At 41.3% G+C, this 112,557-nt stretch overlaps 6 protein-coding genes and 1 long non-coding RNA gene across 17 annotated transcripts; 6 read left to right on the top strand and 1 right to left on the bottom strand.

Moving 5' to 3' along the window:
• Positions 1 to 761: 761 nt before the first annotated feature.
• Positions 762 to 30,153, bottom strand: LOC124067535 (dehydrogenase/reductase SDR family member on chromosome X-like). The gene is made up of 7 exons (XM_046404969.1): positions 29,478 to 30,153; positions 28,600 to 28,707; positions 20,249 to 20,317; positions 10,772 to 10,873; positions 10,327 to 10,534; positions 8,922 to 9,129; positions 762 to 3,941 (listed from the first exon to the last, which is right to left on the bottom strand). Exons 1-7 carry the CDS (start codon positions 29,581 to 29,583, stop codon positions 3,762 to 3,764), a joined length of 981 nt encoding a protein of 326 aa, XP_046260925.1. The 5' UTR covers positions 29,584 to 30,153; the 3' UTR covers positions 762 to 3,761.
• Positions 24,304 to 37,023, top strand: LOC124067536. Of its 3 annotated transcripts, XR_006844763.1 has the most exons (5): positions 24,304 to 24,469; positions 24,637 to 24,754; positions 33,197 to 33,255; positions 33,353 to 33,538; positions 36,460 to 37,023. It is a non-coding gene; the product is annotated as an uncharacterized LOC124067536 (long non-coding RNA). The 3 variants fall into 3 exon arrangements; XR_006844765.1 differs by lacking the exon at positions 33,197 to 33,255; XR_006844764.1 differs by lacking the exons at positions 33,197 to 33,255; positions 33,353 to 33,538; positions 36,460 to 37,023 and adding an exon at positions 27,761 to 28,674.
• A 6,699-nt stretch (positions 37,024 to 43,722) lies between these two features.
• On the top strand, positions 43,723 to 53,015 carry znf148 (zinc finger protein 148). 4 transcript variants are annotated; one of them, XM_046404963.1, is made up of 7 exons: positions 43,723 to 43,872; positions 45,608 to 45,916; positions 46,911 to 47,036; positions 47,171 to 47,294; positions 47,409 to 47,492; positions 47,594 to 47,712; positions 48,159 to 53,015. In XM_046404963.1, the coding sequence occupies exons 2-7, from the start codon at positions 45,623 to 45,625 to the stop codon at positions 49,794 to 49,796; spliced, it is 2,385 nt and encodes a 794-aa protein (XP_046260919.1). In that variant the 5' UTR covers positions 43,723 to 43,872; positions 45,608 to 45,622; the 3' UTR covers positions 49,797 to 53,015. The 4 variants fall into 4 exon arrangements, with proteins under 4 accessions (XP_046260919.1, XP_046260916.1, XP_046260917.1 ...); XM_046404960.1 differs by having other exon boundaries at positions 45,608 to 45,976; XM_046404961.1 differs by lacking the exon at positions 43,723 to 43,872 and adding an exon at positions 43,879 to 44,640 and having other exon boundaries at positions 45,608 to 45,976.
• A 537-nt stretch (positions 53,016 to 53,552) lies between these two features.
• Positions 53,553 to 70,935, top strand: slc12a8 (solute carrier family 12 member 8). Of its 4 annotated transcripts, none has more exons than XM_046404967.1 (14): positions 53,553 to 53,576; positions 54,710 to 54,838; positions 55,251 to 55,397; positions 56,656 to 56,847; positions 56,928 to 57,159; positions 63,574 to 63,687; positions 63,887 to 63,974; positions 64,566 to 64,653; positions 65,773 to 65,919; positions 68,261 to 68,921; positions 69,026 to 69,123; positions 69,203 to 69,320; positions 70,113 to 70,173; positions 70,359 to 70,935. In XM_046404967.1, exons 2-14 carry the CDS (start codon positions 54,716 to 54,718, stop codon positions 70,525 to 70,527), a joined length of 2,238 nt encoding a protein of 745 aa, XP_046260923.1. In that variant the 5' UTR covers positions 53,553 to 53,576; positions 54,710 to 54,715; the 3' UTR covers positions 70,528 to 70,935. The 4 variants fall into 4 exon arrangements, with proteins under 4 accessions (XP_046260923.1, XP_046260924.1, XP_046260920.1 ...); XM_046404968.1 differs by lacking the exon at positions 53,553 to 53,576 and adding an exon at positions 53,583 to 53,773 and having other exon boundaries at positions 68,264 to 68,921; XM_046404964.1 differs by lacking the exon at positions 53,553 to 53,576 and adding an exon at positions 53,583 to 53,773.
• Positions 70,936 to 71,894: 959 nt separating this feature from the next.
• heg1 (heart development protein with EGF-like domains 1) lies at positions 71,895 to 85,199 on the top strand. The gene is made up of 14 exons (XM_046404959.1): positions 71,895 to 72,497; positions 77,451 to 78,510; positions 79,835 to 80,322; positions 80,638 to 80,751; positions 80,863 to 80,985; positions 81,102 to 81,205; positions 81,311 to 81,366; positions 81,549 to 81,709; positions 82,217 to 82,351; positions 83,124 to 83,166; positions 83,263 to 83,300; positions 83,404 to 83,491; positions 83,647 to 83,824; positions 83,950 to 85,199. The coding sequence occupies exons 1-14, from the start codon at positions 72,224 to 72,226 to the stop codon at positions 84,091 to 84,093; spliced, it is 3,006 nt and encodes a 1,001-aa protein (XP_046260915.1). The 5' UTR covers positions 71,895 to 72,223; the 3' UTR covers positions 84,094 to 85,199.
• Positions 85,200 to 88,512: 3,313 nt separating this feature from the next.
• LOC124066778 (taste receptor type 2 member 1-like) lies at positions 88,513 to 89,469 on the top strand. Its single transcript, XM_046403540.1, has one exon. It carries the CDS (start codon positions 88,513 to 88,515, stop codon positions 89,467 to 89,469), a length of 957 nt encoding a protein of 318 aa, XP_046259496.1.
• A 1,404-nt stretch (positions 89,470 to 90,873) lies between these two features.
• kansl1l (KAT8 regulatory NSL complex subunit 1-like) lies at positions 90,874 to 108,264 on the top strand. 3 transcript variants are annotated; one of them, XM_046404957.1, is made up of 16 exons: positions 90,875 to 91,110; positions 91,969 to 93,109; positions 96,882 to 97,020; positions 97,775 to 97,927; positions 98,839 to 98,942; positions 99,511 to 99,685; positions 100,635 to 100,809; positions 101,512 to 101,643; positions 103,751 to 103,912; positions 104,145 to 104,245; positions 104,750 to 104,862; positions 105,186 to 105,240; positions 105,332 to 105,444; positions 105,738 to 105,858; positions 107,032 to 107,289; positions 107,515 to 108,264. In XM_046404957.1, the coding sequence occupies exons 2-15, from the start codon at positions 92,016 to 92,018 to the stop codon at positions 107,257 to 107,259; spliced, it is 2,865 nt and encodes a 954-aa protein (XP_046260913.1). In that variant the 5' UTR covers positions 90,875 to 91,110; positions 91,969 to 92,015; the 3' UTR covers positions 107,260 to 107,289; positions 107,515 to 108,264. The 3 variants fall into 3 exon arrangements, with proteins under 3 accessions (XP_046260914.1, XP_046260913.1, XP_046260911.1); XM_046404955.1 differs by having other exon boundaries at positions 107,008 to 107,289; XM_046404958.1 differs by lacking the exon at positions 101,512 to 101,643 and having other exon boundaries at positions 90,874 to 91,110; positions 107,008 to 107,289.
• The last annotated feature ends 4,293 nt before the right edge of the window (positions 108,265 to 112,557 follow it).

Genomic DNA, 112,557 nt, shown 5'->3' with positions numbered 1-112,557 from the left:
TAAATATATAACAAGGTAATTCATTGATAATTTAGCAGTCCTCCTCTGCACACTGACGCAACACGAACAGACCCTCAACACTCCCGCTCGCCTCATCTTTGGAAAGCCTTGTGCTCAGAGATGGAAAGACGGTCCCTCGCTCGGGTTCTACTGCGTCTGCTGCAGCAGCCGGACTGTGAAGAACACAACAGCTCTCTGGCAGGGTGTAGCCCACGCCGTAGCCTCGTGCCTCTCTAAATGAGCGCTGCTGAGAAGTAAGCTGGTGTTTTCATTTGTGTGAAGGGAAGCGAGAGCAGTTGTTCAGATGGGACTGGGTTGGTTTGTTTGTTACTCTGTTGTTATTTAGTCAGTACCTTTAGAGTAGCGTCGGGGGAATCACACGGTCAAACAGGGAAGCACTGAGGCAATAAACAGTTTGTTTCCAAGCAGTTCCACAACACGGAGTAGAAGAAAAGATCTCAAAAAACAGGAATATTGCTGGCATTTAGAGTCAATACCCATCCAACCGCTACACCAGAAAAAAAAATCAGACCTCTTAAGGTGTAGAATTTTAAACATGAATTTAACTTCCTATACACACACTAAGGTTCTGGATTTTGATGTTTTGCAAAAAATGGTAAGTTAAAAGCTGAAATGATTTGGTACTGCTGAACTGGAAGTTCTCCACACACCAAACCCTGATTGGCTTATTCGAAACAGTTACTCTCACTCAAATGAGGCAGCAGGTGGAGGTTTTTTTTTGTTTGTTTGGTTTTTTTTTTCAGTTCAAATGCTGAAACAGGTTTACATAATTCTACAGACAATCAGGGTAAGCTGCAATGTGTGCCCTGTTCATGTCATATCAGAGTTACTCTAACTGTCAGGCTCCAGCTGGTAAATGTTGTTCACATCAGCTTCGAAGTAATCCAGTAATTATGAATCGGAAAGTGAGATTTTTCTCTGTGCTCTCTTTATGTCCAGCAATTCCTCAAAATAAAACCAAACTGTGTCATGCAAGGTTATTATGCCTCCCATATGACATGAAAAAAAGAATTTGTCTAAAGATGGATCCGCCACAGTTTGCATTTCCAGCACATTCACATCCACAAAAGGTAAAGAAACGTCACCTTTTTTTTATTACTAACTAAAATTTGGAGGGCCCATCTGCTCATCCTCAAGATTCAACAATGGAGCGTTCAGGGAATCTCTGTCGACTCATAAATGATCTTTACCAGGTACTTGAGTTAAGGTGATCATATCACATGGACTAAACGGACATTAGGTCATAAATAATGGAAGCCAGGCACAAACTCCACTGTTTGCAGCATGGACATGTTAATCACAGGGCATTACAAATCAATGGAAGTAATATGGATGTTATCTACCATCAACCTGGTCCACTTTTTACCTGGTGTTCGGTCTGTGTTAAACGACACAGCTCACGCTGCAAACATCGTCAGCTGATGGAAACTAGTAAACGTAGACTTGACGAGTTGACAAGGAGCACCAGAACACAACAATAATTTTTATCTCTGCGGGTGTAAAATGATGTTCCATTTAGGATACAGGAGCAGGTTCAGCTGGACACTTTGTGGACCGCATCCTTCAGAGGATCCAGCCCCTGATTTGGGACGCATCTTCAAACGGCTTTAAAAACAGATTTTTTAATCTTTTTTTTTTTTTTTTTTTTTACATAAAACTGAAAAACTGAACCATTCAAAACAATGCAGACTGACAATGAATTCCTGATACATGGGTAACTTGAAGCTGGTATACTTTTATCTATACACTCTCTTCCCCTATTCTGAATGTCCGGCTCTGTGCTATTGGCTCTATTCACTACCACAGTGATACTATTGCTTCACATACGGCAGAAATAACGGACGCTGGATGCTGAGTGGCAGTTTTCAAAGCAACAATACGCACATACAGCGTCGGGATGGCATGTGGGGAAGGGCTTTTAGCCAAATCTTTTTTAATGTAAGATAAAACTTTTCATCTTCACAGCTAAAATGGTTTATCACAGTGGAGATGGCATTATGGCACAGTGTGTGTGCAGGTGTGTGCATGTGTGACTATTTTCCTGCATGAGTAGCAGACGTGTTTGTTTGCTGTGTGCTTGTTCAGATAAGCCTGTGCCTGGATGTACTGCTTCCACTGTTTCTGAGTGTGTGTGTGTGTGTGTGTCAGTTCAGCAGATGGAGTTTGATTCTCACCGCTGGGAAATCACAATCCCACAATGCACTGGGAGCTGCGCCAAGTGAGGAAGCAGTGGCGGCAGCGGCAGCAGCAGCAGCAGCAGCAATCACGGCTTAAATACTGGAGAAAAAAAAAGTGCATTCGCTCTCTGTCTTCTTTCTCTTGTTGTTCCTCCGGGACTGTGCGCCGTTGTGCTATCCATCAACATGAATTGGGCCTATAGCATGAGTTAATTCTTAATTCATAAAACACACACACACACACACACATGTATCACAGACACGGCAAAACCGATTAACACAGATCACAAAGGAAAACGGGGACCGAGTAAAGTGACGGTTGGTTCTCCGTCCCTTCCCTTTTTGTTTCTGAGCAGACAAAAGCAAACAGAAATGTCTTAAAATCCAGGCTTCAGAAAATGACAACAACAAGAAGCTACCGCAGAACAATTCAGAGTGCCTCGTCACTCTCTCGTCTATACGGGGAATTATTCCAGATTTAGGCCAACCTTTACACGGGATCTCTTCCCTTCCTCTGTTCCTTCCCGAATCCCCCGATTAGCCCAAAGGAACATCTTTTGCTGGACCGCTGAGCAGGAAAGAGGAGAATGTTTTCCCAGCATGTTCATGAGGAAAGCTGGAAAAACACGGTTTATCATACACCTACCAGCAGCTAACATGAGGATTTGGTAGTGACTGGCAAAAACATAAGAACCAAAACAAACAAAAAAAAAAGCAGCTCCCAGTCAAATCACATGGATGACTAAGCGATCTGGGAAATCATTGTGATATGTCACGTTCCCATCCCTTGCCACAGCACGGCAGGTTCAGGTCAGAAAAATCAGATCGCTGTCACGGTGCATGAATGTTTGTGTGTTAGTGTGTGTGTGTATGCATGCTAAGGCTTGACCGACATGTGATTTTGAAACCAGTTAACTATGCCGCAATTTAGCTTTTGAATTGAATTACTTCTGTGTGCAAAATAAATAAATAAAAAAGACATTTTCAATGTTCGCCGAATTTTTCATCTTTAGGAAGGAAAAAATTCTGCAACAGCAGTTAGTTCACTAAAGGAACGTCTCCACCCAAAGCCAGACTAATGACATTAAGGCAAAGTGAGTCGAGTGTCATTGCAGGGTTTTTTTTTTTAACATAATGCTGTGGTACGACATCTGAAGTTAGCTACGATCAGGGACCAAACGTCATCGTGTCAGAGGCGGATGTCAATATCTGTTTATAGCCAAAGTGGATGTCAGCGACTGGCCAGAATCTATGACAGCAAACTCATTTAATGATACAACCCTAAAGTGTGTTTGTATGTGTGTGTATATGTTTGCTTGCTCATAATGAAAAGCAAAAAAAAACTTCCATTCCCTGTAGCCCTTCTTTGGTGGATCTGGAACAAAAAAAAAGGGGTCTTCGCTCTTCAAATAACCAATCACAGTCCAGCAATGGATTGTGAGACTGTCAAAATAAATCGCTACAACACCTCGATGTGAGGTATAATACTGAAAAAAAGGGAGAAGGAAAAGGTGGCTGATGGGCCTCGACGTCTAGTCCAGTAAGCCGTCCTTTAGTCACATGCTACTGCAGGCCCAGCAAGTGGAGGCTGGTTTCCCAAAGGCTCAGCTGCAGCAGGGGGTCAAAGGTCGGTGGTGTTGTCATCTCCCTGCGCCCATTGGCCCAATAGCCTCCTCCACTCTCTACCTCCAGGGCTGGTGACAGGGCGGTGTACAGCACAGTGGCAGCACCCTCTTCAGGAGTCTGATAAATACACACACACACATAAATAAATGACAGTGCCTATTTGCAACCGGGTGAGAACAGTCGGGTAGCTATTTGGCTATTTACAATTTACACAGGGTTCCCTTACCCTGCGTCCTCAGCTCCACAAGCTCCTCAGCTCTTAAGGGTCCCACTTAGTCCTGCCCTACTGTGCTGTGAGTGTAGATATTGGCAGTTTGGAAAGTTTTATGAGTGAAGTTGAAGTGGAGTGGGTCAGACACTCAGGACCTTCACATAAGAGGTCCTGAGTCTTTTTTTTTTTTTTCATTTTTGACTGCAACTGCAGTTGCAGTTTGGAAAGTTTAGGCACCAAAATACTAAGTTAGGTGTTCACCTGGATGTAAATAGCCACATTGGCTACTTCACCCCATGTGCAAATATTATCTGCCCAAAACATATATATACATATATATACATCTAAATAAAAAATAAGTCAATAAATAAAACCTGCATGCCAAAGATAAAGTGATCGGAATGACTGCAGGATGACAAGTTCAACAACAAGTTATCACTGCAAAAAACAAATAACGTGTCTTAGTATGTGTGTGCGTGAATGCCAGAGGAGGGTTGGTGTCACTGTCTGTTAGCATCAGAGAAAAGATGTGCGTGTGTGTGTGTGTGTCTGCATGCATGTGTGTGTTAGTGTTGATGCATATAACAATGATCTCAGCGTCAGCTGTGAGACCAGGAGCAGGTTTCAGAGCGAAGAGGGGAGCGCATCCTGCAAGCATCAACAGTACGCTTGTATACTTAGTGTGTGAACCTGTGTGTGTGTGTGTGGGTGTCGGAGATCTCCACAACATTTCCGAACATGAATTATAATTGTTCCTCTGAAAGAAATGTTATTGTTGAAGATGCAGGAGAAGACAACTTCTGCTGCTGTACGGGGCTCCACAGTGCAACCTTTTGGGTGCATGTGTGACCAAGAGAACCTGCGAGGGACGGCAACTCTAAAACATAGTTCTCTTCATTCTGATTTTACCTACTGATTATTTTTTCACCAAGAAAAATTCTACCCAGACCCAACATCATCAGCGAGCTTTCACCCTGTCTGCTAGCAAAGTTTGTGTATCGCATCTACACTTCTGTCTACACTCAGCGTGCTCCCTCTTTCTCATCCACATGAGCGCAGCGTTTGTCCCCTCCCCCTTCCCCCAGGAGGGCAGCACGTTTAAAAATGAATGAATTTATACTCTGCCAAACCTCCATATTTTAGAGCAAGCTCCAGTTGCCAGACCTATTTTATAATACACCGGCAGTAACAGCAGTTACTTTATAAATTCTCTTGAGGGATGAAGAAAAATATTTATCTGCACCTTTATGCCTTGAGGAAGAGCAGCAAGTTTTGAAGTCAATTTGACATAGTGGGCAGATGGTGTAAGTGCCTGTTGTGTTTGCACACACACCCAGAAAGACATTGTGACAGAAGCAGTAGTAAAATGTTTCTGATCATTTCACCATCAGAATGTGGTCTGCCAGTGACTGAAAAACCTAGAAAGCTCAAAGATAATCGTGCTGAGAGTCCTGAAAAAATTAGTGTCCATGTACACAAATCCTATAGATTATATTTCAGGACTATTTTATAAACTGTTGTGATACCACACTGGGTGTCCACATTTACTTTCCCTTTTTCTTGTCCAGTTGCATTATTATTTCTGACGTGTTCTGTATTGTTGAAGAAAGAATGTTGCAACAAAATCTGCCTTTTAACACAATTTAAAAAGCAAAGCTCCCGTTTATAGTTTAGGGTGTGTGATGTTGCAACACTTCACAAACCCACTGTAAAAGCCTGCATCACAGAAATGAAAGCAAAGATGAGTGGGTCAAGGATTTTCTGTCCCAGATAAAGGAGCTTCAAGAAGTTCCCAAGTATCTAGTTTTCAAAAAAAAAAAAAGTTAGATCTTACAGATTAAAAAGGAACATATACAATCCAAATTTGGGGCAAACAGTTTTGTTTTGTTTTGTTGTTTTTTGTCCAAGTGTAGTGGAGAGATTGTCTTGGTGGTAACTTTAATCTGGTGAACTGATCTCATTCTTGACCTTACTGCATTGTGAGTCCATGGCACACGATTTTGCTGTTGCAAAAACCAGTCAAACACCATCTGCAGATTAAGTCTTTTAAACGAAGCTCTAGAGAGCATGTAGTGTTGTGTTTTGTTTTTGTTTTGTTTCTCATACCATCCTGCCACTGATTCATCTCACACATGTTCACTTGTAACTTCCTTCTGTCATCTTCTGGTCAGATCAGCTGTTCAAATCTATCCTATAGCACAACGGCACACCTACACTGTTCGCCAGTCATCTTGCTGCTGTCTTTTTAAATTAGATTCTCTCTTTACCTTCAGTACATTGGTGCTGTTGTTATGCCAGCCCCTCCACTTCCCCGTCACTGCTAAGTCTTTGCAGATTCACTGGCTGCCTAATTGCTAGTGACACGAGAAGACTTGTTCATATAACGTCAAGAGTGGCATCAATTCAGCATCCGGCGATATGGCAATAACCCCATGTAAAAAAAAAAAAAAAAAAAAAAAAAACAGAAAAGAAACAGGAGGCTGAAAATATCACATACATTTCCCTTTACTCCCTCTCGTCGTGTGACACAGCTAAACAACTTCATCGACGTCTTTTTTATTCGTCTTCAGGAACAGAACTGCGGTCTCACAGACTCGTGCACAGGTCATCCCTGAATAGATTATTTAATCAGTGGTATGCACAGCTGTGTACAGCTTGTGTACTCCTTGTTTTGGGAAATGAAACTGAGGTCCTCAATACTTGATGTACAAGCTACCCCGTGTACTAAATGATGAGCTGGCCGTTGTGTGTGAGCCTGCCGATGATTTGTTCTGATGTAAAGGGTAATACTCTTCACTCTCTGACCTTTTGTGAGGGCACTATCCTGGAGGACTGGGCTGGTGGTGTCTCCACCTTAACACACGTTGCTGCACCAGCCTCCTTCCATGACTGTCTATCTGTTCTGTGTATGTCTCAATTATTGTGTTTGTCTTTAATAACAAAGACAAAGAAAAACAAAAAGAAACAAAAAAAAAACAAGCCGCTCATTTCAGCTGACCGGTTGCTCTGTTGGATCTAACTTTACTGCTTTGTTTGCCAAGAGTACTGCACTTAATTTACAACATTCACTAATTAAACGGTTGGTCTGAACGAATTTTTAACAGCATCCCATTTCTGAGTGTTGTGCATTACTTTTACCCCTGTCTGAACCATCTGTTCAGATAAAAAAATGCTGCATGTGAACATCCAAATAAAATTTCATTACCCAAAACCACACATTGACTCATCTAAAATTACTTACTTATTTAACTTGTTTTGGGTTTTTTTTTACTTTTTTCAACTTTTTAATCTTATATTTCTTTTTCTCTAATCCTTATTTTTCATTCTAGGCTTTTAGAGGAACACATCACTTAGTCTTTCACTTCATTAATTACAAGAGACAAATAAAGCTTTTGAATCCTTGAATTCATTTTGATTGGTCAAAATGAATTTGTTAGTGTTGGTGTTAGTGTATTAGGGAGCAACTGAAGGCATCCTGACTGGAAACATCACAAAGTGCCACAGCCCAAGAGCAGGAAGGCCCTGAAGCATGTGATTAAAACTGGTGCCCATCTACCGAGCATCTGTGATAACAGTGAGGTGCAGTGACTGTGCTGAGTCCAAAGGATACTAATAGACAACACACCCACCCCAGCCACAGTCTGTTCACTCTGCTGTCGTCTGGCAAAAGATACAGAAGTATTCGTCACCGTTTTTGTTTTTTGTGTGTGTGTAAAATAAGAAGGAATCAACATTTGTCCATCTTTGGTTTTATACGGATCATACTCATAATCTCCTTTGGTTGGGGAGTAACTTAATGAGTTATTGTCAACTCAAGCAACGCTATCTTTACTTCTCCTCTGCTCTGTTCTATATATTCGCAATTCCCTAAATATCCCTAAATTCCAAATGGCTTATTTATTGAGACACGTCTTTACCGACTACTTGTACAGTACGGTAAATATGTGTAACATCAACTAGACAGTGAATGGCATGAAATACAGAGAGAGAATGAAGTGATTGCAGGAAGCAGAAACCTGTAATTTCAAAATAAAGGAATTAATGTATATTTCGCATTATTTTTGATATTTTTGGCCCAGCACCCTGCCAGAACTGTATGGTTATTAGGGAAACACTGGTTTCTAGTCAGAGATTTTAGTTCATGATTGTTTATTTCTTATCTATAACAATCCCTGTTATGGCTTGAGATAAGAAGGTAATGTAACAAGCAAGAACCACAGTTTGTGTGTTTGTGATTACATGCATGAGTTTGTGTGATTAATGTGTTTGCGTATGTGGGGCAGAACCATCCCAAAGGTCATGCTCGGAGGCAAATGCCTGTGACAATTGCAGTTTTGGGCTCAAACATGCACACACGTCTCCTTCCATTAAATCCCTAGGACATTAACAGCAGCCTGCAGCCAGTGCTTTAAGCTATGCAGAAAATTTTTTTAAATGTAACACTCAGTGAACAGCCTGCCTTGATTTTTAGCAGCAGTGCCATTTTCATTGATGTGGATAGACTGTGTCTGTGCCCGCATGAGTGTCTGTGTTCCATCTTGTATAATAAAATCCTGAACACTGTGCACTCATGTTTGGTGTTTCAGGTCACTGTGACTCCCTTGAAGAAAATATAAAAGTGTGCGCAGCAGGTCTTGTCCAGGAGTGCAGACCACATAAACTTCAAAGTTACTGATTTTTTGAAAATGTCAAACACCTGATATGACCCAAGTTAATGGGAAAAAGACACTTCTAATTATCATTTACTAATTAAATTATACAAATAAATTGCAATGATGAAAAACGGCCAAATTAAAGCTTTCTATGATATGTGCTTTCCCGAATGAAACAACTCAAACCTGCCCACTGTGGGAATGACGCAGATAAAAATCAGGACAGCGTTTTACCCTGAAAAGCAGACGAGCGACGAAGCTCTGTGCCAACCACAGGGGCATCCAAAGGTGGCGATAGAGAGCTGTGTCCACCATCCCGGGATCCACAGCACATGAACTCACTGGGGAACCCCCTCGCTGCAACTCCTGGTGGAGGTGGGAACTAAATAACAGCTGGGCCAGCTTGCTGTGACAATAAGCAGCATGGGCTGAATAACATTGGCTGAAGAGAGAGAGAGAGAAAGCAACAGAGTCAGACTGAAGAAAACAGGAAATGTGTCTCACAGCTGTTTTTCTCACTGTTGTTCAGTTGTTTCCAATCAACTCTTTGACTCAATAGGTGACATATTTCCATGTAAGAAGAATTTGTCCAGCTGAACAAGGACAAGTCTTCTTACAGTGGAAACTTAACAAGACTTCTCTAAATTCTTTGCCATAATTGGCACATTTGGCATTCAAGGACACAGTGTCATTGATGTGAGGCATCCGAAACCAAGCTCAGACCACATCATTCCACTGCAGAGATGCAGTGCCACAAATTCACAAAGATCTGCAGCTCAGGAATCTCAGCCATCAATCTGCAATAAATCTAACAGTACAAGAAGTGCAGATGCACACATGCAATTTATTTTCATTTTAATACCTGATCACATCTATCCTTTGTATTAAGGCTGGCGGGCTGAAGTAATGTGACGATACAATGAAGACATTCAGGCTGCTAATGCTTCTGGACAGCAGGGCTGCTCGCTGGAATGAGACTGAGTCAACTTGAGGCAACAGTGGCCCAGCTAATGCCAGCAGAAAATCAGACACTTGTGTTGGTGATGCCAGCCCAGAGGAAGAGCAGGCAAGTGTGACAAGTTGGGGCTTGAATGTTGGAAAAAAAAAAGAAAAAACACAGTAAAGGATAACTCCTGCTTAATTTAACTAGCGAATTATTTATGTAGTTTTGTCCATTGGGGCTTGTTTGCATCCTGTCTGGTCATCTGACTCATATCACCAACCTCTCATCAAATAAGACAGCAGAGCACCTTCTCCCACAGGCTGATACAGCTCCGCTGTCGAAGGGACAGATACAGGAAATCTTTCCTGCCACATGCCATCACATTGTACAATAACAGCTAAACTCTGGTCATAACATACAGTCACTACGCACTTTATATGTTTTACTCACTCAGTTCATTACACCTTACAGTCTACTGGCACCATACATTCTACCTCTACTTTATTTTGCACTACATTACACTGTTTATCGTTGTATATATACTTTTTTATATTGCCTTGTATATATATTTTATATTGCCACTTTTTATTTTGCTATTTTTAACATTTTGTTTAGCTTGTTGTGTGTATCTATCTATCTATCTATCTAATTTGTTGGGCACATTATTTTTTTTTGTGAATGATCATGTGAGCCTACCAACTATTAAGGTCACAGAGTCTGATTTCGCCGATGCGGTGCGCAGAGGAGGAGACGGTGACCACACGGGAGAAGGAACCACATTTCCCAGAATCCTTTAGTGTGTTCAGGAGAAGCCAGGTCAACAGGAAGTGTCCTAGGTAATTCACGCCAAAGTGCTGCTCAAATCCGTCTTCAGTACGTCCCTCTGGAACCAGCATGACACCCGCTTGACAGACAGGCATTCAAAGCACACAAAAATACATTTCAGTGTTTGAAGTTTCAATGTCCAGTATCATAGATATCTCTAATGTTTTTCAGTGAGCTGGGTTGTAATGCTTTAAATCCAGTCAGGTGACAGAATCTAAATTACACTGCTGTGAAGAGTTTCTTGCTGCATGTAAGATGAACTACTCTACAGCTTACAGCCCACACATGGCGTGAGCCTGACGTCTCCATCACTCACCATTATTGACCAGGATGTGCAGCGGCAGGTCTCGCTCTTTGAAGCTCTGGACAAATTGACGGACAGACTGCAAAGAGGCTAGGTCCAGTTTCTTGAACTCCACTGGAACGGAAACACACACACACGCACACACATCAGAGCCATTGTAAATGGATTATTTCTGCAAGCAGTAAGACATCAAAGAGTGTATTAATCATCTCTTACAGCAGGCTCTGTGGGTTCTTAAACTACAGTACTGGCAACGTTAAGCTTCTGTTGCTTCAACACATTATATCAAACCTAATTCTTCTTCCTGGGCACCATCAAAGATTAACACAGCGTTATATCAGGTCTAATGTATCATGAGACACAGGTAGGAAAGTGATGCCCAGGAGCTTGTATCATCAGAGCGTGAAAGTGACTCTTTGTGCTTAAGTGTAAATGTGTGTATGCTGAGAAATCCCTTAGAGGATGGCAAACATTTTATCTAAAAAGCTTGACAGACAAATACTTCTTGTGAGTTACGGTTTTCCTACCACAGCACCACGTTTGTGTGCGTTTATTAAAGTATCTGTGTGTCGAGACAACTGCGGAACTCATTGATAAGGACAATAAAAACACCTGACAAGACGTCACAGCTCAAGAGTGATTTGGAAAAGTTTTTAGAGAACCTCTTGAGTGAGAGCTTGCTTAGTCTCTTGGCAGTATGAGGTTCAATTCTGGTGTGAGAGGCAGGTGAAAATCTAGCCTGCAAAGGCTAGGACATTTAAATTTGGGTAGATTCTTTGTGAGGTGGTTTGTGGCCAGCGCTGATGCTTTGTGCTTGAACTTTATGTTTAGCCCTTCCCTGTCTTCTTTCTGTCTGCTCCTTTATTTACTGCAATAAATAAAAGTAAATGTTCATCTCATATTTCCCAACAGGCTCTCCATCAGTGGAATGACCTTCCCAATCCGCAGGACTGCCATTTCCAATCTTTAATAGTAGATTGAAATCTTGCCTCTTCAAGAGATGATTTAAACTGTACCTCCACCCAATATCCTCCTCTGCATGCACGTTGGAGGCTTTTCACTTCCAAAATGTTTTGTTTGTTGCTTTTGTTTTAATTTATATCACATTTTAAGACCATACAGTTCTGGTTTACAACTGCAAAACAACAATTCATTGCAATTTCTCATAAAAAACATGGATAAGAAATGCAGTGCAACAAAACACAAATTTCATCAAAATAAAATGCTTTCACTGAATTTTGTTCCCTTATACCATATTTCATTTTGTTTGTTTCCAACTGCAACACGATGAGGTGTTTCCTTATGCCTGCAGGAGAAACAATAGCGTTATAATAAAGAGCAGTGGCATTTTTTATCTCTCTTACACACTCCGGACAAGCAGGTGACAGGAGTAATATTCTATATCACAGTATCAGAGAGAGCAGCGAGTCGGGGATCAACAGTGGACATGTAGACATGGAGAATAAAAATGAGAAACTGGGAGGTCATCCGTACTGACAAGTATGCCTCGAGCTGATTCATTCACTTGTCTGCTTTTTAATACTTTCATGTCAAGGTTTCCCATACATTCATTTACTTGTGCCAGCCTGCCACAATGTCAACAGTGCTTGACACTTATTAATTCTCAATTCTTGGAGCCAAAATGCGAGACAGTATGCTGACAAAAACAGTCAACAGATGGATAGCAAACTGGGGGTAACTACCCTCAAATATGTAAATCTTTGGTGAGGCTGGTGAATGACTTTGTCGGTATTTGATAAATACTTTTTGCATTACCAGCTGCTGCCAAAATACTAAAACGTAAGCACGTTGCCATCACACACAAAGAAGACAAAAATCAAGAAAATAACCCCAGCAAGTCTGTCGAGGGTCAAACATTATAAACAGAGATGGGAAGAGGACTGAGAGAGGAGCAGGCGGAAGGCGAGCTGATGGAGTTGATAGAGTGGGGAAAAAAAACCGCTGTGGCAGATGAGAGTGCAGCTGTCCCTGATGAAGATCTGATAGTAGCCTTATCTCCAAGCCATGCCACTCACCTCCTCCTGAGTGTGTGTGCTTGCAGAGGAGTGTGGGGGAGGGGGGCAGAGAAGAAAAGAAAGACAAAAGCAGAGAAAGACTATTTGTGCATTTGAATGACTGTAAGTGAAAGTATATTGCAGTGTGCATTTGGTTTGTATATATACCAGCAGGCGTATTTGAAAAGAGAGAACAGGTATGAGTGTGTGCATGTGTATGCGTTCCTGCCTCCTTCCAGCCTGTCAGTCCTCTCCTGTCCTCTTGAGCTGGCTCTCCTGGGGCCAAGTCCTTTCAGATAGCCCAGTCATATCAAGAAAGTCCACCAGGAGTGAAATGCCATCGATCGGGCATGGTCCGGCTGCTGCCAGCCCTCAATTATGACCTCAGGATCTTCTATAAAGCTCGGCTTCCTCGACTCAACAGCCAAACACACACCCACTGTGTCTTTGTTACAGATGAATTATTTGAAACTCACGACAGCAGCTGCCTTTGGAGACAACCACATGCTGTTTAAGACCCACTGGATCCATTCATTCAGTCCCATTTTCTAACTTACTGTAATTATTGGAGCTGCACGTTAACTTAAATTAAACTGTGAACCGCAAATCAACTTTGAGTTCATGTAATAGCAAAGTGGGTTTGACTCTTTTGTTTGAAATGTTACAGTGATTTAATTTTTTTGTTTTATTAGCCGGTGGAGAGCAGAAAGCCAGGTCAACAGTCATAACAACCAATTTTACTGCTCTTCATATTATGGGTATTCATTTTGTGCAAATAATTAGCATTTTATGTCCATATTTTCAGAGCCTGCAAAATTTAACTGTCTCAGCTGCCATTTTAATTCAATTTGGTATTCCAAGGTTTGTAATTAACATAATGCAAGATTAAAAATTGTCAGTTTTTAATTACAAATTGCCACATTCCAGTATTTAAAATGATGGTAAACTCAGCAATTAATCCATGTTGCACAATGCAGCATTTGCACAAAACTCAAACTGCTCATGTTCATTGCACTACGGTCATTTTGCACTACCCTGTCAGCCATTTTGCACTACTGTTTATACTGTTTACACTGGTGTTTATATCATCTACTGTTTTCACTTATATTACACTGTTTTTATACTATATAGCATTGTTTATATTTATATTTATTTTGTTAAGAAACTGGGCTGATACTGGGACCGGGGAAACTAATTTCGTTCCACTCATGTTTTACGTGTGTGAAATGACAATAAAGCTCCTTGAATCCTTGAATCCTTGAATCCTTGAATCCTTGAATGTTCAGTTTAATAACATGGCACAATTGTCAAACAATGTGCATCGAGATGGTCACTGGTTACAAGTTTGCTTAAAAGTTAGAGAAGTGAGCTTGGGACCAGTTCCGCTCCTTGGACCAGCAGGATAAGCCTGGGGGACCCTCCCTCATTACCTCCACTGAGCAAGACCCTTAACCCCAAACGCTCCAGTGAAGCTGCTCAGTGACCAGCAGATTATCCCATGGTTGTACCGAGAAGCTTTCAGGTGTAAATGGGTGTGACCTTGTGAATGTGAATGTGTCGTTTTCCTGCTCAGCAATCAGTGACAAAAGTAACAAAATACATCACATCCCACTTCCAGTCTCGTTCAGTGACTCAGTGTGTTCGTTAATGATACCATTATAGACGGACACGCCGACATGTCAGAGTAGGAAAATCGCTGGTGTACAAAAAGGCACAGGTGAAAGGTGAGGGTGCCGTTTGTTATTGTTTCCTCACTTTTCTGTTGCACACAAAAACAACGGGTATTTGCCACAGTGTACTTTTTTGTATTACTTCCAAGCAAAGACACTTGAATGCACTGTCACATTTAGGCTTGTGAAGTCTTGACGAGGTCGAATAGTCAAAGGATGGTTTCATGCAAGAGTAGCGATTTCTAAATGTGCTTCAGAGCTTGTAAACTGTCACCTCCTTCACATTCCCGCTGCTGCAAAACAGCTCTGTCTTCACATCCCAACCAGGTGCTCCATCTGGATGGAAAATTAGGCCTGTGTTATTGTGTCTGCAATTTTGAACGCTAAATGTGTTTAGAAATGGTTCCTGCCACATCAGTGCACAATCAGAGCCACAGTAGTACCACAAGAGCCGCTACAAAAAATAGAGGAATTTCTGATGGAACAAGCTTTTAACTCTTTATACTGGGCTTCTTGGGTTTGTTCAGATTTTAAATGAATGTATCCTGCTAACCAAAGAAGACAGACAAGAGGAAGGAGTAAAAACGACATAACAAGCAACACAAATGAAGGGTTTATTTGCTAAAACAGATTTCTTTTTCATTTTTTTAAGTGCATCCAGGGATTATAAAACAAACTGATTTGTTTTATATACCTAATTTTTCTTTTATTTCAGAAAAAAAAGTTTTTCTTTTCTGTTTGTTTTTTGAACCTGATTTATTTTTTTTTAGGCTGGAAAATGCAATGCTAAGTCACAAAGCAGTTTTCCAAGTTGAATCTATCTGATCCAAATAGTGCAACAGTTCAGACAGTGAGCGCTCTGTGGAGTTTTTCACACCCAGGCTTCAGTATTCAACAGTACATGTCCGTGAAAATCTCACATTTACATATTCTGCTGCACTGCTGCACTTTCAACACAAGCTGCCAGGATTAGCCTCACAAATATGAGCGCGGTCTACATCCGGAACAGCAGTTAATTAATATGTAATTTGGCTGAAGCCCATGCTTCATACTCATAACACTAAGTACAAGAGTTCATTTTCTGGCCTTCACCTTCTTCTGCTCCATTGTGTGTTTCTTTGCAAAAATGAATAACTTTTAAAAAAGCAATACCATAATACATGACGAGGGAGGACGGCCTGCTTCTCTTAGCGCAAATCCCCTCTTTGCACCTGGCTTTAACATGCATCTTGTGTCCTGATTGTGCCTACAGTAGATATGATTAAGCTGGATTACACCTAAATCTGATATTAAAATGCATCGCTGGTAAACACATCAAATTTCTCTTCTGCTTGCCAAAAGGCCAGAGATCTTGCATTACTCACATGCTTTAAAACTGGCATTAAGGACCCTGATTTTTGGGAAATGCTTTACTGTTCTGTTCATTTCTGCTCTAAATACAATGCAGTAAAAAATGATTGTTAGGTCACAAATTGGCATGAGCCTACTCTCTCCACAGCACTGTCTGTGAAACAGTTTCGATGAATGGACTGTCCCCTCTGAAACCACCGCTTATCAGCTGACATGAAACAAATACAGACAGCTCCACGTTGAGCTGACTGAAAAACAACACAGTGATACCCAAGAATGTTAGGTCTGGGCATTTTGCCAGTGTTAGCACCTCCACAGATACTTTTATGCACTTGCTGTGCCCTAATCCATTCCAGCTTGTAGTGTCAAAGGGATGATGCTCTCTGAAGCAGAGGCTGAGTCAGACTTTCTAGGCGTACGCCATTTTGACAAACGGGGACACAAAAAGTCCTTCATACCGTCTTAATATCTGTCATTTTCATTTTAATTTTCTTCAGTGATATATAGCCTATTTAAAGGAATCTAGTTCTCAAAAACATTGCGAACATGATAACAACTAACACACAATTTTTTTTCTGTAGCAATGGATAGCACTAAAACCACGGCCATGGTGCATAAAAGGGCCAATATTATTGATGCAATTTTACAGAATCAGACAATTAAAGGTGTGTGTGTGTGTGTGTGTGTGTGTGTGTGTGTGTGAGTGCGTCTCACTCCATGACCACCAGTTTGCAGCTCTTCAACGTGTTGTCATCAACCAGATTGCGAGACATATTGTGAACGGCATCAATGCATTTGCGCCAATGCTTTTTTTAATAGATTTAACGATGTCGATATGCAGGCGGTCTACATGTGTTGCACGTCCATTGCTTATCGCAGGCTAATTCTACATCCTCTTCATTGTTGTGATCTCAAAGTGACTTTTAAATCTAAATCTATCTGTATCAAAAGGTTGTCTTACAGACACAAATAAACACAAACTTGTCTTGTACACAACCACACACACAGAGTGACTGGTTCAATTACTTCTATGACTGAACTGAATTTAAAAAAAAAAAAGTGACCAAAATTCGTTAGGTAAACTAGCAGCCATTCTGCAGGGAGGGAGCAGGTGGGTTACCTAACCAGAAACATTTTATGTGTAGTAAGCAGACAGACAGACAGACAGACAGACACACACACACACACACACACACACAGGCTCTCTTGCTTCACACCGTTAATCTAGGACTATGGTTTGAGGCACAAAGTGTTACTTTCAAGTGCACCGTGACTAAAGTTAGTGGATAGGCAGCACTGCCTGTGGCAAAAATACAGAAACGCCCTCTATCTGCATGTATGTGTGTGTGTGTGTAATTTAAAGTAAAATGCTTTAAGTCTCATTGACAAAAGCCCACTTCCCGTCTCAAGTCATTAGCATATTTCCACAGGAGGGTTTCTAGGGACAGCACCTTTGTAACACCAGGCAATATACTGCACCATGACACCAAATTGGACCAAACACACACATGCATGTGCCCAGAATTGTACAACAAGACAGAAATACTCAAACCCCAACAAACATAAATAAGACCCAGTTAACAGGATTATGAGACCCAGTATGACTTTTCCGTTTTACAAAATATATTATCTAACGTTCTCTAGAAATAATATTTTCTCATTGGTGACACTTTGAAATCCCCTAAAGGACGTCTCCAGCTGTCCACAGATCCCCACTTTGAGAAGCGCCTCTGCAGCCCACCTGTGTATTATGAGCTGTCTTCCCTTTTCTCACAACAGACAAATGTGCAAACGCTAGGAAGGATGCCAAAGGACATTTGGAGAGAGATGTTTAAAGCTCCTGCCTCACATACTAATGAGAATCCATTACCGTCTCATTTAACCACACATCAACACGTGCACACAAACACACACACATCGACACATTCTCATTCAGTGCACAAGCATCTGGCTACAGACAACCCCCTTGTCTCCTATGCCTCGGTGCCTGCCAATTACAAAAGAAGTAATCAATTCCACCACGGCCCCGTCCAGGGAAATCGACTTCAATGACACCAGCTACATGGCCGCTGTCTCTGTACCTGACAGCCACTTACACACAAGCAGGGACCCAGCCAGCCGGCTCTCTGCTGCTCTCCACGGCAAGGCCAAGTGAGATGAAACCACAGCTTGCTTCCCAGCGGGCAGCGGTACATTCAGCATCATACATAACCTGTAGCCGGCTCCGCCAGTGACACTTTATTACGCATTAACCCGTACAATTACAGCAGCCTCACCTCAAAATGTGCTATTTAGCCATCTAAATTGTTTTGGCTAGAGCAGTTTATCTTTCCAGAAATCACGACCTGCTCACTCAAGCCCATCCACAGACCTTGTTGTGAGCAGTTTCCCGTAGGAACTCTGTTCTTTCTCCTGAACTACACTATATCATTGCGTAGAAGGAAAACTGCATCGGCTCGTGGACGAGAAGCTCGTTCTCGTGACAGAGCATGATGTAAAGATTAATGGTTTCATAAGCTGTAACATTAGCCAGCTTAATTAACTAGCCTCTCATCCATAAATAGATGTACACCTCCTACTGAACGGTGACAGGAAAGGACAACAGTTCGTATGTGAAACTGTTCACAGCTATCTTGAGTTAATGAATCTTTCTTAACCTTCCCTTAACCTTCCTAATGTGCACGTGGTTCTTTTTCTGCAAGCCGCAAACAGAAAAATTGGGATACTTGGACAGAACTGAAATTAAGATTAGCTTCACTGAGACCTCATGGAAATAAGGGCAATGTTTTAAACTGTCTCTGCTTGTCTGTTAAATATCTTTCAACTTTAAAAACAGATTTCAACGTTACACCATCTGTTTTGATAGTCTGGTCATTTGCCATTGCCAAAATGTACCCATGACCGTGGCTTTCCAGAACGCCTGCCGTAAGTGTAAGTGTGTAGGAGCTTGCCAATGATACTCATAATGTTAAAATACCTAAACGCTAGCTAGTTTTCATACAGTTGTTCTAGAATAATGGATCCTACAAACTGCTCAATGCTGTACAGGGATGTATAGCTTGAACTGCTAATGGCAGGTAACTATGAGGACTGGTTCAAATACAAGTTGTTTCGTGCTCTCAAGTGTTCATACACATACATACAATGCAGCAGGCAACCCCTAAAGTTGTAGCTCTGTGCGTTGTGTGCATGCATGTGAGTGTGTTGCTCCGAGCATGTCATTTACATACTCACATAAAGTTGAGTGGTGATGTAGCCACCACACTACACACGCAAGAAAGTTTATGATTTCTTTTCATACACTTTGTTTCCTGAGTAAAGAGCAGCTTTTCCTGCTGTCTCTTGTTTCAGCATAGTTCACAATATTGAAATACAATATTGTTTTAGTACAGCTGAAGATAACAAAACTCTGTGTCTCTGTGTCCATATCTCGGTAGCTTAGTGGGTGGCAGCAGACTAAAATACCAGGTCCCATTCACAATGAATAGTGTCAAACTGTTGTCCCAGTTGTGGAGTCCATAAACGTGAATGGTCCTGTTGTGGAACAACTTGGAGGCTTGTGGTTTGGACACTGTCTGACCACAGATGTGTACTCTTGTAAAAAAGGGGAAAAATGTGTAGTTATAGTATTCTGCGGCATCATTTTATTTCTGTACATAAAAAGTTGAGATTTGCCTTTAAAATCAGAATCACTCCTGAATTTCTGAACATCCTCTGAGGTAAACAGCTGCTGATGAGCCCTGCAAGGTGGTAAAGATTGTAAAGATTCAAGGCCCTTCAGTACAGACAGAATAACTTATGAGTCTATGGTGAAATTTATGGTGCTGTGAAGGTCAGCCGAATCAATTTCTCAACATGGGAGTTACAGAAAACACTGTAAGCTTTAGTCAGTGGAGTAATAAATCTCTTCTTTGCTATCTCCTCTCATCTCCATCACCTCCTCTGCACCTCCATTTTACCTGCACTTCATCTTTCTATTTCCCTCTTTTATTGTGCTATATTAAATACATAATTGTATATACCATATTAATTTCCTGCGGGATAAATAAAGTTCTTATCTTATCTTATATTTATTTGTGTTATCTGTTATGTTCTCCTCCACCCCCTACCGTGCCTTTCTCTCCCCTCTCATCTCTCACGAATCGCTTGACTTACTTTCCTTCGTCTTCGTCGCCTAGCTTCTTCCCTTGTATCCTCCTCTTCCTCACTGTGCATCAACAATACGCCTGACATTGTAAAGCCAGCATGGAAGCTCTGTGTGAGTCTGTATGAGGGCATACCGGCAAGAGTTCAATTATGTGTGTGTGCCGAGAAAAGATTGTAAAAACAAGCCTGAGGGACACAATGCTGCAGTTCTACCCTTTATGTTCAAACACTGGCATACGTGTCTGTGTGTGTGTGTGTGTGTGTGTGTGTGTGTGTGTACTTCTTCTCAGACATGTTAGCAGTGTTACCTTTGGCCTCTGTGTTCTCTTCACAGATCCTTCTGATGGCTGCCTGACCCTCCTGCTCATCCCTTCCACCTGAACGAGGAGACACACACACACACACACACACAAAGATAAATACAACACAATAAAATAACACGGATTCTTCTTTTTTTCCCCTTCTAGTCTTTCATTTCGTGAAAATGCATTTTCAAGAGTGGTTCTTCAAATGAAAAGAGTGCTTGATAAAACCATTTAGCCCTTGAGGAAGAGCTGCAACCCTGGTTTCAAAGACTGCATCGAACTTTAAAAAATGCAATTCATTATGTCATCAGATATGCAGAAGATATAAAATAAAAAGCAAGTTTGATGGCCAATTAACTATGATTCCAGGAATATGTACAAGAAATAGAAAACCTCTAGACTACATCAAATAACAAGTGAAGAATCTCCACTCTATTAGTAAAATAATATAAAGTGCACTAACTTTACAGAGGGTGTACTGTACTAATAAAATCATGACAACACCTAATGCATGTCTATGTTCAGAAATTAACAGGCATATTGAATAATGGGTCACTGCTGCAGAAACAACAAATCTGTGCATTGCTTTAACATTTCTTACAGCACATTAGACTTTTTATTATGCTATCAAAAAGCTTTATTTGGTTCAGGTGAGGGCTGGCACACGGGTAGAAAGTGCAGTATCTGCAGTATCAGGGAAAGAGTGGACAGCAATATACAGGCAAGCAGAAAAGAGTACTAATCAGCTACGCTCCATGCAAAGTCATTAACACTTAATTTCATTCCGTGTTAAATGTATTTTTAAAAACAATTTTACTTAATCTACGACCTACCATGTGCCCATTTCAAATCATCGGTATATGAATAAAAGAAACATAACCATGAATTAGCTGTCTTTATTTTATTTTTCAAGTGCATGTAGCTCCAGTCTGCCACACACCTCTCAAAGCGTGCGTGGACCATCCGACCAAGAAGAAATCATCTCAGAGTCAAAGCCGCTAAAACAACAGAAGACATTAAGAGACTCTACAGCATCTCATCAACATCAAATCAATGCCATTATATTATGTTATCTAACAAAAGCAATCTTTTCAAATGATAAAAAAAAGAGTGAAATGAGTCAAAATGTGGTTTCAACATCAGCCTCCTGTGTGTGTACGCTGTGCAGGCATATTGGTCAGGCTAGGCTAGTAATGATCATCTTTAATCATGTCTAAACATTTCCAGTTTACGAGGTGCAGCTGAATGCACCATGAAGCCCGTTAGTGACACTAAAGCTTTGCCTTCGGATAGCCTTGTGCGATTTACTTGCCAAACGGGAAGTCTACCCACATTTGGCACATGGTGGGTGTTAATTTCAGAGCCTGTGCAAGATTCCTTCACGAGGTCCACTTCCTCTAGGACTCTAGGACTCCAGGACAGACTTTCTGTTAAGAGAGGATGCCTGCATACAAATGAACCCTGTTGCTATGAAAGAAAATATTTAGACACAGAAGGTGAAAATATGAAAGACAAATGGAGGAGAAAGAGAGCTAATTAACTAACCCTCAATATCAGAAGCACCATTCAGAGGGCACAGACATACACGCACACAAATCAGCTCGGACAATTAGTCGATTAAGTGATTTGTCAATCGATAAAATGTTGATTGACAAAACATTAAAACATTAGCGGCTCCCATTTCTCCAATACACTAATTTGCTGCCTGCTGACATAGCCTACATACACACTCACTCTCTTTCTCTCTCTGCACGCACACACACACACTCACACCCACACATACACAAACACAAACAGACACACTAATCTTGGATTATCACGCAGGCCTTTTTTCAAGGGCACAGCATCATTTACCCTGATGCACTGCGGTTCAGGCTGGGCGGAAGGATGCAGTTTTCCTGGCTGACGTGTCACGGGGGTCACACAAACACACACAAACAAGACAAGCACACTGTGATCTCACACAAGCAAATAGCTGCTCTTCAACAGTCCTCTCTCTGCTTATAGACCAACAGTGTTACTGATTTAAAATATGCCCCAAGGTTTTAATTTGCCCACTAAATATTTTGGGCTTGTGTGTGTGTGTGTGTGTGTGTGGAGGGGGGGGGTTAAATATGTAACTTAATTAATTCACAAAAATAATCTTGCTGCAGCTTAACAAATGGATAAACTGAGCATGACGCCCAAGTAGTAAGTTCAGTATTATTATGGCTGCGTGTTGGGAGTTAAAACTTAATACAGATCTTCTTAATACAGATTGTCTAATTTATTTAACCTCCAAACCTGCTCTTACAGGTTACATTTTGGAGCTATTTCTTGGCTAACACCTTACCAGCATCTCTGGTCTTAGCCTGGGGTTGCCAGACACGGCCAGTGAGCACAGCTTTTGTATGAAACAACAGACAAACAACTCCAGCATGCAAGTCTCACCACTAAAAATGTTAAAGCTATAGGGGTTTGATGTTTTCCCTTGCTTCCAGTCTTGACTCCTTCTCTATTTTCAGACATGATGCCGGCATTACTGTTCTCATCTCACTTTTGTAACGGAAACAAATGAACATGTTTTTCCTTAATTTACTTAAATGCAATATATGGACTTGAAAGAAATACAAATTGGAAATTGAATTCAAGTATTTCAATTTTAAAAGCAGATCCTGTGGCATTTTGAAACACTGTTTTATCATTATTTAGATTATTTAGAGTAATGTAAAATAGAATTTTGTAAACATTGTAATACAAAGTGTTGGGGCTAGTGGAGGCTGTCAGCTATGATATATATGGTCCCCATCTGATCTGATACAGATGGTGATGATGATGATGGAAATCAAAGATTATGGGTCAAAAGTAGCAAAACATGAAGAAGAGCCAAAAACCTGACATAACAATAATTTGGCTTCAGCTGACTTCAGCTTGTGTCATTTCAATCAGATCAGTTTGGGAACAGGATTTTAAAACACTGTGGTGTACTGCATGTTTGCTACTTTTGTACAGTTTGAATTTAATTTCTTCTTTCTCTTGGTGGGACCTGCTGGTGTTCCTTTGTACAACAACTGATATATATCCATTTTATTCACATGAATGCATTCTTGTATTCAGCACAACCACCTCTGTCCTATTTTTATTTAATTCTCACTTGAAATATATTTTTGCAGCTGCAAAGGCTACATTTTCCAACACAAATTATTCTATATAAGTATGATTTTAAAAAGACTCCAAAAAGTATCATTTTGAAACATACTCGAAAACACTTCAAACATATTTGTACGCTGGTTATTATCCAACTATTTGACAGTGCAGCGGCTTAAATCATAAGCTCTTCTCACACAAGTGCTACGCCACCACTCCACCTGAAATATGCATCCACTCCACTAGCAGAGAGGCATCCACTTTTCCATAAATATTCTCTGCTCACGAATCATCTCAACAGGTCGAGATATTTGAAATAGAAACACACTCAGAGTCCTTTGGGATCAGCTTCAATACACATGGGATTGTCCAGGACTACAACAGACACTTAACCAAGTTCTTCATGTATTGACTTTGTGTGTTTTATAATGCGTAGGGTTCAAGTCTCATTTATCTTCTGCTCAAACCGTCTCCAAGGATACGCTGACATTGACTTTGCAGCATACACACTGAATGAATAAAGCAGACTTTTCTTCAAAGTTCTGAAGCTCGTGAACTGAATGGAAAATGCAATCTTACCATGGAAACCAAGCGCATGCGAACATATTGCTGTTTTTTTTTTTTGCTTTTTTTTTCTATCCTGCAGTGGAAGAAGGCTTTTATGAGATCAAAAAAGCCCCCAAAAATCAACTATTTTCACAGCATATGACCAGTTTTCCAGAGTCCCTGTCGGTATTCATTATAGTCGCCTTAAATGATCAAAACAGTGTCATGGTTTGGAGTTTCCATTTAGTTTCTTTCCTGTTTTATTATGTAGTTTCTATTGTTGTGTCTAGTTTTCCATTTCCTGTCTTATTTTGATATTTTGTCTTTGATATTGGTTCTTTGTCCTTCTTGATTATTTGCTCCTCCCTTATTTAGTTTCACCTGTGTCTCGTTACCTCCCTGCGTGTACCTGTGCTCTCCTTGTGTGTGTTGTCAGTTTATCTGTGGTCCCTGTATATTTTGACTTATTCTTTGTTTGGACTTTTTTTTCATCTGGACTTCCAGCTGCTTTTAGTTCCTCCTGTTGCCCTGCCCTCCTCAGTTCATTTTTGAGTAAGTTAAATTTCCTTTGTTTATCTTGATCCTCACGTCAGTGTCTGTTTCTGTTGAAGTCTGAAGGAGTTAATGGGCTGAATCCTTCTTTACACGTATAGAAATCTACGGCACATGATGTGATTCAGATTCATTTTTTAATTCTTAAATTTATGACCATTGTGCAGTGGCGTGTGAGCTTTCATTACACACCATGAGATCGGTTTCTTCAGAGAAAATCATATTCTTCAAAGACGTGTGAATAATTTGCAAAAAGGAAGAAGCTTTACTCTACAATCACACTCGGTAAGTTGAGTTTTCTACTTATTTAACCTCGAATGAGGAACTCCCCACTTCATGTCTCTGTTGCAGTTGACACTGAAGTTGCACTGAAGGTACTACATGAATTTGATTAATATTAATCTGTTGTTTACTCTTCTTCTGTGCTGTCTTTGGCTTCAGGGAAAAAAATAGAAGACGAGCACTGGTAAAAGCCATTATTTCATGCCAAAACCGTAACCATAATAATGGAAAATATAACATTTGCTTGACCAATTAGGAGATGCAATTATCCCAAATACAGATCATGATGCTTCACCTGGGCATCTTAACCTACATTCTCAATTTGCTGTGACCTCAATTTGCAAGAGACATGTACAATTAAAAACTATTAAAGTTAATTTGCATTTGCAGTCCCTGGGCAGGAAGTACAACCTCTCTGCATTTAGCTAATACAATTTAAGTAAGTATTTATTCAGAATGTAAAATCCCTCTTACGAGTCAAGTCTGTGGTTCATTCTGACACCACTCGGTTGAGTTGAGGCCTAACTAAGTAACTGTAGGTTACAAATGGGAAATAAAGAATAGAACTTGATCCTGTTAATATAATGGGAGCAGCAGAAATGACATCAAGCCCCACAGGAGGGTACATCTGATGAGATGCTAATGGCAGTTAGCACAGCTGCCAGATGTGGTGTGTTGCTGGGAGAAATCTTAGATGAAACGGAAAATGCACTTCCTCAAAACATAAATCCCCAGCCACTCCAGACTAAAGAACAAAGCATCGCAATACAAACGATTAAACGGGATGGTGTCTTACCACTCCTGTGTCTCTTCTACAGAGAAAACTACTGATGTAAATGATCAGGGTATAAACAGCTTCAGATACTGCTGGGCACATTATAATTAGGCCTGTCGCAGTTCAACAGAGTAGCTGTTATGTTGTTTTACCAAGCTTTGTCTGATTTGTCTCCCTACTTTCTGTACTAATATTTTCATAGTTACATTTATACAAAATGACATACTTAAAATTACTACTGCAGTCATATTTTTTAAATATATATAAATGTGTTTCATGTGAAAGAATCTCACCCTTCTTGCCTTGGGCCTTGTGTCTATTTATCTTTCTTTTTTTTTTCTTCAGGCAGGGGAGGGCTGGGTTTAAATGGTTGCACAGTAAGAGAAAAAAAAACTCTGAATGTGGGTTTTGACTGATCGGGTAGGTAGCTAATTTAGTGCTACCTTAATAGAGTGCTGGCTACCCTGCTAACAACAAGCTAACTACATGTAGGCAAGCAGTCACCTGCCAATCTCCAACAAACAGGCTTTTCCTTCTCTGTTAAGATCTCTGGCCTAATTCCATCTGAAAATCAAATGATTTTGACAAGTCCAAACAATAAGGTTTTCTGAATCAGTGTGCTAAAATTAACCTCTTTCATTACAAAAGCAAAAAGCCATGCCTCCAGGTCAGGTTGCACTTTATGTGCTTGGAAAACATTTATCAGGACCTCCTCATGTCTGTGAGTGTCCTTGCGAATGACACTCTTCTGTTGTCATGCAAGCACCCCCTTAAATATAAGACCATTTTGGTTTCTTTGCTTCAGGAAGTAAAACAGCTGTACACACGTGGCATATGTCCACAAACAACTGACACATAATCCAGCTATGGACAAGTCTGCTGCTTACCCTGCCGTCTGTGTTGTCCTGGTCACTTTGGCAGTTAAAACTGGGATTACACTTCTGCTAAAATAAACACAAATGTCTCTACACACCACAGAGCTTTCCAAGAAATTAATACTTTTCTTGGCTCAATGGCAACATCACCAAGTGTAGGGAAAATTACACAGACGACAACAAATGAGTTATTCTGAGAGGAAAAACATGTTCCTTGGTCAAAGTGGTCTGTTTACGGGATCATTCAGGAAGAGTGAGTGACAGATGTAGCACATCACCTTGGTTAACTATGTACTAAATGGCACTTCAAGAAAGGAAGAAAGACAGATATGTATATGATATTAAGAACAATGGCAGTTTATTCAGCTGAATACTTATGTACACTTATATACATACTTGAGGGGATTCAACTTTTGATATTTTTTGGTAGCAGCTTTAAATTCAGGACTAATCATATCATTATCATTATGTTAGTTTAACCATCTACAGAGATCCTTTGAAGGAGTCACTGATGTCCTCAGTAATTTATCTGAATTTGAAATAAATACTTTGCACATTTTACAAGTTTCACGCATATCATAAAAAAAATAGCATAAAGCATTTTAGCCATTTCCTTTATAAGATTTTATTGTATTACATTCATCTTCAAACCGTAAATATTATTAAATCACTAATGGAACAATACCAGACCTTGTTTTATGCAAAACAGCTTCTCATAATCAGACATTTGCATATAACACTGGGCTCGATAACAGCCTTTTAATCCCAGCAGAGCTCAAAAAGTCTTCACAGCATCTCACAGTGGAGCATCACACATACAGTATTTTCTAATGGTGAAAGCAAACTGTTTTGATGTTACTCCAAACCTTAAGACGGATCAACAGGGTGTCAGACATCCGTCTCATACAAAGTAAGGATCTCTGACAGCCACGGGCTTATAAGTAGGCACACACAGAGGATGCCTTTCATGTGACTGGCACTGCAGAGCCCTGGTTTTGTTCACTGTTCTACACACAAAAGAAGCACAATTAGTATCTCACGTGGATCACGGAGCCCCCTGTATTCAGCTATACCGAATGAGGTGCTCTGTGTTTTCCCACTTATTCTTTTAGGAATCTACACATACAGGTGTTTGGCGGTTTTGTTTTGTTTTTTACTGTAATTGCCCAGAGTCCAAATATCCAGAGATATCCACCTCACTTCTTTAAAGGCGCAGAAGAATGGAAAAACCTCCACGGTGAGGTTACTTTGATAAGTAATTCATAGAGTTGTAATAATGTTAACTGATTTGTCACTCAACAAGAAAATAAATCCCTTTAGTGATTCTCTTACATTACCTGTTACATTTCCTTTATGCAGGCTGACAAGTCTCTTCAGTTCTCTCTGTATTACAGCTGCACAACCGGGCAAAACTAATCTCAACCTGTTAAGCAGTGATTGAGGCATTCCCACCATCATCTGTGATGAGACAAGGCTCAGTTCTGCTATCAGTTTCACATCTGCACCAAGCGTTTGGACAGATTGCTTTGTCATGTTTGCTGCTGGGTACAGGTGATTATGACTGGCAACAAGCACATCAGGACCCAATGGGCCCTGACCCACTGAGACGGTTTGGGCCAAATTAGGGCCTTTTTTGTAAATTTACAGTCGGCTCAGGTTGGATTCAGGCGCATATACATATGCTGTTACATTGAATATATTCCAAAGATTATACTCACGCAGGTATTGCAGGCATTTTTGTTATTCATGTGCAATACACATGACTGTTGACCATGTGTCAGGAAAAAGTCACACTGCAGGGAGTTACTTTTTTCTTCCCAACACTTTTGAGTTTCTCTCAAGTGAATATTAGCTAGTTGGTGAAGAGTATTTTGGGACTTCAGTTCAAATTCACAGAATTGTATGGTGGTCATATCATCTTCTAAGGTTATTCTAAAATTATCCTTGAAACTGTTCTCAAAAATATATTCGCTTTTAACTAAAAGGTTTCATCCATTTCTCTTTAATTTTCTTTTATCTTTGTGTGTTCTTTTACAGATCTATTTTTGTAACTGTAAATGACTTCGTAATTACAAACTTAAATCATTATGATTACAATTATCATTGTTGAGCCTAAACTAATGGAAGTCAGTCTCTCTGTATCCTACACGTGTGTTCGTGCTGTTTGCACATCAGTGATGTGGTGCTTGATACCGTACCTATGATAACATGCACACCCAGTCTGGCCATGTGGCGGACTACCTCATAACCGATTCCCCTGGCTCCTCCTGTCACTATGGCAACCTTGCCATCTTGTCTGGGCATCACTGGCAGAGACAGAAGAGGACACAAAGATATCAGGTAGACTGTCATCTGATAAGGGAAGCTGCTTCAAGATGGGCCACTCTTTCAAGATATGACAAGTAGTTAGACTTGTAGATGGTCTGTAAAACTCAAAAGACTTTCTTAAATTCCTGTGGTACTGTATTACAAATTTCCTTTCTAATCTTAAAAAGTACTGTAACTTAGTGTTTCTGAATTGTTTTCATACAGTGCTTTGTAATGCATTACAGGAATGATTCCCCTTAAGTGTCTTGAGCGATTTAGATAAGTGTTGTGCTGATAGTAGGCTGTACTGTCAATGCAGCGTCTTGGCTGACGACCTGTTGCCGAGATACGTTCTGTTCACCACACCAGACCAAATTGTGTTACAAAAATGGAAATTTAAACCCGCATCGTTTGACTATACATGTAGACGTTATGAGGAACATACACTTGAGAAGAAGAGGAACCATAAAGCTTTTCTGTTGAATTCGGCAATCACATTAAAGGCGACAACACTCTATTTCACCGAGGTTACAGTTAAGTTAATATAGCTAACGTTAACATGCATTAGCTAGCATTAGATTAGATTCCGTATCACGGTGACAGGTCACAGCGAAATGGAAACTGCTTCTAGCTAATTGCACTAGTAAAAGGTGTAAGTTATATGTTTTTCGTGTAACTACAGCCACTACAATGAACCGCGAACCGTTCGAGGCTCACGAGAAAATAACGTTCTCCCGTTACGGAATGTGACATTAAAGGTTTAACTGACCTGGCAACCTGAAAGGTTTGCTGACCAGCTGAACCAACAGCACCTTCAATCCAAGCAGGTAAAGCTTGATAACTGGTAGAAGACAAGCCCGAATAGCAGTGAGCATTTCTGCCTGGTCCTGTTACGGAGTGATCGGTGCAGAGGAGGAGCAGCTATCGGAACTGAAAGTTCAGGTTCATCTGTGGGACACGTTCCAATATGAACTCGTCAATCCTCGCTTCTTTCCTTGCCGTACCTTTCATTAAATATTTTCTCCAGAAAGACAGTGGGGAAGGAGAAGGTCATTTAGAAAACCCATTCAACCTGAAGCCTATTTTCAAATGGGCTATTCTTGAGATTGCCCACTTGACTAATTGCTCTGACAGCTCACTGTCAAGTTGACCTTGACAAAAAGCGGATCTCATGCAGCTATCGACCACTTAACAGTTGAGGTGGGATGAGTATATGATGGAGGGCACTCGTCGCTGCTGCTTGGCTGCTTGATGTGCCGTATGAGCCCTCTCTGTAGATTCAACATATTGCTCCCCTCAGCTCACTGACTATCTTATTAACTGCTCCATAATAAGTCACACACGCCAGAAGCAACAGAGGCATGGCACACCAGTCTGATCCATAATTTCCCAGGATTTATAGGCTTTAAGAACATGTTTCTCAGACGGTGCAGCTCTGCAGCTGCCCTTTGGCTGACTGCTGGATGTTAGGTTTTCTTCCCCTGGGATCACTTGAGTCCATAGCACCAGTCTACTCGTATTACAGGCTACCCAGGCCGCTGTGATAATTAGTTAAATAGGACCTCAGCTGTGGAAATCGTGATTTCTTGATACCATACCTGAGCGCTGATTTCAAGGATTTAATCAGCACACGCACAAAAAAGGGGGGAAAAGTGGTATTTCCAATAAGATCTGCTACATGATAAATGAAATTATGATGCAGCCTGACTCAAGTTTGCTGTACAAGATTTTATGATTCAAAAACAAATAAGTATATCTATATGTATGTTTATTCTAATATGCTATTTTCGATTTGCTTTAAATGAAAATATGTACTTATGCCCATCAGAAAGGTGTTGATTGAGCATCAAATTAACATAGTAATGTGGTACCATAAGTAATCAAATTAATTTTTAACAATTTGGTGATTTTAGGTTTACCCCTTTTCTGCAGCCTGAGTTTTGTCACTTCCACCTCAGCCTCAGTGCATGAGTTGAACCAGTTTTCCAAGATGCTGAAAGATTTGCCAAACATGGCTATTATCTGTGCATAAACGGAAATTTTTAATTACACGAGCGGCAATATCAAATACAACGAGCAGCCAAGCAAAGCCAGTGACTTCAATGATGAGAGCATTGTTGTATATTGGATAGCGAAGATGTGAAGATGCTGAAGGAGATCTCCGCTGACACCGTCTTGCTTTGCTTAGCATCAAATTAAGCACGTGCATTTGAGAGGATCCCAGCCAATATGGATCACTCTGCCAAATCATCTCCAACCCTCTTCTTATATAGGTTGGTTGTTTTTATGGACAATCGATAAAACATCTGTCAATCATCAAAGGACCTCAATTCTATGTTGCAACAGAAAGAAGGGGAGAAAAGACCCTCTTCCTATATTGCATATACCTTTGAACCTAAGACCCCTCTCTAAACATGAACTTGGGACAAATCTACTGAGGTGCCCCAGGAAAACATTAACCCTACTGAACTGCAGACACTACAGCATCCTTCCACATATGTGCTTATTGGTTGAGTTTTTAATGAAATTCATTGACCCGCCCCACCTGTTAATGAACATACCCTTCATCTTGTCTCCGTTTAGATTGCCATGCGTGAGTAGCTTCACATTCTGTGAGGTGCCATTCAGTTTGCATTGACCGCATGTTATTGAACAGATAAGAACTCTGATACAGACTCTACTCCGTGTACAATATCAGCACATTTTACACACAAGTACAGTTTTGAGTAATATTAGAGAAAAGTACTAGAAAATCTAAAAAATATATATATATATATCGTGTAACAGATCTTTTTCTTTTCTAGCCTATTAATGATCTAACAACACTTAAACAATATTTAATAGTTATTTAAACAATATTTATTGTGTGACAATATGCTGGGAACCACTGGACAAAATACCAAGCTGTGTTGAAAATTGGCTCTTTTTAATAGAGATCTATTTTTTAATCTGCTATAAATGCACAATGATACACCATAATGTGATGTACAATAATTAGGGTCACAGAGGTCATTTTCCTGCAGAATGAGTACATTTTCACTTATGATGATCTAAGTGCATTTTGCGGATAAAACTATTGTATTTTCACTCATTTAGGATTCCGAATATGGGATTTTGCTCGTAATGCAGTAATATTATCAGTAGTATTATCATAAAGTACTGGGATCTAACTGCTGTAAAGTGTAGTATTTTCCCTTTTCAACTAAAATAAGAAGGTGCATTTAAGTGGATCTGGAGTCATGTTGGCTGCACAGATGAGTAAAGAGGACCACTTACATAATATTTTCTGAAAATCATTTGATTGACAGGTGACTGGCACATGCCACAGGACTGAATGCTTGGCCCAGAAGAAAGAGATAAAATCAGAACAAGATCATTATCTTCACCGAATAACATTTTAAGCCAAATTTAGGAGCTATGTTCTGCAACACAAATCTGAACAGACGGCCGACTGCTGTGATGGATTGTGTTTGGCTAGCAGGGCAGAGCCAGCTGAAGTATCACTGGCACTCAAAGTAGGCCAACCATTCTCCAAGTCCTTCATTTCATCTAAATTACAATCATCTGTGTTAAAGACAGGTCTGGGCCATTCACAGTCACTTCCTTTTTTCCCCTCTTTGGCAGGGAAATCATTAGCATTAGTTTGTGTCTTGCTCGCTATCCAATAGTTAAAGTCAGACCACAACAGCAGCGCTGACAAGAAGTTGGCCCCGGTTATTAAAGTCTACTTTGAAGGCGGTTAAAAGAGCAGCAACATACAAAGAGACTGTCATCACCGCTGCTCTGACGGAGGCTGAGTGGTGGAGGCTGCGTGCGTATTTAAATGTGGACGTGTTGCAGTTAATGTGAGCTGAGAGCATGTGTGCGTTTCTGCGTGCACGTGTGAGTGTTTGTTCTGCCGCAGCCTGAGAGGTTGGGGGTCAGCGAGGCAAACCGGCCTGCTATTGTTTAAAGGAAATCGCATCTCACGCATGACTGCGGGATGATTATTTGGGATGATGGGACATCAGGGAGACAGTTCTTTATGCACATAAATACACAGACGTCCACACAAAATGAAGACGTATGCACACACACGCTCACACACGCTCACACACACACTCACGATATGCTGGGAGCAGGACATGACAGTAGGGTGTGTGATGTAAATAACATGTGAACAGCATCAAAATAGCTCCAAACAACAGTCACCTAGTCTTCTATGACAACCACTGGCTGGCTGCAAAGCCCAACTTGTCTTATTTTATAAATCCAGGCTGACAATGGCTCTACAGGACCTGTGTGTGTGTGTGTGTGTGCGCGCGTGCCGTGTGTGCTGCAAGTTCCAATGTAGTATTTATTCACATAGATTTATTCCTGGTGAGAAGAGAAGGTAGATGATAATGGATATTCTTAGCAGAAAATAGCACTAACAGTTTTTAAATAGGACGCGTGTGACAAGCTGTTCCTTAACACCTTACCCCATGTTTGTTTTCGTTACTGATGCAGTGCCACCCAGGGGAGATGGCAGGTGAAGTGTCATATTGTGAAGAAAGGGGATTTTCCAGGTGTGTCATGAGCAATTTGGGCTCCAAAGTGCGACGGCTTGTGTGACTTGATGTTGTCTTTTTCTCTCAGTTTGAGCTGCCTCTTTCTCTTCCACAGAAGCCATCTCCATCTGAGAGGCACATGATCAAGGATGGACTCAAAGCTTAGAGACTCAGCCACGGCTGCGGGCTACCCGATGTCCAGCCTCTAATGAGACAGCACATGTGCATGTATATGCAGGAAAAGACGAAGCCATGGGGAATGCCTTGTTTTGCAACGTGACAAACAAAGAAAGTATTTCTGGTATGTGTAAATAGCAGATGTCTGTCTTTGTAAGGGAGGTGAATACATGTTCAAAGACAGGATTTCAAACAGGCTCTACATATCACTGTCGATGCACAGTATGTGTCATGTGTGGTCATGTCGTTGGAGGAATGGGAGGGAATCAGTGACACCAATCGGTCACAATTGGTAGCGGCACGGTGGTGCAGTGGTTAGCACTGTCGCCTCATAGTAAGAGGGTTCTAGGTTCGAATCCCGGTCTGGGCCCTTCTATGTGGAGTTTGCATGTTCTCCCTGTGCCTGCGTGGGTTTTCTCTGGGCTTCCTCCCACCATACCAAAAACATGCACATTAGTTAGTTACATTAGTTATTAGTTAATTGGCTACTCTACATTAATTGGCTAATCACATTGGTATTGTGAGAGTGTGTGATTGTTTGTCTTTGTGTGTTGGCCCTGCGATTGACTGGCTACCCCGCCTCTTGCCCGTAGTCAGCTGGGATAGGTTGCAGCTAGTGTGATCCCGATGGATAAGTGGTATAGGAAATGGATGGATGGTGGAGTGCTAAATTAACAGTTTCAGGTCCTGAGTCCATGAGAAAAGCACAGTTTTTTTACATGCTGATTTGTGTACAGATTAAACAATAGAGGTAAGGTAAGTTAAGGGACTCTTTTCATGTAAGACATTTTTGATTTGTCAAAGCAGTAAGTGGAAGGATGGCTGCATTCCACATTCCACTTGATTTACTAAGTCACTTAACTGGATGGAGTTAGGGTTAGGGTTAGGGTTAGCTTGACCCCCCCCCCCCCGCCCTTGGTTATTGGTGTTAGTTACACCAAAATGTAGTATAATTTAGAGGTGCTGGTCAGCTGATTTTTTTCTTTTTATTTTTGAGTAAAGCCTTCCACTTTATTTTAAAGGTCTGTGACACATACAATGTCCCAAAGGGTTTTATCAGCCCACACCAGTGTAGTAGATTGCAAGTAAGAGGAAAAAATTACAAGAAACCCTCAGGAGAGGCAGTTCGGAAAGAGACCCCCTCCCTCCACAGATGGCCAGATGTGCACTACGAGCTGTGGGTGGGAAAACGCAGCGGACTGCACTGTACGTGGACAGATTGGATAATTGTTGTGTCGCCTCAGCTGCAGCCGCCACAGGCTTTCCGTGGGGAGAGAAGCCAAAGGCCAGCTTGTAAACATGAAAGTGAAACCTGAGATTTTTGAATGTGTTTGTGGTGCGCGACTGCACTCACACATATAACAACATCCTGGATTCAAATCCAGACTGACGATGTTGCCCCTCTTTTCAACTTGCAGGCATTCATGACAAAAAGAGTCACAAATGCCCCAAGAGTGATAAATTAGACTTTCACTTTAGGGATTGGGTTAAAGTAACTCAGAAAGTATGTTCTTCATGTAATAAGTGGAAATAGATTTGCATGTGTTAAACATGCTTTTAAAAAAAAAATCCAGTCAGAGTCCAGTCTTTTATTTAATATGAAGATACTGTGAGTTTCACACAGCTTTACACACCTCATCAATATTAACTTCCTTCCACAAAACCACTTGAACACACAATTCCTCGAACCGTAACTGGTCTTTAATTTCAATTTTCGGGCTAGAAATCCTTACAGCAGCTCTGGCAATGTCAAATATCTCCGAAACCTGAATTGCAATTGAGGTAAGGATTAGACCGCACAGCTGCAGAATCGCGCTTCATTTCTATGCGTATAGCACCCAGTTTGAAAGCAGAACAAAGGCAATGTGTCGAAGAAATTGGCAATGGATAGTCCCAGCAAACAACCAAAAACCTCCAGCAAAACATGAGCTTGTGGTCTGGAGTAGGTTGCACAAATGGACATTCCTGTGTGAGAGAGTCTGTGCTTGTCGATGTAGAATCATTCTTGTGCAGAAATTGTCAGCATTATGCATGCAAATTGGGTGTGCTATTAATTGATTAGTTTGTTGAGACAAAAAATCTGTGTGTGTGTGTGCGGGTTTATGTTCATCAAATACAGTTTCTCCTTGCTGTCCTCAGGGGAGTCGATGCTTTTCTGCCTTTCCATTAGTAGATGTAGAATGAGGAGCAGTGGGAGAGATATTTGCCTGCACCAATTAAGTCTGTCATTAGCTCTGTGCAACACAATCAGACACACACGACATACACACACAGTATTTAGCACATTTAATTTAACAGTCTGTGAGTCAATGTTGGTGTGTGCCTCACTTTCTGTCTGAAACCTGTTGTCACTGGACTGTGAGGAGACTCTTGCTGTCTCACTTCCTGCCTCGCTCTGCCTGTCTCTCTTTCTTTCTCTCACTACAGGACTGTGTGCACTCACAGAGACTCAAAGGTGGTGTGTGTGTGTGTGTGTGTGTGTGTGTGTGTTTGCTTCGTTGGCTTCAAGCATATCACCCACTCCTCCGTTTAACCTGACAACAGGGATGCCTCAGCTCAGTCATGCAGTCGCACAGACACACTTGCACATTTTGTTTTGGCCATGTGTGGTTGTGTAAAAGAAAATTAAATTTGATACCACCCATCTGAACTGGACGCAATGCCGTCTTTGATTATTTGTGGTACGACAGTGAGATCATTGCTGCATTTAATCTACTAATATTACCTCCTCATCCACCACACACATTAGATGATGACTGGAACAGTGTGTGAGTTACTGGGTGTTAGAAAAAAAATTACTTTTGGCTAATTTTAGATATTTGAATGTGACCATTTTCAAACTAAATTATTTAAACAATTCTGTAATGTTTCGACACAAATTTCGTTCTTGTGAGGACGCAAAATCCTCTGAACCAGCATTAAAATCACCAAGGGACAATAAAGGTCTGTTCGTGCTCAGATTAAGGGTGGTGGGGAGGGCATATTTGCATGAAAGTTGATTAAAATGTCTCATTATAATTAATACAGGTTGATGTTTTCCCACAGGAAACCTGTGCAGATGATGAATATATAATCAAACGCCCTGCATCACATCTGTTCTATGAGAAGTGGCTGATACACCTCTGAAGACAACAGCAAGCCGTGCTGTGTCGCTCTGGATTCAGGTCCTGGTTTGCTCATGTTTACCAGTATTGATTAAACTGTCCACCTGGCCAGGAGGGGGCGGCGGATGTGAGTCATGTCTAACATGGTGTTTCCCTCCCGGTCTGCGCTGAAATGCTAATAATGTACGCTGTTTGGAGAGTCCATTACGCTGACACTATCACATCTTTGTCCGTCGGGGAGGGACACATACACACCGGGGAACTAAGACTTAGAAAAAGAAAAAGGAAGGAAAAGTGCGAGGGACAGAGAGGCACGCACAGTCTGCAAAAAGCGTGTGTGTGTGTTTGTGTTGAAGCTCGGACACATCAGACACGTGTCACCTCAGCTCCAGCGCCGTCAAGCTAAACTGACATAAACAGCCCCAGGCGGCCCTATCAGAGATGGACTTTACATAACGGCTGAGTCACTCACAATCTATTTTTATGGCTTTGAGGTGTGTGTGTGAGTGCTTCTATCTCTCTGAGAGCCAATCTGAGTTTTAGACCTTCAGAATGAGGACATATTTGTGACGTCAGGTCATCCTGTCCAGGCTTCGCTGCTTTCTGGCTCCGCTGGAGGGCCCTGACTTGTTTTTGAGGTTAAGGTTAGTATAAGAGTGAAGATAAGGGAGGCTGCACTTCAAATATATTTTTTTTTTTTGTGGGGGGGGGAGGGGGTATTTATTTATTAATTTTTTCTGCCTTCGTGAGAGTGCAGCGAGAGCTGATAGGAAAGAAGCAGTGAGAGAAAAAGGGGGATGAGGTGCTACATGTGGTACTGATGGCAGCGAGTAAGTGAAACACAACAAGTGCACCTTTCAGAAAGAGGAAAAACTGGGTGCTACTTAGTGGAGTCCAGGGATTTTTGAGGTTGATACGAACATCAGTATTTTAGAGTTTACGAAACTGATCACGATATGTTGCTGTTTTTCTGCATGAATGCAAACACTTTGGATTTTCGTCCCATAAATATAGCTGTTAAGGAATTGTGCTCTAGATACATAGTGAAAAGAACAGTTGAAAATAATAAACTTGTCGGTGCTCTCTTGTGGACAAACTATGTAATAATAACACTTTTTCTAAACAATTCTGAAATCAACCCATCATCATTTGGACTCCAGTGAACAGCACTAAGGAGTGAATACTTCAACCAAGGCTGGATAGAAATTTGTTAATGATAGAAAATGTGTCCATTTAGTCCACGTGAAGTTTAAAATCCTGAAAAAATTGCATTGTTGATAAAATCTTAATAAAATCCCAGGAATTGGATCTGTTACAAATTCAGTTAAAATCAATTAGTTGGATTTTTTGCATTTTATATCCAATCTGGCAAACCCCGCCATTTTTAATAAACTGTCAACTTCACTTTGCATGGTATTAAAAGAAGTTTTAAACATCTTAATTCAGAAGTCACTTTCCAGATTTTGAAAGTGAAGAGCTGACATTCAGAAGTTAAACCAAACATACTGTTTTAACCTGTCAGGTACTTTAGAGTGGAAGTGAACCACTAAAAACAGTAAATTAACCCTAGAAGAGCAACATTTTTACAGGACATCAAACACGCTATGTGGACAAAAGTATTTGGACACTAAACCGTCACACTAACAGAGACTTTGATACACAGACAGTTTTGCAGCTATCACAGCTTCCACTCTTCTGGGAAGCCTTTCCACAAGATTTTCAAGTGTTTCTGTGGGAATTTTTTGCCCATTCATGCAGCAGAGAATTTGTGAGGTCAGACACTGATGTTGGACCAAAAGGCCTGACTCACAATTTCCATTCCAGTTCATCCCAAAGGTGTTTGATGGGGGGGTTGGCTTCAGGACTTTGTGTGGGCCAGTGAAGTTCTTCCACATCAAACTCATCCAACCATGTCTTTATGGAGCTTTGCTTTGTGCACTGGGGCACAGTCATGCTGTAACAGAAAAGGGCCTTCCCCAAACTGTTACCACAAAGTTAGAAGCATAGCATTGTCCAAAATGTCTTGGTATGCTGAAGCATTAAGATTTCCCTTCACTGGAAGTCAGGGGCCGAGGCCAACCCCTGATAAACAGCCCCGTACTACACCTGAATTCAATAGTAAAAAGTGTATCATACATAAGATAATCTTTTCTCATTCTTGAAATTTTTAAGGCTCAAACACAATAAATAACCATTAGGCTACCATCGTGAATAATGTAAAATATGAGATCAGTGTGAAAGGCAGGTTATCCTCAAGGGCACGCACTGGAAGTCCAGTGAGTATTTCAGTCTTGTTTAACTCTCATTTTACACTATTTGAATAGCTGTAATATGTTGCGTATGCCGTGGAGATAATTGTTTGGCTCAGCAATCCATATAAGTAAGATTATTCTGTAGTCGACCCTGACCTCTGACCTCCAAGCTAGAAAAGAGCTTACATACATCCAGAGAGTGTGCTGTTAAACGGTGTTAATCAGTAGAAGCCATTCGACATGCTGCTCCTCTTAGTTTATGATGTGTTATTATCTTTATTATTTTGTATGTAAAACACATAAGGAGAAGACATTTCTCATTAGGCGTGTAGAGGATCTTTTAATCAATTTAAGCATCACTAGCTGTTTGTTTGTTCTTGTTATGCAATGATGAAGATCTACAACATGTGCAGCCAAGTTAATCAATATGCTGAATAGTATGTGCAGCTGTTCAAAACTTGAAGGACAAATATTGACAGTGGAAATGTATAAAAGCGTGAATTATACACAGTGAATGCCAAACAGCAGCTTTATTAAATGTGCTTCTTCTGCCATCAGTTGCTGATGCAGCTGCTGCTCTGTGACTTCAGACGGCGCATCTCAAACAGATAACGCCGACTTTTACAATCACGCCTCTGATTGTTTCTTTCTTCATAAAGGCACTATTGTATAGGACTGCAGAACTTATCAGCATGCGGGTCAAGCATCTCTTTCCATGATAAGTTATGTGAGTTAATGGCAAAACACACACACGCACTCACACTCACACACACTTTGTCATAAGCAGTTTATGAAGGTTCTTAGGCCAGAATAGGTTAACAAATCCCCTCTCCACCGCCTCAAGCATCAATAATTTACTTTTATTCCTGAATACTTCATGACTTCAATCTCAAATTGGATCTATCAAGCTGTATTAACATTCAAGCATTCTGTAAGAAGTCCCTCCGTTAGTGCATATTCAACGGGCGAATTTCACACATGAGTTAAAATGAGAAAGTTAACAAATGGAAACAGAAGAAATACATAAAAAAAAAAATTAAGATAAAAGTCATTGTATGTCATTTTTAAACAGTCCTGTAATGTGTGTAAGATCAGAATTGTTCTCAAATTGACTTTTTAGGTCACAAACACACTTCAAAAACCACCACTCCACAGTTTAACAAAGGAAAACATTTTCAATAAACTTAAGTGATTTCAGATATGCTCATGTATGCATGAACACACACACACACACACACACACACACACACACACACACACACACACACACACACAGATACACCTGTCCTCCATGCTGAGTCCCGCTGAGCCTTCTCTGCTCCACTTTATTTTTTTTTTTCATCTGTCATTCTGGAGCATGTCAGTGTTTAACCCCCCCTCCCACGTGACCAGGCACTCTCTCTCTCACACACACACACACACACACACACACACACACGCACACACATACATACACACTGCCGTTCTTCTCTAACAAACTGCCCAAACATACATAGTCACTCAAACACAAGTTACTCCCCCTATTTATCCCTTACACACACACACACACACACACATTTAACACACAGACAATCCAGGGCAACTGTTTAAACAGAAAAACTGTTATCATATACCTTTTTTTAATTCTCTCTCTTTTTATTAGTGTCATTTACCATCTATATGTGTGTGTGTGTCTGTGTGTGTGTGTGTGTGTGTGTGCGTGTGTGTGTCATCCCACCACACTCTTTCACTCTTTCCTTTCCTCTGCAGGGGAGTACACACAACAGTTTTGGAGGCTACGGGTTTCTTCCTCATGGCTACATCCGATATTTAGGCAGCTTATGGATTTTTAAATAGTGAGGAGCCCATAGCTCAAAATAAGATGGTTTAAAATTTTTAAGCTTAAACTTGCATTTTACGTGTGAGTTGGGGGTGATGCTTGGCTGTTTAAATCCCCAGGGGTGTTTATCGGGGGGTGAGATAGTGAATTGGTGCTCCATAAAAACGCAGCTTAACTACAGCATTCAGTCAGTGATTATCGTTTAGCAATCACCAGTTTTAATATTTTATAAGGAACTGAGTCATGCTTTTCCCCTGCGAAAAGGCCATCCTTGAGATGTGACATTGAGATGTGTAACATAAATTTATATCACAGAGACTGATAGGAACCTAAAAAAGATTTCTAGAGAAGAGATTTCTAAACTCTTTTCTGCAAATAAAGACAAACTGGGTTTCGGTTTGCATTGGCCCAACTACATTCCTGCTTAAATGTCCTAAAACCTCTTAAAAAGCAACATGTCCTTGGCGTGTCCTTCACATCATTCACTTTAAAACGAGCACAATTTGTTAATTTTCCATTGGTTTGCAGATGCTGCAGATGAAAACTAAATGCTCTGGACTCCGATTAAAAATGGCAACCATACCTCACATGTTTAATGGCTTTATGGGCCATGTGACAGCATGTAGAGATTGGGGGCCAACGTGCTCGCAATATTGATAAGTCTTTCATTAAGCGTGGCTAATAGATGCTGCGTTGCTCTGTGTGTGTGTGTGTGTGTGTGTGTGTGTGTGTGTGTGTGTAAGTAAGTAATTATAGGAGCATCTTCCTAAACTAAGATTGGACATAGCATGTTGAACAAGCTCACTGATGTCAAGGGAAATATAAATGCGCTATGCGTAAAAGCATTAGCGGGGCATTCACGATAAGGAGTCCAAAAACATGGCACAAGGCAGATTAGGAATAAGACGCACAGGAGCCAATACAGATAATCCTGTTATCTTGTAAGATGCAAAATGCCAATGTGGAAGCATCCTCTGAGACCAAGATGAACTGAATATGAACTAATGCTGCAGATTTACGGAGGAGGGAAGGTGGCGGTGGTGGTGGTGGTGGTGGTGGTGCTGCGGGGGGGCGCAAACAATACTGGCAATCTAATGTAAACACTGTTGTTCTTGACCTTAAGGGACAGCCACGCCGTTTACCGCAATGTCACCGGCGCTCTTCATACTCCGTAGAGCCCACACATGCGCCCGCACAGTTTTCCTTTTGACACCAGTTCGACATCCTCCTGATGACATTGTATCACCTTTGAGAATTCACTGACAGTAACAACACTCGCTCTGCAACACATAAGCGCAGCACTTGATAGATGGTCGCTGTCAACTTGGACGAATTTGGGGATCTTGTAATTTAGGTTTTGGGACACCGGGTGCCGGTGGAGACGCACTTCGGCCATCACCTTCCAACCTGAGCGCATTTAACATTACGCACGACGGGAATACATGCGTGCACAACATAAACACACACGCAGAGGGGGGACACACACGCTCTCTCTCTCTCTCACCCTCTCTCATTCTCTCTCTCTCTCTCACACACACACACAGAGACACACACACACAGAGATAACCTAGAAACACGCACACACAACAAGAAAGACTAGACAAAAGGAAACACAGCAGACTTACGGGATGACCCTGGGCTCTGCGGGCTCCTCTGTGCACCCCATTCTGAAATCCCCGTTATTCCCCGCTTTAACGGAATCCTCAAATGCCGTGATCGCAGTCCACGTCTCGGCAAATGTACCAAAGGATCACATAGAGGATGAGGAGTATGGCGAAGATGAAGAGCGCTACGAGGATGGCCTTGGTCACCGGAGAGATGAGCGACTGCATGTCAGGAGCAGAGCCGGGCAGAGCGGCGTGGAGCTCCGCGTCCGTCCGTCCTCAGTCTGCTGTCTCTCTCGCTCTCCACCTCTCCTCTTCGCCGCTCCGGTAGCAACTGTTGAGGACGGAGCCCGGGGCTTTGTCGTGCGCGGACACACACATTAAGAGCCTGACGCGCATGCACACGCACTCCGCGACGCCAATTTATACCGGCGATCCGGGCGCGCAACGCGTGGGGGGCTTCCCTTGCTAGAAGCGGCGCATGAGTGGGCTGTCTGTCCCCAGATTCACTCTCTCTCTGTCTGTCTGTCTGTCGCACATCAGAACAGACAGAGACAAGAGAGACAGGAGTGATCACAGCCGCAGTTCGTTCAAAGAAGATTGCAGTGTAAAGACATAGATGGTATTCAGCAGGTGGAGGTTTGGGTTCAATCCAAAAGAGACGTTTCTAGACGCAGAAGTCCTAAGTTGCGCACAGAGCTGCTGCACTTGTGGGCAAACAGGTTGATTAGTATTCCTCACAGCGGAGTGTGTGTGCGTGTGTGTGTGTGTGTGTGTGTGTGTGTGTGTGTAATGGCTCGGCATGACAGGCTATCATCTTATCACGACCCTCAGCATCCCTTTTGTGACAAATCTGTAAAGTCGAAGGATTAATAGATAAATACAGATGGTTATTGCATTAAACCCAGCTCCACACGACCCGCCCTTTATTGCTGTTTTGTTCATCTTATAAAAGCTACTTATACTGTTGCCGAATACTAACTAATCCCTTTAAAAAGGAAATGCGGTCCAAAGACGTCGTGGAAACATGCTGTCAAGTCATAGATGCAGGAGATAAAAACAATATTATAAGCTAACTATGACAGGGTCATTGATGAAAAGAGGGATTTACGTACGTTTTCTCGCAAACATATAAACCAAACGCACAAGGGCACTTCTGTATTTGACATTATCACCCACTAAATTCAGAAAATTAGCCCTGGCAAGAAAATATCCTACTACTTTATCCAGATGTACAAACATCACATCAAACGTTAAGACATGACAGCATGGAAACACATTTTTAAGTAGCCTCTATAGGGTCGTGTTTAATTTCTGCATGGACTATATCAGATGACCACAAATCTCATTTAGCCACTATGCTGACTATGTCCGTGCGAGTGACTAATTAAAAAAAAGACCAAAAAACGCCAGAAATGCCAGATGATAATAATTAAGACATTCTAATAATTAAAGATAATTTGTATAGAAGTAGGTCGCCAAACTGAAACACGGGGGAGCAGCCACAGCAGCGATCAGGAGCGCACGGCTCACTAACCAATGGTGTCCACTAGATGGCGACAAATAAAGATTTTCATGCCTTCACGAAATGTGATGGTGTATTTGATTATTCCGCACACCATCATTACACGTCTTGCATAACAATCATGACAGCTATACGGGTTTAAGACGCGTAGCAGGTAAGAATAAACTATGCATCTTAAAGTTACTATGCCACTGTTGTGCTAATCACACGTATGTTATTAGTTGTCTTAGTAGCGAGCTAGCTAGTTAGCAGGCAATAATATTGTGGCCTATATTGCAAAGTGACTGAGGAAGCTTGAGGCGCTAGCGCCAAAGCGAAGTAGCCCTACTAACAAGTTTGGTGAAATGTGCAAACGAAAGTAACGTTGGTGTTTTGTCACGTCTGTGTTGTTTGATGCGAGCTAGAAATTATTGTTGAATTATGCTACTGCTTTTGGGAAGACGCGTCTAATGTAGTAAGGATGCGTTGACAGCAAAATATTACAGCAACACAGACAGAACAATGTTTGCAGCGATTTGCTAACAGTTAGCTAACTAGCTTCAAACAGGCCGTAAAGGTTTGCCGAATTGTCAAGGAAGTGCAGATAAAGTTAAACTTCCGGTCGCAGCCTTCAGATTAAAGTATTTAGCGAGGCACTTATAATAATGTAAGGGTAGTCTTAAATCAGTTATAACGACATATCGAATTGACTCGACAGAGGTTGTGAGAGAGCATTATGTATCTGTATTGGTTTTAAGCTTAGTTGGAAAGTTTATTCTGTTTGTTCTAAGCAGTGTAATGTTGAAGTGATGAACGAGCTTTAATTTTGAAGGCATATCCGCCTCTTGTCCTCCGTTTCTTCAGCCGGTGTAAATGCGATGTGACAGGCGCGACTGGCTAGCTGGCTAGCGAGAGACATAACCCACTTAACCTAAGTGACACAGTGAGTGTGTTTACATATGGGACTTAGTGGTTGTTGGTGTGTTTTGTGACAACTACTTACTTACCCGTTTCACTACTCTCGGGTCAGTATATATTAGCTAGGTACAGTGTCAAACCTGTTAATCAAACGGCCCACAAGTGCTACGTTAGCTAGTGTTACCGTTTTAAGATCAAGTGATCGCTCGTTAACTATTTAGTTCTGGTTGAAATGTGACGGCATGTTAAGTACAACAACAGCAGTGTGCTGTTGCAGTAAAAACATAAAGCTGGTTTTCTAGCTACTCGCCCAATTCTGGGTATGTCCTGTTGTGAACGTAGACTGATATTTAGCCGTCTTTGAGAGAAATATATTTAAATAAAATACTCTGCCTGGCTTATGAGTCAAGTAACGTTGCATTAGTTAGAAAATGACTTCAAACATTTTACGGCTCGTAAAATCGGCGTATTATTTCAATAAACCCTTGACTTTCTGAGTTGTTTCACAATACTTGCTGTCAGTTTACACCGTATAGAAAGTAACATTTTGTAAGATAAGATCACAGAAGCAACAGCTGACCCAGTTACAAGTGTTGACACTGTGCTTTGGGCAACACTGTAGCTGTTGAAATGAGTGGGATCATAATTTTTTTGGCAAGGTAAAAAGTCATATTCTAAGACAGTACTAAAACACGTCATGTGCAACCAGTGAATTGGCAAGTAAAACTCATGCTAACTGTGGGATGTGTAAGCTTACTATCCTTGTTATATATTAATCATTTGGACTCCAGAATCTTTGCTATTTTCACATAAAGATTTACAATGGAAATATTTTGGGCATTTGTTGTCCCTTGATGTTTTTGGTTGTGGTGTGTGATTTCACATGTGCCTTCATATCATGTCAAATGAACTAAAACACCTATGCATGTTTGACATTTAGCTTTACAACATCCTCCGGTCATCTCTCTGTTTCTTTCTTTCTTTTTTTACAGACTACTCTATGTAAGATGAACACTGAGGACAAGCTGGAGGGTATGCTGCTGAAGTGCAGCAGTGGAGGAATAGATGGAGGGGGGAGAGTTGGGCTCGTTGGTGGAGGAGGACTGGTGGTGATGACTCTGGGGGAACGATCACTTGCAAACCACCCTCTGTTGGCCGAGGATGACGACAATGAAGACGAAGATGAGGACTTGACTGGCAGCTCGCTGGTTACACATGACCTGGTTCCTCCGGAGCAGCTGATGATGCAGGAGGAGATAACAAAGAACGGTGAAGGAGGAGAAGAGGAGGGAGGAGGCGAGGTGGGAGTGCATTTCCCCCTAAAACTCACCAATAAGTTGCCCTACTTGCTTCATATGCCAGTGAGTTCATGCTGGTTAAGAAGTAGTTGATGTATTGATGAGTTTATTTCTGTGGATACTGTACATGTGGTTTCCACAACATCATAGTGAGTTTCCTTTCAAATCTTCCCATGCAAGGTTTGTCAGATGACATCAGTTCTTTCAGTATTGAAAATTCACTGAGGTATTGGCACATATATAAAAAACACCCTTGGCCCACTTAGCTGCTGTTGACACTAATGAACTGGTTTAGTGCCGGTTTGTAAAGTAGTGTCAAAGACTTTTTAAGTAATAGTGATTACATTTTGTTAGATAGCAGTCTGAAATAGTATTCTGTATTTAACATTTTAATTATGTATGATAAATATAAATGTACAAAGCCTGTCAACGCACAGAACATCATGGAAAATAACATTCTTCAATGTTAAGGATGATTTATTGTAATGAGGGATCACCTTATTCACTGTTGTGTTTCATGTTGCACCCAGAGTCTGATGTCTTTTCACTGACAAAGGCCGAAAAAAGCGTGCAAGTTTCAGCCAGTGTTTATTTTCTGTAAGAAAAAAAATTGCAATCAATAAGTCACTTGCTTAAATCTTGGAATGTGGCAGCATCATTTAAAATAAGTCAGATGGCAGATGTGCAGATGCTCCCAGAGCAGCTGCAAGATGTGATTTCTCAGCATGTCCTAGGCATTCTATGACTTGAGGTTTCTCTCGGGTCTATTTTGCATCCAGCAGAGCTCCTCCGCAGAGGATGCTTGAACCACATCAATTGACTTCTTAAAATGTGGAGGAGCAGCTGCTCCGCGGTGAGGTCCTCTCACACATGTGGAGCACTTGCCCTGTTGCACCTGTCTGACCTGGTTTAGCTGCTGGATGGGTGGATGGGCATTAAAGAAGGTCATATGCTGTGTGTTAAATGTCTTGCCCTATCTATGGTTCTACTTTTACAGCTGGGCATCAAGCAGGAACTGAAGCTGTCAGAGCCACCGCTCCAGATAAAGAAGGACAAAAAAGGAGTGAAAGACCTGATGATGTGTCCCAAGAAGAAAAAAAGGAAGCAGCGTTCGCCAGCAAAGGTGCAAGTCAATTTTGTCTCAGAAATCACAAATTTTAAATGTCCTAACTTGCATATGTGTGAGAATTTTCGCAGTAGCAGCTGTGAGAGTGAAACAAACATTACTGTATGTTTTTCTTTGTTTTTCTGTTGCAGATTCTCAGCATCAATGAGGATGGATCACTAGGTATACAAAACCCCAAGTGTCACATCTGTGTTCATTGTAACGCTGCATTCAGAACCAACTACCATCTACAGAGGCATGTCTTCATTCACACTGGTATGAATTACTGAATTACATTTCTCCATTTCTCAGAAATTGGAAATAAAAGTTGACAGTGGATGATGGTTGTTATTTGTGATATACACTGAGGTTTATATGCATTATTCCAAGGTGAGAAGCCATTTCAGTGCAGCCAGTGTGATATGCGCTTCATTCAGAAATATCTTCTCCAGAGACATGAGAAAATCCACACTGGTGAGTGAAGAACGAAGTCGGTCAGCTTACACTGAGATTTTAGTTGTTTAAGTCTCAAATGATTCATCTTTGTCTTTTTCCTTTTTTCCTCTTTTGTTCAGGTGAAAAACCTTTTCGTTGTGATGAGTGTGGGATGAGGTTCATTCAGAAGTACCACATGGAGAGACACAAGAGGACTCACAGTGGAGAGAAGCCCTACCAGTGTGACTACTGTCACCAGGTAAGCCCTGTTTTTGTTTCCTTTTGTATCTGGAAGTAGTAAAACTAACACAATGAATATAATGGAAACATAGGTATTTGAAACAGCATAAAATCTGAAGTGGTGCTCATATTATTAGTTTTTACTTGGGCTGAAATGCAGGATGTAGAGTGAATTGTGACAAATGGTAACCATAACCCAGTAATTAAGTGAGTAGGAAAGAAAAATAAAGATACAGTAATGAAATAAAACTGATGTCACTCATGTCAAGGTTGCTGTAGAACAAGAATAAGAACTAGCAAAATTAGCAAGTCGAGTTTTAGCAGAGAGGCCACTGAAAATATTGAGTACCACTATGAGCACCACTGAAAGTGTTAAATTGAATTTTCTGTATTGTCTTACCAATGGTTTATCACTACTGTTTTACTTGTACAATAGAGTAAACATATGTCATCCTCTATCCACAGTACTTCTCCAGAACAGACCGAGTTTTAAAGCACAGGCGAATGTGTCATGAGAACAGAGAGAGAAAGACCAACAAGGCAGCTGGTAAAGTTGGGCCTTTGCATGAAGGAGATTCTTTAGGCCTCCCCTTTCTTGCCAAAGAGAGTTCATTGCCCAAGAAAAAGCGCCAGAAGTGCGCAGACAAGAGTTCAGGTGCTTCCACTGCTGCCCAGACAGATAGCAACGTTGTCACTGTTGTAGAAACGGTGGACAAGGAGGAGCAGAGGCGGAGTAAAATTGAAGGTCTACCTCTCTATGCTGTGCCCTCCAAAGTCAAACATGAGTATGTGATTGCAGACTATTCTGTGGAACTCACTGAAGAAACAACTAGTCAAAACCAGGAGGGAGATGTGTCAACAGAAGACACTACTTCTCCCAAACTAGTTCTGAAGAAAATCCCCAAGAGGAGTCTTAAACAGTCCAGTGAACAAACTCCTCCCTGCTTGTCCACGTTGTCTTCCTTTGAAGAAAATACGAAGGTCACGCAGTACACCTTCGAAATCGTGGACAAGCAAGGCCTGTTGGATGTAGAAAGCAACACCGAACTCGAGTCAGTTGAAACTCTTCAAGGAGGACCAGCGAAGCCAGCAACCAGCAGCACAAACTACGATGACGCCATGCAGTTTCTTAAGAAGAAACGTTATCTTCAGGCTGCAGTGGCCAACAGCAGTCGGGATTATAGCCTGAACACGAGCAGCATTTCTTCTCAGCCGCCTGTTACACAAACTGTTGTGTCAACTGTCATCGACGAGACTGTCCCTGCCACCATTCTGGAGCCTCAGCCCATCAACGCGGATATTAAAGCAACACATGACAAGAACGTATTGCCAGATGAGGTTCTTCAGACGCTGTTGGACCATTACTCCAACAAAGCCAATGGGCAGTCAGATATTTCCTTCAGTGTGGCCGACACAGAGGTGACATCAAGCATTTCCATTAACTCCTCTGATGTTTCAGAGAGCAGCCCCGTGGAGAGCCTTGGAGCTTCTAGTGTCCAGGCTCAGCCAGCTACTGAGAAGGTCAGCCTTTTGCAAGAGTACTCCAAGTTTCTCCAGCAAGCATTGGAGAGGACCAGCCAGAACGACAGCTACCTGACCAGCCAGAGCCTCAGCTTGGTCTCTGAAAACCCCACCTTAGCTGGACAACCTTTGTTCTCCACTGAGAAACAGTTTCCTTCCCCCAGCAGGTTCAAATCAGGGATGAGTTCTCCACTAAGGTCCACTTTAGAGAAACCTCACTTTGGATTACTGGTCGGGGACTCCCAGCACTCATTTTCATTTTCAGGTGATGAGACCACCCCTCCCTCCGAAGTGTCCCCAGCGGAGGAAGACTTTCTGGAGCAGGTCTCGCCCTCCAAAAAGACAGACTCTTCACAAGGCATACTGCAGACTTTTCAAATTAGCTCCTTTGACCAGAACTTCAAATCTCATTTCCAGGCGTCAAGATCTGGATCCTCCTCACAATTTACTGTTGCCAATGGACAATTAAGTCTTCGAGGACACAGCACAGATTTCTCAGAATTCCCTTTAGTCAGAGTCACTGAGACAAGGTCTCAACTGAACTCCTCTCCTGATGTTTCATCCAGTGAAACTTTTGGCTGAAGGGAGAGGTGTATGTGTGCGTGGAGGGATGCATTTCTGTTTATAATTTCAGCAGCACTTTATCTCATGTGTCCTGTTTTGCCAAAACAAGTCCCATTGCAACTTTTTAAAAGCATTTTGTTCTAAAACAAGTTAATGGTTTTTTGTTTTTTTTTGTTGTTGTTGTTAAGCGCAACCTCATAGATTTAAAATACTGAAAATTGATAAATCATAATTAGCATTACCCCTTTAAAAAATGGATTGTAATTGTGTTTGGGTATATTTCTTGCTCCAGAATGTACACTAAAAGATTAAGTGACCAAAGTGTAATACAAGGGAGCGAGTAGAGGTCGTAGAGTTTACCTTCATTGTTTTGTCAATCAGTTTGCCTTGCACAAAAAAATGGTCAAGTAACACTTGCTGCTTTATGCAACATTTCCACTTATTGAAATATGGGCCCCTAGTTATGTATGCCATTTTGCTCTTACTGCATCTACCTCCCTTTTATTCCAGCTGTATATCTCCTGTTATATTGTCTACTGAAATGACACCATGATTAGATCATAACTGATGCTTCGCTTTACATTGAAGTGACTTTACTGTCAATTGAAATGAGTGTTTTCACATCTTATGCGTTATGAATGCCACAGTAAAGATTAAACTGATTGTATTTTTCAGATATGGAATCTTAATTTATTTTCCATTGAGAGATTAGGCCTAATTTTGTTGGCATGATGGCCAAAAGGAAGAAATTATAGTTCTCATTCATCATTTGTTTAACATTGTGTGGGTTAATGCAATCCCTTTGAATTTCTTGAAACTGATTCTTTTACAAATGTGACTCTAGTGCAGGATAGGCTGTGTAATAAAAAGGCTGGGATGTATTAGATGTAAAAAGTTGTAAAAGTTCCTCACAACCCCCAAAAAGATTTGGGTATCAAATAGCTGCACACATGTAATGGTTGCAGGATAATTCTTAATTTCCTTCAGAAGTATAGATGAATTGTAGTGAATTTACTTAAAAAGATTGTGCTTAATCCTTTGCACAATTTGCACACTTTTCACTACAGGGAATGTAGTATTGCTTTCACAGTGGAGTTGAGATGAGATTTCTGGGACTGACTTGTCAGCGGAAACCCTTGTGTTGGATGTGTGTAATTAGATGTTTTTTTTTCTTTCGTCACTTAAAACGTAGCTCTTGTAGATGCCGTTTTATACTACTTTGATTGTTCTTCTTGAAAAATGCACAGTTTCTGGGGCAAAATAAAGGGACTAGACCCCCTCGAATTGAGTGAAAGTCAAAGTTTTATTAAGGATTAGATTATGAGAGACAGTACATGAGGAAATGAGGTCCTTAGGTTTCCAGTTTTATTAGTTTTGCAGCCACGTCTTTTTTTTTTTATATATATGCATATATATATATATAAATATTCCAAGCTTTCCTTTACTCATTCCTGTTTGAGTGTTTGTTTCTTCCTACGCAGTGCTCTAAGGCTACTCATTCCACTTGCACAATAACAACAAACACATAAGCTATCAAACTATTCTGTCTGTAATACTTTGAGATCTGGGAGCTTTATTTAATTTTGCCCATCATATTTTGTATTTTTGCAAGAAATATAACAGAGGTTAATTTTCAAACTATTACCTGTGGTTCGAAGGAAATGGCATTTTAATTGAGTTTCAGTTTGTGTATATGAGTACAGAATTATGTTTCAGATATCTGTAGTTTTGATAATTACCACCTATTTGCTCAGAATTCAGTTGTAAGCCACATCTGTTCAGGCCTTGTTGAAGAAAATATGATTGAGTGAAGTCCTTTCTGTACTTCATCACACTGTTGATTGTTTTCCATGTGTACATGTATGTGTGATGTCTGATGTGCTACTGTGTAAAATATGTTTTTATATGCACCATCGAATTGGGTTTGAAAACTGATGTTAAGCTCCCTCTTGTTACAATTTTACTGACAATCAGGGATGGACGGCAAGTACGTTAATCACCAACCATGCTCTTTTTACTCATTGATCATTCCCACTAGAATTTATAGAAAATATTCTGCTGTAAATACATTGTATATTTTTATGTTCCGAGAAGTACTGTTAGATCTTTGTGTCAATAGAGTGACGAATCTTGTGCAAGAGACACTTCTTGTCAGCGGAAGGCACGTTAATTAGTTCTCCGGCATTTATTACAATCAACAATGAATCTGTTTCACTTGCTGACGAGATGTGGCTTTCTGAGATTTGTGTATATACATCTCACCCCAGAGGAAAAGTGAAACTTTTATTGATGATTGGTTAAAGTGATTTTTTTTTTTTTCAATGCAGTTGATTGATTTACTGTATACAGCTGTACCGGTGGTAATGAAAAGCCCAGCCCCAGAAAATGTTCACTTGATTTTAAAGTAATACTTCACCATTTTTTTTTTGTTTTGTTTTGTTTTGATGTTTTTTTTGTTGTTTTTTTGTATCGAATACGTAACCTCAGCAGCTCTGGCTGTCAGTGTCATGTCAGTTAAAGTAGGGTTTTTGATGGAGTATAACTCAAACACATACGTTTTGTGGTTGAAATATTCCACTAGCGACCCACTTCACAGTAAGCAGTTATTGAAAGCACAGTGCAGATGAGTTAATTCTGCTTCAGTGTATTGTATCTCATGAATAATATCAGCCGCATTATATATTTTCTTTCCTTTTAATTAACTATTGTCAGTAACCTGGCCATAAGTGTCCTTGTATAAGCTAGAGAAAAAAAAAATATTTGTTTTGTGTAAAAAGATCCGAATTATGAACTTTTTGATAAAAACTATTTTTGAAACATGTCATTTATGGCACTGATATGTACAGTATATCATATGCAGTTAATATTGCTACCCTCATTTATCTCTGTACAAGTCGTTTGTGTCAAGATCTTTGAAATGCAGACGGGAATCTCCTCGAGTCTGAGCTTCTGACTTTTCTTACGTTTTAAAGAACTTGACGAGGAAGCCCCGCTGCTTCACTGTATGGTTTGATCTCAAGTTAGACAGTAAGGTTTATTTGCATGGTCTCTAACTTGTTGGGTCGAGTGAACTTGTTTTATGAATAATGTGCAGCTTTAATTGTAGCTGAGTAATTTCGGTCAAGTAACCCATATGATTAGATTTTTTGCAATATGTTATGATTTGTAAACAATCTGATTAAACTGTTGTTTTGATTGTTGTGTGTCATGTCCTTATAAATAAAATAATTCACAGTATTTGATCTTTTTATTTTCATTCATTGATTTTAGCCTACAAATATTTACAAATATCCTCAAACTGAAAAAAGATCAATCACAGTTTGCCAGAGAACAATTTGAAATCTTTAAATGTGATGTTTTTTCCAACCAACAACCAAAACCCAAAGATATTAAAGCAGCAAATCCTCACACAGTAGGAGAAGGTGAAGTCAAGGGGAACCATTTGCTGGTTTGCTGTAAATTTCTTCAGTTTGCTGCCTGTTGACCCATTATTCCTGTCGTTTTCTCTTCATTCTGATGTGATGAATCCACAAATCTCTGTCTGTGTGACCATGGGTAAATATGACTGTAGACTGGCTGAATCAGTCAGAAATGTGGGCCTGCAAAACAACCATGTGGCTCAAAAACAAAATCTCCCTGACACGCTACAAGGGAAGAATTCCGCAAATAAAAGAGATAAGGATATTCAGAGGTACGTGCTTTTCTCAGCTTTAATCATTAGTCAACCTTGCCTACTGCAGCAGGGCTTGCCAAAACTAACACAGAATCCTTGTGCAAATCAACAACACGCCCTGGAAGGTAACCAGCGACAACACATCTATTTAAAGTTACCTGCCGGCTGTTTAATGTTTCCATAAAACACCTTGTTAACAACAGGAGGAGCTGGGAGTCCTGACTGGAAGAATCACTGAGGCACAATGGAAAAACGCCTTTGAAATGTTGATAGCTGGTTATTCCTCTCTTTCACAGTGGAATGTTATGGGACTCTGTGAAAGGTAAGTTTAGCTAGGCTAACTGTTCAGGAGTTTAGCTTCATGAGTGGATATAACGCCACGTCAGATATAAGTCAAATTTAAAATCATATGCAAGTATTTGCCTTGTAAAATTTGAATAAATAACTTTAGTGAATGCTAGCGTTTTCGCACCAATAAGCACTTGCTGTGAAAAAGGTTTTAAAATTAACGTGACACCGTTTGTTTGTCTGCTGCCACAAACTGTACTTTATTGGCAAATCAGTTTCGAAAAATGAAATTATTTCTATTCCACCGTATTTAATGAAATTGCCGTTTTGGTTAATGCCTAATTTAAGAGTGAATACGAGTGATGCAGTGAAGTTTACCGAATCTTATGTTACCTTTCCATTAGGAAACATTAAATTGTCAAGTTTGTGAATTAGGCTTGGTTTGGATGGTATCATCGAGGTTTGGCAGTGAGCAGTTAACGCTACTCTTGCAACACATATAAACGATAGCCTTAATACTAATTTAAGTTTCAAGCAAGTTTAAAAAAAAAAAAGATTTTCTTTAAAGCACCGTGTCGAAACGTGTAATTTACAGCTAAGTTTAGTTAAAACTGTTGTAAAAATCTGTTGACGTCTGTGTTCGAATAACGCCTCGTATTATACCACTGCAAACTAGGCCTGTCCAAAGTGATATTGTTGGAGTTGTTTGTTAGTAACTTGCCAGCCTGGCTCTTGAGTCGTTATCAGCTGCAGTGCCAGGAGCACACCCTGCTGTATCCGGGTGCACTGCTGCTGCACCTGTTGTTTAACCCGGACAGTCGGTTTAGTTTAGACAAACTCAGCTAACTCCTTCAGCAGAGCAAACTAATGTGCTCACCAAGTGATGAATTGAAACACCAAGCTGTATTATTTTCATGTTGATGTTTATAAATGGGGCCATCAGCACAAACCCAGCTGTTTACACCTGTAGGTTGCAATGGAAACCCTGCCTGTAGGTTGGACTGTGCACACCTGTGACCAGGAGGGAGACGGTGCGGGACTGTTGAAGGGCGCCGACACAAACACACATGTCCACGACTTGTTTCATGAAGATGCGCAGGTGGGCTGTTTGCTCTGAAATCCTCCTCCTTTATCCGCTATCCACTAACATCCACTCATATGTTTCTTGTTGGGTTTGAAGCTCTTCACCCCTCGTCTTTGTTCGGTCACAGGGGTTTGGTTTACCTTCCTGTAGGGATTAATGTGTCTAATAATGTTTCATCAAGGTTTTTCAGTCCTTCCATCATCTGACGTTGTCCATTAGAAGTTTTAAAGGTAATCAAAGCAGACAAACAATCTTCTCTAAGACCTGGAATCACCACAAATTGCACTGCAGAGGCCGTGATTTTGTTTTTGTGCTGTTATGAGTTTACAGGAACTTTCCTGATGTCTAAAAAAATGAATACAGTAATGACTTCTGACATCTTTAAACCAGCCAGTATTTTTATTAACTGTTGTGTGTCTTCGATCAGGGCTTCCAGCAGTCCAGCCAGCCGTGGTGGAGGATCAAATTGTTTGTGTGGGAGCCAGTACTCTTCGGTACCTGGGATGGAGTTTTCACCACGTGCATGATCAACATCTTCGGTGTGGTGCTGTTCCTACGCACTGGCTACCTGGTGGTTAGTACTCATACACTGTGTTGCTCTCGCTACCTCATTTTCCCTTTCTCTTTTAAATATAATCCTTGTAAACATCAGGCAACTGATGTAATAAGCAGTTGCCTGATATTTATGTATTCTGGCAATTTGCACAACCCTATCCAGGCAGAGAAACTGTATTCTTAATTTGTCTTCTATTAAGAGAGAAAATTTGCAAAATTGAGTTGTTGAAGTGACAAAATAACAAACCTAAAAGATTTTACTGTCTGAACCATAATCCATAAATTCTTCAGGATGAGGTAGTCACCCTAACTAAATGCTACGTGCTTAAGACAACACTGGAACTGCATTCTTATACTGTGGAACAGTCAGGAATAATGTCTGTTGTGTTTAGGCAGTGTCTGCCATATAATGAGCAGTGCCAAATATTCAGACAGATGTAGAAAAACCTACATTGTCTATGATGAGTTGAAGTGATGTGGACCATTTGCAGTCTGGTTCTTTCTACATGGTTGATTATAGGACTGGGCCAATGGATGAAGCACAAGAGACCTTCATCTTATGTTTATTTTCACTTCTACAACGACATAGTATGGAGGCTGGTAATGACTGTGTACCTCTGTCCAGCTCTGTTGAAGCTTTTGATTTTTATTTTCAGCTGCAACCATCATTAGGTTTGTGTCATCCTGTCAGTTGATCGCAAACACTTTGATGTACATGTGCAGAAAACACAGCTACAAAGAGCCTGTGATCTTAATTGCTACATCCATTTGGGTTTAACTTGAGAGCTAAAGCATAGTTTGAAGAGGAAACCCCGTCTTCCACGTGGCAGAGTGAGAGGCTTTCTTATTGCTTATTGTGCAAAAGTAATGAGTGTAAATTGTCCCTGGCTTAATAGGCTTGAATTTACTATATGTAGATCATTGCAAATGGTAGAGAAAGCAGAAACGTGTTTTGAGTGACAATTTTCTCCCCGTTTTCTTGTTTTAAACGCATGTAAAGTAAAATAAAAGGTTGGTTAATTCTTTAAGATATGATTTACAGTATTAATGTTGATACTGAGACAAAGAAAAAGAAAAAAGTGTGCAGACATGTAAAGAGACATGATGTATGATGTATAAAGTGTGCAGTGAATTGTCTATAAAGCACTGAGCACATACGGTACGGTATCGTCAAGAACGTCCAGTGTGCGTCACTATAAAGCTAAATGTCATGTTGTATGTTGCAGATGTTGGACGTGCATTGGAGACTCAGTATTTTGTCTTATTTTGTCCCCCAGGGGAACACAGGTGTGCTGCTCGGGATGCTGCTTGTCTCCTTGGTCGTGCTGGTTGCTTTAGTGACGGTGATGTCGGGGATTGGTGTGTGTGAGCACTGTGGTGTTGGGAGTGGAGGAGTCTACTCTATGATCTCCACCGTCCTGGGTGGAAGGTTGGGGGGCACCGTGGGCCTCCTTTATGTGTTTGGACAGGTGAGTAACAAATCTGCACTTTAACTCGGATTTGAGTGATTGTTTTTAATATTTATGATTTTCTGTTTTCTGCCTTGCAGTGCGTAGCTGGAGCCATGTACATCACAGGTTTCTCTGAGTCGGTGGCGGAGGTGCTGGGCCTACAGGGCCAGTGGGTGGTGCGTGGCATGTCGGCGGTGGTGCTGCTGGCGCTGCTCGGAATCAATCTGGCGGGGGTCAAGTGGATCGTCCGACTCCAGCTGCTGCTGCTGGCTGTGCTGGCTGTCTCCACACTCGACTTTGTCATTGGCACCTTCACACACCTCGACCCAGGTAGGGCTGGGAGTCATGAACATCGAGATGGAATCAGTAATGATGTTTTGTGTCTTCTAATACTCCAGAATTATATTTATGCCAAATCCTCTGAAGGAGCATTTAGTCGGATTAAAATTATTTCAACATTTAGTAAACAAGTGAACTTGCTTCAGGCATTAACTGAAGGAGAATCCAAACCATTAAGAATACCCTGAAAATAAAAATTAAAAAATCGCAACACTTACTGTATCAAAGGAAAGGAAGCAAAACACAGTTAATGGTGTTTACAGCATATGTGTGTGTGAGTGTGACTGACAGCTGCAGGTCAGCAACAGGTGTTGGTAGAGCTGGTATTTCAGTTTGTCAGTTCTGACTGGCTGTTAGTTGTGACAGTTACCGTCATCCTACCGTGGCATGGTCAGCATCGAGAAGGTAGAGAGATGGCATGTTGTTCTTGGAACAGATGAAAAAATGTCCAAAATATGAATAGACCTTTGTCACAACAGCCGTTTTTGTCTTGCTGAATACAGATTAATAAGTTAACCGTTGGAATGCAGGCCTCATTAATGTTATTAGTTCCTACTGTGCCTTTCCTGCTGTGACAAACCGAAATCTATGCTGAAGAAGAGGGAAATGAACTTGTTATTTAGGGAAGAATATAGACACAGGAGTGCTTTGACGCTAGCAAGGTTATCAGCGTTCAGTTTAGCAAATTTTATTCAGAAAGTAAAATGAGATGTAGTGGAGTAGAAGTATAAAATAGCAGAAAATGGAAATGATTAAGTATAGCACTCGTACTTAGTTACTGTTCATTCACTCACTGTTTAGTCTACTTTTTGACTTGATAATTATTATTTTTTTAGTTGTTATTACTCCAAACATCAGTTATTGATCTTCTTCTTTACTAATAAATAATAGACGATCGATCTTTAATCCATAGTACAAATAAGAATATCGTGCTCCTGAGTTTTTAGCTAATGCAGAAAAAACCGTCTCATCTGTTCTGTGAGCATCAGCTCTGGCAGTTTGGACAAACTGAAAGTCTGTTAACTCAAGGTCATGTTGAAGTTAATAATTTCTTAAAATTCACTGATTGTTTTCTTTATTTCAGCAGTGTCGTCGGGAGTTCAGTAAAAATCTATTTGTGTGTGTGTGTGCGTGTGTGTGAGAGAGAGAGAATATAAGGAACTGAAATGTTGACTTGAATGTTGAATGCCCATTCAGGCCAGTAGGTGGAGCTGTCGTATCACTTATTATTGTCAGTATTATTCTTACAGATCACTTCTTCATGGGATTGTTGTCCGTGTAACAACCTTTCTGCTGACACATATCTTACGATTTTTATCACGTCTGTTTTTCCACTGAGAACTTTCTTTGTCCTCAGCTTGTGGTTGGTTTTGTTAGGAACTTCTGTAAAGTGCTGTTTTCCTTCTCATCTGGCTGAGAGTGGCAGCTTGTTTATTGTGAAGATTTTTTCTCTTTCTTTTTTTTTCTTTTGTGGTGAGGAAATGTTGCCTTTTTTGAGTAGATTGTATTCTTTTGCTGCCCTTCAGGAAGTCCTTCCCCACATTTCCTGTTCTCACTTATTATCAACGTCCTGTCCAGTGGGAAGAGAACAGTGTTCCAGAAATCAAAGCCATTCTTTATGTGAACAGGACTTTGAAGGTACAAATAGTCACTAATACCTCACATAAAAATAGTTATGATAATAGAAAAAAACGTTTAACAGCATATCAAAAGCCTATCCTGCGTTCTTTTTCCCAGCAAATTACAAAGCACTTACTGTACCTGTCCAGCCATGACCAGTTTGTGCAAGATTAAGCTTTACTACCCATACGCCTGTGTAAAAATATGTATAAAAATTATCCACCCACCCCTCCCAACCTACAACCTTCTTCATATTGCAGTAGGCCAGAAGAAACTTGAGATAACTATAACCATGATGGTTACCCCAGGTTTTTCAAATTAAGAGCTGCTGTGTGTGTTGTGGTGACCTCATGGTTGGCACAGGACCAGCAAGTCCACTAGCTGGTTGAAACAGCCCACATTAGCGTGTGCTCACTGAATGCCGAGGCACATCCTGAAGGAAAAAGAGCCACTGCCAAAATCATGTGGTCACAGTTTGATAACACGTCCCCTATGCCCACTTGGCAAAACCATCACTGTGGTAGGTTTCAGACTATGGTACATCACTGCCATACCTATATGTATGTATGTATGTATGTATGTATGTATGTATGTATGTATGTATGGTATGGCTTGTCTGCTGCTCAATCATGACTCTGGCTCCAAATGATGTCACCAGTGCAAGACGGCAACGCTTGTATCCGGGATGTTTTGGCTTCACTTTTGTACAGTGGAAGGAAGTGGAGATGCATTGTCCCTCTTTAAATATGTTAATGGTTGAAACATTTAACATAGCTCAGAATAGCACTTTATAATCCCCAGTGGGAGGCCAAATCATCTCCCAATTGTTATCTTTGAGTTTAGAAACCGATTCAGTTTGGTCAGCAACACTGCCAGGGTATCATCTCTGCAGGCAAACAACTCAAAACAAAATCTTCTGAGTGTGGTGCACAGATCAAATACAATCTGACATTCTTTACCCACTTCCAGTCCATTCAGCTGGAGCCTATTCCCCACACGACAGGAAGCAGTAATGTGCTCTATGGATCTGGGGTTTAGGGTGTTAACCAGACTCACCCACATTTTTGGAAAATGACAAAGGGAGAAAGCCGGAACTGAGATCTGAGGCCTGCTGCTGCTCCAGAGACCGCTACATCATCTCTCCCAGTGATCCGCAATATAATATATAGTTCTCAGTCATCCCATTGGGGACGTGCCCCACCTCTGTAACATCACAGCCTGCCCTGTTCTCCATGCACAGCAGTTTATACCGGTTAATGTGGGAGGGTAAGAGGTCGGTCAGATGGAGGGAAAGGCATCAGATGTTCATGTAATCTGACTACACATTCCAGTCTGTGTCAAAGGAATGCTGAGCCCCTCTGCCTATACACCTGCTCCTCAGACAATATACAAACTAATATATTAATATTTTCAATACAGCTTTTAATCTTTCTACCAAACATCACCGTACAATTGATAACCCCCAACTAGTCATGTGATGTACAAAATAAAGAAGAAGAAACTACTAGCTGCAGAAAAAAAGAATGCTCTTTGACTAAATAGATTTATGATAGCTGTTTTTTTCTTCCAATGTTTACAACATTGATACCATTGATACCGCTCAGCAATGCTTTGAGCTACATGCAACATCAATATGCTAACATGCTCTCAGTGAGAACATGCTCATGAACATCATAGTTCAGCATCTTAGTATACTTAGATCTGAGGCTGATGAAGATGATGAAGTTTTGACTTGAATATGATGCTATATGAAAGGGAGATTTAGCAATTAAGCTCAAGGGATCACCAAAAATTATTATTTATTATTATTTATCCTGGGGCGTGTTATCAAGTCAATAAATGTGAAGATTTTTCACAAAAAGAAATCCCCTGGATTCATCCTCTGGGGAACATGAATGTCTGCAGCAGTATTTTATAGTGGGCCAAAGGGGTGAACCAAATGCCATCCTTTTAGCCATGTTGCTAGCACAGCTAAAACCCAATACTAAGCCTATATCAAGGCTGGATTACCAATCAATCAAAGCAGGCAAGTGTCAGTTGGGTTCCAGAACTCTAGTGACCCCAAAGCCCAAAGCTGAGGTGTTGTTTGAGAGAGTAAAAAAGCTCTGCTACAAGTACAAGCCTTGCATTCAAAATTTTATGCAAGTAGAAGTACAGAAGTAATAGCATCAAAAAATACTAAAAGTACAAAAAGTGTGCTTTGCCAAAACCTCCCAGTCAGATTAACGTGACCATGCCTTAAATAGGAGCATAGTATGAGGAAGGTGAGCATGTACCATAAAATGAGAAACCTTCACAAAAGTTATGTCTGTCTCAAAAGTCTTTTTTAGCCTTTTGTTTTTGTGTATTTTTAATCCACAGCTCTTGAGATCAAATGCTCTGACAGTGTATCTAATTTGTGTTTAGATAAGATAATATAACATGAGATAAGATAGGCCTTTAATAGTCCTGCACTGGGGAAAGTCACCTTGTTCCTGCAGCACAAGGATAGCAAAAATGAAGGTGCGGGTAGGTCGAATAAAAAAGACATATAAAGTAAAAAAAAAATAAGAGAATATTTGACCCACTCAAATGAATAGAGTCAGGCCTATTTGGATATTGGCGTATGATGTTGTAATATGGGTGGGGAGCCCATGGTGCAGACATGGACACTCACTGCCCTGGATTTGTTAGATTCTGATTGTTTTGACAGAGGGCGGTCTCATCGGGTCACAGAGTGAGCAAGAGTTTGGGCTCCTAGTCCCATGTCAGTTTTCACTGCCTCTTTAAATTCATATCCTGGACAACATGTGCACTTCAAATAACTGGTATATCCAGCCCTCGTGGTTTTGAATTGTGTCTAAAACAAAAGCAAAAAAAATGAGCGTTCTCACTCTCTGTCTCCGTCTCTTGCTCGCTCTCATTCTTTCTCTCAAACTTGGAAGCTGCTGAGCTTCTGAAAAGGGTGGTGACTTCCTTTTGGATAAACATGTCATTAATCTGAGAGAACACATTCTTTCCCATCGCAAGATAACCAAGGGGGAAATGTCCGGTGTTGTAACATAGGCGGGCCCTTCAGATTGTGTAGTTTTAAATGGCCCCCACCAATGGAGACCATTCTCCCCTTCCTGCATATTCAACAAGTAGACTTAAACAGAACTGACCTGTCGTGACATTAGACTGCCTATTGTTATTGTTGTGCCTCGCTGCCTATTTTTGTCATTCACTTTGATCAAAAAAGACATGTAACAGCCTCTAATTCCAGATATGAGATCCCAGTTCAGTTGGTGCTGTAATATTTGAGTAACAATTTTTGCAGGGAACATTAGTATGCATTCCTCAAGTTTCTTCTAGTTTTTGTATTGCGGGCAAAAGATTAAGTTGGAAGAATATAAAAATTTAAGAATACTGCATGGTCCACTAGCATCTGACTTGTATCAATTATTTAAATTTTGTAAAAAAAAAAAAAAAAAAAAAGTAAAAAACCTTTAACTATAACTGATGTAGTGTGAAGGATGTTTCAAACACCTGGTGTCTGCATCTGTGGTTCTTTCCAAGGAAAATTCCCCGCTGCAGACATTTCCAGTTAGACTCAGCTTCTCCAGGAGCTGCATTACAAAAACTGACCAATAATCATCTAGGGCCAAAGATGGTCACTGTATACTAACAAAACAAGTAGACAAAAACACCACAGTAATGATCCCTTTACGCCGTGGAGTTAAAACTTAAAGTAGCTGCAGGCAGCAGTACAGCAAGCAGCTTGGAGTTTGGCACTCATTAGGGAAATGTTGAGTTCTTTTAATCAGAATTGATATAAATCTAAATCTAAAGCTATCACATCACAAGACTGGACCCATGTGCAGTTTGGTGCAGTTTTATTTGAAGAAAAGTTGTAATCTAGTCAGTGTAATCTTTTTTTGGATTACTTGAAAATTACATTGATTACTGATGTTGAAAATATTGCACCTTTGCACCACCTATTGCTGAAACAATGGATGCATCACTGTAACATCATAATGTCCTGTTGGATTGTCCGTCTGTACGCCTGGACGCGATATCTCAGGAAAACCTTGACAGAATTTCTTCTTCTTCTGGCAGAAATTTTCACATAAACTTGAGGATGAACTGGTAAGAATTTGGTGTGCGAGGGTCACTGTGACTTCACAAAACACAATTTCAGCCATAACTGAAAAATTTACATGCTAGTTAAGCCAGATTTCACACAAGTGATGAAGTGAGGATGCTTTTATTGATAAAAGTTCAAAGGTCAGCTTTGGTCAGACTCTGAATTGGTGACACTAATCTTGGCTGTCTGCCTTGAAACTGATTGTTCAGTTCTTCTGTGCTGTCAGGTTGAAGACGTGTGTTAAGCATCTACGTTTTAGAATTCGTGGCGTCTTTGCATCGACCTCCATATGCGAAGTGTTGTTGTCCATCACAGGCTCATGGATTCTGATCATACTGAGCTCTGCTGTTGTTGTTGCACCGTGTGACAAAGCTCTCCGCCCGTTCGTTGTGTGCATTCATACAACCGCAAGGCGTAGTTTTAGTTTCAAATGTTATCTTGGCTGATGATAGTTCCTCTTTTTTTTCTTATTCTGATTATATAATGTCAGTTATATGTAATCAGTTACTATCCAACCCTTGTATTTGTTATTTACAAAAATGTGATGCATAACACAGTATTTTATAAGAACTGTCTTCAGTCAGGCAGGTTGATACTGCTGATACATCTCACTGTTTCCTCAGTGAAGAAATGCTGGTCTACAGATCAGAGCTGATGTGTGTTGTTGTCTCCTGTTTCAGGCCATGGCTTTATTGGTTATTCAGCCAGGCTGCTCAGCAGTAACTCAATGCCAGATTACAGCCCAGGAGAAAATTTCTTCACAGTCTTTGGCGTCTTCTTCCCTGCTGCCACAGGTGAGATGGCCCCCATCATCTTGTTTTCATCTAATGCTAACTGCCATCTAAGGTTAACTAGCAACATTTCAGCTCTTGTTTCATTTCGTGTAGCTACATATGCAGTGTAAAAATACATTTTGTGTCACACAGTCCCTGTTGTGTACATTTTTGTGGTTTGTATCTGTGTGTGCGTGTGTTTGTGTGTGTTTGTGTGCAGGGGTTATGGCAGGCTTCAACATGAGCTCAGACCTTCAGCGGCCTGAACACAACATCCCTGTGGGAACGCTGGCAGCTGTCTTTACCTCGTATGACGACATCTCAACACACACACACGCACACACACACATCAATATCGTAGAAAGAGGAAACACCGCAAGGAGACAGAACACAATCAAATTCACAAAACAACAATGACAGTAAAAGTGCACAGACCTTCAGTCAAAGTAAATATACAGTAAGAAAGAAAGACAACATAAGTGGGCCTGCTGTGGAATCATACTGAGCCACAGTGAAGCTTAAAGTGGCCCGCTTGCAAAATGTCGAGCTGTAGTATCAACATGTCAGAAAATAAAAATTGTCTTCCAATTTTTTTTATAAACTACTTAACTACACATGATACTACAAGGATATTTTTCAAATATAACACTCTGAAGTGACTCTCTTGTGATTCAACCAAAAGGGTTCTTTCCAAATGTGTTGATTTTACTTTCGTGGTGCTCTCAAATTACTTTGCGGGATCTCTTCCAAAGGGCAACCTTTTTCACCGTGGCAAACCCAGATTCCCAGTGTAGCCCAGTCTGAAAGTGGAGCTATCATGACACAGTTCTCCTCTTAGTAATGAGAAAGGATCTGCTGCTAGTAAGTCTGTGTGATGGTGTCCTGTCGGTGACCCGCAGGTGGTTCCTGTATCTGGTCTTTGTCTTCCTCCTGGGGGCCATCTGCACCAGAGAGGCTCTGCGCTATGACTTCTTGATAGCAGAAAAGGTAAACTCCTCTAGCTCTCTCTGTTTACATCTTACCCTGGATAAAGAGGTCCACACAACATAAGCGGTGATGTGAGGGGATTCCCCTTGATGGCTCACATTGTTGATGTGGTGTGGTTAGTTCTTGTTCTGACTGTGTGTATGTTCTCAGATTTGACTTCATACACGTGGAAATGGCGGTCATATACGGCCTCAGGTGTATGAAGGAAACTTTGCCTCTCCCAGTACCCACACATATGCTCTGAAGCACTTTTGTGCACTTTCACGCACCACCAGTTAGTAAACAGATGTGTGGAAAACACCAACACACAGTCCACTAAAACATTTCCCAGTACAGCTTTAGGTCTCTGCCATGTTGTGTCTCTGCCATGTACACTAAACCTGCTTCTTATTCTGTTACTCATCTCAGCTCCTGAATATGCTTCAGTTGTCTGGCCTCAGTTAATCATTTCATTTTAACAAACAAATCTTATTCGGTTTGAATATACCTTCAGTGTTGTAACATCTAATACAGGAATCAAAGTATAGTGAAGACAGAATTAGAATATGAATTGGAATGTGTGAGTAAGTTTAACTTTACATTACTTTGGGTGGTCTGTTGAGCGTTTGACTGTTACACAGATTGTGCTGCAACAGTCTCACACACTCTGTTTATTATATCTGTTGAACGGAGCGTTGACATTTGAACTCTCAAATTCTCTGCCATGCTGAGACTCCATAAGGGCAGCCGATGCACATTTAATAACACACAGACTATAAGTAGAAAAGTGGAAGTGCATGATTGTGCTGTGATCAGTGAGACGTCTAATGCAGCCGAGATCCCTGGCATTTGTCAGTTTGTGTACGTTCATCTGTACGGACCAGTTGTTGTTGTGCACTAGTGTGTAAAATCAGTGTATTGTTAATGTGAAACCACAATAACTGTAAAATTAATGCTAATTAACTAGATTTCACTTTAAACAACCACTGACTCAGATTACTTGACTTCTCCATTGGTGGTTGTTCTCATTGTTTTCATAAAGGGCTGTCTGCAGCGGAATTGAACTGGGTGTAGATGTTGTGAGCTCTCGGCCCCACCCCATCCTCTTCCACCCTCTGTTTGTTTTCCTTCTTCCTCCAGGTCTCCTTGGTGGGTTTCCTCTTTCTGCTGGGCCTCTACATCTCCTCCCTGGCTTCCTGCATGGGCGGCCTGTATGGAGCACCCAGGATCCTCCAGTGCATCGCCCAAGAGAGGGTCATCCCTGCTCTGGCCTTCCTGGGAAGAGGGGTGGGTGGATGGAGGGACTTAAAATATTAGCTGGCGTCACCATGATGTAAATGCATTTAATGAGGGTGTTAGTTTGTGCACTGTTGAGTTCACTTGCTTGCAGAATGGGTATTTGAAGCAGCACTGTATTATGACTATTTACAATGTTATTATAGAACCTACTTAAGCCACCATTTTATTTGGACTTTTTACTACCTTAGTGACAAATGGTTTCTTGCTACCAGACTCATAAATGCCCTTTACATGTCTGTACATTAATTTAGCCGGGCTTAGTTCAATTTATAAAAATCTGTGGGTAGAGACAAGATTATACCAACCTCTCATGCTTCCGCTGATGGTGTGAAACTATAGCGGGTGCATCGGAAGCTCTTTAAAAAGCTAGCTAAGAGTGTACTTTGAGCTAAAATTGAAATTTGTGTATTTATAAAGTTGTAAATGTCACTTGTAACGTTTGAACAGATTTCTTTCGCACATTTCCTGTTTGAACAGGAAACAGTGCAAACAGGTGTGCAGCATGGTTTACTATTATTACTAAGCTGGACTTCTCAGGCAGTGCTTCCCTCAGCATGCATACACAGACAACCTGCCTCCTTCTGGGCTGTCCGCTTAAACCTAAACATACAAATTTGAGTGGCAGAGCTGGTTGTGGTTTAGAAGTTCAGCTCAGGGCAAGAAGGCTGTTCACCGTGGTGTACAAGCCATCGGGGAAATGTAGTTTTCCATATAATGAAACTGTGGATTTTGTCCTTCTGTTAACTTTAAGACATACACATCAGTAAACTGTCGGAAGATTAATTTCTGTGCTTTTAAAATTAGCTACTCACTTATATAACATAAATGTCCATCATCTGAGCTCAATCACTATAACCACATCATTGAGTATAACTTCACCCTGGACTCATACATTTAAAGGACATCCATGAATTTATTTATTTACAGTGAAAAACAAATTGCCCAATAACTAGACTATATCTTAAAATTGCATAACCACTGAACTCTTAGATAAATCATGTTATGAGTCACTGAAAAGTTTGTAATAGTAACGTTGTCCCTGATTACTTGAGATTGTCGCTTTGTAACCTAATGAGCGTGTGCAGCCTGGATGTAAAGAGGGGGTTGGGGGTGTGGTGAGTGAACTTAAGAGGAAACTGTGACACAAATGCCTAACTATAGACTGCAGGCTCCACTTCATAGAAGTGACTGGCCTGACAGTATTACAGCAATGAATTACGACTCACTGCTGCTAGACACACACACACGCAGTCACGTTGACGCCCTGACCCTATCCACCTCCACTTTTCCTCAGTCTTGCCTGGATGGCAACAGTGTCTGACCTCTCTCAGCAGGCTGGAATGAAGACCTAGACATCTTGGCCCAAATCAAAGCTTCAGAACAAACGCAGGAAGGGGGCGATGGGCAGGGCCCTGCACCCAGTGCTGTGTGCTCTGGAGGCCTGCCAGGCACTCAGCAATGCTCCTTAAACTGTGTGATAGGACGGAGGAAGTGAAAGCAAGCCAGCTAACAAATCACATGTTAAAACAATTTATCCATTTTGAGAGGGGGTTTATTGTTGGGACACTGGTTTTGTCCTCTTGGTACAGATGGTGTTTCATGGAGTTCTAGATTACCAGATTCAGTTCATTTGATTATTTGTCGCCTTTCAGAATCACTTAAAGTTAAACCTTACTTAAGTGAATTTACCCTTGACGCCGAAGTAGAAAATAGTGTCAGTTCTAAAAGGGGGGACTTAGTTTCTCATGCATTTTTTCAATGACTGATTTAGGCTGCTGACCAAAGACACTTCAGATGAAGTCATGGGAAGATTTTATGAAATGGTTTATTTAGCAGTATTGTGGTGGGGGAAAAAATTAGTTTTGTATGCACATATGAGTAATCATTCCGTTGCTACTTTTGTGGCAAAATACCTCTAGATGGAGATAACTTTCAGCTTATTAGCCGACTAGTCCCAGTGATGTGTGAAAATAATGTTCCCAGTTTTTCTTAAAGACATGAAACTTGGTAAACTTGTACAGTTTGGAGCCCTGAACTGTTTAAAAAATGGACCAATCACAATAATGTCTTGGGGGGGGGGCGCGATGGTCATTTTACTTTCAGCCATGAACGAATTATGTATTTTGCTAAAGTGAAAGTTTCCTCCTTTGTAAATGGTTATAAAAATACCATATACCACATCATGAACTGTTCTGTTAGTGAATTCAGCAACCCATCAAGGGACTCACAATACTTGATTTTAATTGAAAAATTCAAAATTTTGGTGAACTGTGGACTTCATGTGCAGTAGTCACTTTCAGTACTGTGACACTCTCTTCTTCTCTAACAGAAGGGCCCAAACAGGACTCCAGTGGCAGCTATCTGTCTGACCAGCCTGCTGACCATGGCCTTCATTTTCATCGGTCAGGTCAACGTGCTGGCCCCCATCGTCAGCATCAACTTCATGCTCACCTACAGCTTCATCGACTACTCCTACTTTAGTGTGGCCATGACCTTCCAGCTGCAGACTAAGGAGAAGAGGGACCTCCTCATCCCTGCCAAAACAAACCAATGCAGATCAACCAGGCAGAGCTATGGGCCTCTGATCGAGGCCACTGTCCAGGACTATGGGACTGGAGGTGAGAGTTTGCATGTTAAAGGCACTCTGTTGGAGTTTGCCAAGGACATGAATCAGATCTTTCCCCTCACTTCAAATGCTGATGCTGGGGCCCAGAAGACTTCCTCTGTGCAAGAGCTGAGCGGTAGATGCAAGGGCAGAAAGGCTAATGTTACAACTAAGCAGAAGCTGATGGACACCTTTGGCTTGGACCTCAACAGCAATGTGTTCTCAGAAGAGAAAGGAGAGGAGATGAGTTCGTCTCCACAACAAGATGAGGTGCAGTGTGCAGTTGGGGAACCCAGGGCTGCAGAAGAACCGCAAATCAAATGCCGTTTAAAAATACACCACACTGAGCAGGATTCGTCAGCTGAACCTCTCAGTCCCAGCACAGGTGATCATCAGCTTTAATTATCAAACACCAGACTTATTTGACAAGACTTGACTGGACCTGTTTTTTTTAGTAAACTGAAACTTTTTTTTTTTAAAATCTTTCAGGTTCTGGAAGTAAAGCAGAGCACCAGAGCTTTGAAATCAAACCCATTCACAATTCATTTTATGCAAAGTTCTGCAACCACTGGGTTGCACTTCTCGGGGTAATTTAAGTTATTTAATTTATTTATGTAGTGTTCTTCCATTGTGCATAATGTCAAAATATCATTTGTTTTCTTTCAGGCATTGAGCTCCATATTGATTATGTTTGTTATCCAGTGGGTTTATGCCTTAGCAAACATAGTCGTTGCTATGCTGCTCTTCCTCTACATTGGGAAAACAAGTCCTGGACTGCCTTCAGGTGATTTCATCACTTCATTTCTTGTTTAGAAGCGCTTTCCACTTGTGCTGGTACAAGTGTTCTGAAAGATTTCAATCTTCTGAACAAACGGGAGAAATTCTAGTCCAATATAATCTGTGTTTAAAAACAAAGCAATTTTTTTTTACTTGCAGTACTTAGTGTTAATTCCTCCTAAACAAGAATTTCCCTCCAGGGATTAATAAAGGAATTCTGATAAACAGTCAGAATTCCTTACTGTACATTAGTCATAAGCTAGTGAGTAACTGCAGGCACGTGTGTCGCCTCTCGCCGAACTCGCATGTACCACCTGTACCTGTGCAGCATTTTCTAGCATAATGTTGAACAAAAGACTTCACTTAAATGCTATTAGATTTGGTCGTTGCTGGGAGTTTCACTTGTGGTCATTTTGCCAGACGTGCTGGCAGCTGTTGAGGCTTAGGATTTCTAGAATAGCTGAATGGGACACCCGACATCTGTGTGTTATACTCACCATATTACAGAGCGCCTTGGCTGTATGACTCACAACATTGCTGAGCACAAGCTCAGCAAGTGTTACACACTTGTCCCGCAGGTGGTCAGTGCACCACTGTGCGTTTCAAACCACTCTGCTTTGGGACCTCTTGTGCATTAACTTCAAATACTGACAGAATAAAAATAGTCTTTATAGTAAATTTTTACTTATTATAATAATATAAAAATAATATAATAATATAAATTTTTTTTTACTTATCATACTTGTTTTCTGTGGCTAATACTGAAATTAAAACGTTAAGATTTTTGTTTTATTTGCAGGTATTGCGGCTCAATTCAGCTTCTTCACGTGGCTCAAATCAGCACTGAATAGCGTTTGCAGGTATTGCTTCTTGCTGTTATGGTACAAATTGATCAGTCGGGAATCGGTTTTCTGAGAGGGTGACGCGTAAATAAAAGGTTTAATTGTCATCCTTCAAAAACATTTCTTATTAAATTATCTGTCTGGCATAGACTGAGAGTAAAGTACTGGCAATTGTTCATACGTGCCACCTGACTGCCTTTCAGGAGGAAAGGGTCACCTCGGGATGAGATCATAGTGACGCCTTCTCTGTCCGCCGTCGGGCTCAAAACCAAGCAGCTGACAGAAGAAAATTCTGACTTTGCCTCTCGTCACCGCCACCACCAATCCTCATTCATCAGGGCCGACACGATGGTGCAACCATCACTCCCCTGACTGACTTGAACACTGCCCATCACATGTCATAGCTGTCACCCTGAAATCACATTTTCTGCCTCAAACCGTGCCTCATGTTGACCCATGGGCCACATTCTGCACACATATTGTATTTAACACAGTCGATAAGTAGCTCAGATCACTTCCCTGTGTTGTTTGGAGGGAATCTGAGTTTCTGCTAGAGCTGGACTTTTTTCTTCCATAAAAGTAAACTATAAGGAAAATACTTGATTTTTATTACTTTAACCTTGAGACTTTCCACTGTTAAAAGTTTTTGTTGTCTGATTAGCCTACTGCTGGGTCACTCCTGTGAAGTCCAGCTGCTGTGATGCTCATGTGGCTTAAATATCCCGTGTACATGTGACAAAAAAGGTTTAATTAAAATATATTAGTACACTTTTGCATCTATACAGTTCATTGTTCCCATTGTTTGCTTTTTAATTGAGGATAAACGTCAGATCAGCTAACAGCTCTCAGTTATACACAGAGCAGGGAATAAGATGCGATTTGAAGACAGTATTCCATTTGTTTTAAAACCGAACATCACGGTTTGTATTGCAAAAGGTCATGTTATCTGGGTGAATTGAGTGTATCCTCCCTGATTGAGCAGCTCAGCAACGATGCTGTGAAAACCACTTCCTCTCAGCATTTTGCTGTCAGACTTGTTACAGGAAGATGATAAGCTGTAAACTGGAACCTTTCCTCATCAGCTGGGCTCGAGATGGAGTAATAAATAAATTGCCTCGGTGTCAGATGGGTGTCTGTTGATGAGCTGTGAATCCATAAAATGATAGAATAGAATAGAATTTATTTTGTTGATTATGTATTAGCAGTTTCGCTTTGCCAGTTCTTGAGGTGTCTCCATTACATTTGCCTATAATGACCTGTATTCTAAGCTGTATTAGTTTTATAGAATAAATGGAGTCCTTTTTATCACAAATTAAACCAATGCAGTTATAGATGGTGCAAATGAGTCATTTCTGTGAAAGGCTCGCATTTCACAGAAATGACTCGGCGCTCCAAAATTATGGCTTTAAAAATGAGTTAATTGGATTTCATTAATAGAACTTCTTAATGAAAAGTGAGTCATTGCCATTATTAAGGCACTCCACAGTAAGTCAGAGGTGACTTCACACACACGATATTTGGTGATTGTTTTGGCGTTTTTTTTTGTTTTTTGTTTTTTTTTCTTTTTATGGCACTCATGAGTTTCCATTTTATCCAGACCAGAGGAGTTAGCAGCTGTTTTGTTTGATTTGTCTCATAACTTTGTCTGTCTGTCACGGCTGAAGCGGGAACATCTCCTTTTTTCTTTTTTAATTAAGTTTATTTTATTTTTTTTAAACTGCAGGACTTCCGACAACACCTGAAGGCAGCAAAGGCAGCCACTGGGTTGAATAACAGGACTGAGTGAACCCCCGTTTTCGTGTGTGTGTGTGTGTGTGTCTCGGTGGAGGAGGAGGAGGAGCCCGGGCTTCTCCGCTGTGATAACAGGCTGCTGCCTCGACTGTGTTATCTTCCGTTCCCCGCCGTCCGCTCAGCGGAGCTGCTCCGGACCTGCATCAGGATTTGTTCAATTCTTATGAAACTTCACTAATAGCTGAAGCGCTCCTCCCATGGTGTCCCCGGGAGACTCCTCGGCCTCTATTCGACTTCACGGAAACTATCGGCGACCTTTTGGGGGGTCTTGAAAATCATGGAAACGTGGTTTTTGAATCACGTCCTCGGTTTGTCTCTGTCGGTGCTCCTGCTGGGTCTGCCGGGACCCCTCGGGGCTGGGACCCCCAGTAACAACAGCACGGATTCGGTAACGGCGGGATTGTATTATTCGGCCGCCACGGATGAACTCAACGACATGGAAAACAATGCAACTTCAACTTCACACTCCAGCGAGAGTTCATCACCATCACAGAGGAACATCCTGCTCACACACACTGCTGAAGCGCACACCGCTGCTGCTGGAAACTTCGGTAAGACCAGTGTCACCGAGGCCTGTAATGACAAGTGTAAACCAAATGTATACAAAATGTTAGTTAAATTTGCCTCCATTATCCCAGAATGTCATTTCCAGCCCATTTGTACTGTATCCTATAGCTTGGGGAAACAGTATAAACCCAATATTTTGTGTGGGATAAAAATCTGAATTAGGCTATAATAAGGTACAGTGTCATAAAACAAGTGCACAGCTCTTTTAGTTTAATGTGCTTCAATACAAGCCTGTAACTAAAAATTATTCTCTTTATTATTATTTTCTCAATTGATGGATAGCTTGCTCTTTAATTTTTCCGAAATAGTTAACCCAACATATTAAAACTTCTTTAATTATTCAACCAGCAGTTCAAAATCCTAGCAGAAGTACTCAGTTTAGTGTCCTAGAAGACTGAGAAAACCAGAAAATACTTTTGACATGCTGGAACCAGTATGTTTGGTCCTTTTTCCTTCGAATTTAACAGAAAATCGATTAATTATTTCAATTCTACTTTAGTTTAAAAACTGTTTAAAGCTCATGCTGTGAGATCACATCTGCGGCTGTGATACAGAGAAGATTTTAGAATAGATATTATCCCACCACTTCGTTCTCACAGACCTTCACGGTGTGTTAAATTTGTTTCACCGGTTTGCCTAGTCAGACCCATTAACTTATTTTTGATGCAATCACTTAACACTCCAGTTCATGTATCACTCCTGTCCCATCCTATCTGTTAGAAATTATGCTGGGGTGTTGCCACAAAAACTCTCGACATTTGTTCCCCGGCTCATAGAAGTGTCGATAAGGTATACTGATCCCTGTATCCACTGGTCAAAGCCAGCAGTGTTAGTTGCAGCATCTTGTGACACGTAGGACGGTAGAGTTCAGAATAATAATCCATGGATGAGCTCCATCTTTATTATAGGAAAAAAAAGCACCATTGTAATAAATATGTACCAATCATCAATAAGAACATGCACACGAAGAGATGCAGCCATTTTGGAAAGGGATTGTGATGCTTTGAGTTGCACCTACCTACAGCCTTGCACCCAAGGTTGCTGGAAACTGCAACCACGTGCAGCTTTTCACTTTTTACCGCAGCTTTAAAATGGAAGTGCAGGCCACAGGAAGAAAATCTTTGTCATTTGAGGTAGAAGCCAGTCATAACTACACTGCTGTGACACTTCAAAGCCATCAAATAGAGAGCTGTAGGCGAATCAAGGGCTTCAACTGATAAATTTATCCTTTTCGGAGAACCAACAGGGGCGTATTTCATAATTTTAACCCTGAAAGAGAAAGTTTTGGTACAGCGGTGCTGTGCTGGAAGTAAAATGGTTCTGAACTTAAACTCCAGGCGGAGGGAAGAAAGAGAGATTCAAGTTCTGAGGACACAAATGAAGGATTTTCAGAAAGTTCTGTCTGAATATCAGCATGTATAATGCAGTAGATGCTGATAAAATGTCTGATAATGGCTGAACTGAGAGAATGTAGTTCTCTCAGTTCAGCCTTTGTAACAGTTTTGTTGCCTGCTTGTAATATATGACCTTAAACATCCTGTGGTCTTGAAAAATCTACAATAAAACTACTTAACATCAGTGAATGGAAACTTTTAGATAAACATGAAATTCTGCACTACATACTACTCTCTTACTGGTGCTATATTTTTTAATGAATTTTAGTGATATTATAGACTGTTAGACATGTCCACAAAACTCAGCTGTTGTACTGAGATCCTGACTTCACTTCACCGAATTCTGAAGATGTTTTTTTTGTTTTGTTTTTGTCTGGTGAATTTTGTGCATTGTTTCGGTCATGCTTTACTGACTGAGACCGCTGCCCAGTGCAATTCCGTCGAAATGACGTGAGGACCAAATGCTTTGCTCAGAGGCAGAGAGTATGATAAATGTGGAAGCGATTCACCTTCTTCACACTGATTTCACCAAGATTCACCTTTTCTGTCCTATTCCAGGTTCCAGGTTTGAGGTTTTACCTCAAACACAACTCAACATTTAGTCACCGAGTAACTTTCATGTCAACAAATGACCTATTCTGTGTAGACAAAAGAATTGGGCCACCTGACCATTACACCAACAAGGACTTAAATGACATCTCAGTCTAAACACACAGACAGCTTTGCAGCTATAACAGCCTGGCATAGCAGTACAAATACATACACAATATCATCAGAAACGTGATAGTGTTATGCCAATTGCGAAAGCTTCTAGCCGCTGCATCTGTGCGTGCCGCCATAGTAAGTAGTAAGTAAGGGGCTGAGCCCAACACCTGAAAAACAGCCCCATAAAGAAGTGCGTCTGGATACTTTTGTCTGTCAAGCATTACATCCACAACCCTGCTACATCATACCGTCGTGCATGCGTATTTATATGCTAAGCGTATTGCACTTGCCTAAGTTAATAAGCGGGTCACTGAGTTTCTAAAGTATAGCAGATGTGAGGAGATGACACTGGGAACCGTGTTAACAGTTGAGAGATAAACAGCAGAGAATTTGGGAGTGTTCACTGCTTGCTGCCAACACCACGTTCCAGTCTGAGCTCTGTTGCCCGGACTGCATCCAGAGAGAGAGAGAATGAAATAATGAGGGAGACACATGCAGAGGAAGTGAGAGACAGAAAAATAGAGTCGAGTGGCCCAGTTCTCCTCACAGACTCCCAGTGGACGAGCTGTTCTGCAGTTGAACTCTCCCCTCCATTGGTTTTGGATGGTGGCTGCTGGTGGTGTGCTGGATGTCAGGTTGCTGTCCAGCACTGATGCTCACTCATCCTCAGTGGGCTTGTGTTGTTCCAGTCCTGTGCTTCTGGAGACTGGCTAGAAAACAGGCTGTCAGACAGCATCAGTCATCAGCATTAGATAGACTGAGAAAAAAAAACAAAACAAAACAAAAAAATGTAAGGTCAGAGAAAGACCACACAGAGACTCGGTGTCCACCTGATCTTAGTATGTTTCTCTCACATGCACTTTTTAACACTTCTATTCAGCACCTTGAATGCTCACTATGTCATTTAAAGGTTTCCATCTGCAGTATTTTGATGTAAACAATCAATCATGCGATTATGTGTAATGTGTAAAAGGGTATGTGATGAAGTGATCCCATAAGAGAATTATCACGCAGCAACTTTAAAACCACCTGCTTGATATTTTGTAGGTTCCCCCCTTGAGCTGCCAAAACAGCTTTGACCTGTCAGGGGACACAGGACCTCTCGGGGTGTTTTGTGGCCACCAGCATCAGAATATTGGATCCTCTGGGTGCTGTGCATTGAGGGTGGGGCTTCCATTTGAGCTGGAGGGTGGATTCGGCTTATTCCAGTGCAACCCGCAGATTCTCGATCCGGTTGGGATCTGAGGAGTTTGAGGCGGTTGCAGGCAGAACCAATGCCAATGGGGTTGGGTGGTGTGTGTCAGAGAACATCTACATGATTGCCAGAGCCCAAGGTCTGCCTACAGAACGTTGTATTGTTAGCAGATAATTAATGTTATTCACTTCACCTGTCAGTGGTTTTAATGTTGTGGCTGTTCCATGTGGATCCAGTTTCATTGCTCTCATGGGGTTCTTGCAGAAAAACTCTGTTAAGGCTACTATACACTACCTGCCCAGCGTCAAATGGCAGCGAGACAAAGTTAGCGGTCAGCTAATGAATATAACAGAGCATGGGGATAAAGAGAGAACAAGTATTGGGCTTAAATTAGTCTGGCGGCCTGAAACGTGACTTCAAATGAATGCTAATATTACCTCTTGTCTGCTGGTTGTGTAAAAAGTTTGCCATATCAACTTAAACTATGAGAATATGTCAAAGTCTTCAACTTTCTTCACTGCCAAGCAGCCAAAAAAGTAAGAGTACACAGCTGATATAAGAAATGTTCAGCTCATATTGTCTGTAGGTTGATTTCTGTGTATAATTTTTGTTCATCTCTACTATCAAATGTCAAAGGAAAACTGATTTTAAAAAAAAGGTCTTTATTCTGCAACTACATTCTTATACAACACTGTCTGGGTGTGAAGGAAGGAAGGAAGTGGCTGATTCCCAACAGAGACAGTCACCGCCATATTTAGGACCTCATGCCTTTTGTTAGAATAGACGAGCCCGACTGCCAATTGTTCTCCACCCAAAATCATTGCCTCGGCAGCAAGCAACAATACTTCTGACAGCATCTTCTTCCCCTTCTGCAGACGTGCACAGGCCAGACGCAGCCAGGTTAGCGCCCTCTGGTGGCCACAGCTGGAAGTGAGCTACAATATGTACAGTTTGTAATTTAAATCAAGCTGATGAAGCCAGGTTTAAGTAACACTGGGTTGGATGTCCTGTGTTGCCATCCTGTGGACTCTTTTGTGACAGTTGATCACCACAACACTCCCCGATTTGAGTATACAGCTACTTAGAAAACATAATGAATAACAGCTCTCTAAAAGGCACAGGTAATAATGATAATTTGAGCATTTCACTACAAGTTAAAGGAATTTATACCTTAGGACGAAGGAGAGTTATTTTCTAATTTCCTGAATGTGAATTGATCAACTTACTGCGGAGGGCTGAAACTTTCTGAGATCCTCATTTTTAATTAGGGTGTTGATTTTTTTTTTTCCAATTACTGGTTTATTTTTTGGTTTATTATTTATCACAAGTTCCTGTAGTTCCCATGTATTCAACAAACTGGAAAAAACCCCTCCAGCCTCAGTTACAAAAACCCAGCAGATTAACATCTTTATTGACATCATTAATTTTGAGTCACCGTTAGCAAGAATGAATAGTGCTGAAACGTTTCTAACCTGGCTGTTCATGTTAATTAAAGATGCTAGAATTGCCATAGTGTACCACTAACTTCCCACTAACTTTAATACTCTAAAATAAAATTAAAGATTCCTCATAAGTGTCTTGTCTGAAGTGAGTAATCAGAAAAATTTTAAAATTTTAAAAATTATTTTTTTCTTTTTCCACAGACACTGAGCAGACACAAACCTCCACAGAAACAAGCAGCAGGTTATTAGATGCCATAGGTCTGTCTACTGAGCTACTCACCTCCACCCTTGTTGGATCCACTACTGAGGCCAGCAGCAGCAGCAGCAGCAGCAGCAGCAGCAGCAGCAGCAGCAGCAGCAGGGACTGGGAGGACCTTGTTAACACAGACCAGGCATCAAACTCCTCTCTTGCTGTATCCTGGGAGCCTAGTTCCTCGATGATGACAGAGGAGGCCAGACATCCTCCGGAGAGCCCAGACACCACCCTCCGACAACGAGATGCTTCACCCTTGATGTCCCACACAGCCGTCCACACTGATGGCGCCTACACTTCCACCACCATCAGCCGAGCTGGGGAGAGGACCCTGCTGTCTGTCACCTCTTATTCCAGCAACAGCACCTCCTTTGCTTTTACAGAGGACTTCAACTCACATCAGCCCCCATCTAGCTGGGGGACTTCTGCCAGAGCTACAGAGACTGAGGAGTACACCCACAGTGCCCCATCCACCAGCACTGACAGCGGGGACACGACAGACCAGCACATGACCCACTCCTTTAAGGGGATGTTCTCGGAGACCGGGAGACCAGAAGCGTCCAGAGGAACCCAGAGTTTAAATGGACAACCTAATGCCACCCAACATCAGCATGCCTCAACGTCAGAGGAGACCTCTGACTCGACACCACCTCTCAGAGTGACAGAGCTCAGTACCGACCAATCTGAAGTGTCCGTTTCCTCCACACCTCCCGTCACCTCACTTGCAGAAGGTTCTGCAAACGTTTCAGAGACAGAACAAGGATCAGGTTCTTTTGTTGGAACCTCCACTCAGTCCTCCACTGAAGACCACAGCTCCAGCATTCAGGACCAGGAGGCCACTGAGGGGCTTCCGTTCCAGACCAGTGAGCAAAATGTGGGCTTGGGTCTGACTACGGGACCCCCTACAGTCAGCAGTAGTACATCTGAACTGGACGGCTCTCTAACAGACACCTCGGTGCTGGTTACTGAGGTCTTTGTCACCACCGCACCTGTCACTGCCACAGAAAGGTACCTTTAATTGTTTATTAACCTTTGTGCTTATTTAAACATTAAATAAATAATAGGATATGTTAAGGAAGGATAATTGGTTATTGCACAAGCACAAAAACAGAGATTAGGATTTAACTATACTGCTATATAATGTTATTGTTGTTTAGATGTATTCTTACAGTGGGGTTCCTGAAGGGGAATAAGGTAGTTTCACTGTAATTTCATCCCCGGCTAACACAATGGCAGAAAGTGTGACTAGTTTGGTTACTGGCTTCATAGTTTTCTATAATAAAAGATTTAAAAGAAAAATTATTAAAAGCTGGGGGACCCTGGCACAAAATCTTATCAAATGGAGGTCCATGGTCTATTTTTTGAGATCCACTGAATTAGAAAATATGATTTTGATTGAGAAATTCAGCTCTACTGCCCTACAAAGAAAAAGCACAGTATCTGTATGCATATCTTAACTCCAGACTGAGTAAAACCTGCTTATGCTATGTGACTTATTTCAGTTTTCCTCTACAGGCTATTATTTATCTCTGTGAAAACTGTTTTTTATTTATAGTTTGCAGTAGACCTAACTACAAAATGGGGCTGTGGGCTTCAAGTGACAACTAGCTGGAGACATAGGCAACGCCCATCTTAGCTTAAGCTAAAACTAAATTTACCAAATGACTAACAGAGATGTTAGTGTGTTATTTCAGTTAGTCATTCTGCATAACTGAATGAACCCAGCTAAAATCAAGCTAAAGCTAACTAGCTTAATGGTCCTGTGTTGCCACTTTGGTGACTTTCTCGCCAGAGTCAGTTGACTCTCTTGGCGACTTTGTTTCTAAAAAGTGACAAGCGACAAATTAATTCAGTTCATTTGGGGAAACTCAAGAAATATATTCAGACTGTGATTCAGTCCCTCCCTTTGTAGAATTCTTTAAATGTTTCTGATGAGTTTGTGATTAACCTAGTTGGCTAAACATTTCTCCATCTACTTTTTCAAAGCCCTAAAGTGATCCATCCCTCAGTGCAGAGGTACAGAGGTTGCATTCAAATATTTCCCTATGAACTGGATATAATAATAATCAAAATAATTTCCTCAAATGCTGCAGTTGAAATTGACAAGACAGCTGAAAGAACGTAGATACTGCATGGAGTCCAGTATACGTTTTTAGGTATGGCTTTTTAGGAAGGATGAAAGAGGAAGGTATGATAAAAATCTGGCAATATTCATGTTTAGTGATCATTCAAACACTTAAGTCAGACTTGAGGCATATTAGACACAAGATGAAAATTTATAATAGTCTTCTAAGTTTCTGTCATTGTTGATTTATTATGTTTTCTTTGACAGACCGCATATAACAGAGGAAAACACTTTCAAAGCCACTGCCCCTGCCACCACCACCACCACATCTCCCCTCCCTGCAACCTCGTCCCCCAGGCTCAGTAGCACCAGCAGTAGCTTTGCTCCGGGTTCACCTACAGAGGCCACCATCTTGTACACTGCACCCTCCACCCCAGTCTCCACTGTTGCCCTTCAAACCAGTGCAGTGTACCCAACACACCATGCACCATCCAGCCAAACCCAGGGACCCTCAACTGGGATGGCTAACCCCACAAATGCCACCATCCTGCAGACAGAAACAAGCACAAGCACCCTGGGAATCACCACAGCTCATAGCCAGGACGTCACCACCACCTACACCCCCAGCACCCCAACCAAGAATACAGAGGCTGTGCAGACCACCGGGAAACAGACAACAGGCAAAGGGACGACAGAGCTGGTGGTGACAACTGCACCCACTGACATCAGATCCACCAAAGCACCACCCACACCAAGTCAGTGGTTTACATTCTTCCTCTATTTTAGGTGACAATGCTTGACTTTAACCACAGTAAGAAGAGAAAGTTTCTCAAAGGCACATCTGCAGATCTTAGTCATTAGATAAAAAGATGTTTTTTCCCTTTAATTAGCCTATTATAAGTGTAAAGTGTGCTAAATTATTTTAGAGGGTGTGAAAATGTTTATAATTCATTATAAACAACAGAAATTTGGAAACCACTCTGCGTGCCAAATGATTACACTGTTTCTAACTCTTGTGAGGGGTTAAATTTCTTGAGATTGTTGGTAACATGCCTGCTCTCCCACTCCAGGAAACCCCTGTTTGTCAAGCCCTTGCATGAACGGAGGGATGTGTGGGAGCCACAAAGGCCATCAATTCACCTGCCACTGTCAGCAGGCGTGGACAGGATCAACCTGTGACCAGGGTGAGTCTCTCTTCTCCTTTTTTTCTGACAGATTGGCGGTTTAAGATCAGCATTCAGGTCTATGGATTCAGTGAAGACCCTTTTAGGTATAATACTGCAACACTTGTGCAGATATCGATGAGTGTGAGAGGGACCCCTGTCCTGTCGGGTCCAGGTGTGTGAACACCCGAGGTTCCTTCAGCTGTGAATGTCCCCTCGGCTTCGACCTGGAGGATGGACGCACATGCACCAGAGGTAAAAAAAAACAACAACAAAAAAACAACCTTTAAAACATGACATCTTCTTGTGTGGCCTTACTTCTTATAATTTCCTGACAGCATTTTTTTTCTCCCCCCCCTCATCTCATGTAGCAAAGACGTTTCTGGGAACATTCACCGTTAACAGACTGCCACATGACCCCGTTTTCTTCAAGAGCAACACCATGCATGAGATCCACAGAGAGATCATTCATCTGGTGAGAGGCAGTCCACTTCACTGGACTGTCTAATTTCTGAGAAAATCTCCATTAGCCTTATGGCTCTTATATCTGATACACACTCTCTTCCTGTCTTCTCCTCAGCTCAACGCCTCGTTGTCAGTCCTCCGGGGTTACAGCCGCTCACTGCTGAGTAAGAAGTACGTTTTTTTCCATTGTTAAACCATTTTGGATGTTAGAGCAACAAACCAACCATATCAAACTGTCAAATGTTTTCGGTGACATATGACTAAAACAACACAAAGCAATATGTTTGCTACTAAATTATGCAACAAGTACACTTGTAGACTTGTGTATGGACCCCTCGTGTCTCTCTCCACAGGGAAGAGGACGGGCTTCATATCTCAGCTGTCAACATGTTTTCTATTTCCGCTGATGTAACGAGTGCTGAAGTCTACAACAGCATCCAGATGTTTCTCAGCAACTGCAGCTCCTCAGTGGCCCACTGCCGCATGGTCCTGCTCCACCAGCTCACCTATCACGGTAATTGTAATAGCTGTTAAACATCATCGTGTTAATTTTTGCTCATTTCAACCAAATTTAATACAGTTTACGCTACTTCAAAATGTGACTGAGAGCAGGCTATAAAAGCAGCCACTAGAGGGCGCCGTTTAGCCACAGATATCTCCCACCGAGTTGCTGTAGTCATGACTAGGTCTGACAATAGAATGCCTTTTCAGTACCACCTGGTTATAACAAAACGATTTTTGTATTTGATAGTATCAGAACTAAATAAAATAAAATTGATCTACAATCAGATTTATAACGCAAAGTTGCTCAGATATTATTACAAATGTGTTGCTATGTGTTCAGTTACTTTTTCTATACCAAAAAATTACCCTATTGTGTGTATCCCATTTTCTTTCTCCTGTGGTATCAAAAATGGTATCGAGTATTCTTTTTTTTATATGCTGATTTTGTATTGAAGCTGGAACTTCCGGCATTGTTAGAACCTCAGTTGTGACTGATTGTGTCCACGTTGTGTTCCAGAGGAGAGTCTGTGTGTGGCTCAGAAGACTCAGTGTAATATGGAGCGCTCAGCCTGCACAGACCACAGCGGCACAGCCCACTGCCAGTGTCTTCAGGGATACTATAAACACAACCCTGACGACCTGTCCTGCTTAGGTAAGATAAGTGTGTGTGTGTGGGTGTGTGTCCTCTGAGGCACAAAGTGTGCTGGATCGGTCCTACTGCTTACTGTGAGTGCATGTGGTACTTTTGAATTATTGAATGCAAGAATGGAAAAAGGAAACAAAATATTAACCTCATTAGAACCGATTAAATTGTTCCACTGTGGTTTACTCCCACAATCCAGGTGGTCAGGATAATGAGGTGGTGGTGGATGATCTTGCCAAAAAACTAATATCACAATCTGTTTAATTGTAATCATGAACCACAATCTAAATTGCAATCTTTTTTCTCAATTTGGGGAACACCTGACCTTGTAAATGTGGCCGGGGGAGGGGAGGGCTAATAACCGTCTCTTCTCGTAACTTATTTCACCATTTTAATATAACTTAATTTTCCACCTTTTTTATCATGAAAAGTAGGTTTTGGACACCCTCAAGATCTAAAATCGACTGATCGCCCACCAACCAAGTGAGGTTTTGATTCCTGACAAAAAACAAAATTCTGGAAAAAAAAAAAGTAAATTCTTCCAGATTTTACATAAAGTAACTGAAATTAACCCTTTTAAAACCACGGGGATCACCGGTGACACCGCGGCACATGTGTATTTCAAATTATATGACACAATTATTGACAAAAAAGACCAGGCGTTTCAATAAATAAATCTATTATTATAGTGCTAAAAGGGTTAAGGACACTGAATGTTAACATAACAATGTATGATAATAATAATGTAAGTAATATGTAATAATAATGTTTTATGTTTCAGAATGCGGGGATGGCTACAAGCTGGAAAACGGCACCTGCGTTCCGTAAGTTCAGCTCTTTGCTCCTCACAGTATGAATCCACTTACACTCAGAAGATTCGAGACCACATTCTCACTGCAGATTCTGTTTCTACATGTCAGGTGCACGTTTGGATTTGGAGGATTCAACTGTGGAAATTGTAAGTGGCTCTAAATGGGCAAAATGTCACGAATCTGCTATGGCGATGTTGGCATTATGCTCTTAAAGTTTGGCATTTAACTAGTTCTTATTTGATGTTGCAGTTTACAAGCTGATTGCAGTTGTGGTGTCGCCTGCAGGGGGCGCTCTGCTCCTCATCCTCATCATCGCTCTTATTGTCACCTGTTGCAAGTAAGACTGCTGTTATTGTTGACACTAGAGCAGCAATCTGACGTGCTTTACTGTATTTTCAAGTCGTCGCAGGCTATAAAACAAGTGTATTGGTGATTCAAACTTTCAGTGGTCTGGTGAGCTGTGGCAACTGTTTAACTTGTTTGATCTCCCAGGAAAGACAAGAACGACATCAACAAGATCATCTTCAAGAGCGGAGACATGCAGATGTCCCCCTATGTAGACTTCCCAAAAAGTAATCGCATATCCATGGAGTGGGGCAGGGAGACCATAGAGATGCAAGAGAACGGCAGCACCAAGAACCTGCTGCAGATGACTGACATTTACTACTCTGTAAGGAGACATTCAGTTCGACTTCCTTCTGTTTCCCGCACACTTCTTTTCTCTTCATTTTGTTTGTTTGGACACAACTGGTAAATCCAGTGAATTAAATCTTCTCTCTTTCTGTGCGCCCTCAGCCCGCGTTACGTAACTCGGACCTGGAGAGAAACGGTCTGTACCCGTTCACGGGCCTCCCAGGTTCTCGCCACTCGTGCATCTACCCCGCCCAGTGGAACCCCTCGTTCATCAGCGACGACTCACGAAGAAGAGACTATTTCTGACTGCCCCGCCTTGAACACACACACACACACACACACACACACACACACAGAATCCTATCATCTCTTATGCTGATAACTGTGATGCATCATAGTGGTTTTCTGTCACAGTGACAATGTTGATGTGTAAGTCGCCCCTGTTTTGGAGAGCCCATCTGCATATATATATGTGTGTGTGTGTGTGTGCATGTGTGCGTGTGTGCATGCGTATCATGCAAGTGCACATTTTTGCAAGTAAAATGTCTCCTGAGAGTGTCCTTCTATGACCATTTTGGTGTTTTTGCATGTTTTAGCCCATTTACTCCAACTCGCACGTCACGTCGCTGCTGTTGTGTTAAAGACTGCTTAATGTGTTTTTCCAGCCTTCCAGGCAGCCGCTGGTTCTCATTTACTTCACAGTGTGGCGACAAACAATTCACAGACGGCTTGAGGTGCTTCTGTGACACTGAACATCATATCTGTCTGTTGCTGCCTGTTAGTGTAGCACAGACCTGCACTGCATCAATGCACAGTGATGAGTAGAGATATTATGTTTGGGAGAAAAACACATTTCAAAACGGCAGTAATGTAACATGTACATGATTAGATCCTAGACTAGAATATGGAAAAACACTGAAGTGGTCCTTTAAAAGCGCTGCCCTATGAGTGATATGCCTGAAAATAAAACATTTAGGGCAGAAAAGGACGAGAACAAACCACTGAAGGAGGCACAAAGTTTGTTTTTACTGCCAAAAGAAGCTGAGGATCGACTTTGAACTCTGATGACAGCGTTTATTTATTCCTTGTATGTTCAAGCCTTCGTCATGTAGCATAATTTTCATCTCGTACATACACACTGATAAGATGGATAAACCTGTGGCTTAAAGTGTGTGTGTGTGAGAGAGAGAGAGTGTGTGTGTGTGTGTTTTATCTGTATCACCAGCAGGATCGTAACTGTCGATGAGTGTTTGAATGTAAAGATGTATCATAATTAGTTTGCTGTGTTCGACACGGAGTACAAATTTTATGGGACTGTTTTCTTTTCTTCTTTGTGATCTGTTGATTCTGGCGTTTTAGTCAGACGTGCTTATTTAAATAAAACCAAACATTGCACAGCAGGATTTCTCCGACCCCATTCTGCTTTTGTGTCATCGTTATTACTGAATTTTGTGTGTAGTTTAAAATTGTTCAAACTAAATTAAACGTATCTCACATCCATATTAGCATAGAAACATTAAAAACAAGCTAAATTGATCGTTATGATAAGATTATTTTAGAACTAAAACAAAAGGCTTTTTTATTCTTGACCTTGAAAAACAAAAATTAACTCAATGCCACATTTCTGCTTTTTCCAGAGTTTTCAGTCACATCAGCGAGTGGAGTTTTCTCAGATGTTGCGATTGTCAGCACAAGTATGAAGTGCTGACTGCTCTAAGTTATCATTTCAGGCATTTGAGGATGTCCAGTGATGAAGTTGATGCAGTTAAAAGGTCAAGAAAAACTTTATTTATTTATGTCAAACTTTATTGTCCCTTTGAATGTGATTAAATGAAAACATATAGGAGTGCAGGGTGACTAAAGCCTCCACAGCTGACTATGTTTCGTACTGAGTGGCGATGAATAATTAGAATTTATCATGTCAGCGTGACCTAATGTGGTGTGAGAGTTTAAAGTGGTTATAAAATCACAAATGGGTTTGTGTAATTACAGCATACAAATGAAGGCGGTCAGTGAAGGTTTACACAGCAGTGACAACATGGACGTGATGCATGTTGTCGTCCTACGTTTGACCGGCTGTGTTTTACATTATGCGGGCACGTGTGATCTGAATCGGTTCCACATTATATCGAATAATCTGTGTGCTGTTTTGGTTTGAAACTTCGAGGCCTTTTGGGGTTTTGTTGTATTTTCTGTTGAGTTAAAAGTACTTGAAGTAATTGTTAATATCCATGGGCCACTGGTTCTAAATTAAAGTTTTGCAAATACACACCACTAATTTGTAAGACAAAAGATATTCTATGTAGACATCCCCTCCTTTGTGGATAAAGTTTTTTACATGTACTCTGCTCCATTTAGGTTGTTTATATGGGTGATGTACAGCCATTAGCTAAGAAACATATGGCTCACTTACCACTATATTTGGGTACTTTGACTAAAGCATGCTAGGATAAGCTCCAGGCTACCTGATACTTTTGCCTGGAAAGAAAACATTAATAAAGTAAAAATGAAAATGCTTACGTGGATCATATTGTTTGACAGATGCTTAAATTGATTTGCAATTTCCTCACATTCACATTTAGTATTTAGTTAAAAAATAAATAAATACCCACAGATTGGATAAGCAGCCCCCAAGGGGCAAAACATTCAAACTTCTTTAACATTAATGAGGAAAGGGTGGGTGGCTAACCAGATGTCAGCTGGTTAGCCACTTCAGTTTCAGGATCCTGGCTCAGTGTCACACTGACAGGGCTCACTCAGGACGGGGTTTTCTTCAATGTAGCAGAGCCATTTTCAGTGTTAATAGTAACACATTTGATTAACATCTCCCTGTTTGTTTTTCCTGTTTGTCTCCCTCCTCTGGCAGTGAGAGTAATTACAATCAGAATGCATATTATTTTAAAATTTACTTTGATTATTTTAATGTATTTCTATGCCACTGTAGAGTACTTTGAACTGCCTTGTGTCTGAATGGTGCTTTATTAATAAACTTGCCTTGCTAAACTGATATTCCTTCCATTATGGGTATAGACTACACCTGTTTACATAATGACACTCTGTCCTGACTGTATGGACCATTTACTTCGGTCTCCTGTTTTCCCATAAGTTCTCTTAGGCTCAAAAAGCTTGAGCTCACACACACACACACACACACACACACAGGGGCTCAACGTCCTTTTGATACTTTTGGCTTTTCCAAACTACCAATGGGACGTCAACTCCTTGACCTGGATGAGCAGGCTTTCCTGTTAATCAACACTCCTCTCATCCTTCTCAGCCTCACTGCAAACATCTTCTACGCATCTTGCATGATCTTCCCGCCGTGCAACAGGCAAAAGCTCAGGCAGCCCTTGAAGATGCTGGTGGGATTTTTTGTCTGCTGCTCAGTTACCTATTTTGTCTTTTTATCTTTAACGTACATTTTGTTAACAGAAACAAAAAGCTTAGAAGTGTTTGTTGCGTCGTGGATGATTGTACTGTGCTATGTGCATAGCAGCATGGCATGTTCTACTTGGCTGAATTTCTACTTCTACATGCAGATTGTCCCCGTACAGTGGGCTCTTCTGATCTGGGTAAAGAGGAACATCAGGTGTTTCATCTTCACAGCTTTTTTTCTTGAAGAGATGTTTATTTTGTTCAGCAGTGTCATTGTTCCTGTACATTTGATCATTCGACCCTCCAGTGACTTCGCTGATATCAGTAGTACTTGGACTGAACGTCACATCAGTAAGCTGCACTTGACAAGCCAAGTTATTTCCTCCATTGCCAAACTGCACATCTTGAGCTGTCTGTGTGTTATGACATTTTCTAGCTGTTCCACTGTCCACTACCTGCTCAGACACATGAGAAACATGGCACAGGGTGGCCTCTCCTCTCCGAGGATTCAAAGTTTGATGAGAGTAGCCCTCACTGGGGTCTCTCAAGGACTGCTCCACTTCTCCTATGGCATTTTCTATTTCGTTGATTCGTTCTCTGAGAAATTTTCCACTGACTTTTTCCTGGGCGCTTGGGTCTACCTCACAGTCACCTCACTGTACATATCAGGCACCACAGTCAACGTGGGCGTGGGTCAGGCTATATTCAGGCAAAGGGCAGCCGACGTCTTGAGGGCGCTCAAAGCAATGTTTCAAATGATGTGAAAGTGCACACCAGCTGGTTTACATCATCTGATGTAATAGTCTAACAACTGATGTCCAAATGTCGTTGTGACTGTTGGGTGTGTGATGTGGCAGTACTTGATGTCATTTTTATACAGAGTGTGGATTTAATTTATTTCATAAAATGCTATGGTTTATGCAATAGCAAAATAACAACAATTTGTCCCTTTATAGTCTGATGGTCAAAAATGATCAGTGCATAATGAAAAAACATTCACACTAATGTGTTTTATTTGCATATTCTAACTTGCATGTGATGCAAATGCCTGAGATTTGCTACAACACACGCAGTTGTTGTGAGGACCGCACAGGTTTTGTCTAATGAAGCACTACAGGGAATGAAGACACCGAGATGGAAACAGTGATATAGAATAAAAGACGGATGGTGAAGAGGTTCTCTGTGACATTTCCAGCAGTGTGCAGATGAATCGGGTGCTTCTCAGAGCGAGAACAGCAAACCTCGGAGGGAAAAGAGGATTGAAGCTCGCCGACTGATCTGCAGGCTCTAGCAGTGCAAACAGACTAACGCTGCAACATCACTGCGTCTTCATCACAGTTACAATCAAGGATGGACTTCCTAACCAGTTGCCTGGTTAACGGGCCTCTTGTTTTTCTCAACTTTCTGGCCAATGCATTTTTCCTCTTTTGCATGGTCTGTCCACTTCATGGAGAAAAGATCAAACAACCTCTGAAGCTTCTCCTGTGGACCTTCATTTACTGTACAGTGACTTACATGATATCAGTTCTGATAAATTTCTGCGTAACTTACGCCCCTTTGATGCTAGCCTCATATACGGTGTTTGTCTTCAGTTTGTCCACACACATGACCACGTCAGTTTGGCTGAACTTCTTCTACTACGCCCAGATCGTACCTGCACGGAGAGCCACCTTCATCTGGATTAAGAAGAACATCAAATCCGTCATTTTCTTTGCTTGGCTTGTTGACAAAATGTTCTGTTCTCTTGACGTTTGTGTTGTGCTTGCAGACTACATCGCTTTGCTTAATTATCGTTCCCATGCCCTGAGTTACAATATCACAATGCATGATGACACAATATATTTAGAAATTCCTTCATTTCAGCAAGATGTGATAGCCATTTTAATTTGCTTTATGAGGGCCAAATTCATCATCAGTCTTTGTATCATGGTGCTGTCTAGTGGTTCTACTGTAGTCTACCTGTGCAAACACATGCAGCGTATGGTAGCAAATGGACAGCCCTTCTCATGCCCGCGGTTCAAAAGTCAGTTGAGGGTCACCACCACCGGCCTCCTACAGGGAGTCTTATTTGTGATATGTGCTATGTTTACTGTGTACAAGTATTTTTCTCAGGATATTTTAACTGGGTCTCAGTCAGGCTATTCATTTACCCATTTCACTGTCATCAACGTGTACATGGTAGGAACTACATTCAGCCTGGGAGCTGGTCAGAGCGTGTTCAGGCAGAGAGCAGAAGACATGTGGTTCAGGGCAGTTCAATGGCTCAAAGCACCTGAGGTACAACAGTCCAAACAGGAAGGACGATAACGAAGGTGACACGGTGAGGTGAGCCTGCTGTCATAAATCTACGTAACTGAAATGTGGATTTGCTAAACACAAATTTATGTCTGATGTCAGAATCAAGAACAGCGTGAAAGAAAGTGCTTTTACACATTGTACAAGAACATAGCACAAGGGTGTATCTGTGAGCAGTCACTTCTTAGGTTTAGTGTCAAAATATTTGCTCGCATTAACTTCCTGCAAAATAAGGCTTTGGGAATTTTTAGTTTGCTGAGAAGAAATATGTATAATGTAGGTCCTATCTACACCTCAGACGTAAAAGATTGTTATTTTATACCGTATAAAGTTAGGTGATGATGATATCTTGATACGTGTATATTGTGTTTTCAGCTCTGTAAATGCTTTTTCTGCTTTTCTTATGGACTGATTCACGATTCAGCAGCTGAAAGATTCAGCTCATGCTGTGTACTATTTCTTCTACTGATTTATCCCTGATGTCTCAAACAGTCTATTGCCAGCCTGCTGTGTATTTGGAAGAATTTGTCACTTCTAAATGAGTTCATCACACATTTTAACAAGCTACAACCCACTCCTCCTGGTTTTTCTGAAATCTCATTTTACTGTCAAAATCCTTCAAAGGTAAAGCTCAGTTGTCTCCTGGAGAAATTATTATTGAATTTTGGCAACACTTCAAGGAACAGCTCACCTTCCACACCTGTATCAGTCTGTATTGTTTTGGTGTAAGTTGCAGTGTTTTATTGAAAATTATGATAACAATATCTTTCTGTCAATGATTTTAGTCTTTGAAGCTGACTGAAGGATGTTACCTTCATGATCTATTAAGAAAATTTACAATCTAAAATGTATACATGTCTGATCAATATTAAAATCCCTCCTTTGTTTGCATTTTATGATTATGAGATCTGTGTCTGGAATGGATTATAAAATAAGGCTCTTGTGATTACAAGACCTGTAATTATGAACACTTGTAATTACGAGGATCACAAAATAACAAGACCCAGATGTTATAATTACGAGATAATTTTCTTGCAATTATGAGATACTTTTCATGTAGCCATGAGATAAATTTCCTCTGAAATGATTTGTATGATTTGTATTAGATATTTTCTTCCAATCATGAGATAGGATCTAATTATGAAATCTCCTCCAACAATTAAAGTCTCCTTATTTATTAGACGCCAAGTTAAAAAAAGACTCTGAAATGAGTCTTTTTTCCTTTCTACGTATCGAGAAAAATTGAGAAAAGTACAACATTTGGAGGGTGAACTGACTCTTTCAGGCATAACCAAACTTTACTTAATGAAGAAAATGTAGTTCAGGGCAAAGAAATAGTGAGGGATTTTTCACTCGGCGTTGCCAGAAGTCTGAGTTTGTGCGCATGTCTTGAAGGCATCATGAGTCTGGTCCAGCCCCTCCTCGTTCAGATTGCATTCCGTCCACTCGGCGGTTGATGAGTGAAGGAGAAGGAGGCGCGATGTCAGTGAAAAGAAGAGGATGTTTATTCTGGGCAAAACAAATAGCACGCTGAATATCCGAGTCAGATCGTTAGATAAAACAACCAAAGGACGAAAAATATTTTAGGACATCTTCCGCCGTAAGTCTTGCTGGAATGAACGATGTTAAGTCAACGGTTTATCTCCTGGGCAGGTGAGTGCTGTTAACAAACGTTAAGTTACGGCAAAAAGATTTTTGTGGTTAACGTCCGTTATCGGACGCGCTTTAAGTTAGCGTTAGCCTTTGCTTTTGCACAGTTGAAGGGACTGCCATGTCCTCGTTAAAGCTAATTTAAAACTAACCTGTGATGGACGAGTATCCAGCTGTGTAACGTTACAGGAGATTCCCGTGTTTCCTGCTTCCTACTCGGCGTTTGTTGTTGTTTTGGTACCTTATCGTTCCCAGTCACTGCCATCCATTTCCTTTAAAGCTGTTTATTGAGTGAATGATTGTTATCAAGACGGGAAAAGAAATCTCCTCTGTTTATGTAATGTTAGTTAATCCGTTGGGTCACTCACATGTAGCAGGAAAACAGAGGACACCCGCGTTAACCACAAATAAGATGTGCGGCGGCAACAAAATGAGGAATTTATTTTGCCAAATATGCGTGTCACCACCAAAGTATGCGTCCGATGAAGGGCCAGCAGGGCGGAGAGATGACCACCGGCTCCCTGCTCCCATAAAGACCCGTTAAAACCATAAAACTGCGTCAACGTAAACCAGTTGACGTGAATGTGCAGTTTATTTGACTCCAGCTGCTGCGTCTGTGTTGAGTTTAGTTTCCCTCTCAATAGATCATTGCAGTTTGACTGTAGAGGCTTTAACTCACTGACTTGATCAGTCTTAGTCCAGACTGATGAATTCACGGTATATGGTATTTCTAAAATGTATTTTTTTTATTTGTGCTTTGAAATATGGTGGGATTACGGATTTATTTTTAGGGGTTATTTTACATCAGTAGACCAACATGTGTCTTTTTTTTTTTCTTTTTTCTTTTTTTTGTGCTGTCAGGTGATTTTGCCTTGGCTACCTAGAACAGTAGTGGTTCAGAAAGTGGCATGGCCCCAGCCCTGACCAAAATCCTGAAAGATGGCCATGGGATCCACCTGTCCTCACCTCCTGCCCCTGTCAGAATGGACTCAGATGGGAGAGCCATGCGCAGTACCGAGCTGGAGCCTCAGATGAGATCAGCAGATGATCGTGACCTCCAGAAGGTGTGGCTGAACCTTTCCTCATTTCCCTCTCTGGACTCCTGTCTCCCTGTAAGCCCCCTGGACGTCCCTGCCAACACTGTGCTTTCCCCATGTCCGCAGGCGTCTGCTGGTCAGCATGACACAGCGCTCTTCCCCAGTCCCACTTCCCTCCTTAACCTCCTTTCCTTCATTGAAAGCCTCAGAGACTCTCATCAGGTGGCCTCTGTCTTCCCAGGTGTACCCGACATGTTTTTAGTCCCTGCGCCCGAGCACAATAGCCAAGAGGCTTCTCTGCTGCATGGACGCAGCGCTGCTCCTGAATGTGGACCAGATGGTGGTGATGTGCATCGCTCCCCTCTTACTCTCAATATTGCTCCTCCTTTATATTCTCACGGGGAGATAAAGTACCAGGGCTACTCTCCCGTCTTTGTGCCCCCACCTTCACTGACGCAGGACAAAGTGGCTGGAATAGGCTGTCCTCCTTCATCTTCAGTGCAGCCTTGTGGTGGCAGGGTGAACTCTGAGCAGCCGGCATCCAGAGCTGCACTAGAGGAGACTGTGAAGCAGAAGGTCTCTAGGCAGACAGGACTTCAGAGCCGAGCTCAAAGGCTGCAGAGGAGACTACAAGCCCTGCTAGGAGAGCATGCGGTGCTACACTGCAGTCATCAGCTGGAGGGGCTGAAAAGGCACTATCAACTTGGAAGTGTGTCTCTCGACAGCCCGGACTCTGTACATCCTGGCATACAAGCTCCACAAGCGGACTGTAAACCCAGTTTTACCTGGCCGGACTCGTCCACAGCCTCGTCTTCCAGCACAGAGCTCAGGGAGTTCAGCCGCTCCAGCCAGGCGGTGCTGAGAGGCCTGCAGGAGGCTTTAGACTCTGAGGCCACAGCCAGCAGCAGCTCAGATGAGGACCAAGAGGAGGATAAGACTTATGGCAATACCAAGACTTCACCTGTGTGAGTATCCAGCAAGTGGAGGTAGTTTTGTATGCTAATCAACAAGACTAAAATTCTACAGCCCTCAAGTTTAGTGCTCTTCAAAATCTCAAAAGCTGGATGATACTAAGAGACTGATCTTAACATGTGCTTCTTTGGGTAACTGGGGTATAGGACTCAAAAGAAAAACCATAATTAGCTGGTGATCCTTTGAAAAAATGTTAAGTGTTTAAACACAATATGGGTGTTGTTCTTATGTAGTTCAACTATGTTGTTAAGCCAGTAACTGATTGATTAATGTCTGTAACCAACAGATTTGGTTACAAATTCTGTACTGGTTTACAAGAACTTACTTTTTTACTGTGATGCCTTCTGCTTTTTCCACACATGGAAACATGGACCTGTTGGTTTCTTTTCTTTTTTTTTTTATTCCTCACAAGGAAATAATAAGACCAGTTTCCTTCTGTCTTGAGTTGAGGGCTGCCTTGAAATCGAGGTCTGTTTCTTATTTTGAACTTATTGTATTTTCGAGAGCCACAGCGTGTCTGCGGCTGTCACAGCAGGCTATTACAGCTAAGTAAACAAGTTGCAAAGGAGAGACTTTAGAAATCCCCTGAACCACGTATTTGGCTTATCAAGTCCAAATGAATCGTATCACTTCACACAGCGTCTCACAGTTACCAGCTCGCGTTGAAGAAAACAATAAGAAGCCATTTCACAAACTTCACTGTAGCCTCTGTGCCAAAACATTTATTGTGCATTGCTGTGATTTGGTTGCCAGAAACCAGCTGTGGTTCACACTGGGACCACTCAGCTTGTTTTTATTCAGAGAAGTAGGGAGGAGAAATCTCATACTCCAGGCAAACTTTTCAGTTGATGAAGATAAAGACACTACGACCAGAGTGAGCGAACTAGTCTGAAAGAGATACAGGTATATGTAAGATGGGGAGAATGAAGATATTTAGTCGAGTTTATGCGACTTTTGCCTTCGCAGTATTAGCTGCACATTTCATTTGGCCCTCTGCAAAGTTTACATTGTGGTTGTTGTTAGTGCAGGTTTTGTCATCCCAGCTGTGGAGAGTGTGATGACACTGTTTATCCCCATGCACACACACACACACACACACACACATTCTCTTTCCATGCTGCAGTCAACACATACAACAGACTAGCCGGCTCTCTTTAACCGCAGGCTAGGAAATAAACACAAGACATGCCAGCAGTAAGCCTGTAATGTGCCAGCCTTTCTGTGCCATCGTGCTCCTCCTCTTTCGAAGGGAAAAAATGCTTTTGAAGTGTGTGTGTGTGTGTGTGTGTGTGTGGTTCGGACAGGCGGAGCTCCTGTACTTCTGCCCTTACTTGTATATTCCCCGATGAGGAAAGAAGATTGTATGAGCAAAGCAGTGTCAACGTGCAGATAAAACTGCACATTCCACACAAAAATGATGAGTATTTTACATGTATTTTGCCAGTTTAGGTGATATTTGTTTACATCGGTCTGGTTGATGCTTTTGTAAATATATTTTCTGGAAGCATTGCAGTGTTAAATGTTTCCAGTGTTGAAGTTGAACTGCTGATCTTGATATTCGTCTTAGGGCACTTGCCCACCAGGACATCGTGGAAAGAGTTTCTGTGTTCAATATCCAAAATATTTCAGAGATTGTAAGGGCAAGGTAATGTGTCAGACTTGGACAGTCTCAGGTTTGAAAATCTGCATTACATATTTGCTTAGACAAACCTACCTCTGCGCATGTAATGCTTATCATTTGTTTTGAAAAAGCAAAAGCTTCACTTGAAATTGAGATTCTGTTGAGAGAGATTTCAGTCAGAGCTGCACAGATGGTCAGTTTAATTCCTTTTAATGCTATGGTACCAACCAGCTTAATATGCAGTCAGAAAGGTGGACATGTCAGTGTTCGGACAAGAGGTCTAACATCCTGGATGTCTTAAATTAAGTCTGATTAGGCTATTCTTTCTGGTTTAAATCCAGTGTCGTTTATTGCTTCATTTAGATTTAGTTCTTCAGCCCCTTTGTTTGTTTCCCAAATCCATGCAATAAACAGGAGCCATTTACAAAACTGGGGCACGTTTATTAGACCCGAAAATAGGAATGAGAAAGAGTATTTTATATATATGTGTGTGTGGGGGGTTTGGAAGTGTCAGCTTGCCTTTTGTGTCTGCTGAACAATGCTCTGTGCCAGTAAATGTCCCCTGGGAAGTTTTTATGGCTGGTTCTTCCTTGAGGAGGATATGTCCTTGCTGGAGATGGTACTGGTCATTGCCCCCTTTTAGAAAAAGTGGAAAGAGTTGGCCTTTAACATTCTAACATTTTGAGCTCGTAAAAAGCGGTGACGCGGTTTGACTTTAATTCGAAACCCTGTGTCCACATTGCTCATTTTCTGCGCCGGCAGCAGTCCCTCGCCCATCCAGCTGTTGCTCATTCTCAGTTTTCAGTATGTGAGAGAGTATTCATTAAAGGCTACGTGTTGGAAAGTTTTGGTGCAGGACACACCCTGAAGTCCTAAAGCTTCTGAACGAGCCATGAAGCTCTATTCAAATAGAAGACTTTGTAACCCCATTAATACGTGCTGGGACTGGCCTTTTGTTCAACCAGGATTTGAACTTGAAAACTCCTACTTTCTCACTGTGGAGGGTTCCCAGCAGGTTGCTAGACACCACATTATATTAAGCCATGTTAATGTGTAGTTTGTGAGCTTGTGCACTAATAGGTATAAACTTTTCCTCTCCTGTCCTCTCCTCCTCCTGACTCGCCTACTGCCTGGCAAATATTCCAGGAATTTTCTCATTATACATTTGGAAAGAGCCGCAGGGCAGCCAGTTCTGGTCATTTTCTCCAGAGGAATGAAAGAGACTACTTCTTAACAGACCTATTAGCTTAGGGTCGAGTGAAACTCTATTGCAAAGCAGTCTTTGTCCAATCATGGACTTTGTTTCCAATAGTTCTCCTTTTGTTATGAACAGGCACGTAAATAACATTTTGGGTATTTAATGTAACGGGGTGTTTTAAAAGAACAGCCTCATAATAAGGCAGTGTATTGTCTAATACTGTGTGTAGCTGCGGGCTGACTTCCCTAACCTTTCTCTGTCCTGCATCAGAGTGTGTGAGGTGGAAGAGTCCTCCCCTTTCCTAGCCAAGGTCCAATAGCACTGCCATAGCAACTATTGCCCCACTGAAGCCAGCCAGCCAGCCAGCCAGCCAACCAACCACACACACACGCACACACACATCTGAACTAACTGAACAGGCTAGTGCCATGGAAACATACTATAGACACACACAACACAAATCAAGTGTTTTCTTCTGTGGCCTAGATAAGCTTTTGTCCCTCCCTCCCATATTGTCAGGATGCTAACAAATTGACACATGGCATCATAGCTGTGTAAAATAGGTCACATGGTGACAGTGCCGCAGCCTAAATGTGTGATTTGTCAAATGGTTTGGCTTGGTCTTGTTAGTACTCTCTTTGTCCTCCTCCCTTTTTTGGCTGACCTTTTTCCTCTGGTCACACACATTTTCACAAATGACTGTCATATGCTGGCGGCTTCACACACGTCCGGTGGTGGATTTATTTATTGTTTTGAATGAGGAAAGTGGATTTTAAGTCTAAAATCTGCCACATTTGTGACCAAATTCCAAAGCATTCAGATTAAACTTCATGTGGCAGGGTTTTAAAGCTTTTGACAAAATATACAGAATGCTCTAATGCTACAGCTGTAGGTGGGTCTAACTGTCCCCTTCTGTCATCCATCACACTCCCACTCCTGCCCTCAGTGGCAGCTTTGAGGGGAGTTGGCTGGAAGAGAGAGCGGAGCTGGGCAGCAGGTGGAGCTGGCTGCAGCTTCGTCTGGCCGAGCTGGAGGGGAGGATTCAACAACTGGTGGAGCTCCACAAGCACATCCGCTCTACCAAGGTAAGACAAAAGTCCTGTGTAACCCGCTCATTAAAAGGCACTTTTGGGAATATTAGTCAGGTCCTGAAACAAGTCCGTTTTGCGTGAAGACAGTTTATAAGGTCAGGGTCTGTGTCTCTCCCAGTAGTTTTTTTAATATACATGCTCACATGTGGTGCACCTCAGACAAAAATAAAAACACTTCAAAAATGAAACAGCATAGCTTGTCATGCTGCCAGCTTGTGGTAACCAGAAGCTTTGTTGGTAGTATGTGTCAGGAAGAGAAATTGTGTATTTCCTGCATTTGCTGCAAATGTGACCGACTGACTGATCAGCAGCTCTGTGAAGAGCGCTGCTGCTTCTATTTTAAATAATCACTGTGAATACAGATGTTCATATTTCACTCACAAATTCCTGATTTGATTTTGTTATCTTTTCTTTTTTTTAAAACCATGTTTGTGAACTGCACACACTCACACCCACGCACCAATCACGAGCTTTTAAAACTGAAAGTCAAATTGAACAGTGGATTTAGAGAATTGTGATGATCTTGGTAGGTTAAACTCCATTTTAGATACAATGTATGGCAATGTTTACAATTGAAAACCTTTAAGTCATAATCTTTGTAAATAATACTTTCTTGATAGGCCCAAATTCATTGCAATAAAACACATAAAGCCCCCAAAAAGAACAGTGCTAAAAGGTTAACTCATGTTTTCTCTGTGTGTGTGTGTGTGTGTGTGTGTGTGTGTGTATATATATGCATGTACCTAAGGGGGGCGTGGTGCTTGCAGAATCGCAGCCACTGACAGACAGACAGATTCAGCAGACCCTGCTGAGAGAGATGGCGGGGTTATCCTGCACAGCTTCCGATGCTGACACTGAGCCCTGCAGCCCCACACGCCTCCTGCACAACATAGAGAGACAGGTAGGAGGGAGGACACATAGCACACATCCATAACACACAGTGGGTGAAGATTAATGATTAATCTACAGCTCAATACGTTCCGTCAGGACAAGATTCTATTAAGTCAATTAGCCTGTCAGTCTGTTGTGTAGAAAGCGCAGGAGGTTTTGGTATCTGTAATGTTGTATCCAGGTGTTAGGTTGAGAGGATTAATCTAATTAATCATGGTATGCATGCTGTTCCTGTGTGCTATTATGCTAAGTAAGTTCCTGCTGCTTTATGAAACCTGTGCCTATTTAATCAAGTCAGTGGGACCTTCATTCATCCTTCCAGCAGTAGAGGGTGAAATGTTGCTGATCGTCTGTTAATCTAACACAGCAGAAACTCTTAATGGCATTAAAAGCTGTACTGAAAAGTGAATCTGTGATAGTTTAAAAAAAAAGAGTATATTTAAGCGAATAAGACAATCCTTTTCCTAACAACACAGTTACCCTGCTGCGACGTCAGCTGCGTGTCCTCATTTACTTTGCCAAAAGTGGGTTTGTTTACAGTCAGAAAAGTGCAAATTAAAGGTGTGTATATTTCTTTCTTTCTGCTCTCTGTTGACATGCAGTCGGACATTGGGTGGAGATATGTGCTATTTAAAGTCTGCACTTTGTGTGTATTGGGCCACAGTGGGCACGTTTGAGCCACGTCCAGCTCCACAGTGAAGCAGCAGAATCATTTCTAGTCAAACATCATGAGAACAAAAGTAGAAAAATAAGGCCCAGGTTAAAAATAGCTAAAATAATTCCTTAGTGTTGCACCAGGCATGTAGCAACATGAATAGTACACACAGTACTCACTGTTACTAAAGAGATTCATCATATTTCACACTTAGGTTTAATTTGTCACCTGTGAAACGTGTTAAATAGATTGTATCTGCGTTGCAGAGTGCTCAGCTCAGCCAGATCGTCAACAGTCTGATGCCTCCTCTCAGCTTTTCACCGCTCTCAAAACAACCGCAGATCTGCAAGGGCAAGAGAGCCTTTCCAAGGTGGAGAACACACACACACACACAAATCTCATACAGCAACTGTGTGAGCATTGTACTGCAAGACTGTGACATCTTCAGCAGATATTATCCACCTTTTATGAGCTGCAGTGGAATGATTTAAAAAGATTTAACAGATGACAAATTGTGCAAGTTAGTTAAAGGAAACACTTGTACAGTTGTACTGATGAAGGTTTATCCATTGTCCCGTCAAGCCGAGGCTGAAAGACAAGTATCAGGTTCAAAGCCCGCTGCCTTCTTGTAATGTAACCCTGTGAAACAGCCCGGTCGGCCTCCACCATCTGGCCCAACTTGAATCATCCCTTCATGTCTTTCCTTCCTGATGCCTTTTTAACTCCCCACATCTGGTTGTGAAGATAAAAACCACAAGATGTAAAAAAAAAAAAAAAAAAAAAAAAAAAGAATTCCTTCTTGTTTATGCAAGTAATGGGAAGGTTATGTGTAGATAAGCCCCACACGTGCTTGAAAAACTTGCTTTTTTTAATGTGTGAACTTTGCATCAGTCATATCCTGGACATTTCTACAACCTCGTCTCATATCTTCTCCTCAGTGGACAGAGTGGAGATGATGCTTTTGTCCCTGGGAGCTCGAAGAGAAGGAGACTGGGCACCAGGAGGCTCATCAAAGCCGATGTGTCATGCGTGTGTGCCCGGACCCGACCCCTGGTCACCTACCACAAGCCCAGATTGTTCGCTGTCAGCACCTACAACCCCAGCAGTCCACAGGTAGGGCACACAGAGTCTCCTCTGTTTGCCAGCCGGGCCCTCTGAACCATTTGCATGCACAGCTGTCGAAGCTCAGGCTCACATTCTGTATGACGTGTACTTGTAAATGTGATAATGTGGGTAGATGATAAAACATCTGTTTTTTTTGAGAAACACTCACGGGCAAGGGCTGCACGTTGGTGTGGTGGTTAGCGCTGTCGTCTCACAGCAAGAGGGTTCCAGGTTCGAGTTCAGTTCTGGGCCCTTGTGTGAGGAGTCTGCATGTTCTCTCTGTGCCTGTGTGGGTTTTCTGAGGATGTACTTATAGGATTGCTGCCCTTTATTACAATGCACCACTTGTAAATCCCAATTGTAGGTCCATTTGGGGTTTTGTAACAATGTCTGAAAAGCCAGTGAAAGTGGCTGAAAGTCTTAAAACATATTCATTAATTTATTGAAATAAGGTTATTCCCGTATCGATGTCAAATGCAGCCTGAAAGCAGTCGCTCTTACTCAGGCTTCAGTGGTGGAATGTCATATCACTAAAATAGTTCGTCAGATTAAACAGGAATTAATGTTTAAACTCAGACACCTGCTTTCAATTAAACAATGGCGTCTCCTGGATCTGTTTCAAATAAACAAGCGCATGTGGATTATTTTAAACCCCTAGCCTTTATTTAGCCGGGGGGGACATTACACAGTAATGGGAACTAAAATAAGACTGAGAGAAGAATTAAGTGTGATTTACTAGAATATAGTGAACTACAGTAAATATAGCGCCATCATTGTGATATTGCCAGATGATGAAGAAAGCCCTTTAACAACTTAATGACTTTAATCAACGTGCTTAAGCATCCTTTATGACTCATACTCTTCATTCTGTTCTTAAAGACAAAGAATCTCTAATGACCATTTAGCAGCGTGAAAAATAACTTTCTCTGCTGTTGTCTCGCTCTCTCTCTTTTTTCAGGACTTGGGGAAGTCCACGTGTACCCTCTCCTCTTCTCTCTCATCATCTTCTTGTTCATGCTGTTCATCTTGTGATCCTGTGGTCCTGTGCTCTGATCCTGACTGCAGCTCCGGTAGCGCCCAGTCCTTCAGGACCCCCAGCTCCACACCTCACCCTGTGTTGTCTCCTTCATTTGGTAGGGGGAACATTAGCATAGCTATGCACACATAGACTTTACTTGGGTGGGCTTTCACTTCTACTTTTTTTTTTTTTTTATCCTCCATCCACAATCAGTTAACTAGTGATCATCTGCTGATATTTGCATGTACAATATTCTGTTATTTTTGCAAATTGAGAAATCCATTGGCTATTATTGTCAACAGGATATTTCAAAATTGATAAAAAGAGATTGTGGATAATGATTGCGATGAAATAAATCACAGTATTATTTTTTGGTGAGAAAAAGTGAAGTGAGAAAATAAAGGAGGAGACACAAAGGAGTCAGATTGGAAATTGATGAAGATGTCACTCACCTCTCTGTAGATTTCCTGTCAGCTTGAGAACAAACCTCTTATCACAGCTGATCGTAGCTTCTCCTTCTTAGCTGCTTGTAAAGTGTAAGAAAAGAGATCACAGGCACTACATCACAAATGATGTGCTGTATTATTGATATAAAAGCTGGATTGTATTTCTTCTTCTTTTCTCCCAATAAAAGTTCTGGAAATTGGGAGAAGCGAACGATGGTTTACCCCGATGTGTCGAGATGTTTGCCAGTGTGAGGGCTTGCATAGCAAACAACAGACGCGGGTGCTTTGACACAGCATGCGTGTTACCTTTGATTACATACTTGCATTAAGAAATGTTGCTGAAAACTCTATTATTCACTGATTTCTTCCAGACACCATTCTGTCCCACCCCTTAAAGATGGCCCTGGCTAGAGAAGAATGGTGTCAAAGACCTTTGGTTGTCAATGTCCAACCATCCAGTCCAGCATGCTACAGCAGGCGCAGCTCGACACCGCTGCACAACAGTAAGATCCTGACACTTAACGGGATCGATTACATGGCCTGTCGTGTCCTACGTTCTGCTTCGTGTGCTTTCTTTTGCTGCACATGTACGCCACTGTGTACCATTTCACATTGACAGAGCTTTTAACTGTGCCATGTAGCACCTCACTGAGCCAGCATGTTGGGAGCAGCGCTCGTAACCTGCCGTGTTGATGGCATCCTCGGTTGATGAGTAAGAAGACGGGAAGGCAGAGGAGCTATTTAAAATGCTGCACCTGCATTCTTGTTGTTGTTATTCATCGAGCCGACGGGAGCCTCGCTGGCTTTTGATCCGCTTCTCTTTGCCGCCTCGGAGCTGCGATGAAGTCTGTTTTTGAAGTCAATGCTAATTTAGTGTTAATGCTAGGTCAACACTACTTGCTGCAGCTTCACAGTAAAAGCCTTTCCATGGCGCCTTTTATTAGAGTCACTTAGCTGCATTACTGCTAGTGTTTTGCTCGCAGTTTGATAAGACACAGCAGGAAATAATGTGAGTAATTTCTACTTAATATTGCTGTTTATTTTTACATTCAAAGTTATTGTTAATGTATCACTTGTCCAAATGTAAACTGAGACTGGTTTTTTGCTTTAATGTGTCATTATGAAGTAAATGATGATTGCACAGTATAATGGCTATAGAATAATGACATTATCAGCATTTAGATTTATTCCTTATTGACCTCAGTTTCACTGTGCAGTTTTGTCAGCCACCGGGCACGACTTCTCAGAGAAGAGAAGACTGTTTGATGATCCAGTCAGGCTGGCAGCCTTGCACCATTTCTATCTGCTTTCATGTCTACATTATAGATTAAGTAGCAGAATGAAGTCGTACTTGTGCCCTGTGCGATTGGTAGTTACTACACTGAGGAAAACGAAAAAGCGATCCAGTTGTGTCTGCAACAGCAGCACCAACCATAACACCACTAACAGATTTCAAAGAGTTCTTTAGTTGTTCCCAAACAGTAATTTCTGAATAATTATAATTAGCTGACTTGTTCAGATACTTCTCCCACTTAGTTGTTTCAGCGAAAGGAAGCAAATCCATTGACTAGCCGTCTCCCTGTGTACCATCACAAGCGGTTCTTAGGGTGTCAGATACACTGCTGGGTCTGCATGTGGTCCCAGCTGAGCAGTAGATGGAAATGAAAACATCTGGCACTTCACCAATGCCAGTATGTGTCTTTGTATGTCAGTCTGAAGCTATGGTGTGAACATTTACTCATGCACTTATGTAAATCTGGCAGCTTTGGTTTCATGGCTTTCAGTGACTCATGCTCACATGATTGTTTGATTTTTTTTTCCTGTTTATCGAGGGAAAGTTGATCTAACACTGTGATAAATGAGCAAAGTGTTAAAAAAAATGAAGTGAAAACCAGACGAGAAGTGATGCGGTCGGAAGAGCATAAAGGAGGAGACACAAAGGAGTCAGACTGAAAATTGATGAAGACGTCACTCATCCACCGCTCTGTAGATTTCCTGTCAGCTTGAATGATCTTATTCTCTTTTTGTGAATGGCAGAGGAAGAAGACAGCCTGTCAAGTAAACGTCACCTAAAATAACAGCCCCTTATCACAGCTGATCGTAGCTGAAACAGAATGAGATCACACGAACACTCAAAGCAAGCAGGAGATGGAGAATAATGACTCGTGACGTAACTTCATTAATGGTTGACTGTCGTAGCTGTTTGTACAGTGTGAGACTAGAGAGCGTAGGTACTACAACACAAACTCGTGTGTTGTTTTGACATAAAAGGTTTCTTTAGTACATTTCATTTCAATTCAGTTCACAACAGTTATCTTTTGACACTTTTTCCAAATAGAGCAGCAATAGAGAACCATAGTCTTGGCTAGCATGTTATTTGCAACGTGATTATTTGAAATAAAAGTGCTCGTGTGATGTGAGTAAGAACAGGAAGCTGAGACACAGTCACCTGCCTAAATAATAGGACTAATGGTTAAGGATTAGCTTTTGTACACTTTAACCAAAGCGTAAAATCCCAGAGGAACTGAAGGGTAGATTAGAAAGAAAGGTTCATTCCTGCTGCATATTAACATAGCTTGTATGTGTGTGTGTGTGTATGTGTGGTTATAGGTCACAAATTACATAAGCGGCGTACAAGGCATCATGAAAGCAGAACAAGACAAAGTGTTATGGGTCTGTCACCGATCGGGACGGCGTACTGTGGTCAGAGTCAACACAGGAGAGCCAGTCGGAGGAAAAAGACGCAAAGACACATCCACAGACTGGTAGAAGGTGTGTGCATGCAACCATGTGTCCTTCCTGTATATTTCAGATTCACAGGAAGTCTGTGATTGAACTGCCGCACTGAAGGCTCTCGACCCAAAGGAGAAGTGCTGGTAAATGCAGCCATTTTAGAATGATGTTGGGTTTCCTAAAAACAAAAATGGCGATTGGATAAATCAGCCCCCCTTCCCAGTACTAATTACAGATGAAAAATATGGACATGTGTGTGTCTTCCACCTAGATGAGGAAGATGCTCTGTACCAGCTCTGTGACACAGAGGACAGTTCAGATGAAGTGCTGGAGCAGAGCTACACACACGGGACACGCAAGCAGGCCTCACAGGTAACACATACACAGATTTGAACTTGAACTTAGAACAGCATACACTATAACAGTGAGAACCATTTTTGATATTCAGTAATATTATCTTAAAACATCTGATCAATAAGTGCAGTAAGTGCAGCCCTGGAATTTTTAGTCTCAGATTTTGCACCTAACATGATTATTGAAAACAGAGACACATGTTGAATGCTTTTTGCTGTTGAATTAGGCAAATTGTGTTTAAAGCCCAGAAATTAATCAGACACTAATTACAGGGTTTGTTGGCGGACTGCAGTGATATTAGTGAAATAATACTTGAAATTAAACACAAACAAACAAACAACAAAAATGCCTCACAGCACAAATTCAGAAACATCCCTGACATGCATATGAGTTAAATGTGAAAAAGTTAAAAGTTGAAAAAGGTCAGTCTACAAAAATCTTGTTAACACTTCTGAATCACCGGCGTTAACCATCGCTTGCTCACGTTGCTCTTTGTCCAACTTTGGCCATGTTTCTGTTTAGGGGTTTGTTCGCAAACGCCAGGGAGTGAGTATGTACAACATCAACAACGTTGTCATCCCTGTGTCACTGGCTAAAGTGGAAAAGCTGCCTTACAAAGACATCCTGACACCCAGGTATGGAACAAAACTGCCTCTGAAGGAGCTGCATAGAAATGTCAAGGTCCTGGTTTTATGGTATAATATGTTGTGAGTTGTGGGACAAAACAAAAAACATAAAATCATCACTTTAAGTTAGTGAGCCCAGTTTTGATTCTGTTCCACCTGTAGAATCCTTTGCAGTTTTCACAACTTTCACGTTGCTAAATGCACATCTGATACATTATAATATGGCTGCAATTAAACACAATGCATCTACTTAAAAAAAAATTGAAATAGAAAAATGCTGTGCACACTGTCCGTTATTATTGTCTTGTGACTTCAAAAAATTTTCTTTGCAGTTGGCGAGTGGTTGACAGAGAGGCAGAGAAGGCGGAGCACGACGAGGAGGGGCAGGTAGGGTCTCATCGCTTTGGACTGGAGCTCTTTATTTTGTGAAGAATATCTGATCGTTATTTTTTGTGTGTGTGTGTGGGGGGGCTTTCAGGTGGAGGATCTTGCTGATGAAGTCTTTGCTCAGAGACACCTGGGCTTAGAGCAGAGAGAGAAATTGCGCTGGGGATCCTGGGGGAAGAGGAAATGCTGCAGGCTTTCCAAAAGGTGGAAATAGAAACACACACAAACAAATACACACCCACAGCTGAAACTTTCATGTGAATACTGTTATCTCAGGTGGCACCCAAATGCAAAGTGTACACCCATCAGGGTGACATGTGGGGGAGGGTAAATTTTCCAATAGAAATGTCAGGCGGTTAACAAAGTGTGCTGACTGCGCAGTGCAACTTTGCCTGACTAACTAATCTCTGTGCATGTAAATAAAGCCTGTGCGAAAGTGGAGTGTTGAGTAATTTCCCAGTGAAGTTTCATGGGGTATGTTTGTTTCTTCTCTCCAGATCTGGCAGCAGGTTGTCGGGAGGCGGGGGCGGGATGTGCACATCGGGAGAGGAGAGCTCTGTGGAGTTGAGTTGTGCTCAGCTGGATGCTGACGAACACCAAAGCTCGGAGGAGTGGCTGGTGAGATGAAAAGCTCCTCAGATGAAACCCCAAGTGCCCCAAACAAACCCAGAGAATATCAGAGTGTGAGGATCAAGGTGCCACAGGAGGGAATTCACAGTTCACAGAATTCAGTCATACACAGACATTTCCTACTGGCTATTATATATTATTGACATTTCTCATGTGGCTGTAACATGCCCACTGATTTATTGCATTTGGGCTTTTTAACATATGTGAAGTGTTCTTGAGGATTTAAAAATGGACGCTTTTGTTTTAGTTGACTTCACGCTCATGCCAACTGATGGCTTGTGAAATGAGTTCAGCACTGGAGAAGAAAAATCAAACAAAAATGAATCTGTTCTCAAAGGGGGGGATCAGGAAACCTGGTGATCTCAGAATGATGAAAAAAAAAAAAAAAAAAAAAGTCCAGAGAGGTAAAATAAGTTGACTAAAGAGGAAATGTCCTTTTTCTTTCCCTAAAGTCGCTTTAAGAGGTGATTTATAGAAGTATATTGCCTATAAATGGTCATTTTTCACTTCAACCCCAGAAGGATGTTTTCTGTAACATTCCAGTCAAAGATAAGGCTGTGCTATTAGAGCTTCAGAAGGAGATGGGGGTATAGAGTGGGAAAAAATGGTTTGCAGACTAATCAGTCCTCTTTCCCAGTCATATTGTGTGAGTTGATGGATCCTCGAGAGCCTTCGTAGATACTTGTCTCCACTCTGCTCCAGTTGCATGATTGCTCCGTGCCGCTTTGCTTTGATTGGAGAAGGAATGAGTTGCCACTAAACCAGACTGTCCTAATCAACCTTCTCCACACCACAAATGTCCCCTCCTTTACTCTTTTGCACTTCTTATGCACTCCAGCACCCATACAAACCCTGATTAAAACACAACCTTTAGTGATACATCCATGAAAATTTCAATGAAAGGACTGACATAGCAACAATTATCAGGGTGTTGGACATTATTTCACAGATAAATGTGTTGTGTATTTCTTTATGGCATTGCTAAAGTGTTAAGCAATTGTAGGTTGATTTATTGACAAATGTGTTACGTTCTCATCCCTTTGTCTGTAAAAATTGATACATTTATTGATGCATACTAACAACTGAAACATGCCACCTTGTCAAATACATTCAATTAATGTATTTACTCGTTTACAGCATCTGCCCTCTTCCCTCCGGCAGCCTCAGACACCCTGGGAGCGACGAATGTTTCCTTTGGATGATGTTGATGTTGATGAAGAAGCTGTCCTCTGCAATAACCCAGAAAATGTCCATTCAGGGTGCTCAGTGTGTAGCTCTGCCTCCCACACATCGAAGAAGTCCAACTCCCATCTCTCCCCAGCTCGGTTCTCTGGTGCTACACTGCCACCTGGTGGACAAAGCAAGCGCAGAACACCCGATGGCAGCTGAGAGAGCAGTGCCTTACTTTTTTTTATACCTGTAAGTTGTGAAAAATATTATCAAAGCTTTTTGCTGCATTTTTTTTAGACTTATTTTCAACAAATTCTTAATATGTCTAGGTTTTAGTAAATAATTTATGTTTCTTTTATAAGTAAGGTTCACAAGCCAATCAGCTGATCCCAACCAAACACTGAGAGTCAACACGTGTTTTTGAAAGTTACTCAAATGGTTATATTTGTTAGTTATTGTTTATTTCCTCTCTAGATTTCCTTACGTCTGGGACCACAAGGAGGAACTGGACTGGACTGGAAATGAACCCTGGGAACTTTAATTGGGATTCTTTTAACATTCCAGGACTACATTGATTTGACCTGACTTGCTTAATAATTTGAAGCAAAAGTGTTTATTTAGTGAGTATTGTAACTTGTCAAATTAGTTTGAACTGACTACTATAGCTTCTTCTACACTTTCAGGTTTTACATACAATGCGTACTGTATGTAAAGTATGTCACTTGCTATTTATTTTCACACCTGTCTTAAAAAATATGTATAGAAAAACTTTAGTACATACATATATTTATGTAACTTTTACCTGATTTACATGTGGTTTTTGAGTTGTTTTGTGTGTGTGTTGATGATGTCTTTTTGGTATATATTTTTTTATGAAGAAAGAAAAATAATTAGTCAACATTAACATTAGGAAAACCTACTCTAGTGCTGGATGTCATACTTTTCCAGCTGGTATTTTTTCTCAAGTTTTATTATGGCTCTGACTCAAATGGTAACAAGCACATACTGTAGGTGACACTGGGGCAGAACAGAGCAGCTTTTGTGCTGACAGCATTGCATAAAAGGGATAGGATCACTGTACAGCACAAACCTTTGTGTATTAGAGGAAAATGTGACTCACAGCAAGGGGAATTTGTTCATTTTAGACTGGGCTCAGAAAACAAGAGATGTCAAAAAAAGAAGGAAGAAAATAAATAAATATGTTTGGTTTCTTTTCAAAGCCAAGTTTCTTCTCGTGGCCAGTTAATGTTGAATTTGTAGAAAATGGCTAATTTCAGCTTAAAGCACAAATGTAAGAATGAAGAAAGAAGCGTCAAACTATAGCTTGCACATGTGAACACAGGACAAGATGGAGAAAATACTAAACCACAGTAGTTTGTAAGATTTATAATTGTTGCCTTCAGATATGTGATTCTGAAAATGGACACATCACTTGAAGCATCTTCACAGTCATAAGCTCTATGGTTTTCATTTCAGTCACGTGAAATATGTCTGCAACTTCAGCCAGGTCTGCTAATCCTGGAAGGACAAACCAATGTGAGGTCGTTTCAGTCATTTGGATGATTAACATTTATGGAGGTCACTGCTTTTTAGATCCACAGTCCCCATGAAACGGCTCATACTTTGATCCCATATGCATATAATATCCTTCTCAGCTAGCAGGAGGGCTAACGGGCAGATGGCGGTCAAGGTCATCCTTCTCATCTTACATGGATGTGTGTCAGTTTGCTTTGTACCAGATATGAGAGACTGGGTGACCAGAATTAGAAAGTCAGTCAGATGAAATTAGTTTACAGATAGTAATTATCTGATTCCAGGTTGGTAGGGGTGAACAGGATTTTTCTCTTAATCGGATTTTCCATTTTCTTTGCTCCAGATATCTGTTGAGGCAAATCTTCCATTCTTTCTTAAACAAGATCCTTTCTGTGGTAATCATAAAACTGCCAACATTTTTTTAAACAGGTGGATTCTTCCCTGCTGATCACTTCCACTTTGGCCAGCTGCTTCTTTGTTTTAGGTGCTATGACCGACAGACCTTTTTATCTCTCCATGAAAAGTGGAAGAAAGCCACCAGTCTCATCTCTGCTGTAGATGATCCACCTCAACTCTGTGCAGCCACATCTGTCTGATCCAGACAGCTAGCAGGCTAAATGAGCCTCTGGTGGCCACACTGAGGCCATAGTGCTCTTCAGATGCCACCTTCTGTGAAAATTCCTCCAATAACTTCCAATCAACTAGAATTAACCAAATATACTGGTGATGAATTGGTGGTAAATTTGTATTCCTTCAAATTAGCCCATTAAATGATTGTGTTTGGGCACAACTATGCAGCACAGTAATTTATTATACTGCATTTCTGCATGTTTTGTAACAACATCTGTTGCGCTCCAGAGGGCGCTCTTTTGTCAAAAAAAACACCCATTTTGAACCATCCAACATTGGAATCAATATGATGTAATGCAACAATATTACTATAGCAATATTGTAATTTATACCATGGTCTGGGTGAATACTGGGGTCTGGTCGGCTGCAGTGATGGTGGTTATCTGCTAAGTAGTTCCAATCAAACTGTTCACCGTTCGATATTAATGCGCTGGCTGCAGACTCCGACATTTAATTCTGCAGTACATGGGGGAAAAAAATCATCACAGCCTGGTCCTACAGTACTTCATCTTCACCACAAGATGGCGACTGTAACACAGAACGCAGTACCTCTACACTTGGTCTGTAAATTATCACATAAACATCACACTTTTCAACTCGCCACTACAGACTGCGGTCCACAGCACACGTGGAATAACATTTGTTCGTGCAAATCTTGAGATTGATTTTAGAACACTGACATGACTGGATCACCTTTTTAAACATACTGTCAAATTATATTTTCAGTTGGGGGACTGCACATAACATGATATTACTTTGAACCTTGTTGGCATAACGTTAGTTTTCTGGCTAACAGATGAGCCAGAGGGACTAGAAATATCTCCAAATGCCCACCATATCTAAGGTTTCATGTCTTCACTGGAGAAGTGAACACAACACCTACATTGCATCGGAACTTTTCCGGATGGGAATAATTGTTCCAGGTATTAGTCAAACCATCAGATGTTGCCAGGGAAACGGGGTTACAGATTTTTAAAAAAAATGTAAATTTTGATTGCAAAACGCAATAAAGTGTAAATTAAGGGTTTTCATTTTTTCAATTAGCAAGTGACCAGGGTTTGAGCGGGATAATGACCTTCGCGGTATCCATAGTCAGGAATTAATGGACTCCACCGGAAGAAACCACCCGATGGCCGGGACACCTCGTCGGGCATTATCTCTTACATGACTGTTTGAATACTGTTACATTTTAATTTTTTTAACTGTAGATTACAGGGATTTTAAAAAGTAAAGCTTCCCCACCTCTCCATCCACAACCCCCATGAAGTGGCAGTGGGCAGAAATACTATCAAACATAAACAAACTGAAGCTTCTGGATAAACGGGCTTTTACAAGGGGTAAGTAAGATAACATTTTTTCTTTTAAATCTTTGTAGCGTGTAATGAGCAGTGGGCCAGGGCGCTCAAACTATAATGAAACTATTCATTGACATCTGTGGCTTTTGTCCCTTGGAGGACATTCATCGTCAGTACATTTGTCCCACCTAAATTTTAGCTTGCTAGCAGGAGCTTCTGAGTTACCGATTTTTATCGAGGCACTAAAATCTTAGTTACTTCAATATGGCGGCTAACGTTATTTTTTCGCTAAAGGAAGCGAAATTGGTCTCGTCTAGCTAATGTTCGTATGCTAACGTTAGTACTCGAAGCTAATGACAACAAATCCGTTTATGTTTCAAAATTTATGGTACTATGGATAAGCATGCGATGCCCATTAAAACTCATCAGTTTCAGAAACCAACAAGAAGCTAAATAGGACCAGTCAGAGTCAGTAGCGGCGGCGACGCTTCAGTAACACTAGCTAGCATTAGCTCTGTTGTTTACCTTCAAGTCAAATTTTATTCATATAAATATTTGCCTCAGAGGGCTCACAGTTTGTTCAGCATACGACCTCCCCGAAAAACTCCACTCACAATCAGCATGATAAAACTACTGAGAGGCTGTGAACACACATATGTATATAGCATTGCCTTTAATTTTCTACCCAGTTCAATGACAAATCGCTAAAGTGAGGCAATTATACCTACAATCTCTGTACAACGAATGGAGCGCAGCACCGTAATTACTTCAGCACAGTAACAATGCAACGATGTGACTAGTACAGTTATTACGGTAAATGTAGGCTGCGGAGCCTGTGTGTCCAACAGACCGGGAGTTGCACTGAAAGACACTGCGCTGAACAGGTAAAAAAAATCCCAAAATTGACTTTCTTATTTTTACAACAGCGCGATAATACGAGCGAATGCGTGTGAGTGACAATGACTCGACAAAACCTTGTGATGTTGGCAGTCAGAAGGAATCTTTCGCCAGACGGTGCATGAGCATTTGAGGGAGCATTGAAGCTGAAATGATGAGGTGCCCCTCTCTGTGTGGATGGAGAAAGGACGCATTGTTCGTCTACAGGAGAACTGGGTCTGGGTTCTTATGAGTCTGCTGTCTCATCTTTTGTTTTCAGGCAGGTTAGGTGAGCAGTGTTGCGGAATTAGGCTGATATGAAATCACAGCTGAGCAACAGATCAACGAACCAAATCTCTGACATAGGTAAGATTTATTGATGACCTTAGCTTTTCTTGGTCCAATTACGCACTTAAATCGTTGTTTCATTGACGGGTTGAAATGATCATTTGTGCATTGTGCTACATAAAAGCTCTACCTTTTGCGGTCACTGCGGGAACGTGCTGCGGTGGCAGTGCGTGGCTACCAGGCTGTAATAATCCTATAAGGCATTATAGAGAGCTATAGCATGAGGTCACTGTGCAAAAAAAATCATAGAGAATAAGTCCTTATTTAATTGTAATACTGGCTTATAGTCTGAGCAAAGCTCCCTAATGAGAGAGGGAGAGGTGTGCAGAGTGCTGAGTCATATTGGTTGATTCTTCTTTGATTGATCACACAAATTAAATCCCAATATGTGAATATTTGCCATTGTCATTACCAGTTTTTAACAGCTTTGATTTCGTTCTAAATCAAACGGCAAAGCTGCTTATATATTAAAATCTTTTCACTGAAGCCCTGCTTCATCATAAACCCACACTGCAAATGCAGCTAAGACAATCTGGGCTGTTACACCTCTGAGATGCTTTACCTCATGCCAGCTGGATATTAAATCATGATAGATGTGTTATACACTTGTAGGCTTTGGCCCAGTCTCATTTACATACTGGGGTTGGTTATTGATTTCTCTCTGTCCCGTCCACTTTACAGCACTGTGTGCAGATACATTAAAGTGCCTGATGCATTCAAGATGAGGCAGCAGCTCTGAGCTCCTCCCCTCTGAGTGATTGGGCTGATGCTCCTGGGAGACCAAGCTGCTAGTCAGTTGGTTTCTTATTATTCCGCCAAGGTCTACTTTTTGCCT

The sequence above is a fragment of the Scatophagus argus genome, chromosome 11 (assembly GCF_020382885.2).
Source record: "Scatophagus argus isolate fScaArg1 chromosome 11, fScaArg1.pri, whole genome shotgun sequence".
NCBI lineage: Eukaryota > Metazoa > Chordata > Actinopteri > Scatophagidae > Scatophagus > Scatophagus argus.
Note: the sequence above shows the minus strand (reverse complement) of the source record. Positions and strands in the feature narration are given on the sequence as shown.

What these genes read in the sequence shown, in the direction of transcription:
- slc12a8 (XM_046404967.1), top strand. Translation starts at nt 54,716, where the DNA reads ATGGAAACCCTGCCTGTAGGTTGGACTGTGCACACCTGTGACCAGGAG. An exon ending in CTGGCAGCTGTCTTTACCTC is followed by an intron (nt 63,975 to 64,565) that starts GTATGACGACAT and finishes GGTGACCCGCAG; the next exon opens with GTGGTTCCTGTATCTGGTCT. An exon ending in ACCTCTCAGTCCCAGCACAG is followed by an intron (nt 68,922 to 69,025) that starts GTGATCATCAGC and finishes AAAATCTTTCAG; the next exon opens with GTTCTGGAAGTAAAGCAGAG.
- LOC124066778 (XM_046403540.1), top strand. Translation starts at nt 88,513, where the DNA reads ATGGACTTCCTAACCAGTTGCCTGGTTAACGGGCCTCTTGTTTTTCTC.
- heg1 (XM_046404959.1), top strand. Translation starts at nt 72,224, where the DNA reads ATGGAAACGTGGTTTTTGAATCACGTCCTCGGTTTGTCTCTGTCGGTG. An exon ending in TGGACGCACATGCACCAGAG is followed by an intron (nt 80,986 to 81,101) that starts GTAAAAAAAAAC and finishes CATCTCATGTAG; the next exon opens with CAAAGACGTTTCTGGGAACA. An exon ending in GAAAACGGCACCTGCGTTCC is followed by an intron (nt 83,167 to 83,262) that starts GTAAGTTCAGCT and finishes TCTACATGTCAG; the next exon opens with GTGCACGTTTGGATTTGGAG.
- znf148 (XM_046404960.1), top strand. Translation starts at nt 45,623, where the DNA reads ATGAACACTGAGGACAAGCTGGAGGGTATGCTGCTGAAGTGCAGCAGT. An exon ending in AGCAGCGTTCGCCAGCAAAG is followed by an intron (nt 47,037 to 47,170) that starts GTGCAAGTCAAT and finishes TTTCTGTTGCAG; the next exon opens with ATTCTCAGCATCAATGAGGA. An exon ending in AGTGTGACTACTGTCACCAG is followed by an intron (nt 47,713 to 48,158) that starts GTAAGCCCTGTT and finishes CTCTATCCACAG; the next exon opens with TACTTCTCCAGAACAGACCG.
- LOC124067535 (XM_046404969.1), bottom strand. Translation starts at nt 29,583, where the DNA reads ATGCTCACTGCTATTCGGGCTTGTCTTCTACCAGTTATCAAGCTTTAC. An exon ending in CAAACCTTTCAGGTTGCCAG is followed by an intron (nt 28,708 to 29,477) that starts GTCAGTTAAACC and finishes TGTCTCTGCCAG; the next exon opens with TGATGCCCAGACAAGATGGC. An exon ending in AGAGAACACAGAGGCCAAAG is followed by an intron (nt 10,874 to 20,248) that starts GTAACACTGCTA and finishes TTTCCGTTCCAG; the next exon opens with TGGAGTTCAAGAAACTGGAC.
- kansl1l (XM_046404955.1), top strand. Translation starts at nt 92,016, where the DNA reads ATGGCCCCAGCCCTGACCAAAATCCTGAAAGATGGCCATGGGATCCAC. An exon ending in TGCTGCAGGCTTTCCAAAAG is followed by an intron (nt 105,445 to 105,737) that starts GTGGAAATAGAA and finishes TCTTCTCTCCAG; the next exon opens with ATCTGGCAGCAGGTTGTCGG. An exon ending in AAAGCTCGGAGGAGTGGCTG is followed by an intron (nt 105,859 to 107,007) that starts GTGAGATGAAAA and finishes ACTCGTTTACAG; the next exon opens with CATCTGCCCTCTTCCCTCCG.